Raw genomic sequence first — 144179 nt, forward strand, 5'->3', positions numbered from 1 at the left:
ATTCCAGCAGTACCCTTAAGGGATAGGTTCCTTGCCCATCACGTTACTACTGCATGCCCGCTTCTGCCTACCCTTACTGCCTTAATACTTCCAGAACCGACTACAGTAGGCTCACAAGGTACACCATTGATGAATGAGAAAATCAGCCACAGTGCGAGTAGTCACGTTCCTAGTTACAGCGGCCAGCCGCCGCTCCCCCTTTGGGGTTGGGGGTTCCGCGCCGCTGACCCTCGCGGGATGGGGGGTGCTCCGCCGGAACCCCCAAAGTGATAAGCCTGCAGATAGCTAAGAAATATTACCATGAATTGTAATTAGTGTAAATTCAAATAATGCAACTTTCAATTACTATAGATGTAACTAATAATTGTAATTGATTTAATTCTTTATCATTATAATGATTATTCATTATAATTATTCTTTAATACTTTATTGTTATGCATTAGTCACTAATTATTTATCATTTACCCTAATTAGCTATTTGATTCATTAAAAATAATTGCTTATCATTATACTAGTTGTTATTATCATTATATTATTTATTATATAATAATAATTTATTATTATTAATTTATTATTTATTATTAATTTATTATTTATTATTAATTTATTATTAATTTATTATTTATTATTAATTTATTATTAATTTATTATTTATTATTAATTTATTATTAATTTATTATTTATTTATTATTTACTATTATAAAATAATCAAGTCCCCCAATCTGAGCGTGTTTTCTTCCAACCGCAGAAAATGTTCATTGTCTACATAAACGATCTACCAGATGGAATACAGAATTAATGAACATGTTTGCTGATGATGCTAAGATAATAGGCAAGATAAGAAACCTAATAGATTTTCATGCCCTTCAAGAAGACCTGGACAATATATGGAGCACCACTTGGCAAATGGAATTTAATGTGAATAAATGCCATGTTATGGAATGTGGAATAGGAGAACATAGATCCCACACAACCTATAAATTATGTGAGAAATCTTTAAAGAATTGTGACAAAGAAAGGGATCTAGGGGTGGTTCTAGATAAACAACTGTTACCTGAGAACCACATTAAGAACATTGTGTGAGGAGCCTATGCTACACTTTCTAACTTCAGAATTGCTTTAAATACATGGATGGCGAAATACTAAAAAAAAATTTTCACGACTTTTGTTAGACCAAAGCTGGAATATACAGCGGTTGTGTGGTGCCCACATCTTAAGGAGCACATAAACAAACTGGAAAAGGTGCAAAGACATGCCGCCAAGTGGCTCCCAGAACTGAAGGACAAGAGCTATGAGGAGAGGTTAGAGGCATTAAATATGCAAAAACTAGAACATAGAAGAAACAGAGGCGATATGATCACTATGTACAAAATAGTAATAGGAATCGATAAAATTGATAGGGAAGAATTCCTGAGACCCGGAACTTCAAGAACAAGAGGTCATAGATTTAAACTAACAAAACAAAGCTGCCGGAGAAATATAAGAAAATTCTCCTAAAAAAGCACCTAAATTATTGGGATCGTCTCAAAGCTCTCCAAATGTACTCACTAGAAAGGAGACGAGAGAGATACCAAATAATATACACATGGAAAATACTGGAGGGTCAGGTCCCAAATCTGTACAGTAAAATAACAACATACTGGAGTGAACGATATGGAAGAAAATGCAGAATAGAACCAGTGAAGAAAAGGCGTGCCATAGCCATAATCAGAGAACACTGTATAAACATCAGAGGTCTGCAGTTGTTCAACGTCCTACCAGCGACTATAAGAAATATTGCCGAAACAACCGTGTCCATCTTCAAGAGAAAACTAGACTGTTTTCTAAAAGAAGTGCCGGACCAACCGGGCTGTGGTGGGTATGTGGGCCTGCGGGCCGCTCCAAGCAACAGCCTTGTGGACCAAACTCTCACAAGTCAAGCCTGGCCTCGGGCCGGGCTTGGGGAATAGAAGAACGCCCAGAACCTCATCAAGCAGGTAATGGTCTTCAGGAAGTCATTTTCCATGCACATGAGTGAAAGCCAGTTCAAATGATGCTGCGCCATTGTGCTATAAAGCAGATTTTTTAACATTTCAGTCTTGAAAAGGAACGGGTACAGTAGGTCACCATCATGCACATGAACACTTGAGTGCAATTTCAACATTCAGGAATAAAAATGTCAAATTATCCAAAATTATTTTTCTGTACAGTGCAGGGGGAGTCACAATTTTCATCACGAGCCATGTAGTGCTTGAGATGCTCACATTAATTTAAAAGGTCATCATAATTCAGGTCTTTGTGAAACATATTATCCAGATGTTCACACTTTTTCTTTAGTGCATCAGAAGCAATGGTTTTCAATTCACTGAAGAAACATATTTCCAATCTGTGAATAAGCCTCAAACAGGACTCAGCGAGTAACGGTCAACCATATAAAATCTAGTCCAAGTGCAGTTAAAAGCTCTGTACCTCAGGGTACAGTCCTTGCACCGCTGCTTTTCCTTATTCTCATATCAAATATAGACAAAAATACAAGTCACAGCTTCGTATCATCCTTTGCAGATGACATAAAAATCAGTATGAAAATTATCTAAGCTGAAGACATTGAAAAAACTTCAAGCTGATATTAATAAAGTTTTCGACTGGGCATCAGAAAATAACATGATGTTTAACAGTGATAAATTCCAGGTACTCAGGCACGGTAAAAATGAGGACATTAAACATAATACAGGGTATAAAACATAATCAAATGTACCCATAGTAGGAAAACAGCATGTTAAGGATTTGGGAATAATAATGTCTGACGACCTAACATTTAGGGAGCATAACCAAGCAAATATTGCGACAGCCAGAAAAATGATAAGATGGACTACGAGAACTTTCAAATCCAGGGATCCCATCACAATGGTTGTACTCTTCAAGTCACTTGTGTTGTCCCGTCTTGAGTACTGCTCAGTACTCACTTCCCCCTTCAGAGCAGGAGAGATTGCTGAAATAGAGGGAGTACAGAGAACATATACGGCACGCATAGATGCAATAAAGCACCTAAATTATTGGGATCGTCTTAAAGCCCTCCAAATGTACTCACTAGAAAGAAGACAAGAGAGATATCAAATAATATACACCTGGATGATACTGGAGGGACAAGTACCAAATCTACACAGTAAAATAACAACGTACTGGAGTGAACGATATGGAAGAAAATGCAGAATAGAACCAGTGAAGACCAGGGGTGCCATAGGCACAATCAGAGAACACTGTATAAACATCAGAGGTCCACGGTTGTTCAACATCCTCCCAGCAAGCATAAGAAATATTGCCGGAACAACCTTGGACATTTTCAAGAGGAAACTAGATTTATTCCTCCAAGGAGTGCCGGACCAACCGGGCTGTGGTGGGTATGTGGGCCTGCGGGCCGCTCCAAGCAACAGCCTGGTGGACCAAACTCTCACAAGTCAAGCCTGGCCTCGGGCCGAGCTTGGGGAGTAGAACAACCCCATCAACCAGGTAGCCTCTGCATGTTTTGTCAGTTAAAAGATTAGTGTCCAGACTAGGGAGGAAAGTTTCCACCTTGAATTTTTAGGTTATAACGAGAACTGCTTCTGCTGATTCATCATATCTACTAAGACACACATTTCGTTTTTGTTCCTGTTTTTTTCCCATCACTGTAATCTGTATCTGGACACATACTCCTGGCTTTGAATTCATATTCACTAAATTTGTCTCTATTTTCCTGAAGATAAGATTTTTATAGACTGAAGAAGATTCGTGGCAACCAGGTTGTTTACAGCCTTAGATTGCAGGACCTTGTTTGTTTTGTTCATTCTTTCTAACATGTCATACTAAACATGTCATACTAAAGAATTGTGAGAAAGACTGTTTCCAGGTTTTCCTTTTGTTTGCTCAATCCTTCTGTCTCTCGCCTTGTATTTACTTGCTGTTTGTTGTCAGCTGATAGAGAATCCAGTGCATGTTTTATTTTCTCAAAATCTCCATATTTGGAGATTAATCTCCATGCATGAACAGCATCAAAATGTGCAGACTATCGTGTGTCAGACAGACCCTTAACCACGAAATCCTCTCCTAAAGATGTTGTCAATACAATCCAGAGATGAGCAGAACCAGCAAAACATTAGTACAGATGCTGAACAAAATCAAAGAATTTTATAGTGTGTAGACAACACTGCTGCTTTTACTCCCGCCAAGTTCAGGCTGTGTCTAGCACAGGGAACATAGATGGCACTCTCATTGAGTTGACGAATCTGTGCTTGCAATCCAGTATATTGTCCAGACATATTTGAGGCATTATTGTATGACTGACCACAGCAAATCTGTCAGTGGAAATTTGTTTTCATTAAGAAAATCGGTGAAAGTGCGTGTTAGATCCTTTGCTCCATTGAAAAAGATGAGGATAAACATCAAGAAATGTTCCACAGGCTCACAGTCTTTAATATATCGGACAGTAAATGTCAGTTGATGTGTGTGTGTGTATGATGTTTGGAGTGGAATCTACACTTATTGAATAATACTTTGATTACAAAGAACCTGTTGTCCCATTAATTCAATAAATTCGTCACAAATATTTGCAGATAATTTTGAGATGTTTTTCCAAGAATGGGTCAAATTCACTCAGCAGCTCTAGTATATCTAAATAGTTGTCACATTTTGCTGACCCCATAATCTGATTTTCTCCACAAAATGGCAAACCTCTAGAGGCAAGAAATGGTCACTGCTTGATCGCAAGCGGGGATTTTTCTGGCGGGGGAGAAAGAAACAATTGCGCAGCGCGTCCCGCGGCGTTGCGCGGGCAGTTTGGGGCCGTATAAATACGGGCGCGCACACTGGGGCTCTGCCTCACTCCGCCTGCCCTCGCCGCTGCCCTCGCAAAACCCCACCCTCCCCCCCTTTGCAAGCGGCTGCTTTTGTATCCCCGTCATGCTTTGCACAGTTGTCCCGATTGTCTCCCCACTGCATGTGGGAAGGGGGGTGCAGCGCCGGTCCCCAAGTGTCCCGCTGTCCGCAGCTAATACTTTGCCCAGTCTAGGTGCTAGTAAGCCCTACTTGTAGTCACACCCCCTTCTCCTTATCCATTAGGTCTTTTACGGCCTCTTGGCCGGGTACATTACGTGTTATGTGGTCTCTCACTTATTAGTTATTCTTTGTGTCCTGCCTGTTATATCCTAGTGTTATATAATTACTACACATTTGCACTCGGCCTTAATTCTAGTACCAGTTAACCTTTAGGTTTCTGCAGAATTAGTTTCCATGTCACTATAGGCTAAGGTCTCATACTTACTACGGGTGTACCTTTTAAGTTAAATCTAGTCCTCGGACTTGGAATTGTTACTGTTAATTCTTACTTTATATATTTACTTTATATATTTTAATATAAACGTTATATAGTCCTTAAATTATATATTTTGAAACTTTATATATTTACATGTTCAATATTAAGTTTAATAATATCAACTTTGTTATAAGTCTATAATATAAACCGTGTTTAATATCAACTTTATATAATTACTTACTTTATATTTGAACTTTATATATTTACATGTTCTGCAGAATTTAATCTTCAATAAACTTTAACGCCCCATACTGCCAGTATCTTTCTCCCCCTGGTCAGAAAAGCGAATTACAGAAACCACATTTGTCAACACTTTATGCTAATATTCCTGCTCTGAGTAATGTTGCTCAAGTAATAAAGAATCTACACTTCCAGTTTCTTTATGCCTCATTGAATATGCTGTTATGCACTTTCGATGATGTTCTCCATTTTCATGTTCTACAATAACATTGCTGTGCTTCCAATCATTGAACCCCAATGTAGCAAAGGGAGATTCTTTCTTAGATAATAGGCGACATACATAGCAGTACAAACGACCTTTTGGGTGGTGACTATAGTAGCTGTTTTACATGTTCACCATTCTGCAGTTCGTGTTTGAACACAATGTTTGATAAATACCTTGGCTTCATATTCTCTACTCCAGCTGTTTTATGCACTCTGCGTGAGTTTGAAAGGTTGCTATCATTATTCTGACATGATGAAGGCCGACTATGAATCCAGTAATCTATTGTGTCAGTATCATTAATGTTCCATAGCCTTGGATCTGTCTCGTGGATTGCCAAGCTCCTTTACTGTTATAGAGTTGGGTATTTCCTCTTGTAAAATGTCACCAGCAGTAGCAACAGGCAATGATGGTATATCTGCTGAATAGATATACACTGTGGACGATTGGTAGCAGGACTGGATGTAGATGTGGATGATATATCTGCAGGAACAGTAATAGTGGCTGACATTGCAGAAGTGGATGCAGATGTGGTATGCTATATCTGAAGGAATGGTATGAGTGGCTGTCGTTGCACCTGTGTTGAGCCATGATGTTAATTTGGGAAGTTTTCCTATTTTCTCCTTTTCCTCTTCTGTGCTCCACTCAAAACAATACAGTTTATTTCTGTTGAAAGGGTTATTCACCTGGAAATATATATTTTAAATATTTAGTATTTAGTCCCACACCTGGATGTAGGGTTATATTATATAAGTGTGCTTGCAACAAGACCTAAATACAGTATTCAAACATGCTTCCATAATGAACATGTCCTATGCTTGTTCCCCCCCCCCCCCCCCCAGGCAAGTGCAAATCAGGCTCATGCGGTAAGACGGCTCTGCTTGGGGGACAACAGAGGAGGACTACCAAAACAACCTAGTCTAGCCTAATAAGAAGCTTGGCAGGACCACCTCTGTCCACAAAAGGCAAAAATGCCAGAAAAAGAGAACCAAAACCCCCAAAGACACACAACAAACTGGCAGTCAGAGAAAAAATCGGCCGCTGTGTTTAAGTAATGCAAGCTGCAGCGGCTGCAGTGTTGCAATCCCAGCCAATAACACCCCTACTTGAAGAAAGACGGTAAGCCTCAGACACCAAACGTACTCCAAGGGCGAAGGCAACGACAAGCGATGAAGTCCTCAAACGGGAAGTGATTCCCGAATGCCCCACGGGAGATAACCCTGACATGCAAGGGCAGTACTTACGAAGCACCTAGGGAAGATCGCCCTAGGCACATGCAGCTCCTGTACCCTAAGACAGCTGGCCACCACACCACACACAGCAGGAACAGCCATACAGGACACAAATCCAGAACAGGAACTTGAGGCCAGAGGTGAGTGGTCTGAATGCCAGCACATCATTTCAAGAACTCGGGTGGTGGTCTGCCGGCTTCCCCTTCTCTCCTTCCGGGCGGTACCACTAACAAGCGTGAGAATTAGTAAATAAATAAATAATAAATAAATGTTTATTTAGGTAAGGTACATACATACAAGAGATTTTACAAAGATTGATCGATTTATAGATAGAGCTAGTACATACAATGCCTAAAGCCACTATTACGCAAAGCGTTTCGGGCATGAAAAACATTAATGACTAAAGCTTAATACTAATTGAGTATAAAGAATAAAATGTGTTGAGAACAAATAAAAATAAAGAAAAAAAGGGGGGAACATGGCTGAAAAAGCAGCACAAATACAATTAGATCGACAAACAGCGTTGTTTAAAAAAAAAACAGACATGGGTTGACAATAGTGGGGAAAGGTAGGTTACAGGGAATTTATTAGGCAGTGCTTCATTTTTATTTTAAACTGGATGAGAAAAGTACAGTCTTTAACAAGGTTGGGAAGGTCATTCTACATTCTGGGTCCCTTGATTTGTAGAGCATTTCTAGTTTGATTAAGTCGTACTCTTGGAATATCAAAACTATTTTTTTTTTGGTGTGGTGATCATGGGTTCTGTTACAACTTTCAATGAAGCTTTTGAGGTCAGGATTGGCATTACAGTTTAGCGTTTTATATATGTATAATACACATGAGAGAATGTGCAGTGACTTAATATCTAACATATTCAGAGATTTGAGTAGAGGTGCCGAGTGATGTCTGGGGCCAGAGTTGGATATTGTCCTAATAGCAGCTTTGTGTTGAGTAATTAGAGGACATAAATGATTTTGGGTAGTAGAACCCCAAGCACAAATTCCATAGTTGAGATATGGATAGATGAGGGAGTAATAGAGAGTCACCAGGGCAGGGCAGGGTACATAATATCTGATCTTAGAAAGAATGCCAACAGTTTTTGAAACTTTTTTTGATATATTTAGAATGTGGCCCTGGAAATTTCCTGAAATGTCCCTGGAAATTAGTTGCATGAAGTGTTGCTTGTTTGATTTCTTTCTAGGAGAGTAATTTTGATCTTTTAGGTTGTAGATTGCTCAGGTTAACCAGACAGTGGTCTGTTATGATTCGCCTATCTTTCTGGGTCCTTCCCCGGTCGAAGACAATTATAACATGCTTTAAACATTAAGTGCTCATAGGCTCTGTGCCTCTCTGAGGGGGGCCAGGTTCTGGCTCTTGGTCCCCGGTAGGTAAAAGGACAAAGTGTGACTGATGAGCTCAAACTAATACCTGAATAGCATATATTAGTTTGGATAGCTTCAGGGAGCCGACGGGGCTCCCCACATTAATCTATTTCGGGGTAATCCCTGCCACACTTAGCTGTCGGCCGGTAGGCTGACTTTGGATTCTTGTTCTGTGTATATAAATTTTCAACACGTGATCTATGTGGTTCATTATGGTGCACAAAAAATGTAATTATATATAACGTGTGTATATAGTGTAAAACAGTAAAAATACTGTTTGATTGATCTTAGAACATAATATAATATACGTGTCACCATATTATGAGCTATATAATTTTGAGCAAAACGATATTCCGCACATTTAACTATATAAATTCCTCAAATTATACCATTTTGATTAATATTACAGCAAAAAAAGGGAATAATCAAATGAGACATTGAAATAATTATAAAAAATTATATTTGCGGCAACTGCAGCCCTACAGGGTGGCAAGGTCGAGTGTCTGAGAGCGCTCCATCACTCAGCGCCCATAAGGGGCCAAAACCTTAAAACCTTTTGTTTTTAAAGTATGGTCAGTTTCAAACTGTATTGACTAGTTGTATGTGAAAAAGGCTCCAACTAGTCCAAGTTTCAGCCTCCTAGCCTAAATACAAATGGAGAAAAAAAACAGCGTTGAATGTAATGAAACGTCATTTTCTGGGTGAGACCCGGAGGCTCCCCGGAGCTTTACCGGCTGATATGCTAATGTCAGACTTTGGCATCAGTCATGTGTATGGAGTTCTAGGGCCTACCGGGGACCACGGCCAGAACCTGGCCCCCTCAGAGAGGCAAGGGGAGCAATGGCCTATAGAAACCCCCGTGTGGTTGGAAGCATTCTATGTCTGCCATCGACCGGGTCAAGCATCCAGAAAGGTAAGCATTCCAAAACAAACCCCTATTCTGGTGAAAACTGCTACCTAAAGCCGAACTAGTGGATAGAACTCTTCAATAGAAAACAAGGAAACTAGTATGACGTCATACGTCACCGCGCCGCTGTCTGCTCAGCTCCCCCCTCCCCGGGAGGGGGAAGGGGGAGCCCCAGACCTCCCACGCCGGCTATCCACCCATCAGTTCTGAGGCTGGATGTCAAAACACGCGAAAAACCGCCGACCGGAGGGAGGGAGGGTTGCCGGGGAGCCTCCGGGCTCCCCAGAGCTAACTACCCACAGAGGAAGGTCAAAGGGACAGAACCAGGAGGCGGACACCACGCACCCCCCCAAGGAGGCGGACACCACGCACCCCCCCAAGGAGGCGAGACAACCGGCAGCAAACGCCAACCCAAGGCGCCACAGCCCCGAAAAGTCCCGGGAACAACACGAGAACAACGAGCAGCAAGGCCCCTGCACGAGCACCAAAAATCCATGCCCGAAAGACCGCAAGGCCACGTCGCCCAGACGGCAGCGAGAGCAGCAAAGCCACGAGCACCACAGGCATGAGGGAGGAACACAGGCAGCTTAGCCGCAAGAACACGGCTGACCACCCGGGACACTATCACCCGCGAACCGGGAAGAACAGAACCGGATCAACGCAAAACGCGCTCCGGACCCAAACGCCGTGGCACGCAAGCAACAGCGGAGGGCCGCCACTGAACACAAAAAACGACACACCCCCGGCCCAACCAACGAAGCACCAACAAACCCTGGACCCCTCCAGAACGCAGCAGCCCCACCCCGAGCCAGAAAAGAAGGAGACTGCTGCCACCGAACAACCAAAACGCTAAAACCGAAGGAGCAAGAAAACTCAGCGACTCGACCCCCAGAGGCAAAGGCCAAAAGGAAAGAGCCGACGAAAAAACACACCGGAACCGAAGGGGCACTACCAACCGAGGAGAAGACAGAGCACGCTGACCAGAGACCAGGATGGTGCAAGCGGCGCACGAACAGGCCGGAGGTGAAACGACGCACGAGACAGCTTACTAACGGTGCAGAAGCAACACCAAGACCGAAAGCAAGCTGAAGCGGCTCCGCCCGCGCCGCACGAAAAGAGGCGACAGTATGTGGCAAGACGACGGCCCCCAACCCCCACCAGAAAACCAAGCCGAGAGTAAACGAAGCTAACAAGAGTAACCACCTAAGAAGGGACAGGAAAAGGAAGGACCGCCAACATACCCCATACTGCCGCCAAGAGAAGTACGCAGGTGGGACACCTACCACGAAGCCACCCGACCACCAACCGGAGGCGAGACCGCGAGGCAAAACATAAGCAGCCCCGACAAGGCCCCTCCGAGCCCAGGAAAAGGCGGAGCCGCGGGAAGATCTCGGGCGCGACCACCGAAACCCAGGCGGCACAAGGAGATGGAACGTCTGCCGAACAAAAAAAACTCCCCAGAGCATGCAAGCCCGCCAGGAGTTCAGAAACGACGGGTCCGACGCGAGACATCGCAAGACTAAAAAAAAAAAAAAAAACCGGCAGGGCAAGCTAGGAAACCAAAGAAGGCGGAAGGGTCGCCGCCAGAACAGTACCCGAACCAAGGGGTACGAACAACTGCAATAGACCAAGACAAAGAAGCACATCACAGGACACAGGCTGACAAACGCCTAAGAACACACGCAGAACACCCCTGCTGCAGAGGAGCCAGGAAGAAAGAGCAGAAGCACAAAAACCCCAGGATAACAACCAGGGGTGGACAATCAGGCAGGGACAGAAAACCCCCCACGCAATCCCCAGGCACAAATCGGCAGCAAAGTGCCACTCCACAACCAGACACAGGAACCAGGACACGCCACCGTGAAACACGGTACCAATGCTCACGTGCAGCAGCAGCAACAGGCACCACTGCAACATGCAACATGTAAATAGCAACTCCCTTCTGCAAAGGCAGAGAACGGAGCAGGCAGACCCCAGACAGGGCCAACGGAGACACGACAAAACCCCGCAAGCCCAGAAACCTGCACCAGGCGACCGACGGCGGAGAAACCCCGCTCGATACCTGCTGGATAAGGTACTGGGAGCTCTTTTACACCTCAAGCCCAACCCAAGGCCAGGCTAGACCGGCCAGAGGGTGGCCCACCAGGCAGCTGCTAGGAGCAGTCCACCGGCCCACATACCCCCACAACCAGGATGGGCCGGAACTGCCATACGAAAACAGGCTAGTGCGCCCTGGAAGTCCACGGACGAACCAGCAAGAAGGCTTATGCTCGCAAGTAGGTCGTGTAACAAGCACAGACTTCTGATGGTAATACAGTGTTCCCCAAATGTGCCAATAGCACCACTGCACTCCACTGGTACTATCCCACAAGTTCTACCAGATAGGCGGGACCCAAGAGCCAGAGCTCAAATCCTGCAAGCACAGCCAGGAGCCTTACCAGGTGAGTACAGAACCAACCCTACAACCCCCACACCTCACAACATTAAAAAAGGAGGGTCCCCTGAATGACTCCAGCATGGATTGGACATGCACATGAGGGGGACGGGAAGGGTTGAAAAAGGGACAGTCACTGGTGTGCGAACGGTCTCAGTCATACAAAAATATACCTAAATAAAGACAGGTATATAAACAACTCCGCATCCAGCGCCCGGCCAAAAGACGCCAGACCGCAGAAACTCACCTGGCGAACGGTGGCACGAACTTGACACGACTCAACCGTGCCCAGAAGAACCTGGGAGCACCGCCAGGTGAAGACGCCAGAGCCGGACCCTGCCGGACCCGCAGGAGAGCAGAGAGAGGCGAAGGAGGCGGTCCACACCCATGACACAGGGAAAACCGCGGTGTCCTCCCCACAACTGGGAACCAGGACACCCCCGGCGCAAAGTGGCACATACTGCAGCCAGGGAGAAGAACGAGAGGCGAAGCACTGTAACAAAAAGAGCGCAAAACACCAGCACTGAAACACCGCCCAGACCAAAACAAACTCCACGGCGCATGCGCATAACACGCTGGCCGAACCGCACACCCTCTCTGCGGGAAGGCGCCAGCCAGGACTACTGCACGAGAAAAGTAGCCAACAGAGGAAGCAGGAACAATAAAAACGGCCAAAGAAGCAAAGAGCCCAAAAAGGAACCCAACCGGGCAACAAGTAGCCCAACCGGGCGACAAGTAGCCCAACAGGGCGACAAGTAGCCCAACAGGGCGACAAGTAGCCCAACAGGGCGACAAGGACGAGGAGCCGACAGACGTTCCAATAATGCGGGAAGTAGCGAAAAACCATCCCGTACCCTCGAGAACACAGAAGCCAACACTAGTCCCGAAGGCACACGAAGGCGCACCCGAGATCAGAAGTCACGCAGAACCCCATCGAACGGGGAAACATGACGAAAACACCGTCCCAAAAAGGGGTGGGAGGAAACATCCACCCACAGGACGGAACCAACCGACTCAAAGGCCAAGGAACCGAGCCCGGGGAGGGGCTGACGCCCAACAGCACGTACGGCGAGTGGGGAGGAAAGACCCCACTCCGCGTAACCACAAGCCCCGCCTAGAGGGGGATAAAAACCCCCACGGGGTCCAACGGGGCCAAGGCCCCCCAAGCCAGCCCCAGGAACCTATACGACAGGTCCCGGGGCCAAGCCGTTCCCCCAAAGCCCCGGCCGTACCAGAAAACCGGGGCAGCCGTGAAAACACTAAGGAAGGGAGCCCACTGGCAGACTCATACAACACAGCTGGAGGAACAGGCTCAAATGCCCCCGTCACTACCCCGGAAGGGGAATTCCCCGAGACTGCCCGAGTCTCAACACCATCAAAAACCCCGCCACGAACCTACAGACGGTAAGGAACCGGATGCAGGCAGGAAGGGTGATCCAGGGGAAAGACAAGGGGGCGTGGATGGAACTCAAGCAACCAACACCCCCAAGTCCCAAAACGAACTTCAACGGGGCAGCCCAGGGGCTCCCGGGGAGGAAACCACGAGGACGTTGCCACCACCAAGGCTCAAGTGCAACGCCCCTGCTGCCCGCATCCGCTTTGTTAGCACAACTGGGTAACCGAGCTACAACGAGCAACCAAACTCGCAGGACTCCGGGTCGAAGGTGTCACCGACCCCACAGGCAGCAGACGGAGGCAAAACAGATAGTCACCCAGAGACAAAGGGTGAGAGCAACCCTCAAACTCGCTGGAAGCGAGGGGGGGACTCTGGGGTCACATCCATCGGATCCACGCGCCCCCAGGAGTTTCCCAGGGTCCCGAGCGTTTACTATACGAGGACTCGCGCTCAGGTAATCCCAGGCAGGGTACTGCTAACTGGCACCCTAAGCTACCAAACAACTTTCTAAGAGCTGAACCCCCGGGACGTGTACACTCACGGGGACCTAGCAGGGGGTACCACCAGAAAATACTCAGAACACAAGGGACACAAGGGGCAAGAACGAATGCAGACCCCCCCACCAGGTAGATAAACAAAAAGAAAAAGAAAACCCCGCAAGAAGACAGCGTACCCAAGCGGAACAGAGCCGGCCGCTATGATTGGTAAAGACAAGCTGCACAGTACCCTGCGCCCCACCAGTGCAAAAACTGCCCCTTACTCTAAGGCGAACAAGGGAGACAGAACAACCGAGCACACAAAGAGCGGCCGAAAACCAAGCAGTAAACGGCCAAGCAGGGGCAGGACCCAAGAAACTTGTGGAAGGTGGCCCCAAGCCCCAAGGGCAGTACTTACAGGGCACCTAGGGAAGGGAACCCTAGGCGCATGCAGCCCTAGTACTGGAGAATCACTCCCGGCTCACGCACCACCTAGAAAACAGACACCACACTCTAGGTACAGTGCTGAAACAACCACAGGAGCCGGAGCACATAACCGTTGCCTATAGCATCAGCCGAAGAACTGATGGGTGGATAGCCGGCGTGGGAGGTCTGGGGCTCCCCCTTCCCCCTCCCGGGGAGGGGGGAGCTGCGCAGACAGCGGCGTGGTGACGTATGACGTCATACTAGTTTCCTTGTTTTCTGTTGAAGAGTTCTGTCCACTAGTTCGGCTTTAGGTAGCAATTTTCACCAGAATAGGGGTTTGTTTTGGAATGCTTACCTTTCTGGATGCTTGACCCGGTCGATGGCAGACATAGAATGCTTCCAACCACACGGGGATTTCTATAGGCCATTGCTCCCCTTGCCTCTCTGAGGGGGCCAGGTTCTGGCCGTGGTCCCCGGTAGGCCCTAGAACTCCATACACATGACTGATGCCAAAGTCTGACATTAGCATATCAGCCGGTAAAGCTCCGGGGAGCCGACGGGGCTCCCCCCAGAAAGAAAACATATATTTTTAAAATTTGTTTCCATATTTTAAAAAATTAACTTTAAATACAAGTGTCAACTGAAATAGTTTCTATGACACTCAGCTAGCACAATAGCGTATAATAAAGGATATCTTAAAGGATTTTTTATCCAATATATGTTTAGTTTTACTAATAAAAATATGTGCATTGTTGTTGTTATAGATTCAGCTCCTCAGAACAAGTTCCAATAACACGGGCTATGCGGTGAGCCCGTAGTGCACTTACCAGGCACAGGAGCAGAATATGTACAATTCCACAAAAATTATGCAATATAATTATGTATATAAATATTTATAAAATCAATAAATGACCTTGTGAAATATATTATTTTAGAGTTTGAAGAGCCATAAATGCTACATATAAGGTATAATTTTCATGTAAATTGATTAATAAATGAAAGAGTAGTTCCATCTTGTAGTCGTTACCCAATCTCCCAATCTTTGTACTTAATCCAAACAACTTTTATTATTGTGTTCATTGCTGTCTTCTTTTATGTGCTAGCCATATGCTGTATTGTGTCTACTAATTTTTGTTAAACTACCATTCAAGCTGTCATTGCAATCAATCTGAGCTACCTATGTGCTTTAATATACCTACAATTTTTCTCTCGTCTTTTATTTTTTTTAATGCCATGTAACTGTTATCATTTTTATAAATTTTGCAAGTATTTACCTACTTAAAATTTTCTTAGATTAAGGACCTGCCCAAAACGTTGCACGTACTAGTGGCTTTACAAGAATGTAATTACTATGCTATGTATCCTCACACTCCCAATGTACCTTCTTGTATATATATATATATATATATATATATATATATATATATATATATATATATATATATATATATATATAAAAATAAACAAATAAGTAAATAAATAAATAAATAAATAAATAAATAAAGTTGTAAGTCACGTGAACAAAATGAAGTAAAAAAAAAAAATTGCCAACAGTGGCTGAGGTTGATGTCGACTGATTTCCTTCAAAATTTGCACTCTTACAGATATGCATGTGTTCAATAAGGTGTATAAGTTCCATGCAAGTAGCTTAATAACAAAAATGAGAACCCCCCATAAAAAAAAAAAAAAAAAAAAAAAAATTATATAGTTGGATAAAAATAGTAGCACCTCAGTTATCGTAGTTTTCGGTTCTCATAGTATATTTCTAGATTAGGTTGTCGTAGTTTGTCTCTGGTCGTAGTTTGATTATACACGTACGAGTCCATGGCGAGTGTGGTGCTTCAGTTTTCCAGTGTCTTCTGCCTAGTGATGATCGTGCTTAGATTCTTTTTCATTGTTTTTGTGCTTTTTTGGTTTCTAAACATGAAAGTTTATATTATATATCATGACATGGAAAACATGCATGCCAAGAAAGTCAGTGGTAATGTTCAATTTAAGAAAATAGTTGTGAGGATGACAATAGAGGAAAAATAAGAGATCATTCATAGTGAGACAATGTGATGTCTCACTACAGACAAGTGTTAAAACATAGGAAAAACTAGTGTCTATAGACAAATTCTTAGTAAGACAAGCAAGCAGTGAGCCACAACCATGTCCTAGTGATATACAGTACCTGTAAATCGTAAGAGAGAAATTGAATACCCCACAAATGTCATCACTGCGGTTATAATGGAAGGGGACTCCCCTTCTAAACACTAACACTTCTCCCCTTCCTCACTGTCTTCCATACGCCAACATGAGTTCTCCTATAAAGGTAAGGTACCTAAGAGTATTATTCTGTATAAAATGTATTTTTAGTTAATATTTTTGGGGGGTGCGAAACGGATTAATTCAATTTACATTGTCTTATGGGAAAATTCGTTTCGATTTTCGTAGTTTCAGTTTTCATACCATCTCTGGGAATGAATTAATTACGAAAACAAAAGTACCACTGTACAAAGTTTAATCTGTTATTAGATGTTATTATGATAGTAATGTTATAGAAATGATTTCAGTTGACACTTGTGTTTGATGTTAATTTTGGAACATTTTGAACATTCTTTGAAATTTTTTTTAAATTTTTTATCTATATTTCTATTTAGGCTGCGATGCTGAAACTTTGACCAGTTGGAGCCCTTTATATATACAGCTAGTCAATAAAGTTTGATTGAAATTGAACAACTTTTCAGTTTATTGAATTTTTGATGTCATGGACCCTAAATTGCACGTTATGCCCCCTAAATTGCACCAACTTCTCAGCTTCATCAAAACTAAAGTATGTCACACACAATATTTTACTTTAGTGTCTCGTGATCAGAGACCGAATTTTAACAATATACAGAGATAAAAACATTTTTTGGAAATAAGTTTTTTTCAGTGCACCACAGGGGCATCATATTTGCAGTAGTTAAGTACATGGATGGTGAAATACTAAAGAAATTGTTAACAACCTAAGTGAGACCAAAGCTGGAATATGTAATACAGTACTTGTAAGGTTAGCTTGAGATGATTTCAGGGCTTAACGTCCCTGTGGCCCAGTCCTCGACCAGGCCAACTTTTTTGTTACACACCCCCCAGGAAGCAGCTCATAGCAGCTGTCTAACTCCCAGGTACCTATTTACTACTAAGTGAACAGAAGCATCAGGGTGAAAGAAACTATGCTCATTTGTTTCCGTCTCCACCGGGGCTCGAACCTGGAACCTCAGGACTACGAATCCCGAGCGCTGTCCACCCTGCTGTCAGGCTCCTATATGGTGCCCATATCTTAACATCGTGCTACGCAACGTGCCTTGAGGAGCTAGATCGAGAGTGCGCAAAGCCACGTGGCATTTTTAGGTATAGGGAGCGATTCAAAACCCCCACGGGTACACGGGGCTCACATCTGGTGTCTCAGGACCTGTATACAAATGGCATTCTTTTTTTTCAATTGTTGGTAACATTCCCAAGTGTGAGAGCATCAGTACTAAGTGAGAAACCAATGCTAGCACATGCAGAATGAGGGAGGGAGGGAATATCAGTTGACTGTGTGGCAACCTCTGTTATTGTCTGAGCTCACCATACCAGCTTAGTGGTTTGCTATGGTGAACACAAATGTAGATATTTATATATAATGTGTGTATATATTGTAATAACAGAATGAACAGTATGCTGGGAGGAGCCATTATGGTGAGGGAGGTGTTGATGAGGGAGGGAGTGAGGCTGTCGTCTGCTAGCTGCAGTGTCACTTGTCATGCAGATTTTAGTGGTCACTGTGTTGTTTGGACACCATAACAGCTTAGTTGTACAGTTATGGTGAACAAAACATGCAGATACATATATATAGTGTGATAACAGTAAAAGGAGTATGTTGGTAGGACGAATGTTGCCGAGTGAGATGTTGGTGAAGGAGGGAAGGAGGGAGGGAGGATGCGTTTGCAAGTTGGTGTGTGGAGACCATTCTTGTTGTTTGGTCTCGCCATACAACGTAGTGGTTTATTATGAACATGTAGATACTAATATATAACATGTGTGTATATATAGTGTAATAACAGCAAAAGAAGTATGTTGGTAGGAAGTATGTTGCTGAGTGAGGTGTTGAAGGAGGGAAGGAGGTGGTGTCTGCTAGCTGGTGTGTGGCGGCCACTCTTGTTGTTTGGACTCACCAAACCAACTTAGTGGTTCGTTATGGTGAACACATATATAGATATATACAACGTGTTTATATAGTGTAATGACAGCAAAAACACCGTTTGATTGATCGTATAATATAATACACATGTCACATATATGAGCCCCATAATTTTGAGCATAGCGATGTTCCATGCATTGACCTATATAAATTCCACAAATTACACACTTCTGAATAATAATACAGCAAAAAACACAGAAGAAACGAATGATGCACACCAAAATAATTGTGAAAAATTATATTCACGGCAACTGCCACCCCATGGGGTGGCGGGGTCGAGTGGCCATGAGCACTCCATCACTCAGCGCCCATAATTTGCTCAACTTCTAAGCTCCATCACAACTAAAGTATGTCACATACAATATTTGTTTTTATTTTCCTGTGATCAGAGACTACATTAACAATATAAGGGAACAAAAATTGTGGCAAAGAGTTTATTTTTTGCACACCACAGATGTGTTATATTTTAAGGCCGCCCAGAACAGTGGTTAAGCAGCACACAAACTGGAAAAGGTTCAAAGCCATGCAATTAAATGGCTCCTGGAACTGAAGTACAAGCAGTACAAGGAGTGGTTAGAGGCATTAAATATACCAAACTAGAAGATAGAATAAAAAGAGGCAATATGATCACTACATACAAAATAATAATGGGAATTGACAAAATTGATAGGGAAGAATTTCTGAGACCTGGACTGCAAGAACAAGAAGTTGTAGATTTAAGCTAAGCAAAGCTGCCAAAGAAATATAATAAAATTCACTTTCGCAGAGTGGTAGATGGTTGGAACAAGTTAAGTGAGAAGGAGGTGGAGGTTAAAACCGTCAGTAGTTTCAAAGCATTATATGATAAAGAGTTTTGGGACGACAGGACATCTTGAGCATAGCTCTCATCCTGTAGGTAAAAGGTAAACTTTTTCATCCTGTAGGTAAAAGATAAACTTACACTTAGGTAAAAACACTTAGGTAATTACCTAAGAGGTAACTATATCAAGTTTATGTTAAATTTTTTGAAAAATACAACACTTTTATGGTTTCCTTACTCTAACCCTTATGTATTACTAAAATTTAATTATATAAAGCCCCTTGAGACAATGCTAATGCTGTCCTATAAGAGGTTTCGTGTGTCTTACTGTACATCACTTACATGAAAAGCATTTTAGACGACTGATAAAGCTTTTACGTTGCATGAATTCTAATGTGTCTCAATAGATGTGATTTACCTGAAAAGTCTTTTAGACATACTGAACAGTGATATGGTTTCTCTCCCGTGTGAATCCTCATGTGTGTTATTAGACCTGATTTATATGAAAAGTCTTTTAGACACTCTGAACAGTGATATGGTTTTTCTCCTGAATGTATCCTCATGTGCGTTATTAGGCTCGATTGACATAAAAAGTTTTTTAGACACTCTGAGCAGTGATATAGTTTCTCTTCTGTATGACTCTTCATGTGCATTATTAAAGCTGATTTGTCTGAAAAGTCTTTTGGACATTCTGAACAGTGATATGGTCTCTCTCCTGTATGAATTCTCATGTGTGTTATTAAACTTGATTTTTGTGAAAAACATTTTAGACACACAGAACAGTGATATGGTTTCTCTCCTGTATGTATCCTCAAATGTTTTACTAGACTTGATTTAACTGAAAAGTCTTTTAGACATTCTGAACAGTGATATGGTTTCTCTCCTGTATGTATCCTCAAATGTTTTACTAGACTTGATTTAACTGAAAAGTCTTTTAGACATTCTGAACAGTGATATGGTTTTTCTCCTGTATGAATCCTCATGTGAGTTATTAAAGCTGACTTACCTGTAAAGTCTTTTAGACATTCTGAACAGTGATATGGTTTCTCTCCTGTATGAATCCTCATGTGTGCCATTAGATTTGATTTTTGTGAAAAGTCTTTTAGACACATTGAACAGCGATAAGGCTTCTCTTCTGAATTAACACTCATAATTAACTTTTGATATTTCTGAAAGTAGTTTCAAATTCTTGTATGATATTACTGTATATTAAATTTTTTATGTGCCATTTTTGAACATTCAACAATGATGGGGTTTTTCATCATTATATGTTTCTGTACAGTTTACTCCCATATACAGATCTGAATTGTTATTTGATCCAAAAAATTCTAAAGTATTACCTCTAATGAAACATCTACAGCTTATTAGAAAAGTCTTGTAAACATTTTTACTATTACTCTCCTGAATAAATTCTAGTTGCCTTTATAAATATTAGAGAAAAGTCTAAATAACATATTTATGATGTAGTTTTTAGTTTGCACAAGCTTTTGCATATTACAAAAGCAAATGTTGTTAAAGATGCTAAACACTTGATTTGTGGGATAGACAGGTAATATGTTACACGGCAACCAGCCTAGAGCAGCCAGGTTATGAAGTGTTACTTCTGCTGTCACCAGATAGCATCGAAGGTCAATTAAGCTACTGGAAAAAATCCCATTCCTTTTGCATGAATATAAAGCAAATAACTGTCAGGACATAAAAAAAACAGAATGTAAAATTTTATAATATGTATCCCACTGGTGTTAATGATTCACAATTACTAAGAAAAGTGTTTTATATTATAAAATATGCTGTACAATATTTTCTGTGAATTACCGGGTGTAACAAGAGACATACAAATACACTCTTTCAGATGCAGCCAACAGCAGCAAAATTAGCATCTGTGCTTGACTTTGTGAACTATATATTTTATTGCTGTACTGAGAGATGTCTTATTATAAATACAGCCCCAGCACAAGAATCAAGCACATATGGTTTGTAATTTGTGTGAACATGTGTGTGGTGTTTACAAGAATGTGCCCAATGAACTTCAAGATTAAATTACCTGTCAAAGATATGAATCCATATTTACTATAAACTACACAGATATCTATTTTCTTTTTTGAATACTCTTTCAATACAGTAGTTCATATAGAGGAAATAGTGTGTGTGTGATGTTTTGTAATGAAAAATGTTAGTTAAAGTTTTGACACTAAGAGCAGAATTAATTTATCCTACAAAATTATTCAATTAAATAACCTCGAAATATTTTCTTGCCAAATAAAAATATTAAAAACATTTATAACACTTATACACAATACATTATTAATAAGTACTAAGATCTTAAAATCAATCAATGATACACCATTTTTTTAAACAGTGCATGAGATGATGATAATATAGTGCATGTGATGTTGACAATACATGTACAGTGCTTCAGATGAAAGTATGTTTACTGCAAATGATGGTATGGCAACACATGACAAAATTTGAAGGAGTTGAGTAAACATCCACCCAAAGGATGTTGAGGATGTGGATGTTATAATCAGGATGTTGAAATGGACTGAAGCAAATCTTACCCCTGTACATGTAATATTTATAATAATGTAATAAATTTCATGACACTGCTGATGGTACCATGTATGCGATATTTCTGACACATGAGCTCTAATGCCACTGAGTGTTGGCACTGCAGGTGTTATTCTTCTGGTGACAGTAGGAGCTGCAAAGGAAAAGATTGAGAGTCAGGTCTTCAAGTCAATGACTGAAAAATAAAGATTCTTTGACATCAAATAAACACTTCCCAACAGGGACAAATTTTTGCTAGGTATGCCAATACTGCAAAGTTTCCTCTGCCATGAACCAAAGTCATGGCCAGCAGACTATATACCAGTATACATCAAATAAACCTTGTAAATCTGTACAATGACATTCCAGATATCACAAAATTTAAAATTAATTAAAAATTAATTTTTAGTGTATGAGATAATAATACAGTATATACACATGAACATTTTGAAAGCATAATTAACCCTTAAACTGTGCAACACATCATATAATTTGTTGAGTAACTGTCGCAAAATTGTGCACCACTTCATATGATATTTTGGAGTACTGCGCAAGATTTAAAAGTCCCCAGGATACACAGGGTTCACATCAGCTTCCTCAGGGCTCTTGTAAGCAAGCGCCATAAAAAAAAAAAAATCGTGGGCAACATTCACGGGTGTGAAAGCCTCAGTATTGAGTGGGCCACCAAGGCTGGTGCAAGCAGCATTAGCTCACAGCACTGCTGTTCATCTTGTGACCAGAGCATTGCCTAAAATTTTATAAAAATATACATGTAGCTGGTATTATTTAGTGCTGATAGTATTACAGAAGACCCCCTGACTGTGATACAAAATGACCAGGATTCTGATAATAGCAGGATCATTTGCACTGTACGCAGTATTGTGGGAGGAGTAAAGTAGAGGGAGAGAAAGCGGTAGCGTCGTCTGCCGAATCTGTGTTGCCACCTATTACTGTCTGCACTCACCATACCAGCTTAGTGGTTCGCTATGGTGAACATATATGTAGATACTTATATATAACATGTATATGTAGTGTAATAACAGCAAAATGAGTATGTTGGGAGAAGTTATTTTGGTGAGGGAGTGGCATCATCTGCATGTCATACCTGGTTAATGGGGTTCTGGGAGTTGTTCTACTTCCCAAGCCTGGCCAGAGGCCAGGCTGGACTTGTGAGAGTTTGGTCCACTAGGCTGTTGCTTGAAGAGGCCCGCAGGCCCACATACCCACCACAGCCCAGTTGGTCCAGCACTCCTTGGAGGAAACAATCTAGTTTCCTCTTGAAGATGTCCACGGTTATTCTGGCAATATTTCTTATGTTTGCTGGGAGGGTGTTGAACAACCGTGAACCTCTGATGTTTATACAGTGTTCTCTGATTGTGCCTATGGCACTCCTGCTCTTCACTGGTTCTATTCTGCATTTTCTTCTGTATAGTTCACTCCAATACATTGTTATTTTACTGTGTAGATTTGGTACTTGGCCCTCCAGTATTTTCCATGTGTATATTATTTGATATCTCTCTCGTCTTTTTCCTAGTGAGTACATTTGGAGGGCTTTGAGACGATCCCAATAATTTAGGTGCTTTATCACGTCTATGCATGCAGTATATGTTCTCTGTATTCCCTCTATTTCAGTAATCTCTCCTGCTCTGAAGGGGGAAGTGAGTACTGAGCAGTACTCAAGACGGGACAACACAAGTGACTTGAAGAGTACAACCATTGTGATGGGATCCCTGGATTTGAAGGTTCTCGTAATCCATCCTATCATTTTTCTGGCTGACGCAATATTTGCTTGGTTATGCTCCCTAAACGTTAGGTCGTCAGACATTATTATTCCCAAATCCTTTACATGCTGTTTTCCTAGTATGAGCACATTTGATTGTGTTTTGTACCCTGTATTATGTTTAACACCCTATGTGGTGTAATTATATGTGGCGCACCCTGTGCGCCACCCCTCAACTATGCATAGTGGGTCCCAGCGTTCCACGGGAGCGCGCGTTAATTCTGAAAAGTGTATACTCTCTTCAACTTTGTCACCTCAATTCTCGTCCTACGAGATTAAATTTGGTATCATTGTGTTCGCAATAGAATTCTCTACAGCACTAAATACATATAAACTCCAAGAGCCCAGCTAATTACCCGCAGCAAACAGAGAAAGTGCGAACGAGTTACCCAGGAGCGCGCAAAAGTGATAAAATGTGTTCACTCTTTTCACTCTGGTCACCCCAATTTTCGTCCTAGGTCTTTCATTTTGGTATCAATGGGTTCGCAATAGAATTCTCTAGAGGAATATTAGCATATAAAATAAAAAACCTGGTCACGCTTCACCCGCCGACGAGTTGAAGACTGGCCACGCGTTAGCCGCGAGGGAGCGCCCAGACACCTTCCAGTTACACTCCCAATTCCTGCTCACAAATGTTTAGTATTTTTACCGGTTGCTAATCTCAATTTTCGTGTTACAGCGCTCAATTAGGTAAGAAATTGTTCCTAATAGAATGCTTTAGATGGATATGTGCATATAAGGACCAATTGAAGAACAATATTGCTAGTACAATATGTGAAGGTATGAACAAAAAAAAATATAAAAAAATAATACAACTTTTTGTACTTACCACTTCAGTGTTGTGTGTTGCACATGACATGGGTTGAACATTTGTTTTATCGCGCACATTTTAAAACCAGTCCCCCAAAAATCGAATAAAAACCTGATTTTTGGCCATTATTTTAGTAAACCGAGATTACCGACAGTAAAAATATGACGCAATGCTGCGTCGTTACCAGACGAAAGTGTTAAGGTCCTCATTTTTACCATATCTAAGTACCTGGAATTTATCACTGTTAAACATCATGTTATTTTCTGGTGCCCAGTCAAAAACTTTATTAATATCAGCTTGAAGTTTTTCAATGTCTTCTGCCGAGGTAATTTTCACTCTGATTTTTGTGTCATCTGCAAAGGATGATACGAAGCTGTGACTTGTATTTTTGTCTATATCTGATATGAGAATAAGGAAAAGCAACGGTGCAAGGACTGTACCCTGAGGTACAGAGCTTTTAACTGCACTTGGACTCGATTTTATATGGTTGACTATTACTCACCGAGTCCTGTTTGACAGAAAACTGAGTATCCAGCGTCCTACTTTACCAGTTGTTCCCATTGACTTCATTTTGTGTGCTATCACGCCATGGTCACATTTATCGAAAGTCTTTGTGAAGTCTGTGTATGTCACAGCAGCATTCTGTTTTTCCTCTAATGCCTCAGTGACTTTGTTGTAATGATCAAGTAGCTGTGAGAGGCACGATCTTCCCGCTCGAAATCCATGTTGACCAGGGTTGTAAAGGTCATTGGTCTCCATGAAATTGGTGACCTGACTCCTAATCACTCTCTCAAATACTTTTATTATGTGTGACATTAGTGCAACTGGTTTATAATTCTTTGCCAATGCTTTGCGCCCTCCCTTGTTTAGAGAGGCTATGTCTGCTACTTTAAGTGCATCTGGTATCTCCCCCGTGTCCAAGCTCTTCCTCTGCACTATACTGAGTGCCTGTGTTACCGGCACTTTGCATTTCTTTATAAATATTGAATTCCATGAATCTGGACCCGGGGCCGAGTGCATGGGCATGTTTCAATTTCTCTTTCAAAGTCTAGTATGCTCGTGTTGATATCAGTTATATTTACAGGGGTTTAGATATCCCGCATAAAGAAATTGTCTGGATCTTCCACTTTCATGTTGTTTATTGGAGTGCTAAACATGTCTTCATACTGCTTTTTTAGGATTTCACTAATTTCTTTGTCATCATCAGTGTATGAACCTTCACTAATACGAATAGGTCCAATACTGGCAGTGGTTTTTGCTTTTGATTTCGCATATGTGAAGAAGTATTTTGGATTTTTCTTTATTTCCTGAATTGCTTTCTGTTCTAACTGCCTTTCTTCAGTTTGATATGAGTGTTTCAATTTCCGCTCGATTTCTTCAATCTCCCTATTTAAATTATTCCTTCTTTGACGGGAAATTAGTGTCTGCATAAGCATTTCTGCTATTTTTTTCCTTCTTTTATAGTGTTATCTGCGTTCTCTTTCTACGTTGGATCTCTTTCTGGCTTTCCTCAAAGGAACATGTTTTAGACAGACTTGATACGCTTCTGAAGTCAGTTTTTCTATTCCTTTTGTAGGACTTGTATTACTTAGAACAGTTTCCCATGGAATGTTTGTAAGTTCCCTGTTTATTATCTCCCAGTCTATCCTTTTATTATTAAAATTGAATTTACTGAATAACCCCTCTCGCTTTATCAACGTTTTAGGTCTATTCTGAGTATTGATGGTCGTTTGCACTTCAATGAGCTTGTGATCTGAGTATGTGGTATCTGATATCATAATGTCCATGATAATGTCTTCATTGTTCGCATAGACCAGATCTAGAATATTTTCATTTCTTGTTGGCTCCGATATCTGCTGGTTGAGTGAAAATTTGTCACAGAATCTAAGTAGTTCTCTAATCTGTGGTTGGTTAGGTCCCGATAGATTTCCTGGTATAATATTATTGTTTGCTATTCTCCACCTGAGACTAGGCAAGTTGAAATCACCTAGAAAGATAATATCAGGTATCGGGTTCTCCAAATTATCAAAGCTATTCTCTATTTTGTTTATCTGTTCTGTGAATTCCTCAGCCGTTGCATCTGGCAGTTTGTATATTAGAATATTCACTAAGTTTATTTTCTCTATTTTTAATCCCAATATCTCTACCACCTCATTTGTAACGTTAAGGAGCTCCGAGCATACAAGGTCTTCCCTAATATACAGACCCACTCCTCCATGTGACCTAATTTTCCTATCACACCTGTATAGGTTATATCCTGGAATCCAGATCTCACTGTCTAAGAGTTCTCCTGCGTGGGTTTCTGTGAAAGCTCCAAATACTGCATTTGACTCCGTGAGGAGGCCATTTATGAATTGTACTTTGTTTGTTCTTGTTTTTAGTCTTTGTATGTTGGCAAAGATGAATGAGGTTACTCTATTAGTGATAGTTTGACTGGGAGACTTTTTTGTCCAGCCCATTATGCATGGACATATTGAGTTTGTTCTGACCAGTGCTGATTGTTGTAGGGCAGTTGTCTGTCGTAGTTGTAGTTCCCTTTCGGTGGGTAATTGTATCTATAATTCTGGAATGCAAGTGGATCTGGTATCCAGTTCCATGCTCCTCCTTTTGAATTCTCTTTTGGTTTGTTATAAAAATTTATCGAGTTCCTCCAAATTCATTATCCTGCTTGCCACTCTTTATGTAGCGTTCTGTGCCTTTCACGTGAAAGTATGGGCAGCTGAGGTCATAGCATTTTCTGTCTTCCAGTGAGGTTTGGCACATGTCAGGCATACCTGCTTGATACCTGCTTGATGGGGTTCTGGGAGTTCTTCTACTCCCCAAGCCCAGCCCAAGGCCAGGCTTGACTTGTGTAAGGGTGTAAGGGTGTCATGCTGTGTCATACTGTGTAAGGCTGACCACTATGCTCTTTGGGCACCATACCAGCTTAGTTGTACAGTTATGGTGAACAAAACATGTAGATACTTATATATAATGTGTGTATATAGTGTAATAACATCACAAACAGCATAGTTGGAGGGGGAATATTAGTGTGTCTGGCTTGAACCAGTGAGGGAGGGAGGGAGGGGGGGGAGCATCAGCTGTGTGTGGCGACCTCTGTCAGTCAGAACTCACTATACCAGCTTAATTGTACAGTTAGGGTGAACAAAACATGCAGAAACTTATATATAACCTGTGTATATAGTGCAATAACCACAAAAGTATTTGTTTATTGTTTAATGAACAAAATAATTGAATCACTAATATGCACACCATAATTTTGAGTATAGTGATGATTCACACATTTTTTTATATAATTATATCACACTACACACTATTGAATAATATTACTGCAAAAAACTAAGAAAAAATCAGACATTGAAATAATTAGGTAATAATATCTTTGTGGCAACTCCTGTCAGACAGCTCGGGTGGAGCAGACCTACCTCTTGCACTTGCTCTGTCAACGCCTCGTTTTTGCTAGATTTCCCGGCCCTATTGTGGCCAAAACATGCCATCTCCGATTTTTTTTATTATTTTTCCTGCTGATCACGGAACACAAATGAAGACTTTTGTGACAAAATATTTATATATAAATACAAATTTTTGTTGCGTCTGGCCGGGTTGATGCCCTTAACCACTGCGCTGCGCAACGTGCCTTGAGGCTCTCGATGGGTGGTGCGCAACGCGCCTCGAGGCTCTTGTAAGTATAGAGTAGCATTCAAAACTCCCGCGGCTACACAGAGTACACATCAGCTTCCTCAGGGCTCTCGTAAACAGATGCCCTTTTTTTTAAATCGTCGGCAACATTCCAGGGTGTGAGAGCCTTAGTATTTAGTGAGCAACCAAGGCTGGTGCATGCAGCATGAGCTAACAGCATTGCTGCTCAGCTTATGACCACAGCATTGCCTAAAAATGTCAAAATATATATGTAACTGGTATTATTTAGCCATGACAGTATTACAGAAGAGCCTGACTGTGATAAAGACTTTGTACAATGTTCAGATATCAGTGAATCAATGCTGTTCAAGGTGTTCACAGCACTAGCAACAGCACACTGCCATTATTTCGTCCATCTAAGAATCTTCAAATGACTTCTCATGTTCCTTTACAAAATAAACTTGTGAAAAAATTATTCATTTACAGGATATTGTGACCAGGATTCTGATAACAGCAGGATTGTGGTGTAAATTAGAAAAAGTGCGCAGTATTGAGGGAGGAGTAATCATGGTGAGGAGGGAGAGAGGGAGGCAGCATCGTCTCCCAGCATTGTCTGCTGAATGCTGTGTGACTTCCCATACAGTGTTTTGTTGCCACTATGTTGTTTGGACACCTTACCAGCTTAGTTGTACAGTTATGGTGAATAAAACATGTAGCTACTTATATAATGTGTGAATATAGTGTAATAAAACCACAAACAGTATTGTGGGAGGAGTAATGTTGGTGAGTTAGGTGTTGAAGGAGTGAGAGAGGGCTGGCTGGGTGTTGCAGCCCACTCTTGTTTTTTGGTATCACCGTACCAAATTAGTGGTTCACTATGGTGAACACATATGTAGATACTGATATATATAGCGTGTGTATAGAGTGTAACAACAGTAAATGGAATATGGTGGGGAAGCCATTTTAGTGAGAGAGTAGCGTCGTCAGCTGGCAGTTGTGTGACTTGTATGGTGGCCAATACACTGCATGACAAGTGTATTTGTACAGTGGGCCCTCGACTTACGATGCTAATCCGTTCCCAGAGACGGATCGTAAGTCAAAATATCGTAAGTCGAAGCGATTTTTCCTATAATAAATAAAGGGTATTGAATTAATCCGTTCCCCACCGTCCAAAATATTAACTTACAAATACATTTTATACTGAATATAATGTTTTTTCTAACTACAATACAGTACATAAGTTAATCTTACCTTTATGGAGGGCTCTTGATGGCGTATGGAAGATGGTGATGAGGGGAGAGGAGGAGAGATGTTACTGTTTGGGAGTCCCCCTTCCATTATCACATCAGGCAGTGATGTTTTTTCTGGGGTACTCTCTCTCCTACATTTTGCCTGAATACCACTAGGACCTGGTTGTGGTTCAGTGCTTGTTTGTCTCACTACAAATTTGTCAGGAGACATTTGTTTTTCCCTTCGTTTTAACATTTGTCTGTAATGATGCATCACAGTGTCAATGAATAGGTTAAGGCAACACCCAGCTGCAGCTTGATTTGGGTGAGTCGTTTCAGCAAAGGTTTGCAATTCTTCCCATGCTGCACACATTTTCTTAATTGTTGAGGAAGAGACATTCTGTACTGGCACATCCTCCCCTGAAGAAATTTCCTCGGCTGCCTCTTCTTGCTGCTCCTTTTGAAGGGCTTGGAGTTCTTCGGTGGTCAGTTCTTCGTTGTGTTCTTCCACCAACTCCTCCACATCAGCACCATCCAACTCCAAACCCAATTGCCGACCCAGAGAAACAATTTCCTCAACAAGAGGTACTTCAGGTTCAGGCTCATACCCCTCAAAGTCTCGTTCTGCAACACATTCAGGCCACAGTTTTCTCCAGCCAGAGATCATGGTTCTTAAAGTCACTTCTTGCCAGGTTTTGTCAACAACTTTTAAAGCACTATAAATGTTTAAATGTTTTTTCCAGAACTCTTTGAGGGTGAGGTTTGTGGCATCTGTCACTTCGACACATCTCCGGAAAAGTTTCATAACAAAGTTTCTTAAAATTGGGAATGATTTCCTGGTACATAGGCTGAAGCAGAGGAGTAGTGTTGGGAGGAAGGAACTTTATTGTAACAAAACTAAATTCCTCCATCAATGAATTCTCCAAGCCTGGAGGATGGGCAGGAGCATTATCGAGGAGAAGCAGGGCGTTGAGTGGCAAACTGTTCTCCTGCAAATATTTTTTGATGGCAGGGCACACCACCTCATTCACCCACTCCGTAAAAAATTGCCAATTCACCCATGCCTTAGCATTAGCCTTCCACATCACACACATTTTGTGTTTCTGCACATTATATTTTTTGAAAACCCTTGGATTTTCGGAATGATACACAAGCAAGGGTTTAATTTTCAAATCGCCACTCGTATTACCACACAACACTTCATAGGCTTGTGTCCAGTCAATGACTTCTCCTCCTTGGTAATGTATGTTTTCTTTGGCAATCTTTTCCAGAATAGCCCTGTCTCGTCACAATTAAACACGTGTTGTGGTAGGTATGCCTCACTCTGCACAAAATCTTTAAATTCGCCAATGAATCTTTCAGCCGCTGGTTTGTCTGAGCTGGCAGCCTCCCCATGTTTCACAACACTATGAATTCCACTTCTTTTTCTAAATTTCTCAAACCATCCCCTGCTCGCCTTAAACTCTTTCGCTTCTGCATCACTCGTTCCAGGGGTTTTCTTTAAAAGGTCTTCATGCAAATTTCTTGCCTTTTCACAAATGATGGCCTCCAAAATGCTATCACCAGCTAACTCCTTGTTGTGTATCCAAATTAATAATAACTGTTCATCATCCTCAAGTGTTTGTGTTCTATGTTTCGTGATTATTGATACGCCTTTTGCCACTTTAGCACTCATAATGTCCTTTTTCTTAGCCAGTATGGTGGATATCATTAACTGAAATTTGGTGTACTGCCTAGCTAGTTCAACAACCCGCACACCATCTTCATATTTGCAAATGATCTCTTGTTTCTGCTCTATGGTCATCCTTACATGGGTTTTCATATGTTGAGCCTTACCACTAACTTTCCTGGGACTCCTGGTGTGATATATAATAATTACTTAAATATTCAAAATGCAAAAAATCACCACAAACGCAGAATTTCTTATAGGCGCGATCATCACTAAGCGGGCAGCTGTAGTAAACTGAGGCAGGTCGGACTGCGTGACCGGGAACCACGAGCTCGGTCAACCCGAACGTGTACCAACAAATATCGTTAGTCGACGACACCATCGTGTGTCAAGTCGCATTTTTCAATTAAATTTACATCATAACTCGAAATTATCGTAAGTCGGGGCAATCATAAGTCGAGGTGCCACTGTATAGTTATAGTGAATAAAACATTTAGATACATATATATAATGTGTGTGTGTATAGTGTAATAAAACAACAAACAATATTGTGCGAGTAGTAATGTTGGCAAGTTAGGTGTTGAAGGAGTGAGGGAGGGCTGGCTGGGTGTGGCAGCCCACTCCTGTTTTTGGGCTCACCATACCACCTTAGTGGTTCGTTATGGTGAACACATATGTAGATAGGTGTATACATTATGTGTATACTGTATAGTGTAATAACAGCAAAAACACTAATATAATATATATATAATAATATAGAATACTAATATAATATAGAATATAATATATATATATACAGGCATACCTCAGAATACGATTTTAATCCGTTCCTGGAGACGCCTCGCCTTCCGAAAACTCGCATTCCGAAGTTAATTTCCCCATAAGAAATAAAGGGAAATGAATTAATCCGTTCCTGACTACCCCAAAAACCCCACATCAAACTAAATTTTTATACCTAATTCATCTAAATAAACCTACAAAAGTATGTTCCAGTTATTACTTACCTTACTGTCGAGTGCTGTAGGCGTATGGAAGATGGTGAGGAGGGGGGAGTAGGAGAGGAGTTAGTGTTTGGAAGGGGAGTCCCCTTCCATAATCACATCAGGCAGTGAGGACCTTTCTGGTGTGCTCTCCCTGGGACGTTTAACCTGAGTGCCACTAGGTCCTGGTTGAGGTTCACTGCTCGATTTCTTCACCAAATATTTGTCCATGAAAGCTTGCTTTTCCCTTCTTCGCAAGCTCTCTCTGTAGTAAGGCATCACAGTGTCATTGAAAAGATTAAGACAACGGCCTACTACAGTTTTGTCTGGGTGAGTGTGTTCAATAGTTGTTTGAATCTCTTCCCACATCTGACACACCTTCTTCATTACTGCAGAAGGGACATTCGCTGGTGCTGTTGCCACCACCTCCTCCTCCACTGCAGAATCATTCGCTGCTGTGTTGGCTTCCTGTTCCTGTTGAAGGGCTAGGAGTTCTTCGGTGGTCAGTTCTTCGTTGTGTTCTTCCACCAACTCCTCCACATCATCACCATCCAATTCCAAGCCCATTTTCTGGCCTAGACTAACAATTTCCTCAACAATAGGCGCATCATTTATAGGCTCAAACCCCTCAAAGTCTAGTTCTCTCACACCTTCAGGCCACAATTTTCTCCAGCCAGAGATCAGGGTTCTTTGAGTCACTTCTTGCCAGGCTTTGTCAACGAGTTTTAAAGCACTAAAAATGTTAAAATGCTCTCTCCAGAACTCTTTGAGGGTGAGGTTTGTGGCTTCAGTCACTTCAAAACATTTCCGGAAAAGTGCCCTTTCATACAGTTTCTTAAAATTCGCTATGATTTTCTGGTCCATAGGCTGAATTAGAGGAGTGGTGTTAGGAGGAAGGAATTTAACTGTGAGGAATTTATTGCATTGAGGCATCAAATCATCTTCCAAGCCTGGAGGATGAGCAGGAGCATTGTCAAGGAGAAGCACGGCTCTGAGTGGCAATTGTTTCTCCTGCAGATATTTTTCTATGGCAGGGCACAGCACTTCATTCACCCACTCCGAAAAAATAAGCCTAGTCACCCATGCTTTTTTATTAGACTTCCACATCACAGACAAACGGGTTTTCTGCACATTATACTGTTTGAAAACCCTTGGATTTTCAGAATGATACACTAGCAAGGGTTTAATTTTTAAATCGCCACTCGCATTTGAACACAGCACAAGCGTAAACCTATCTTTCATAGGCTTGTGTCCAGGCAAGGATTTTTCCTCCTTGGTAATGTATGTCCTCTTAGGCATTCTTTTCCAAAACAGTCCTGTTTCGTCACAATTAAACACTTGTTGCGGTAGGTATCCCTCAGCCTCTGCAAACTCTTTAAATTCGTCAATAAATCGTCCAGCGGCTGGTTTGTCTGAGCTGGCTGCCTCCCCATGCCTTGTAACACTATGGATACCACTTCTCTTTCTAAATTTTTCAAACCAGCCCCTGCTTGCCTTAAACTCTTTCTTTTCTGCATCACTCGTTGCAGGGGTCTTCTTTAGAAGGTCTTCGTGCAACACCCTGGCTTTCTCAGAAATAATGGCCTCCGAAACACTATCACCCCTCAACTCCTTGTCGTGTATCCAAATTAATAACAACTTTTCCACTTCTTCAAGTATTTGTGGTCTTTGTGTCGTTAATGTTCTTACTCCTTTTGCCACATTAGCACTCATAATCTTATTTTTCTTCTTAAGTATAGTGCATATTGTTGATGTCGCTTTGTTGTACTGCCTACAAAGATCAACAACACGTGTACCGTTCTCATGCTTTCGAATGATCTCTTGTTTCTGCTCTATTGTCATCCTCACATGAGCTTTCTGGCCTTTATCCTTACCACTGGCTTTCTTGGGACTCATGGTGAGATATATAATAACAAATGGTATAGACAAATCACCAAAAATCCAACAAAACACTGAAAATTCACGACAAGAATTGATGTGGGGGTAGTCACTGCGCGCGAGACAATGGTGAACTGAGGGGCAGCGGGGCAGAGGGGCGACGATCGCTGAACGACCACGCGCTAGGTCGGCTGTACGCGTATCAACAAACTCGCGTTCAAACTCGACTCCCGAAGTAACCATCGCCTTCCGAGACAAATTTTTGGAGTAAATACACCTCGCCTTCCGAAAATCTCGCATACAGGGACAATCGCATTCCGAGGTACCACTGTATACAGTATGTCTACCTACCAAAGTTGGTAAGTAGACAGAGAACTAACAAAGCCCACCAGAAGTGACACGCAATGTGGGAAATCATTCATATTTGCAAACATACAAGGCTTGAGACCAAAAACAAGAAATAAAGTTCATAAATGGCCTCCTAATAGAATCGAACTCAATATTTGGTGCATTTACAGAAACCCACACAAAAGACCACGTGGATAGTGAAATCTGGATCCCGAATTATAATCTATATAGATGTGACAGAGTAATTAGGTCAAGTGGAGGAGTAGGTCTGTATATTAAAGAGAAGCTGGCATGCACAGAGCTCCTCAACTCGTCCAATGAGGCGGTAGAGGTATTTGGAATCAAGGTAGAAAATATGAATCTACTTATTATTTTAATATACAAACCGCCAAATGCAACAGTTGAGGAATTCACTGAACAGATCCACAAAATAGAGAATATCCTTGATAACCTAGCAAACCCAGTACCAGACATCATCTTCCTTGGAGACTTCAATCTACCCAGTTTAAAATGGAGAATAGTAAACAATAACATTATAGCAGGAAGTCAACCTGGAAATAACCAACCACAGGTCAGAGAACTACTGAGATTCTGTGACAAATTCTCGCTCAGTCAACAGATTACAGAACCAACTAGGAACGAAAACAAACTGGACCTGATATTCACAAACAATGAGGAGCTAATCAGATACATTACTGTCTCAGACACTACGTACTCGGACCAGAAGCTCATTGAAGTGCAAACTAACATTAATAACGGTAGTAGGCCCAAGAGAATCAACAAGCGAGAAGGGCTATTCAATAAATTCAATTTTAATAATAAAAGGATAGACTGGGAGAAAATAAACAAGGAACTTACAAACATTTAATGGGAAAATGTTCTAAGAAATAAAAATCCTACACAAGGAATAGAAAAACTGACTTCTGCAGCATATGAAGTCTGTCTGAAACATGTTCCTTTGAGGAAAGCCAGAAAGAGGTCCAATGTAGAAAGAGAACGCAGACGACATTACAAAAAGAGGAAGAAATTAACGGAAATGCTTAAGCAGACACGACTCTCCATACAAAGAAGAAATAATTTAAACAGGGAGATTGAAGAAATCGAACAGAGACTGAAGCATTCCTATCAGATGGAAGTAAGTAAGTAATTATCAAAAGAAGGCACCAAACCGGGAAGGCTATGTAGCACCATCAAATACGCAAAATAATCAGAGGGCGCTAAATATCACCAAGGATGCCAATACGAGAACAAAAACGCATAAGGCGAACGATATCAAAAGTATCCGAGTCACCAAGAATTCTATCGAGGGACAGGTGACCGCGAGGGGCGGTCGGAAAGCAAGACACACGCTCGTCCTGGAAGTCAGGACATTCAAGAAGGACATGCACGACCATAAGAGGGACAATGCAACTAGGACAATAAGGAGCAGGGCGGCGCTCCATCAAGTGACCATGGGTTAAGCGAGTATGGCCAATACGCAACCTCGCCAGAGCTGTTTCCCACCGCCGGTTACGGTGGAAGGAGGACGGCCACGAGGAAACACAACATTTAAGAGTACGTAGCTTGTTACCAGTAACAGACAACCAAGAAGCCTGCCAACGGGTAAGGACTGAGGAATGGATAACCGGGTAAAAGTCGGAATACGGAATGCCTTTACGAGAGATGGGACAAGAGCGGACAGCTTCCTTAGCGGCAGCATCCGCACGCTCATTTAAAGACACGCCAATATGGCTGGGAACCCAACAAAACTCAACCGACTTAAATTTACTGTGAACGAGAAACAGCCAATGCTGGATCTCGACAACTACCGGATGAACTGGATTAAAGCACCCGAGAGCCATGAGGGCACTACGAGAGTCAACAACAACCACAAAGGAAGACTGACAACGAGAAAGCAGGAGACGAAGAGCATAGAGAATAGCATAAAGTTCCGCTGTAAAGATGCTAGTCTCCGGAGGCAAGCGACACATATAAGTGCGATCAGGAAAAACAACAGAGTAGCCAACACCGTCCGCTGACTTAGACCCATCGGTGAAGACAGAAACAGAGCGGGAGTGAGAAGAAAAGTGCTCGAGGAAAAGGCGTTTTAGAACTGTAGGAGGGGTAAAAGCTTTAGTGATACGAGTCAAGGATGTACAAAACCGCGGAAGAGGGACCCTCCACGGGGGCAAAGAAGGAACAACACGAGGAGAAACATCAGAAATACGAACGGAAAGAGAATCCTGTAGGCGAGATAACCGGACAGAAAGAGGGAGGTGGTGAAGAGGAACAGGAACCGCAGGAGGGGTAAAAGTTAAAGCACGACAGAGGCGAGAGGAAGGATGTTGCAAGGACCGCGCAAGATAGCGAAGACAGTAGCGATCACGGCGGTCCTGGAGAGACAGGAAGCCAGTGTCAACATACAAGCTAAGGACGGGAGTCGAACGAAAGGCACCAGAACTGAGGCGCAACCCAGTATGGTGCAAAGCATCAAGACGGCGAAGAGTAGAAGGAGAAGCAGACGAGTAAGCAGGGCAACCATAATCGAGCTTAGACAGGACGAGAGAGGAATGTAAAGCAAGGAGAGTGCGCCTATCTGCCCCCCAAGAAGTATGGGACAAGACCCGAAGGAGGGTAAGGGACTTAGAGCACTCAACACGGAGGTAAGAGATATGGGGAGACCAAGACAAACGAGTGTCAAGGAATAACCCCAAAAGCTTCGCGGAATCTTTGTATTCAAGGGGATGACCATAAAGTGACAAAGAGGGACGAAGAACAACCCGTTTCCGCGTAAAAGTCATGGCACAAGTCTTAGAAGTAGAGAACTTGAAGCCATGACCTGTGGCCCAAGACGACACGGCATCAATCGCAAGTTGAAGCCGGCGTTGAAGGAGAGGCGAATCATCACCCTGACAACAAATGGTAAGATCATCGACATAGAGAGCGGAGAAGACACCAGAAGGAAGAGAGGAAAGAAGACCATTGAGGGCAACCAGAAAAAGAGTAGTGCTCAGAACACTACCCTGGGGCACACCTTCGTATTGCTGAAAAGAGGGAGAGAGAGCGGTACCAAGGCGCACCCGAAAGGAACGACGAGAGAGGAAGCTGCGGAGAAAGAGAGGGAGATGACCACGAAGGCCAAAAGAATGAAGTTGAGATAGGATATGATAACGCCAAGTGGTGTCGTAAGCCTTTTCTAGGTCAAAAAGGACGGCAACAACGGAGGTCTTCGCAGCAAAAGCAGTACGAATATAGACCTCCAAGTTCACCAGGACATCTGTCGTGCTGCGGCACTTGCGGAAACCAAATTGAGAAGGGGAGAGGAGGTGATGGTGTTCCAGGAACCACATCAGACGAACGTTAACCATACGTTCAAAGAGTTTGCAGACACAACTTGTGAGAGCAATAGGGCGAAAGTCCTTAGGGGAAGTACCCAGAGACCCCGGTTTGTGAACAGGGAGGACAACGGCATCGAGCCAGTCCTCAGGGACTGACGACGACTCCCAGATCCGATTATACAGACTCAGTAAATACTGAGACGTGCTCGGAGGGAGATGGCGAAGCATCTCATAATGAATACCATCGGAGCCCGCCGCCGTAGAACCGCAGAGGGCCAGGGCAGAACGAAGTTCAGAGAGAGAGAAGGGATCATTATAGGGAAGCTGAAGATGAGTGCAGAAATCTAAAGGACGAGACTCAAGGACAGGTTTACGAAGAAGGAAAGATTGGGGAAGATGAAGACCAGAGCTAACAGAAGAAAAGTGGGAACCCAGTTCGGAAGCGACCTGCAACGGGTCCGCCACAAGAGTATCATGGAGGTGAAGGACCGGTGAAACATCGGGAACGAACTTACCCGCTATCTTGCGGATACGCTTCCAGATCTGGGCCAGAGGGGTTTCGGACGTAATTGTCGAGACATAAGATGCCCAACATTCACGTTTAGCCGTACGGATGGCCCTACGGGCCACCGCACTCGCTTTCCGAAAGAAAAGAAAAGAATCGGTCGTCTGCCTACGGCGGTGCTTCTTCCAGGCTGCACGCTTACAGCGGACAGCCCGAGCACAGTCCGCATTCCACCAGGGAACGCACTTCCGTGGACCCCGAGAGGAAGAGCGAGGAATAGAGCGGAGGGCAGCGTCGAAGACAGTGTCATGAAAAAGGAGGAGAGCGCGAGAGAGGGGCAGAAGGGAGAGGTCAGAGAGAGTAGCACTGAGGGAAAATAGGGTCCAGTCTGCCTTAGCAAACTGCCACCTAAAGAAAGAGAGGGAAGGGCGAAAAGAGAAAAAGGAAACAAGGATGGGGAAATGATCACTTCCATGGAGGTCATCAAGAACCTGCCATGTGAAATCTAAGTAAAGAGAAGAAGAGCAGAGAGAAAGATCAAGACAAGAAAGGGTGCGAGTTCGAGAGTCCAAATGAGTGGGCTCACCAGAATTCAGAAGAGACAGGGAAGAAGAGAGGAGAAACGGCTCAAGGAGGCGACCCCAGGTATTCGTCAGAACGTCACCCCAAAGAGAATGACGACAATTGAAGTCACCCAGCAGGAGCACAGGCTCCGGCAAGGAGTCTAGGAGGTGTTTCAAATCAGGAAGAGAGAGCGGGACACTCGGGGGGAGATAAATGGAACAAACTGTGTACCATTTCCCCACAAAGATACGAGCAGCAGAACAATGGAGAGGCGAAGGAAAAAGTAAAGGAACAAAGGGAACATCAGCCCGAATCAAGAGAGCAGAAGAATTAGAAGCCCCAGCAATGGCTGGGGGGGGGGAGAGAAAGGAATAGCCACGAAAACGACCAGGACGAGCACCAAGCATCGGCTCCTGGAGACAGACACAAAGGGGCGAAAACCGCGAAACCAGAAGTTGGAGTTCGAGGAAATTGGCGTAATAACCTCGAACGTTCCATTGAAGAATGGACAACGACGAGAAGAGAAAGGACAAAAACAGAGAACAAGGAAGAAACAAAGGCGAAAGACCAACAGAGCACGTTAAAGAATATCAGGGTCGGGATCAGGGTCAGCAAAGTCAGGGTTAGGGGGCATGGGTAAACTGAGCAAAGACGGAGGGAAGGAAACGGGAGAACAGATCAGAGGTGGGCGGGCAGGGTCCGGAGGAGGAGGAGGAGGAGGAGGAGGAGGAGACAACGGAGAGGAGCAGTCAAGGACAGCAGCAGGAAGAGGGGGAGTAGAAAGAGAGGAGCGCACCCCAGCAAGAGCAGCAACCGAAAGGGAAGCAGGGGCCAAAGAAACCTCCATAGCAGCAACAGGGGGCGCAAGCACTGAAACGGGAGGGGAAGGAGCAACAGAGCCAGAAGGAGGAGCTGAGGAAGAAAGCGAAGCCTTCTTACCCGCCGGGGAAGAGGAAGGAGAGGAGCCAGGCTTACGCTTCTGACTTAAAGAGACCGGTGTCCCAGCAACTACGTACCGGGCAATATCAGATGGAAGAAAGACAACTAGAACAGAAAGCAATTCAAGAAATAAAGAAAAACCCAAAATATTTTTTGTTCGCTTTTGTTTTCGCTTTTTGCTTTTCGCTTTGTTCGCTAAATCAAAAGCAAAAACCACTGCCAATATTGGACCTATTCGTATTAGTGAAGGTTCATACACTGAGGATGACAAAGAAATTAGTGAAATCCTAAAAAAGCAGTATGAGGACATGTTTAGCACTCCGATACTCAGCATGAAAGTGGAAGATTCTGACAATTTCTTTATGAATGATACTCAAACACCTGTAAATATAACCGATATCAGCACGAGCGTGGCAGATTTTGAAAGAGAAATAGACAATATGCCCATGCACTCAGCCCCGGGGCCAGACTCATGGAATTCAATATTTATAAAGAAATGCAAAGTGCCAGTAGCACAGGCACTCAGTATAGTGTGGAGGGAGAGCTTGAACACAGGGGAGATACCAGATGCGCTTAAAGCAGCAGACATTGCCCCTCTACACAAGAGTGGTAGCAAAGCATTGGCAAAGAATTATAGACCAGTTGCACTAGCGTCCCACATAAAAAAAGTATTTGAGAGAGTGATCAGGAGTCAGGTCACTAGATTCATGGAAACCAATAACCTCCACAATCCAGGCCAACATGGATTTAGAGCAGGAAGATCATGCCTCTGACAGCTACTTGACCACTAGGACAAAATCACTGAGGCATTAGAGGAAAAACATAATGCAGATGTCGTATACACAGATTTTGCAAAGGCATTCGACAAATGTGACCATGGAGTGATTGCACACAAGATGAGGTCAATAGGTATAACTGGTAAAGTAGGATGCTGGATACTCAATTTCCTGTCAAACAGAACACAAAGAGTAACAGTCAATCAAGTAAAATTGAGTCCGAGCGCAGTTAAAAGCTCTGTACCTCAAGGTACAGTCCTTGCACCACTGCTGTTCGAAAGGATGACAGCTCCGTGTCATCCTTTGCAGATGATACAAAAATCAGCATGAAAATTATCTCTGCTGAAGACATTGATAAACTACAAACAGATATTAACAAAGTTTTCGATTGGGCAGCAGAAAATAACATGATGTTTAACAGTGATAAATTCCAGGTCCTCAGATACGGGAAAAATGAGGATCTTAAACATAATACAGGGTACAAAACACAGTCGAATCTGCCAATAGTAGTAAAACAGCAAGTGAAGGATTTGGGAATAATGATGTCCGACGACCTAACGTTTAGGGAGCATAACCAAGCAAGTATTGCGTCAGCCAGAAAAATGATAGGATGGATTACGAGAACCTTCAAGTCTAGTGATCCCATCACAATGGTTGTATTCTTCAAATCACTTGTGTTGTCCCGTCTTGAGTACTGCTCAGTACTCACTTCCCCCTTCAGAGCAGGAGAGATTGCTGAAATTGGAGGGAATACAGAGAACATATATGGCATGCACAGACGAGATAAAGCACCTAAATTTTTGGGATCGTCTCAAAGCTCTCCAAATGTACTCACTTGAAAGGAGACGAGAGAGATACCAAATAATATACACATGGAAAATACCGGAGGGACAGGTCCCAAATCTGCATAGTAAAATAACAACGTACTGGAGTGAACGACATAGAAGAAAATGCAGAATACAGTAGAACCAGTGAAGAGCAGAGGTGCCATGGGCACAATCAGAGAACACTATATGAACATCAGAGGTCCATGGTTGTTCAGCGTCCTACCAGCGAGCATCAGAAATATTACAAGAACAATCGTGGACATCTTCAAAAGGAAACTAGATTGTTTCCTTCAAGGAGTGCTGTGGTGGGTATGTGGGCCTGCGGGCCGCTCCAAGCAACAGCCTAGTGGACCAAACTCCCACAAGTCAAGTCTGGTCTCGGGCCGGGCTTGGGGAGTAGAAGAACTCCCAGAACCCCATCAACCAGGTCACATATATGAGCCCTATAATTTTGAGAATATATATGTTCCACACATTGAACTATAGAAATTCCACAAATTACACACTTTTGAATAATATTATAGCAAAAAAAAAAAAAAAAACAGAAGAAACGAATGAGAAACATCAAAATAATTGTGAAACATTATATTTGCAGCAACTGCCGCCCCATAGGGTGGCAGGGCCGAGTGACCTTGAGCGCTTCATCGTTCAGTGCCCATAATTTGCTTAACTTTCCAGCTCCATCACAGCCAAAGTATGTCACATACAATATTTTTTTTTTAGTTTCCCATGATCAGAGAGTGCATTTTAACAATAGAAGAGAAAATAATTTTTTGGAAAGAATTTATTTTCGGCACATCACAGGGGGGTGTCATATTTTGATGCAGAGCAGTGCAGTGGTTAAGGCCCTTAGCAGTGTACGGGTTAAAGAAAAGAAGATTGTATTGGTAACCATTATATCGTAACATATCGGAAATTAGTGAAAGATAGGAAGAAAGTATAGTAGTAGAGAGTAAGGTAAAGAAAGAAAATGGAAGAGTAGTAGAAATGAAGAAAGTGCTGCCACCATCAATTCATTAGTTAATTATAAGACAAGGAATGGAACCTGTCTGCACAACAATATTTTCCGATGTTATCACGTAACCACTGTATGAATAAAGTTATTAACCTTTAACCCTTACACTGCTCAGGGGTCCTGGGGACATTTACACCCCTGTGCGCAAGAAAAATAAAATTCAAATTTTTTTTTTCGTCTTCTAAACATGTTAATTTGTGTCCCCTGAGCACAGGAAAAATAAAAAAAAAATCGTAGGTGACATATTTTGGGCGCAATTGACCGAGGAAGTCTGGCAAAAAGTGGGCGTTGACAGAGCGGTCGTCAGACCCGGTCAGCGTCACCCGCGCTGACAGATGGGAGTTGCCACAAAGATATTATTACCTAATTGTTTCAATGTCTCCGATTGATTTTTTCTTAGTTTTTTTGCAGTAATATTATTCAATAGTGTGTATTGTAATATATTTATATAATAAAAGTGGTGAATAATCGCTATACTCAAAAGTATGATGTGTATATTAGTGATTCAATTATTATGTTTATAAAACAATAAACAAATAGTTTTGCTGCTATTACACTCTATACACAGGTTATATATAAGTATCTGCATGTTTTGGTCACCATAACGAACCACTAAGTTGGTATTGAGAGTCGAAAAGCAACGAAGAGTTACCGCCACACACCAGCCAGCCACTCGCTGCCACTCCCTCAACACACGCACTAAACTTTCTTCCCAACAATACCATTTGTGGTGTTATTACACTATTAACAGACGTTATATATAAGTATGTACATATTTTGTTCACCACAACTGTACAGCTAAGCTGATATAGTTAGTTCAGGCACTAAGAGTCGTCACTATACACACAGCCAGCTGGCGGCTCCCTCACTCTTTCAAGGTCACACGCACTAAACTTTCTCCCCCAACAATACTGTTTGCAGTGTTATTACCCTATATACACATATTATATATAAGTATCTACATGTTTTATGCACCGTAACTGTACACCTAAGCTTGTAGTGCGCCCAAAGAGCATAGTGGCCACCCTCTAAACAGCTAGACAAATCGTGCAGACGACGTCACCTCCGTCACCCATATGGCTCCTCCCAGTATAATCCTTTTGCTGTTATTACACTAATACACACATTATATATAAGTATCTACATTTGTGTTCACCATAGAGAACCACTGACCTGGTAAGGTGAATGCAAACAATAACAGGTAGCCACACAGTCAGTAAACGATGCTGTCTCCCTCCGTCTCTCAGCATCACTCCTCCCACAGCGCTAATTATTACAACAATCCTGCTATTATCACAACCCTGGTTATTTATATCACAGTCATGGGTCATCTGTAATATTGTCATAGCTAAATAATAACAATTATATATTTATTTTGACATTTTTCGGCGATGCTGTGGTCACAAGCTGAACATCAATGCTGTTCGCTCATGCTGCGTGCGCCAGCCTTGGTTGCTCCAACAGTACTGTGCCTCTCACACCTGAGAATATTGCCCACGAATTTTTAAAAATGGCATCTGTTTACAAGAGCCCTGAGGAAGCTACTGTGAACCCCGTGTAGCAGCGGGCCATTTGAATCGAGCCTGGCACCCTATGGCGTATATACTGTATACGCCATGTGCACCATGGGACATGTTACTCAGGGCGTATATATACGCCATGCGCAGTTTAAGGGTTAACCCTTAACATGCTCAGGGTTTAATATCCTATCATCCCCACAGGTGCATGTCATTTTGAAAACAAAAAAAATTATTTTTTCTTCCTAACCTGTTAATTTGTTTTCACTGATCACGGGAAAAATAATAAAAAAATCGTAAGTGGCATATATTGCCCGCTATAGGGCGGGGAAGTCTGGCAAATTATAGGAGCTGACTCAGCGTGCGTCCCAGGCGGTCTGTTGCTCGCAAGCTGTCAGGCCGGAGTTGCCACAAAGAGATAATTACCGAATTATTTCAATGTCTCTGATTGATTTTTCATACTTTTTTTGCTGTAATATTATTCAATAGTGTGTAGTTTGATATATTTATATAATAAAATGAGTAAATCATTGCTGTACTCAAAAATATGGTGTGCATATTGTTGATTCAATTATGTTCATCAATCAGTGAACAAATACTTTGTCGGTTATTACATTATAAGCACAGGTTATATACAGAGCACCACTTGGTTTCCGAACTTTAGTTATCCGAAACTTCCAGTTTCCCGATTGGGGTTGGGGAGTCATGCTACACGAACAAAGTTCGGGTAGGAAGCGGTCCGCCAAGCGTCGTGCCGGCCCGTGGTGATGGGTGGGAGATGGTCCAGTTTGCCCACTGCCCGTGTTGGGCGCCACTACTCTAGAGTGTCTTCTACCCGGTGATTTCACAGATTCACGGCCTATTATTCCTGTTATTTTGATTTGTCATGAGGCTGGAGAGTTCATTCTGTGATTTTGTTTTACATATTTGCACAATCAAGAAACATCTGTGCACCATGTCGGCTCCAAATGCACGCATTGCATCAATGATTGCTGACTGGTGGGTGGATGGATGGGAGCTTAGGTGGGAGGCAGTATGAGAGAGAGGGGGAGAATAAGTGAGAAAGGGAGGGGAAGGTAGGCAGGAAGGAAGTAGTGAGGGGGGGATGGAAGAATTAGGGAGGGAGGGAAAGGCAGGCAGAGAGGCAGGCAGGCAGGAACAGGCAGGCAGAGAGGCATGCAGCCTGCCTTTCCCTCCCTCCCTAATTCTCCCATTCTCCCTCGCTACTTTCCTCCTAGCATCTCTCCCTACCTTCCCCTCCCTCCCTTTCTCACTAATTCTCCCCCTCTCCCACTATTTCTCCTCTCTCACTAATTCTCCCCCCCCCCCCCTGTTGGTGGATTGGTGAGGGAGGCAGTAAGGAAGGATTTGCTGACCAGGCGATGGTTGCCAAACTTATCGCCCATATTGAATTACAAATTTTAATCTTAGTTGTAAAATATTTATGCCAAAATGTTAATTTTCATATATTAATATACATTATTAATCATTAACATGTTATATGATTTCCTATTTATTAATTAAACAAATATAGTTTTATTTATGAATTATGCACAGTTGGCATCTGTGAGCAGGCGCTGACAGACATGTCCGCCTCTACATAGCCTCGACCCCGTTAGTACTTCCCGACCCTGTTAGTAGCTCCCCTCCTCCATAGCCTGCTGTTCTCATGTTATGAGGAAGGCAGTGAGGGAGGGATGGCAGGCATTGAGGGGGAGAGGCATAGAGGGGGAGAGGCATAGAGGGGGAGAGGCATTGAGGGGGAGAGGCATTGAGGGGGAGAGGCATTGAGGGGGAGAGGCATTGAGGGGGGAGAGGCATTGAGGGGAGAGAGGCATTGAGGGGGGAGAGGCAGTGAGGGGGGAGAGGCAGTGAGGGGGAGAGGCAGTGAGGGGGGAGAGGCAGTGAGGGGGGAGAGGCAGTGAGGGGGGAGAGGCAGTGAGGCATTGAGGGGAAGAGGCAGTGAGGGGAAGAGGCAGGCAGGCAGAGAGGCAGGAGATGCAGTGAGAGATAGAAGCAGTGAGGGAGGGAAGGGTGGGGGTGAGTGAACGCAATTACACAATGAACTTTATTTCATTTGTTGCATTTATGCTATGAATCTGTCGATTTTTTCCCTTTGGAATTTTTTTGTTAAATTAAAAAAAAATTATCTCTCCATTTTCCTCCATTCTTGTTTACGAACTTACACGATAACCAACGGGTATCGTCCCCAAGGGGTTCGGAAACCAAATGGTGCTCTGTATCAAGTTTTTTTTTAGCCCTGTTATCCACACCGAGTTCAATATCTTCCGGAAGAGGCAAAACCACCAAAACTTCGTTCAGCATCTTTTAGGTGTACAACCTCTTCGTGGCACAGATAACTCCCTTGGGTAAAAGTGACCATGTCTTTTTGGGAATAAAGTATGCAATGCGTTATAATCTGGAAGAAAATATGAAGGTTGATGCAATTGAAAAACCTGACTTTTGGAGAGGACATTATGGCAACCTTAGAAATTTTTTTAGTGAGTATAATTGGACAGACTTGTTGCTAGGCAAGGAAGTGAATGAGATGTATGTCAAGTTTTGTGAAATATATGATAAAGGCACACAAAAATTTATACCAAAACAGAGAAGCAAAACTAGGAAACAGGATTGGTTCAACAGAAAGTGCAAGAGGGCCAGAGACCAAAAGACACAAAAATGGAATCAGTACAGGAAGAGGCCAAACCCCCAAACATACCAGCGATACAAAGATGCGAGAAACAACTACACGGCAGTGAGGCAGTGCTCCACATCCCCCTTATCCCCCCAAGTGGTCCCTCCCAAAGCTCCCCTCTCTCCCAACACCACCTACCCACCCCACCCCCCTCCTCCACCACGTGCCTCGAGCCACAGGCAGATGGGATTAATACGGTATGGCCCGCCCCATGGCTTTTATATCCGGACAATTCAATGATTATCCAGCTGACTGTCTGGATAGTGTAACATTGGCAGCAAGTTAACCGGCTCCGATTTTTTATCCGGCTAAACCAGCTTTTATCCGGCTCCCATTTCCATTTTGGCCGGATATTGAGAACTTTATCCGGTCACGATTTTGGCCGTATAAGGGCGTTTTCTGGATGTTTGAATCCCGGATAATCAAGTGGTTACAGTATGTGGCAAATTTAAACCAAAAAAAATTATAACTCCAAATGTATAAAGTTTATGAAAAATCCATTCTGAAGGGATTGCAGAGCAGACATTGTCAAAATAGTGAGAATCGGTCAAAAACTGGAATTTTAGAACCCACTCAAAGTTGAAACTAGTTTCAGAGATAATTGAAGTTGAAGTTATCAACAATGAATAAAGGTACAGGGGTACCTTGGTTTAAGAGTTTAATCCGTTCCTGGAGACAGCTCGTATTCCGAAAACTCATATTCCAAAGCTAATTTCCCCTAAGAAATAATGGGAAATGAATTAATCCGTTCCTGACTACCCCAAAAACCTCACTTCAAACTAAATTTTATACCTAATTCATCTAAATAAACCTACAAAACTATGTTCAAGTTATTACTTACCCTTGCTGATGAATGATGTACGTGAATGGAAGATGGTGAGGAGGGGGGAGGAGGAGAGGTGTTACTGTTTGGAAGGGGAGTCCCCTTCCATTATAACATCAGGCAGTGAGGACCTTTCTAGTGTGCACTCCCTGGCACGTTTTATCTGAGTGCCACTAGGTCCTGGTTGGCTCACTGCTCGATTTTCTCACAGAAATCTGTCCATTGAAGCTTGTTTTTCCCTTCTTCGCAAGCTGTCTCTGTAGTAAGGCATCACATTGTCATTGAAAAGATTAAGGCAACGGCCTACTACAGCTTTCTCTGGGCGAGTCTTTTCAATAAAGGTTTGCATCTCTTCCCACATCTGACACACCTTCTTAATTTCTGCAGAAGGGACATTCACTACTGCCTCATCCTCCACTGGAGAAACATCCTCAGCTGGGTCTTCTTTGTGTTCCTGTTGAAGGGCTTGGAGTTCTTTGGTAGTCAGTTCTTCGTAGTGTTCTTCCACCAACTCCTCCACCTCATCATCATCCAATTTCAAACCCATTTGCCGGCCCAGAGTAACAATTTCCTCAACAATAGGCGCATCATTTACAGGCTCAAACCCCTCAGTCTAGTTCTGTCACACATTTAGGCCACAATTTTCTCCAGCCAGAGATCAGGGTTCTTTGAGTCACTTCTTGCCAGGCTTTGTCAATGAGTTTTAAAGAACTACAAATGTTAAAATGGTCTTTCCAGAACTCTTTGAGAGTGAGGTTTGTGGCTTCAGTCACTTCAAAACATTTCCGGAAAAGTGCCCTTTCGTACAGTTTCTTAAAATTCGCTATGATTTTCTGGTCCATAGGCTGAATTAGAGGAGTGGTGTTAGGAGGAAGTAACTTTATTGTGAGAAATTTACTGTATCTGTGCATCAATTCATCTTCCAGTCCTAGAGGATGAGCAGAAGCATTGTCGAGGAGAAGCGGGGCCTTCAGTGGCAAACCTTTCTCCTGCAGATATTTTTCTATGGCAGGGCAGACCACTTTATTCACCCACTCCGAAAAAAAAATCCTAGTCACCCATGTCCTTTTATTAGCCTTCCACATCACACACATTTGGTGTTTCTGCACTTTATACTGCTTGAAAACCCTTGGATTTTCAGAATGATACACTAGCAAGGGTTTAATTTTCAAATCGCCACTTGCATTTGAACACAGCACAAGCGTAAACCTATCTTTTATAGGCTTGTATCCGGGAAAGGATTTTTCCTCCTTGGTAATGTATGTCCTCTTAGGCAATCTTTTCCAGAACAGTCCTGTTTCATCACAATTAAAAACTTGTTGCGGTAGGTATCCCTCAGCCTCTGCAAACTCTTTAAATTCTTCAATAAATCGTTCAGCTGCTGGTTTGTCTGAGCTGGCAGCCTCCCCATGCCTCGCAACACTATGGATACCACTTCTTTTTCTAAATTTTTCAAACCATCCCCTGCTTGCATTAAAGTCTTTCTCTGCACTCGTTCCAGGGGTTTTCTTTACAAGGTCTTCGTGCAATACCCTGGCTTTCTCACAAATGATGGCTTCCAAAACACTATCACCCGCTGACTCCTTGTTGTGTATCCAAATTAATAACAACTTTTCCACTTCTTCAAGTATTTGTGGTCTTTGTTTCGTGATTGTTCTTACGCCTTTTGCCACTTTAGCACTCATAATCTCTATTTTCTTGCTAAGTATAGTGCATATCATTGACGTGGCTTTGTTGTATTGCCTACAAAGTTCAACAATAGTATACCATTTTCATGCTTCCGAATGATCTCTTGTTTCTCCTTTATTGTCATCCTCACATGGGTTTTCTTGCCTTGATCCTTACCACTGGCTTTCTTGGGTCCCATGGTGAGATATATAATAACAACTTTTATGGTCAAATGACCAAAAATCCAACAAAACACTGAAATTCCTGGTGAAGAATTGATGCGGGATAGTCACTGGGCGCGAGGCACTGGTAAACTGAGGGGTGAGTGGCGACTATCGCCGTACCACCACGCGCTAGGTCGGTCTGTATGGGTATCAACAAACTCGCTTTCCGAGGCACATTTTCCGAGCAAATCCTGCTCGTATTCCAAAAAACTCGTATACAGGGACACTCATATTCGGAGGTACCACTGTATAAGTTTTCAGTATAGTTTACTGTAAAAAAAATTGTCAATAGGGCTGTAACGTACGGTTATGTTACGTTGTTGGGTTGATTAGATAGTGTTTATATAGTGAGTTTCATATTTATTTAGTAGTCCTGGATACAGCAGTGTCGTAGACGTTGAGACGAAGCTTGGAGCAGAGCAGAGAGCTGAGTGAGGCCGGAGTCGTGGAGCTCTATGTGGGAGAGCGTGGCGGCTCAATTGGGAATTGTGAGTGTCTGAACTCGGGGAGCGAGAGCGTGGCGGTTCAATGCGGTCGTAGTCTGCTGTCTGCACTGTGTCGAAGCTGTAGCGTCTTGGGTCGATCAGAACTGTACACGCCGAGTGCTACATTGTTGACTGTGGAAATTGAACTGGTTTGCTATTCTCAAATCGCTGGCTTATATATGGTGACTACACCTCACAGTAAGATAGGAGGGTGGAAAAACTGTTACCTGTAAATAGGGATAGGATTATAGTTTGTGTAATTAGTTATGCCATTAAGATGATGAGATAATGGAGCGAGTATAAGTTTACTCGCTACAGGGCATTTGAAATACTGTCTCTACTCGATTATCCGGACTATATGGGAAGGACCTCCAGCCGGATAATCATGCGTTCCAGATAATGTTACTTTTTCACCTACGAGTCAAAAACTAACCATTTCCAACTATTTTTTATGCTACATACAACATAATTTGAATTGCCTTGCTACATATAATTATTAAATATTCAACTAGAAACCTCAACTTACCTTGTTGGTGTTCGTCTTCTTGATTGATGCCACACATCTTGAAGTTAAAATTTTTTGACAATTTACGTAACCTATACTAACACAACACTAAAATTAACACTTAAAATTATTGTACAGTTCATTAAGCAAAGTTAGTTTTGACTGCCAGCTGCGGAAGCCTCGCTGGTTGAAGGCATTTGGCTTGCCTGTGATGCCTCACTTGAAGGCGCTTGGCTTGATTTTTGTACCATATAAGAATCAAGTGTAGCTTGCCTTTTGTGTTCACTGGCCAGTTTTATGATCAGCTCTTTGGTTCGCCTCAGGTACTCATACATGTTTCCAACTTCTGGATGAGAACAATTGGATGAAAAATTTATTAATCCATCAACATAGGTCATGAATATACTGTATTTTGTGGTCATTGGTGTTGGTTCTTCACTACCTTCTTTGTCCTCCACCTTTTCGTCGACCTCACCAGTAATAGACTGGAGAATCTTGTCTTCACTCATCATATCATATCCTGGGTCATGGACATCTTTTTCAAGCCAATCAACCACATCCTGTCTCTAAGTTTTTGCCGGCATTTCTGAACATTCCATGGATTTCATCTGTAAATCCTTCAAAATCCATTTCTTCATCCTCCTCATTTCTGACGGTAGACGTGAGTTTTTTTACAGGAATTTTTCAAAGTCGATTCCTTTACTTCACTCCACACCTTGGCGTGGAGTGAAGGCGGGGACTCCACTCCCAGTTATAGATGGCTTCCTTTATTGTATAGTTCTTCAAATTACAGAGCACCACTTGGTTTCCGAACTTTAGTTATCCGAAACTTTCAGTTTCCCGATTGGGGTTGGGGAGTCATGCTACACGAACAAAGTTCGGGTAGGAAGCGGTCCGCCAAGCGTCGTGCCGGCCCGTGGTGATGGGTGGGAGATGGTCCAGTTTGCCCACTGCCCGTGTTGGGCGCCACTACTCTAGAGTGTCTTCTACCCGGTGATTTCACAGATTCACGGCCTATTATTCCTGTTATTTTGATTTGTCATGAGGCTGGAGAGTTCATTCTGTGATTTTGTTTTACATATTTGCACAATCAAGAAACATCTGTGCACCATGTCGGCTCCAAATGCACGCATTGCATCAATGATTGCTGACTGGTGGGTGGATGGATGGGAGCTTAGGTGGGAGGCAGTATGAGAGAGATGGGGAGAATAAGTGAGAAAGGGAGGGGAAGGTAGGCAGGAAGGAAGTAGTGAGGGGGGGGGATGGAAGAATTAGGGAGGGAGGGAAAGGCAGGCAGAGAGGCAGGCAGGCAGGCACAGGCAGGCAGAAAGGCAGATAGGCAGAGAGGCAGGCAGGCAGAAAGGCAGGCAAGCAGAGAGGCAGGCAGGCAGAGAGGCATGCAGCCTGCCTTTCCCTCCCTCCCTAATTCTCCCATTCTCCCTCGCTACTTTCCTCCTAGCATCTCTCCCTACCTTCCCCTCCCTCCCTTTCTCACTAATTCTCCCCCTCTCCCACTATTTCTCCTCTCCCTAATTCACCCCCCCCCCCCCTGTTGGTGGATTGGTGAGGGAGGCAGTAAGGAAGGATTTGCTGACCAGGCGATGGTTGCCAAACTTATCGCCCATATTGAATTACAAATTTTAATCTTAGTTGTAAAATATTTATGCCAAAATGTTAAAGTTCATATATTAATATACATTATTAATCATTAACATGTTATATGACTTCCTATTTATTAATTAAACAAATATAGTTTTATTTATGAATTATGCACAGTTGGCATCTGTGAGCAGGCGCTGACAGACATGTCCGCCTCTACATAGCCTCGACCCCGTTAGTACTTCCCGACCCTGTTAGTAGCTCCCCCTCCTCCATAGCCTGCTGTTCTCATGTTATGAGGAAGGCAGTGAGGGAGGGATGGCAGGCATTGAGGGGGAGAGGCAGTGAGACATTGAGGGGGAGAGGCATTAAGGGGGAGAGGCATTGAGGGGGAGAGGCATTGAGGGGGAGAGGCATTGAGGGGGAGAGGCATTGAGGGGGAGAGGCATTGAGGGGGGAGAGGCATTGAGGGGGAAGAGGCATTGAGGGGGGAGAGGCATTGAGGGGGGAGAGGCATTGAGGGGGAGAGGCATTGAGGGGGGAGAGGCATTGAGGGGGGAGAGGCAGTGAGGGGGGAGAGGCAGTGAGGGGGGAGAGGCAGTGAGGGGGGAGAGGCAGTGAGGGGGGAGAGGCAGTGAGGGGGGAGAGGCAGTGAGGGGGGAGAGGCAGTGAGGCATTGAGGGGGAGAGGCATAGAGGGAGAGAGGCAGAGGGGGAGAGGCATTGAGGGGGAGAGGCATTGAGGGGGGAGAGGCATTGAGGGGGGAGAGGCAGTGAGGGGGGAGAGGCAGTGAGGGGGGAGAGGCAGTGAGGGGGGAGAGGCAGTGAGGGGGGAGAGGCAGTGAGGGGGGAGAGGCAGTGAGGGGGGAGAGGCAGTGAGGGGGGAGAGGCAGTGAGGCATTGAGGGGAAGAGGCAGGCAGGCAGAGAGGCAGGAGATGCAGTGAGAGATAGAAGCAGTGAGGGAGGGAAGGGTGGGGGTGAGTGAACGCAATTACACAATGAACTTTACAGTATTTCATTTGTTGCATTTATGCTATGAATCTGTCGATTTTTTCCCTTTGGAATTTTTTTGTTAAATTAAAAAAAAATTATCTCTCCATTTTCCTCCATTCTTGTTTACGAACTTACACGATAACCGACGGGTATCGTCCCCAATGGGTTCGGAAACCAAATGGTGCTCTGTATAAGTATCTGCATGTTTTGTTCACTATAACGAACCACTAAGTAGCTATTATGAGTCAAAAAGTAACGAGGAGTGACCGCCGTTTACCAGCCAGCCACTCCCGCCCTCCCTCCAGTCATCTGACTCACCCACATTCTCCTCCCACAATAATGTTTTTGCTATAATTCACCATATACAGACGTTATATATAAGTATCTACATGTTTTGTTCACCATAACTGTACATCTAAGCTTGTATGGTGAGTAAAGGCACAAAGATGTGGCTACTCACACAGTCAGCTGATCGGCGGCCGCCCTCAAGGCCAGACGCACTAATATTTCTCCTCCAACAATATTGTGTGGTGTTATTACGCTATATACACACATTATATATAAATATCTACCTGTTTTATTCACCATACTTGTACAAATAAACTGGGATGGTGCCCAAAGACCATCGTGGTAACCAGTAAACAACACCGTCGTCTGCATGGTGGCATCGTGCAGACGACGCCACCGCCCTCACCAAAATGGCGGCTCCAAACCTTCTCTTGCTGTTTATACCCTCTATACACACATTATATATAAGTACCTACATTTGTGTTCACCATAGCGAACCACTAAGCTGGTATGCTGAGTGCAGTCAATAAAAGGTGGCCACACACAGTCAAAAGACATCGCCACCACCCCCCCCTCCCACAGCATTACTCCTCCCTCCATGGCGCACAGCGCTAAATATCACCCCAATCCTGTTATTATCAGAACCCTGGTCAGTTTTATCACAGTCAGGGGTCTTCTGTAATAATATCATCGCTACATAATAGCATGAACAAGTATAATTTGGCATTTGTAGGCGATGCTGTGGTCACAAGCTGAACAGCAGTGCTGTTAGCTCATGCTGCGTGCGTCAGGCTTGGTTGCTCACTCAATACTGAGGCCAATAACACCCGGGAGTTTGGCCCACGATTTTGTTTTTAAATGGCGTCTGTTTACAAGAGCCCTGATGAAGGTGTGGTGAACCCCGTGTATCCGCGGGCTGTTTAAATCTTACGTAGTACTCCAACACATCATATGACGTGATGCGCAGTTGACTGGAACAACGTCCAGCACATCATATGACGTGTTATAGTACTACGCAAGATTTAAATGGCCCGCGGATACACGGGGTTCACCACACCTTCATCAGGGCTCTTGTAAACAGATGCCATTTTTTTTTTAAATTGTGGGCCAAACTCCCGGGTGTTATTGGCCTCAGTATTGAGTGAGCAACCAAGCCTGATGCACGCAGCATGAGCTAACAGCACTGCTGTTCAGCTTGTGACCACAGCATCGACTAAAAATGCCAAAATATACATGTTCATGCTATTATGTAGCAATGATATTATTACAGAAGACCCCTGACTGTGATAAAAATGACCAGGGTTCTGATAATAGCAGGATTGTTGTGATAATTAGCGCTGTAGTGGGAGGAGTAATCTTGGTGGGGAGGGAGGTTGCATTGTCTGCTGACTGTGTGTGACCAACTTTTACTGTCTGGACTCACTATACCAGCTTAGTTGTTCGCTATGGTAAACAAAACATGCAGATACTTATATATAACGTCTGTATATAAAAGCAAAAACAGTATGGTGGGAGGAGAATGGTGGCAAGTCAGGTGAGGAGAGGGAGGGAGTGGCAGCCAGTGGCAAGCTGCCATTGGCTGCCACTGCCACTCGGCATACCAACTTATTGGTTCGTTATTGTTGGGATTGAGTACTACAGATGTTGGAGGTAGCATGTTTGGAGCAGATGCTCTTTTGTTTATGATCTTGTTAATAATATGTAAAGATCTCATGGAAAAAGTGGGAATTTTCTTGGCGGGCCTAGATGAATTGTCAATAGTTAAAACAATTAAAAGTGCCGAACAAATGTTAGACAAATATTCAGTGGAGGCAGATAAGCCAATTAATAGCATGGTGGCAAAAATTCACCTGAAAAGTGGGGCTTCACCTAAATTTTTCAAGGCAAGAACAGTGACGTTTCATTACAAGCAATTGGTAGAATCAGCTCTGGAAAAGCATGTGGTAGAAGGCATCTTAAGAGCCAATTACACATAGTGAGTGGGCAGCCCCAATTGTACCAGTGTTGAAGGCAGATCGGAGATCCTTGTGAATCTGTGCAGACTTCAAGGAACTGAACAACCGCATACACTGTGAGAAGTACCCTTTACCTAAGATAGATGAGTTGTTGTCAGTGGTCTGCAAGGGAGCAATTTTTTCTAAGATTGACCTGAAAGATGCTTACTTGCAAATTCTTGTAGAGGAGGAGAGCCAGAAATTGTTAGTGATTAATACCCACAAGGGGTTATTTAAGTATAAAAGACTTCCTTTTGGACTCTCCTCGTCTCCAGCAATTTTTCAGAGATTCATGTCCCAGTTGTTAGTTAACATTGAAGGTGTGGCTAGTTTTTTAGATGACATTATTGTATGTGGGAAGAATGAGGAAGTGCATGATGCTAGATTAGAACAAGTTTTGAATCTTTTGCAAAAGCACAATGTGAAGATTAACCCTTAACATGCTCGGGGTCTAATATCCTGCTATCCACACAGGCGCATGTCATTTTGAAAAAAAAAAAAATTTTTTTTTTTTGCTAATCTGTTAAGTTCTGTTCACTGATCACGGGAAAAATAAAAAAAAAATTCTATTGTACTTACTTTTGTTGCAATAGAGCCGAGAAGCTCGGTGATGACGTCACAATCTGCATGTTCGCTCATGCAGTACACGCCCGGGAGGTGTTGCGCGCGGTCCTCAAACAGCCAGAGTTGCCACAAATATATTTTCGCGCTATTTATTTACAATGTCTAAGCGCATTTTATCTAATTTTTTTTCACTAATTGTGTTTCAAATACTGTTTGAACATATTTTGTATCAATAATTGTTGCATATTTGAGTATACACAGGCGCACACAAATGTTTTCAATTACGGCAATATAATATGTCATTACAGTCTATTATATTGTATGTTCTGCTTATATTTGTATATATTTACACACACGCACACGCTATCTGCTTATATGTTTACATATTTACACACTCGCACACGCTATACACACTTTGAAGCACACTTAGAAGATTTCTAGACTGTGGTAGTCATTGAAGCAGTCGACAGCACATAATGGGATACCACACGTTTCACACCATGTTTGCACAAGCTTCCGTTTCTTGTCTCTACGTGTCGTTGTTTTACACACCAAGCAATCACGTTGGGCTATTGCACGCTTCACACCAGGTGGCAAATACTTAAGTTTGTGTGCTAGGAAGCCTTCAGTGTGAGCGAGGCGTGGAGTACCAGCATGCTGCAACAGTGGGTTTATGATGGGCCGCTGAATACCTGGGACATCTTTTGCAAACTTTCCTAATAACTGTATTGCAGCATCAAATACAAAGTCACGGAAAGTGGGCTTACGTCCAGTTCTCACAAGGTACATGTTAAAACAGTTCAGCATGCTCATGTCCACAAGATGGAAGAACACTTTTTTCGTCCACCTACATGTCTTCCGCACACACTCTGCAGTGCCAATCATCATGTCTGATTTATCAATCAACCGCATGTTGATATTATAGTCTAAAACACAGTCTGGCTTATATAGTGGTGCGTTTGTTTGTCCTTGCTCCAATAGTCATTTATTGCATGTTTGTGACAGTGCTTCATCAACAAACAGAGTGCCAAAAACACATACATTTCCGCCACTGTGGTATTTTTTCAACGCTGCAGTCGTGAAAATTCTGTGATTTCCCTCTCAATCAGGTAAGCAGCATGCAGGTTCGTTTGGTGTACAATGTATTCCATGAGTGGTTCATCATAGAATGCTGTAAAATATTCCATCTCAGCCATGTCCTCACCTTGATTAGGGAAAAGGTTTGTAATCCCTACATCTTTATCGTCAAAGTGAGGAATATTAGGAATAAAATCGTCACCATCACTCCACTCAAGTACACCAGGCGTCCTGCGAGATGCAGAGGAAAGACGGCGAGGAAGCGATGCATACCGGCGACCAGGAGCTGAATACCGTCTGCGAGAAGCACGGCGGCTACGTGCACGTGAGGTGGGTGCACGTGAACACGAGGGTCTTGGTCCCTCATGTGGTGCCATGCGGTGGCGCTTGGCCGGGCGAGATGCTGCTGACGCGACAATTTCTCGCCCAGTTACACCACTGGTACCAGCCACAGGTTCAATAAAACTTTGATCTGAGTCACTAAACCCAGAAAAGGAGTCACCTCCCTCTGACTCGTCACCCTCAAACAGAAAATATCCACAGGAACTGTGAGGTCGTGGTAGAATTGGGGTAGAAAATGGGCGAGGAGGCATGGGAGAGCGTATAGGCCTCACCATGGCATGGCGGTCATTCTCACTTTCACTGCTGCTGCTACTATCACCCGACAACTGTGTATAATCCTCATCGTTGTCTGAATCGTCAAACACACTTTCTTCACCTTCAGAGAATAATTCGTGGGCTATTTGCTCTGGGGTGAGGGACTGAGTGGTGCGTGCCCGTGAGGCGTTTGACCGTGCGCTCGCCATGGTGACTCTCGCTAAACTGAGGCCTCCCATGCCATCGGATCGTGAGCTGGATTTTTTTTCAAAATGGCCGCTGTTTACTAGAGCCCCTGGGCAGCGTATGGGACCCCCAGCTACACCGCGGGCCATTCAAATCGTGCGCGGTACCCATACACTTCATATGAAGTGAAGCGCAGTTGACTGGTAAAACGATTTACACTTCATATGAAGTGATGCGCACTTTAAGGGTTAATAAGGAAAAAACAACGTTGAAGACCAAGGCCATTGAATATCTGGGGTACCATATTTCAGGTAAGGGCTTTACTCCTTCTCACAAAAATGTAGCTGCTATAATAGATGCCCCAGCCCCAACATCAGTTGGGGAAGTACAGTCTTTTGTTGGGATGGTTACATATTTTTGTAAGTTCGTGAAGAACTTTTCAACAAAATTAGCACCCTTGTATGAATTGTTGAAAAAAGGGGCTAGATTTAAGTGGGCAGCAAGAGAGGAAAATGCATTCAGGAATATTAAGCAGGAATTGATCAATTCTCCAGTGCTCACTAATTTTACAGGTAGACTCCCGTTAAAACTGGAGGTAGATGCTTCCCCAGTAGGAGTGGGGTGTGTATTATTACAGGAAGTAGATGGTCAGGATAAAGTAGTATATTTTGCTAGCAAGAAATTATCTCCTGCGGAACAGAATTATTCTCAGTTAGATAAAGAAGCCTTAGCTTTGGTATATGCTGTAAGAAAACTCAGGTATTTTCTGCTGGGGAGGAAATTTCTTGCTAGAACAAACCATAAACCCCTGTTAGGATTGTTTGGCAGAGGTAAACAAATTCCAGTTAATGCCAATGCTAGAATTCAAAGATGGGCATTACTACTCTCTCAGTTTGAGTATGATTTAGAGTTTAAGCCAGGCAAGGATAATGTAGTAGCTGATGCATTAAGTAGATTGCCTGTGACAGAAGAATTAAATTCCAGTATTCCAGTGGAGTATGTTAACCAGTCGCAGTCTGCACTGCAGTCTTACTGCAGTCTCCGTGGTGTAGTGGTAAGACACTCGCCTGGCGTTCCGCGAGCGCTATGTCATGGGTTCGTATCCTGGCCGGGGAGGATTTACTGGGCGCAATTCCTTAACTGTAGCCTCTGTTTAACGCAACAGTAAAATGTGTACTTGGATGAAAAAACGATTCTTCGCGGCAGGGGATCGTATTCCAGGGACCTACCCAAAACGCTACGCGTACTAGTGGCTGTACAAGAATGTAACAACTCTTGTATATATCTCAAAAAAAAAAAAAAAACCTGGTGGAATCTATGTCTTTTGAGGATATTTCATTCCAGACTACAGAGCACCACTTGGTTTCCGAACCCCTTGGGGACAAGACCCGTCGGTTAACATGTAAGTTCGTATACGAGAAATAGAGGGGAAAAAATAAACTAGAAATGTAAAAAGAAATTTTTCCGAAAAAATTTACGAAAAAAACTCTAGGGGAAAAAATCGACAGGTTCATAGCGTAAATGCGACCGTGTTTTGTTTGTACTCACCAATAAGTGAAGTCCTGATCCGCTTTATAAAAGTCCTTAATTGTTCCTAACTGATTATTAAGACGTCTGGCAAACATCCTCTGGATGTTTCCTGCCAGCCTGCAGGAACATCCTGCCAGCCTGCTGAAACATCCTGCCAGCCTGCAGGAACATCCTGCCAGCCTGCAGGAACATCCTGCCAGCCTGCCAGCCTGCAGGAACATCCTGCCAGCCTGCCAGCCTGCAGGAACATCCTGCCTGCCTGCCAGCCTGCAGGAACATCCTGCCAGCCTGCCTGCCTGCCAGCCTGCAGGAACATCCTGCCAGCCTGCCTGCCTGCCAGCCTGCAGGAACATCCTGCCAGCCTGCCAGCCTGCAGGAACATCCTGCCAGCCTGCCTGCCTGCCAGCCTGCAGGAACATCCTGCCAGCCTGCCTGCCAGCTTGCCTGCCAGCCTGCAGGCACATCCTGCCAGCCTGCAGGCACATCCTGCCAGCCTGCAGGCACATCCTGCCAGCCTGCAGGCACATCCTGCCAGCCTGCAGGCACATCCTGCCAGCCTGCAGGCACATCCTGCCTAAAATATACGATGATGTACTGTACATTTAAGAAACAAATCTGGGTCACAGGTCTGTGGAGTGTGGTTAGGCTTACGGAGTCAGCCGGTCCCTCCCCCACCACCGACACACCTCCCCATCTCCCCCCACCCCAAACCCATACACACACACACTCTCAAAGGTCACGTGGTTCACGGTTCACTTCAACACCCATATATCGCTACCTGCCTGCCTGCCTGCCTCCTTCCCAGCCTGCAAGCTTGCCTGCCTCCCTCCCTGCCATCATGCTAACGGGTAGTGTGTGTTAGGCTTATCTTCGGGAATGAGCCGGTCTCACCCCCACCACCAACAAACCACCCGCCCCCCTACATCCCATCTCTCAAGGTCACGCGGTTCAACCGCGTGACTACCACTCACTCCCTGCCTGCCAGCCTGCCTGCAAGCTAGCCTGCCTGCCTGTGCCTGCCAGCCTGCCTTTCCCTCCCTAATTCTCACTACTTCCGTCCCTTCCTGCCTACCTCCTAACATCTCTCCCTACCTCCCCCTCCCTCTTAGCATCTCTCCCTCCCTCTTAGCATCTCTCCCTACCTCCTAACATCTCTCCCTACCTCCCCCTCCCTCCTAGCATCTCTCTCTCCCTCCCTTTCTGGCTAATTCTCCCCCTCTCTCATACTGCCTCCCACCTAAGCTCCATCGTCCATCCACCCACCAGTCAGCCATCACTGACGCAATGCGTGCATTTGGAGCCAACATGGTGCACAGATGTTTCTTGATTGTGCAGATATGAAAAACAAAAGCTCAGAATGAACATTCCAGCCTTAAGGCAATTCAAAATAATAGGAATAATAGGCCGTGAATCTGTGAAGTCACAGTGGGCAAACTGGACCATCTCCCACCCACCACCACAAGCCGGCGTGACACTTGGCGGACCCCTTCCTACCCGAACTTTGTTCGGGTAGCATGATTCCCCAACCCCAATCGGGAAACTGGAAGTTTCGGATAACTAAAGTTCGGAAACCAAGTGGTGCTCTGTATTAGGAAGGCAACTGGTAGAGATCCTAAATTAAGTCTGTTGTTGAAAAAATGTCAAATATGGTTGGAATGATAATTTGTTGTTGTCAGAGTATGCTGCAGTGAAGGCTGACCTTAGTATTCACCAGGATGTACTCTTGTATAGGAATAGAGTGGTGGTGCCTGGGGAACTGAGATGTAAGATTTTGGAACAGCTGCATGTAGGCCATAATGGCATAAATGCTATGAAAGCAGAAGCTAGAAGTTGGGTTTGGTGGCCAAAAATAGACCAGGATATTGCTGAGGTAACAAAAAATTATCATATTTGCTTTAAGAATTATCAGAAACCCCAGGCCCCAGTACTTTCTTGGCCATGCACTGGAAAACCCTGGTCTAGACTTCATGTAGATTATGCGGGACCTATGGATAATAAATATTACCTAGTGGTGGTGGATTCATACACCAAATTTCTGGATGTGCATGTGTGTAATTCCACTACATCATCTGTAACTTGTGAATTACTAAGGAAAACATTTTGTAATTTTGGATTGCCAGACATAATTGTCTCAGACAATGCTCCTTATTTTGTTTCTGTGGAAATGGAGGATTTTTTTAGGAAAAATGGTATTAAACATGTAACACTTGCCCCCTATAATCCTTTTTTTTTTTTTTTTGAGATATATACAAGAGTTGTTACATTCTTGTACAGTCACTAGTACGCGTAGCGTTTCAAGCAAGTCCTTAATCCTATGGTCCCTGGAATACGATCCCCTGCCGCGAAGAATCGTTTTTTCCTCCAAGTACACATTTTACTGTTGCGTTAAACAGAGGCTACAGTTAAGGAATTGCGCCCAGTAAATCCTCCCCGGCCAGGATACGAACTCATGACATAGCGCTCACGGAACGCCAGGCGAGTGTCTTACCACTACACCACGGAGACTGTGGAGGTCTAGCAGACCTAGCTTCAAATGGTCTAGCAGAGAGAGCAGTGAGATCCTTGAAAGAAGGGTTAAAGCGGTTTACGGAAGGTACTATTAATACAAGACTTTGTAGATTTTTATATAATCAAAGGAAAACTGTTCATTCTACTACTGGTAAATCTCCTTCTGAATTACTGATTAATAGACACTTTAAAGTGCACATGGAAGCAGTAAAGACAGATCCCAAAAAAGAGAAATCGGTAACTAGCTTGGCCAGTCAGTTGGCTCTGGGAGAGGAATTGTTGTTTAATGAGGGGGATGCAGTATATGCAAGGAATTTTGGAAGTGGAAAGCCCTGGGTGGAAGGGAAAATTAGGGAGGTCCTAGGCCGCAGGAACTTCACTATGCAAGTGCAGAGTTTTGGGAACATTAATTGGAAAAGGCATGCCGATCAGCTCATGCCAAGGTTCACAGGGAATTTTGAAGACCCTTCAGGTGAGGGTGGGGCAACTAGTGATATCCATCCTTATAATGAAGGGATAGCAGCACCTGCAGGAGACTGGGAGGCAGAGCAAGGGGCAGTAGAGGGTAATGGGGATACAGTTAACCCTATGGACTCTACAAGGAGTAATTCAGAAGAATGTTTCCCAGAAGTAACAGGTCAGGACTTCCAGTTGAGAAAATCAGGAAGAGTCATACGACCGCCTGATAGACTTAACCTGTAGGGATATAGTTTATTTAAAAGGGGAGGAATGTTGGGATTGAGTACTACAGATGTTGGAGGTAGCATGTTTGGAGCAGATTCTCTTTTGTTTATGATCTTGTTAATAATATTTCATGTACCTGATAATGTTTTGTTGTTGTTACTGGCGGAGAATAAAAACCATGTGGACGAAGATTGTTTGTCTGACCAAAACCATAACAGTTATGGTCAACACGAATGTAGATACAGTGGTACCTCGCATAACGAATTTAATCCGTTCCATGTTCGTCATGTGAAACGGACGTCATACAAAACGAGTGTCCCCCATGTAACCAGTGTGATGCACTGTGTTTATTGTGAAATATCCCCAGTGTGCATGACATCAAATGTTCCCCAAAATATAATTTTTCTTTGTAAAATGATAAATTACCGTCCCTGAACATGTCTATGTAAAAATAATTACCAAATTCCACTTACTTTGGTTGTGAGGGCGTGGACAAGGTGCGCTGTGACGTCATCAGGGGCTGGTCGCCCGTGTGTGAAGCTCCCGGACATGGTCGCGCAGGCCATTCAAGCACCGCGTGTTGCCACAAATATATTTTCAAATATTTTTTCTATGCATTTCCAATGCGGTTTTATTTGTTTCTTTTATAGTATATGATGCATATTTGTGACCTTTACAATATGTATACAGTAGAATGTTCATAATTTTCCATGAAACTGTGATACATGTGTCAGTAATGTGTCCACAATAAATGTTTATTGTCACAATATTACGTGGTAAAAATTCACTAAAAGTACAATATGTACAGTTTCACACACTATTTACACAGTAACACACTGTATTACACACTCAGTACTTTGGAGGTGTGTAATAGTCAACGAAGTAGTCCATGGTACACAGCGCGGCTTTGCTCTCCTTACACCAGCTACAGATAGATTTTCGTTTCCTGTTTCATCGTTTTGTGTGCTTGCAAATAACGCACTCGCGTGCACCCTTGGCTTTAGTACTTGTAGGTGGTATGTAGCCAAGCTTGTAAAGCATAAAGTAGTATTGAAACGATTATAGGAAAAGCTCAATTTGTAAGGTAGTCTTGAAAAGATCGCTATGTAAGGTCCCACACAGGAAGAGATTCAGCTAGCCTCAAAGAGTGTCCATCAGTCAGGAAGAGATTCAGCTAGCCTCAAAGAGTGTCCATCAGTCAGGAAGAGATTCAGGTATTCTTGAAAATATCAATGAACACCACCACCATGGAAGCTGCTAACACTTCATTTATGCTACTTGTATCAGATGCATCATCACTGAACGCAGAAAACGATTCATCTATGTATCATCTATATACATTAGAGATGGCAAGGGTGGGGCTCAGAGCTACACCTGGATACGCTCGCTGTATCATCCTCATAGGTGCTGTATCACTGGCATCCGACCGTTGTGTTAAGCCCTTATTGCGCCTAGCTTCACCAATGTTATGACCCTTATGTTCTTCAAACAATAGGGTCTGAATTGCACCGACTGAGCACAGTCTTTCAACACCGTGTGGGACAGGTGTTTGAGAGCCAGAGGCACGTGTGCCACAAATGGTTGCTCACGCAGTACTAACCCAGCCAGCAGCCCTTGTCTTTCATATTCGTTATAGCAAAAGGTTCGTTCAGTGTTTGTTGGATAGGCTGCTCCATGATGACAATCTTTCTTTGTTTCAAATGTGTTCCATTTGTTTTGTATTTGTCACTTACGTCTCAATAATGGAGCAGCCTACCCGACAAACACTGAACGAACCTTTATGACATTTGTCCATTTTTCAAATTGTTTCAACAGTTTTTATTTTTCGTTTTTTTTTTTTTTAAGAAACATGGAGCAGCCGACCTGTAGACCACCGAACGAACCTTTTTGACATTTGTACTGATTTTCAAAATTCTTCATTTTTTTTTTATTATTTACGTGTTTTGTATGTAAGAAACATGGAGCAGCCTACCTGCCGACCACCGAACAAACCTTTTGCTATAAGACAAATGAAAAATAAATATTGAACACATTTGAAGAAAGGAAAATGTCATAATGGTTTATTCAGTGTATGTAAGGTAGGCTTCTCCATTATTGAGATGTAAATGACAAATAAAAAACAAATGGAACACATTTGAATAAAAGAAAGATTGTTATAATGGAGCAGCCTACCTGCCGAACACCGATCGAACCTTTTTGACATTTGTTGTATATCAGACATTTCATTTCTTTTTTCCTACAAAAACGTCAATGCTTTGCAACATCTCAGCAGTCACCCTTTTATATCCCAGCATCATTAGCATCTTTAAACAAGAACAACATAATTTATGTGCATCGTCGGAGGCGTCTAAGAATGTGCAAGAAGCAGCGCGACCCCACCATGTGGTGTTGACGTTACTCAAACCAGCGTTCGTCATACGGGACAATTTGACGCCGATCGGGCCGTTCGTTACCCAAAATATTCGTCTTTTGGGGCAATCGTTATGCGAGGTACCACTGTACTTATATATAACGTGTATATACAGTGTAATAACAACAAAAGGAGTGTGGGGGAGAAGCCATTTTGGTGATGGGTGTGGCAACATCTGCACGATTTGTGATGTTGGTAGGGGTGACCACTATGCTCTTTGGGCATTATACCGGCTTAATTGAACAGTTATGGTGAACAAAACATGTAGATACTTATAACGTCTGTATATAGGGTAATAACACCACAAACAGTATTGTTGGGTGTGAAATTTTAGTGCGTCTGACCTTGAATGTATGAGGGAAGCAGCCACCAGCTGACTATGTGTAGCGACGTCTCTTAGTGTCTGAACAAACTATATCAACTTAGTTGTACAGTTGTGGTGAACAAAACATGCAGATACTTATATATAACGTCTGTATATAGTGAATAAAAGCAAAAACAGTATTGTAGGAGGAGAATGTGGGTGAGTCAGGTGAGTTGAGGGAGGAAAGAAGTAGCAGCCAGTGGCACGCTGCCACTGGCTGCCACTGCCACTCAGCATGCCAACTTAGTGGTTCGTTATGGTGAACACGAATGTAGATACTTATATATAACATCTGTATATAGTGAATAAAAGCAAAAACAGTATGGTGGGAGGAGAATGTGGGCGAGTGAGGTGCTGAGGGAGTGAGTGGCAGCGAGTGGCTGGCTGGTGTGTGGCGGTCACTACTCGTTGCTTTTTGACTCATAATACCAACTTAGTGGTTCATTATGGTAAACCAAACATGCAGATACTTATATATAACCTTTGTATATAGTGTAATAACCAACAAAGTATTTGTTCACTGTTTGATGAATATAATAAATGAACAATAAAATAAATGAATATAATAAATCAACAATATGCACACCATATTTTTGAGTACAGCAATGATTCACTCATTTTATTATATAAATATAACACATTACACACTATTGAATAATATTACAGCAAAAAAACTACGAAAAATCAATCAAGAGACATTGAAATAATTAGGTAATTATCTCTTTGTGGCCACTCCTGCCTGACAGCTGGAGAACAACAGACCGTCTGGGATGCACGCTGAGTCAGCGCCTGTTTTTTTGCCAGACTTCCCCACCCTATAGCGGGCAATATATGCCACTTACAATTTTTTTATTATTTTTCCCATGATCAAAGAACACAAATTAACCCTCAAACCGCGCATATCATATATAAATGATATCAGTGACAAAACCGAAACTGCGCACATCATTTATATATGATTTCGTGTCTAGCGCTATAATTTAAACGCCCCGCCAGGGATAGGGACAGCTATAGTACAGCCACGACCGATAGCTGCCAGATGCCACCTAGAAAAAAATCAGGCCAACATTCTTGGGTGTTAGAGCGTCAGTATTGAGCAAGCCACCAAGGCTGGCGCACGCAGCTCGAGCTCACAGCACCACTGTTCAGCTTGTGAGCACAGCATCGTCTACAAATGCCATAATATGATACAGTACTGCTATTATTTAGCAGTGATAGTATTACTGAAGCCCCCTGACTGTGATAAAACTGACCAGGATTCTGATAATAGCAGATTGTGGTGATATTTAGCTCTGTGCTCCATGGAGGGAGGAGTAAGGCTGTGGAGGGAGGGTTGTGGCGTCGTCTTCTGACTGTGTGTGGCCACCATTTATTGACTGCACTCACCATACCAGCTTAGTGGTTCGCTATGGTGAACACAAATGTAGATACTTATATATAACGTGTGTATAGTGTGAGATAACAGCGAGAGGAGTAGGTTGGGAGCCGCCATTTTGGTGAGGGAGGAGCGTCGTCTGCACGACTTGGCATGTTGTTTACTGATGGCCACTATGGTCTTTGGGCACCATACCAGCTTATTTGTACAGGTATGGTGAATAAAACAGGTAGATACTTATATATAATGTGTGTATATAGCATAATAACACCACAAACAATATTGTTAGAGGAGAAGTATTAGTGCGTCTGGCCTTGAGGGCGGCCGCCGATCAGCTGACTGTGTGAGTAGCTATGTCTTTGTGCCTTTACTCACCATACAAGCTTAGATGTACAGTTATGGTGAACAAAACATGTAAATATGTATATATAGCGTCTGTGTATAGTGAATAAATGCAAAAACAGTATTGTGGGAGGAGAATGAGGGCGAGTGAGGTGTTGTTGAGGGAGGGAGTGGCAGTGAGTAGCTCGCTGGTGTGTGGCGGTCACTCCTCGTTGCTTTTTGACTCACAAGACCAACTTAATAGTTCATTATGGTGAACAAAACATGCAGATACTTATATATAACCTGTGTATATAGTGTAACAACATCAAAACTATTTGTTTATTGTTTTATGAACATAATAATTGAATCACTAATATGTACACCATAATTTTGAGTACAGCGATGGTTCACACATTTTATTATATAAACATACCACAATTCATTGTATGGAATAATATTACTGCAAAAAAACTAAGAAAAAATCAGAGACATTGAAATAATTAGGTAATAATATATTTGTGGCAACTGCCGCCTGACAGCTGGAGCAGAGTAGACCTTGTCTGGCGAAGACTCTGTCAACGCCCCTTTTTTGCCACACTTCCCTACCCTATTGCGGCTAAAACATGCCACCTACGATTTTTTTGTTATTTTTTCCGTGATCAGGGAACAAAAATGAACACTTCTATAAGACAAAAGAATTTTTTTTATTTTTTTTTGTTGCGCCTGTGGGTGTGAATTCCATTTGGGCCCCTAGCGGTTTGAGGGTTAAGGGTTAAGAACCGGTAGACTGTCGAGATCGGGTTCAGTGACGAAAGAGGGATTGATAATAAAAGCGTCCCCACGCTAGAGACGGGTACCACAGTTCTACTGGTGAAAGAGTATGCCTCCTCAAACACCTGGGGCGTCAAAACAAAAGTCCAAAAGAATAATCAAGACTGGCAAGAGGTCGGCAGAAAATGACAATTAGAAAGGAGAAGGGGATGGAGGGGGGAAATGAAAAACAAGGAAAAGGAAAAAGAGATCCGGCATAATTGGAGAAGACAGCAGCAGAAGCATAAGGCCCCAAAAGGACAGAGGACTGACCCATGGAGCATCATACTCCGGCAGCCGCCCACCAAGCCCCCTTACGACGACAATGGGCCAGATAGGGAGGGGGGACTATGTAGACAAGTGAGCTGTTGTTGAAGGAGGGAAGAAGGTGGCATTGGCTGGCTGGTGTGTGGCAGCCACTCGTCATTGTTTTGACTCACCAATCCAACTTAGTGGTTCGTTATGGTGAACAAAACATGCAGATACAGTGGCACCTCGACTTACGATTGCCCCGACTTACGATAATTTCTAGTTACGATGTAAATTTGATCGAAAAATGCGACTCGACTTACAATAGTGTCGTCAACTAACGATATTTGTTGGTACACGTTTTGGTCGACCGAGCGCGTGGTTCCCGGTCACGCGGGCTAACCTGCCTCAGTTTACTAGAGCTGCCCGCTTAGTGACAATCAGGCCTATAAGAAATAACGTTTTTGTGGTGCACACAGAAATCACAATTGCGTGATGCATCAAATGAACAAATCCAAAAGGGCCATGACGAGGATTCGAACCTGCGTTCGAGAGCATCCCAGACGCTGCCCTAATCAACTGAGCTACAACATGATAAAAGGAGTTGAAACCGAAGTTCTACTGAACTTACATTAATCCTTAACCCCTTAACTGCGTTGCCTCCAAATGTGACACCCCCGCAGTGCGCAGGAAATAAATTCTCTGGAAAAAATTCTTTTTTCTTTTTAAAATGTCAAAAACCCTTCCCTCAGTATGGTCAAAAGTCGAAATTGTACTTACTTTGGCTGCTATGGGGTCCGGAAGTTGGGGCGTGACGTCATCATTCCCCGTGCGCCCGTGCCATAAGATCTCAGGGGCAGTGGGGCGCTCGGGGCGGGGTGCGCGAGTTGCCGCAAATATATTTTCGTTCATTTTTTGCGCACCTTTCCAAATACATTTTCATTGTTTTTATGTGCCAATCCAATGTATAATGAACACGTACACTATAATATCGCAGTACAACATCCGTACTGTCCGTAGACACTGTGTTACGTGCATGAAACTTGAGTATACATATGCAGCACATATTTACTATGTATCATGCTAATTTGTGTATATATACAATCTATTTACACACTATACACTGTCACACACTATATACATTTACCATCAACACATTCAGAACATCGCGTAGCAGCTGCTTCGTATGGGCCAATAGCAGCTGCCTCGTATGGGCCAATAGCAGCTGCCTCGTATGGGCCAATAGCAGCTGCCCCGTATGGGCCAATAGCAGCTGCCCCGTATGGGCCAAGAGCAGTTGCCTCGTATGGGCCAAGAGCAGCTGCCTCGTATGGGCCAATAGCAGCTGCCTCGTATGGGCCAATAGCAGCTGCCCCGTATGGGCCAATAGCAGCTGCCCCGTATGGGCCAATAGCAGCTGCCCCGTTTGGGCCAATAGCAGCTGCCTCGTATGGGCCAATAGCAGCTGCCTCGTATGGGCCAATAGCAGCTGCCTCGTATGGGCCAATAGCAGCTGCCTCGTATGGGCCAATAGCAGCTGCCCCGTATGGGCCAATAGCAGCTGCCCCGTATGGGCCAATAGCAGCTGCCTCGTATGGGCCAATAGCAGCTGCCCCGTATGGGCCAATAGCAGCTGCCCCGTATGGGCCAATAGCAGCTGCCTCGTATGGGCCAATAGCAGCTGCCTCGTATGGGCCAATAGCAGCTGCCTCGTATGGGCCAATAGCAGCTGCCTCGTATGGGCCAAGAGCAGTTGCCTCGTATGGGCCAATAACAGCTGCCTCGTATGGGCCAATAACAGCTGCCTCGTATGGGCCAATAGCAGCTGCCTCGTATGGGCCAATAGCCGCTGCCCCGAATGGGCCAATAGCAGCTGCCTCGTATGGGCCAATAGCAGCTGCCTCGTATGGGCCAATAGCAGCTGCCTCGTATGGGCCAATAGCAGCTGCCTCGTATGGGCCAATAGCAGCTGTCTCGTATGGGCCAATAGCAGCTGCCTCGTATGGGCCAATAGCAGCTGCCTCGTATGGGCCAATATCAGCTGCCTCGTATGGGCCAATAGCAGCTGCCCCGTATGGGCCGATAGCAGCTGCCCCGTATGGGCCAATAGGGGTCCGTCTAATTACCACAAGCTACCACAAGCTACACAAGCTTCAGAAAGCTTCCTGGCAATACGTTAGTAATGAATAAATATGATATGTTAGGTTAGGTTGACCTAACCTAACCTATCCTAACCTAACCTAACCTATCCTAACCTAACCTAACTTAACCAAACCAAACCTAACCTAACCTAACCGACGCTTGGATCGTCGACTTGATTTGGCGTCACCAGCTTTTTATTTTCGCCTAATTTCTTTATAAAAAGATACTTTTTCAGATTAAAATTATGTTTTTTCGTGTTGTACATTCAGCACCAACATTATAATGAGTAAATATATCATATTTATTCATTACTAACGTATTGCCAGGAAGGTTTCTGAAGCTTGTGTAGCTTGTGGTAATTAGACGGACCGGCCAATAGCAGCTGCCTCGTATGGGCCAATAGGAGCATTTGGCCATGAACACATTCAGAACACCTCAAGTGAGAGCAGCCACACCCAGTCAGTCTCCCTCACTCCAACATCTTACTCGCCAACATTGTTCCTCCCACCATATTGTTATAGTTCTTATTACACATGTTCTATATAGCTATCTACATGTTTTATTTACCAGAACTATGCAAGTAAGCCGGTATTGTGTCCAAACAGAACAGTGGCCACCATACACTGCATGAAAAATCACACAGCAGACGACGCTACGATTACGTCACCTCCCTCACAAAAATAGCTCCTCTCAACATTCTCCTGTTGCTGTTCTTACACTATATACACACACTATATATACCCATGTACATATGTGTTGCCCATAGCGAACCACTAAGCTAGTATGGTGAGCAAAACAAGAGTGGCAGCCACACACACACACAATAAACTGATACACACAATAAACACACAATAGACTGATAGAAAAATGAGGGCAGTAATCAGAGGCAATGTATCGGAATGGAGAAATGTCACAAGTGGAGTACCACAGGGTTCAGTTCTTGCACCAGTGATGTTTATTGTGTACATAAATGATCTACCAGTTGGTATACAGAATTATATGAACATGTTTGCTGATGATGCTAAGATAATAGGAAGGATAAGAAATTTAGATGACTGTCATGCCCTTCAAGAAGACCTGGACAAAATAAGTATATGGAGCACCACTTGGCAAATGGAATTTAATGTTAATAAATGCCATGTTATGGAATGTGGAATAGGAGAACATAGACCCCACACAACCTATATATTATGTGAGAAATCTTTAAAGAATTCTGATAAAGAAAGAGATCTAGGAGTGGTTCTAGATAGAAAACTATCACCTGAGGACCACATAAAGAATATTGTGCAAGGAGCCTATGCTATGCTTTCTAACTTCAGAATTGCATTTAAATACATGGATGGCGATATACTAAAGAAATTGTTCATGACTTTTGTTAGGCCAAAGCTAGAATATGCAGCTGTTGTGTGGTGCCCATATCTTAAGAAGCACATCAACAAACTGGAAAAGGTGCAAAGACATGCTACTAAGTGGCTCCCAGAACTGAAGGGCAAGAGCTACGAGGAGAGGTTAGAAGCATTAAATATGCCAAAACTAGAAGACAGAAGAAAAAGAGGTGATATGATCACTACATACAAAATAGTAACAGGAATTGATAAAATCGACAGGGAAGACTTCCTGAGACCTGGAATTTCAAGAACAAGAGGTCATAGATTTAAACTAGCTAAACACAGATGCCGAAGAAATATAAGAAAATTCACCTTCGCAAATAGAGTGGTAGACGGTTGGAACAAGTTAAGTGAGAAGGTGGTGGAGGCCAAGACCGTCAGTAGTTTCAAAGCGTTATATGACAAAGAGTGCTGGGAAGACGGGACACCACGAGCGTAGCTCTCATCCTGTAACTACACTTAGGTAATTACACTTAGGTAATTACAATGAGGCTACCTCAATTCTCGCCCTCCCTCCCTCATCAAAATTCCTCCTTCCACAATACTACGCACAACGCTAATTATAACCACAATCCTGCTATTATCACAATCCTGGTCACTAATTCCTGTAAATGAGTAATTGACCACACGTTTATTTTGAAAAGGAACCTAAGAAATCATTTGAAGATTCCTAGATGAACGAAATAATGCTGTGGTGCTGTGGCTAGCGCTGTGAACATCGTGAACAGCATTGAATCACTGATATTTGAACATTGTACCCAGTCATTATCACACTCAGGCTTTAATATAACACTATCATAGCTAAATAATACAAGTTATATATATATTTTGACATTATTAGGCGATGCTGTGGTCACATGCTGAACAGCAGTGCTGTGCGCTCATGCTGCGAGCGCCAGCCTTGGTTGTTCACACACTACAGAGGCTCCCACACCCGGGAATGTGGACCACGATTTTTTTTAAAGATGGCGTCTGTTTACAAAAGCCCTGAGGAAGCTGATGTGAACCCCATGTAGCCGCGGGAGTTTTGAATGGAACGTGAAAAATACAAATACAGTACCCGGAGGCGCGTTGCGCAAACCAGATGTGAGCCTGCAGGCTCGTTGCGCAGTTTAAGGGTTAACAAGCTAGGGGTATCCTTGTTCCCCACAGGCACATGTAATTTTGAAAAAAAAAAAAAAAAAATTCTTGCTAATCTGTTGTGTTCACTGATCAAGGGAAAAATAATAAAAAAATCGTAAGTGGTATATATTGCCCGCTATGGGCGGGGAAGTCTGGCAAAAAACACGCGCTGACTCAGCGGGCGTCCCAGGCGGTCTGTTGATCGCCAGCTGTCAGGCCAGAGTTGCCACAAAGAGATAATTACCTAATTATTTCAATGTCTCTGATTGATTTTTCGTAGTTTTTTTGCTGTAATATTATTCAATAGTGTGTAGTTTGATATATTTATATAATAAAATGAGTGAATCATCGCTGTACTCAAAAATATGGTGTGCATATTGTTGATTCAATTATGTTCATCAATCAGTGAACAAATACTTTGTCAGTTATTACACTATATACACAGGTTATATATAAGTATCTGCATGTTTTGTTCACCATAACGAACCACTAAGTTGCTATTATGAGTCAAAAAGTAACGAGGAGTGACCGCCGTGTACCAGCCAGCCACTCCCTTCCTCCCTCACCTCACCTGACTTGCCACCATTCTCCACCCACCATACTGTTTTTGCTTTTATATACAGACGTTATATATAAGTATTTACATGTTTTGTTCACCATAGCTGTACATCTAAGCTTGTATGGTGAGTAAAGGCACAATGACGTAGGACCTCACACAGTCAGCTGATGGCTGCTGCCCTCAAGGCCAGACGCACTAATATTTCTCCTCCAACAATACTGTTTGTGGTGTTATTACGCTATATACACACATTATATATAAATATCTACCTGTTTTATTCACCATACTTGTACAAGTAAACTGGTATGGTGCTCAAAGACCATCGTGGTAACCAGTAAACAACACCGTCGTCTGCACGACGCCACCGCCCTCACCAAAATGGCGGCTCCCAACCTACTCCTCTTGCTGTTTATACCCTCTATACACACGTTATATATAAGTATCTACATTTGTGTTCACCATAACGAACCACTAAGCTGGTATGGTGAGTGCAGTCAATAAAAGGTGGCCACACACACAGTCAGAAGACATCGCCACCACCCTCCCTCCCACAGCATTACTCCTCCCTCCATGGCGCACAGCGCTAAATATCACCACAATCCTGCTATTATCAGAACCCTGGTCAGTTTTATCACAATCAGGGGTCTTCTGTAATAATATAATCGCTACATAATAGCATGAACAAGTATACTATGGTATTTTTAGGCGATGCTGTGGTCACAAGCTGAACAGTAGTGCTGTGAGCTCATGCTGCGTGCGTCAGGCTTGGTAGCTCACTCAATACTGAGGCCCCACTCGGGAGTTTGGCCCACGATTTTTTTTTAAAATGGCGTCTGTTTACAAGAGCCCTGATGAAGGTGTGGTGAACCCCGTGTATCTGTGGGCCGTTTAAATCTTCCGTAGTACTCCAACACGTCACATGACGTGATGCGCATTTTTTCGGTAAGTTACTCAACACGTCATATGACGTGTTGCGCAGTTTAAGGGTTAATCATACAACTTACGATTAAGGCAGCGTCTGGGATGCTCTCGGACGCAGGTTCGAATCCTCGTCACGGCCCTTGTGGATTTGTTCATTTGATGCATCACACAATTGTGATTTCTGTGTGTAATGAAGTAAGGGCGAAGAGGAAGAACGGCCAATTGACATAGCTAAAGTGCATGGGGGGAGTTGTGTAAAACCCTGGTTTGTGCCTCGGAGAGGATGCAGGATCCAGTAAGTTCAGTAGAACTTCGGTTTCAACTCCTTTTACCATGTCGTAGCTCAGTCGATTAAGGCAGTGTCTGGGATGCTCTAGGACGCAGGTTCGAATCCTTGTCACGGCCCATGTGAATTTGTTTTTGTGGTGATTTTTTGCTTTTTGAACATAAAACTGATTATTATATATCGTGCCATGGGTCCCAAGAAAGTCAGTGGTAAGGTTCAACATATAAAAACACATGAAATAATGACCATAGAGGAAAAACAAGAGATCATACGTAAATATGAAAATGGTACTAGTGTTGTTGAAGTAGCTAGGCAGTACAATAAATCTTCAGAGGAGGAGGAGGTGGCAGCATTGGAGGATGTTCCTTCCTCATTAATTAAGAAAATGTGTACAGTATGGGAAGGACTGCAAAGTTTTGCTGAAAAGAATCACCCAGATAAAGCTGTAACAGCCCATTGCATTGATCTTTTTAATGACAATGTGATGCTTCACTACAGACAAGTGTTGGAAAGAAGGGAAAAACAATCTTCAATGGAACGATTTCTAGTGAGAAAATCAAGCAATGAGCCAGAAGCAGGTCCCAGTGGTATGCAGGCAAAACGTGCCAGTGTGTGTACCCCAGAGAAGTCCTTACTGCCTGATGTTATAATGGAAGGGGACTCCTCTTCCAAATAGTAACACCTCTCCTCCTTCCCCCTCCTCACCATCCATACGCCATCAAGAGTCCTCCATAAAGGTAACATAAACATATGTACTGTATTGTAGTTAGAGAAAAAAATTGTATTCAGTATAAAATGTTTTTTTAAGTTAGTATTTTTGAGGGTGTGGGTGTGAGGGTACTCACACTCAATCAGTGTTTGTGCTGTTATTACACTATACACACAACTTAAAAATAACTAATAACTATCTACATTTTTTGTGTTCCATAGTGAACTACAAAGATTGTATATTCAGAGTTTATAAAAACAGAACAAGAATCCAAGGTCAGCCTAGTGGCAAACAGCTGAGTGTGGGGCTGTGGAATTTGGGTCAGGGGTTGACCCAAATACATTTTTACATAATTATTTCAGTATCTGTGAATGTCTCCATTCACAGACACTCCCTCACAGATACAACCTCATCTTCTAATTCAAGTACTTTTTCTTCAAACATTTTTATCATGTCCTCAATGGTCTTTAACCTGCCAAGAAAACCATCTTTCATTATATCTTGTGGCGAGAATCCTTCGAAATATTCATCCATTGGTGTGTTTACCTTCCCCTTGTTGGCGGCCATCTTCGTTATTAACGCTCTTTTGCTTTGGAATATAAACTTTCCAACATATAATTTTCACTCACTTTCACCTATTTCTTGTATCTTATTTACCTTTCACCTTCCCTATACCTTTATGTAACCTGGGACACCATTTACAGCCCTCAACCTGTTCCCAACATTTAGGAAATTTGATATTCCTGGAGCCTGATGCAGAATGACTCGTGCTTCCTGGCGCTGCTAAATTGAACCGAGTGCATAAGTACATGCAAGAACGGATATCTTACCTATATCAGTAACAGTGCGTAAGTATTGGCCAGGACAGATATCTTACCTGCAGTGCATAAATCTGGCCAGAGCAGATAGATATTGGTAAACTTGAACACTTCTGAACTCCCAACACTCTCAGTCTCTTCGGTCGCAGCAATTGAGATCAAAGTGCTCCTTAGTTTGCAGGCCGCTATGGTCAAAAGGCTGCCATGGTCCACAAACCACTCTCAGTCACAAGCTGCTGTGTGAGAGAAAGAGGAGGGATATGAAGAGTCCACAGAGCATAACGTGAGTTCAAAATATATATCGTATGTATGATACACTTTCAGCTGTTTAAATTTGTTCTATATTTTACATATAATTATTTATACATGTCTTAGGTTCGGTTAAGTTATTCCACAGCAACCTCTCTCCACCACTGGTACCCTACAGCAATATCTTCCCCACCACCACAGTGGGACTGGTACCCTACAGCAATATCTTCCCCACCACCACAGTGGGACTGGTACCCTACAGCCTATCTTCCCCACCATCACAGTGGGACTGGTACCCTACAGCAATATCTTCCCCACCACCACAGTGGGACTGGTACCCTACAGCAATATCTTCCCCACCACCACAGTGGGGCTGGTACCCTACAGCAATATCTTCCCCACCATCACAGTGGGACTGGTACCCTACAACAATATCTTCCCCACCACCACAGTGGGACTGGTACCCTACAGCAATATCTTCCCCACCATCACAGTGGGACTGGTACCCTACAGCAATATCTTCCCCACCACCACAGTGGGACTGGTACCCAACAGCAATATCTTCCCCACCACCACAGTGGGACTGGTACCCTACAGCAATATCTTCCCCACCACCACAGTGGGACTGGTACCCTACAGCAATATCTTCTCCACCACCACAGTGGGACTGGTACCCTACAGCAATATCTTCCCCACCACCACAGTGGGACTGGTACCCTACAGCAATATCTTCCCCACCACCACAGTGGGACTGGTACCCTACAGCAATATCTTCCCCCCACCACCACAGTGGGACTGGTACCCTACAACAATATCTTCCCCACCACCACAGTGGGACTGGTACCCTACAGCAATATCTTCCCCACCACCACAGTGGGACTGGTACCCTACAGCAATATCTTCCCCACCACCACAGTGGGACTGGTACCCTACAGCAATATCTTCCCCACCACCACAGTGGGACTGGTACCCTACAGCAATATCTTCCCCACCACCACAGTGGGACTGGTACCCTACAGCAATATCTTCCCCACCACCACAGTGGGACTGGTACCCTACAGCAATATCTTCCCCACCATCACAATGGGAACTGTTATGGTACCTGTTACAAATTTGCTACCACCCCTTGAGGGTGATTAGAATATTATTACAAAGTTCATTTAACCCTTAAACTGCTCAAAATGTCTTATGATGTGTGACATTGCGCTCAGTTTTTTAAAATTTACTGAAACTCTTTTCAAAAGTTTTGTGCATAATCTACTAGCTAAATGCTCCAACTTTGTGTAACAGTGTAACTTGAAAAACAAGAAAATAAAAAATAATTATAAAATTGAATATTGAAATCTTCAGATTTTGAAATCAACTGCAAAATATAAAATACCACCAACTGTTCACTCAGTGCTATTATTCTCTCAGAATAGCATATGATCTTCATTTTCGTATATTTAGAATACAGTATACGTTTTCAGTATAGTTTACTGTAAAAAAAAAATTGTCAATATGGCATTTGATATACAGTGGTACCTCGCATAACGATTGCCCCAAAAGACGAATATTTTGGGTAACGAACGGCCCGATCGGCGTCAAATCGTCCCGTATGACGAACGCTGGTTTGAGTAACGTCAACACCACATGGTGGGGTCGCGCTGCTGCTTGCACATTCTTAGACGCCTCCGACGATGCACATAAATTATGTTGTTCTTGTTTAAAGATGCTAATGATGCTGGGATATAAAAGGGTGACTGCTGAGATGTTGCAAAGCATTGACGTTTTTGTAGGAAAAAAGAAATGAAATATCTGATACACAACAAATGTCAAAAAAGTTCGTTCGGTGTTCGGCAGGTAGGCTGCTCCATTATAACAATCTTTCTTTGTTTCAAATGTGTTCCATTTGTTTTTTATTTGTCATTTACGTCTCAATAATGGAGAAGCCTACCTTACATACACTGAATAAACCATTATGACATTTTCCTTTCTTCAAATGTGTTCAATATTTATTTTTCATTTGTCTTATAGCAAAAGGTTCGTTCGGTGGTCGGCAGGTAGGCTGCTCCATGTTTCTTACATACAAAAAACGTAAATAATAAAAAATATGAAGAATTTTGAAAACCAGTACAAATGTCAAAAATGTTCGTTCGGTGGTCTACAGGTCGACTGCTCCATGTTTCTTAAAAAAAAAAAAAAAACGAAAAATAAAAGAACTGTTGAAACAATTTGAAAAATGGACAAATGTCATAAAGGTTCGTTCAGTGTTTGTCAGGTAGGCTGCTCCATTATTGAGACGTAAGTGATAAATACAAAACAAATGGAACACATTTGAAACAAAGAAAGATTGTCATAATGGAGCAGCCTACCCAACAAACACTGAACGAACCTTTTGCTATAACGAATATGAAAGACAAGGGCTGCTGGCTGGGTTAGTAGTGCATGAGCAACCATTTGTAGCACACATGCCTCTGGCTCTCAAACACCTGTCCCACACGGTGTTGAAAGACTGTACTCAGTCAGTGCAATTCAGACCCTATTGTTTGAAGAACATAAGGGTCATAACATTGGTGAAGCTAGGCGCAATAAGGGCTTAACACAACGGTCGGATGCCTGTGATACAGCACCTATGAGGATGATACAGCGAGCATATCCAGGTGTAGCTCTGAGCCCCACCCTTGCCATCTCTAATGTATATAGATGATACATAGATGAATCGTTTTCTGCGTTCAGTGATGATGCATCTGATACAAGTAGCATAGATGAACAGTGTTAGCGGCTTCCATGGTGGTGGTGTTCATTGATATTTTTAAGAATACCTGAATCTTTTCCTGACTGATGGACACTCTTTGAGGCTAGCTGAATCTCTTCCTGACTGATGGACACTCTTTGAGGCTAGCTGAATCTCTTCCTGTGTGGGACCTTACAAAGCGATCTTTTCAAGACTACCTTACAAATTGAGCTTTTCCTATAATCGTTTCAATACTACTTTATGCTTTACAAGCTTGGCTACATACCACCTACAAGTACTAAAGCCTAGGGTGCACGCGAGTGCGTTATTTGCAAGCACACAGAACGATGAAACAGGAAACAAAAATCTATCTGTAGCTGGTGCAAGGAGAGCAAAGTCGCGCTGTGTACCATGGACTACTTCGTTGACTATTACGCACCTCCAAAGTACTGAGTGTGTAATACAGTGTGTTACTGTGTAAATAGTATGTGAAACTGTACATATTGTAATATTAGTGCATTTTTACCACGTAATATTGTGACAATAAACATTTATTGTGGACACATTACTGACACATGTATCACAGTTTCATGGAAAATTATGAACATTCTACTGTATACATATTGTAAAGGTCACAAATATGCATCATATACGATAAAAGAAACAAATAAAACCGCATTGGAAATGCATAGGAAAAATATTTGAAAATATATTTGTGGCAACACGCGGTGCTTGAATGGCCTGCGCGACCGTGTCTGGGAGCTTCACACACTGGCGACCAGCCCCTGATGACGTCACAGCGCACCTTGTCCACGCCCTCACAGCCAAAGTAAGTGGAATTTGGTAATTATTTTTACATAGACATGTTCAGGGACGGTAATTTATCATTTTACAAAGAAAAATTATATTTTGGGGAACATTTGATGTCATGCACACTAGGGAAATTTCACAATAAACACAGTGCATCACACTGGTTACATGGGGGACACTCGTTTTGTATGACGTCCGTTTCACATGACGAACATGGAACGGATTAAATTCGTTATGGGAGGTACCACTGCATGTGCAAATTTGAACAAAAAAAAATTTATAACTCCAAACGTTTAGAATTCGTGAAAAATTAATTCTATAGGGATTGTAGAACAGACAGCTGTGGACACTATATGTAAAAATGGTGCGAATCGATCAGAACCTAGATTTTTGGATACTGAAGTTGAAATTCTAGTTATATATATAATTGAAGTTGAAGTTATAAAAAATGAATAAGGCAGTTCTAATTCATGAATTTACTTGTATGTTGTAATAAACATTGTTTGGCATTCGTACTCATATATGTGAAAGTTGTAGGCCACTGTGTGTTAAAATGAAGTCAAGAAAAAATACACCCCCCCCCCCACAAAAAACAAAATATAGGGATAATTATAATGATTTAGGGGACATATTTAGGGTATACTTTATATAGGAAAAAAGCCCTAATCTGGTCCCTAATCATCAAAACAACCATTGAGGGGAAGAGGCAGGGAGGGAGGGAGGGGAGGGAGAGTGAGAGGAGGGAAGAGTGGGGGTGAGGGAAGAGTAGAGGTGAGGGGAAGAGTGGAGGTGAGGGGAAGAGTGGAGGTGAGGGGAAGAGTGGAGGTGAGGGAAGAGTGGAGGTGAGGGAAGAGTAGAGGTGAGGGAAGAGTGGGGGGGTGAGGGAAGAGTGGGGGGGTGAGGGAAGAGTGGGGGGGTGAGGGGAAGAGTGGGGGTGAGGGGAAGAGTGGGGGTGAGGGGAAGAGTGGGGGTGAGGGAAGAGTGGGGGGGTGAGGGAAGAGTGGGAGGTGGAGGGGAAGAGTAGGGGTGAGGGGAAGAGTGGGGGTGAGGGAAGAGTGGGGGGTGAGGGAAGAGTGGGGGGGTGAGGGGAAGAGTGGGGGGGTGAGGGGAAGAGTGGGGGGGTGAGGGGAAGAGTGGGGGGGTGAGGGGAAGAGTGCGGTGGTGAGGGAAGAGTGGGGGGTGAGGGAAAGAGTGGAGGTGAGGGGAAGAGTGGAGGTGAGGGAAAGAGTGGAGGTGAGGGGAAGAGTGGAGGTGAGGGAAAGAGTGGAGGTGAGGGGAGAGTGGGGGTTACCTTACCTTGGGGTTACCTTACCTTGAGGTTACCTTGAGGTGCTTCCGGGGCTTAGCGTCTCCGCGGCCCGGTCGTCGACCAGGCCTCCTGGTTGCTGGACTGATCAACCAGGCTGTTGGACGCGGCTGCTCGCAGCCTGACGTATGAGTCACAGCCTGGTTGATCAGGTATCCTTTGGAGGTGCTTATCCAGTTCTCTCTTGAACACTGTGAGGGGTCTGCCAGTTATGCCCCTTATGTGTAGTGGAAGCGTGTTGAACAGTCTTGGGCCTCTGATGTTGATAGTTCTCTCTCTCAGAGTACCTGTTGCACCTCTGCTTTTCAACGGGGGGTATTCTGCACATCCTGCCATGTCTTCTGGTCTCATGTGATGTTATTTCTGTGTGCAGGTTTGGGACCAGCCCCTCAATTATTTTCCACGTGTAAATTATTATGTATCTCTCCCGCCTGCGCACAAGGAAGTACAGATTTAAGTCGGTCCCAGTAATTTAGATGTTTTACTGAGTGGATTCTGGCAGTAAAGGATCTCTGCACGCTCTCCAGGTCAGCAGTTTCTCCAGCTTTGAAAGAGGCTGTCATTGTGCAGCAGTACTCCACTCTAGAGAGCACAAGCGTTTTGAAAAGTATCATCATCGGTATAGCATCTCTAGTGTGAAAAGTTCTTGTTATCCAACCTGTCATTTTTCTTGCAGTTGTGATGGCTAATTTATTGTGTTCTTTAGAGGTAAGGTCTTCCGACCTGAGTACACCCAGATCCTTTACATTGCCTTTTCGTTCTATGTTATGATTTGCCTGAGTTTTGTACGTGGTTTCCGTTTTTATATTTTCATTTTTTCCATAGTGCATGAGTTGGAACTTATCTTCTTTAAACACCATATTATTTTCTGTAGCCCAGAGAAAGACCTCATCTACATCTGATTGGAGGTTTGCCGTGTCCTCCATGTTGCCTACTCTCATGAAGATCCTAGTGTCATCTGCAAAGGATGATACAGTGCTATAGGTTGTGTTCTTGTCTATGTCCGATATGAGGATGAGAAAAAGTACTGGAGCAAGCACAGTACCCTGGGGGAATGAGCTCTTCACGGTTGATGGGTTGGATTTTATTTTGTTGACTATTGGGTTCAGTTAGTCAGGAAATTGTAGATCCATCTGCCTATTTTTCCAATAATTCCTTTTGAACGCATTTTATGTGCAATAACACCATGGTCACATTTATCAAAAGCTTTTGTGAAATCTGTATAAATGACATCAGCTTTTTGTTTGTCTTCCATGGCATCTAATGCCATATCATAGTGGTCCAGCAATTGCGACAGGCAAGAGTGCCCTGTTCTGAAACCATGTTGTCCGGGGTTATGGAGATGCTGTGATTCCATGTATTTTGTGATCTTACTTCTTAGCACTCTCTCAAAAATTTTTATGATGTGCGATGTTAGTGCTATCAGTCTGTAATTTTTTGCCTCTGCCTTATTTCCTCCTTTATGGAGTGGTGCTATCTCTGCTGTTTTTAGTATGTCTGGGATAACGCCAGTATCTAGGCTTTGTCTCCACAGAATGTGAAGGGCCTGCGATAGTGGTTTTTTACAGTTCTTGATGAATATAAAGTTCCAAGAATCCGGGCCTGGTGCAGAGTGCATAGGCATACTGTTTATGGCTTCTTCAAAATCCAGTGGGGATAGGGTGACGTCTGATATATGATTTGATGTTGGTATCATATCTATGAAAAATTCATTTGGGTTATCAATCTTTAGTGCGTTTAGTGGCTCGCTGAAAACAGAGTCGTACTGCTTCCTCAGTAACTCGCTCATTTCTTTGTTGTCATTGGTGAAAGTTCCATCTCCCTTTTGCAGGGGCCCAATACTAGATGTGGTTTTTGATCTTGATTTTGCATAGGAGAAAAAATATTTCGGATTTCTCTCTATTTCACTGATAGCCTTTTGCTCTCTTTGCCTCTCTTGGGTTTTGTATGATTCTTGTAGCTTGAGTTCAATTGTTCCTATTTCTCTACCTAACCTTCTTCGCCGTTCTTGAGATAGGGTGCGACTCTCAATTTGTTCCGCGATTCGTTTTCTTCGCCTATACAGTACAACCTAGATTCAACGTACCCCGATTCAACGAATCTCCGGCTAGTTCGCACACTTTTCAGGCCGGATTTACTCACCCGGTTCAACGAACAATGGTTCGCCGAAGCGGGGGATGTTCGGATTTGCTTACGATGTCAAGACAGAGTTCACAGACAGGTGGAACACTTTCACATCCTATCACAGATTACAATTATTAATTCCTTCATATGACAAGTTCAATCACACAAGTGGACCACACAAGTGAACCGCACATGTGGTCCACAAGTGGTCCACAAGCTTACGATGTTGGGACAGAGTTCACAGTGGTAGAAAACTTTACCATACCATCACAGATTACAATTAATAATTCCTTCATATGACAAGTTGGATCACACAAATGGACCACACAAGTGGACCACACAAGTGGACCACAAGTGGTCCACAAGCTTACGATGTTGGGACAGAGTTCACAGAGTGGTGGAAAACCGTTTCATTCTATCACAGATTACAATTAATAATTCCTTCATAAGACAAGTTGGATCACACAAGTGGACCACACAACAAGTGAATCATATGAACCAAACACCAGCCAGAATGGTCCACAAGAAGTGACGCATATTAACCAAACACCAGCCAGAGTCGTCCACACAAGTGAACAACTGAGTTTCAATGATTTTCGTTCACCGATTTGTGGCACACATATCTTTGAAAATTAATTTAAAGGCTGAAGCGTGAATAGGTAGCTAATATGTTGAAATCTTCTTATATACATTTTCTGTGATGAAACAAGACGAGTGAGGGTGGACAGATAAGGGAATACTGTACAGTAAACCTCACTTTACAATGAGGTTTCACTCACTTTCGTTTGTGTTGTCATAGTTCAGTGACATGGCTTTGAACGTTTACATTAATAAATCATTTCTAAAACTGGTGTTTTAATAACTCTTTATTATCCTAATTAAACTAAACTAAATAAAACCAAAAATATACTGTAATAAGGTAAATATCTCCTATTTGAGAAATTATTCATGTTATTGGCAGCACAACTCCAGCACGAGTTGACAGGTCTAATCTCTGTAATTACCTAAGTGTAATTACCTAAGTGTAGTTACAGGATGAGAGCTACGCTCGTGGTGTCCCGTCTTCCCAGCACTCTTTGTCATATAACGCTTTGAAACTACTGACGGTCTTGGCCTCCACCACCTTCTCACTTAACTTGTTCCAACCGTCTACCACTCTATTTGCGAAGGTGAATTTTCTTATATTTCTTCGGCATCTGTGTTTAGCTAGTTTAAATCTATGACCTCTTGTTCTTGAAGTTCCAGGTCTCAGGAAGTCTTCCCTGTCGATTTTGTCAATTCCTGTTACTATTTTGTATGTAGTGATCATATCACCTCTTTTTCTTCTGTCTTCTAGTTTTGGCATATTTAATGCTTCTAACCTCTCCTCGTAGCTCTTGCCCTTCAGTTCTGGGAGCCACTTAGTAGCATGTCTTTGCACCTTTTCCAGTTTGTTGATGTGCTTCTTAAGATATGGGCACAACACAACAGCTGCATATTCTAGCTTTGGCCTAACAAAAGTCATGAACAATTTCTTTAGTATATCGCCATCCATGTATTTAAATGCAATTCTGAAGTTAGAAAGCATAGCATAGGCTCCTTGCACAATATTCTTTATGTGGTCCTCAGGTGATAGTTTTCTATCTAGAACCACTCCTAGATCTCTTTCTTTATCAGAATTCTTTAAAGATTTCTCACATAATATATAGGTTGTGTGGGGTCTATGTTCTCCTATTCCACATTCCATAACATGGCATTTATTAACATTAAATTCCATTTGCCAAGTGGTGCTCCATATACTTATTTTGTCCAGGTCTTTTTGAAGGGCATGACAGTCATCTAAATTTCTTATCCTTCCTATTATCTTAGCATCATCAGCAAACATGTTCATATAATTCTGTATACCAACTGGTAGATCATTTATGTACACAATAAACATCACTGGTGCAAGAACTGAACCCTGTGGTACTCCACTTGTGACATTTCTCCATTCTGATACATTGCCTCTGATTACTGCCCTCATTTTTCTATCAGTCAGAAAATTTTTCATCCATGATAGAAGCTTACCTGTCACCCCTCCAATATTTTCCAGTTTCCAGAACAACCTCTTATGTGGAACTCTGTCGAAAGCCTTTTTTAGGTCCAGATAGATGCAGTCAACCCAACCATCTCTTTCCTGTAATATCTCTGTGGCTCGATCATAGAAACTGAGTAAATTCGATACACAGGATCTTCCAGATCGAAAACCATACTGTCTGTCTGATATTATATCATTTCTCTCTAGGTGTTCTACCCATTTAGTTTTGATTAGTTTTTCCAATACTTTCACTATTACACTTGTCAATGATACAGGTCTATAATTGAGGGGGTCTTCCCTGCTGCCACTTTTGTAGATTGGAACTATGTTAGCCTGTTTCCACCCGTCTGCTACGATTCCTGTACACAGGGATGCCTGAAAGATCAGGTGAAGTGGAATGCTGAGCTCAGATGCACATTCTCTCAGAACCCATGGTGAAACGCCATCTGGGCCAGCTGCTTTGTTCTTACCGAGCTCCTTGAGCATTTTTTCCACTTCGTCTCTAGACACCTCTATGTGTTCTATGTTGTTCTCTGGAATTCTTATTGTATCTGGTTCCCTAAAGATTTCATTTTGTACAAACACACTTTGGAACTTTTCGTTTAGTGTTTCACACATTTCCTTTTCATCTTCCGTGAATCTATTTCCCATTTTCAACCTCTGAATATTATCCTTTACCTGCAATTTGTTGTTTATGAATTTATAGAATAGACCTGGTTCTGTTTTACATTTGTCCGCAATCCCTTTTTCAAAATTTCTTTCTGCCTCTCTCCTCACTGCCGTGTAGTTGTTTCTCGCATCTTTGTATCGCTGGTATGTTTGGGGGTTCGGCCTCTTCCTGTATTGATTCCAGTTTTGTGTCTTTCGGTCTCTAGCCCTCTCGCAATTTCTATTGAACCAATCCTGTTTCCTAGTTCTGCATCTCTGTTTTGGTATAAATTTTTTTGTGCCTTTATCATATATTTCACAAAACTTGCCATACATCTCATTCACTTCCTTGCCTAGCATCAAGTCTGTCCAATTATACTCACTAAAAAAATTTCTAAGGTCACCATAATGTCCTCTCCTGAAGTCTGGTTTTTCAACTGCTTCAACCTCCTTATTTTCTTCCAGCTTATAACGCATTGCATACTTTATTCCCAAAAAGACATGGTCACTTTTACCCAAGGGAGGAAGGTACTGAATGTCAAATATCTCTTCCTCCTTCCTGGTAAATATCAAATCTAGCATGGAGGGAACGTCCCCTTCCCTCATCCTCGTAGCTTGTTTAACATGTTGATACAAGAATGTTTCCAGGATGAGGTCTACAAATTTACAGGTCCAAAAATCTTCTGTTTTAGCTTCATATGCTTCCCAGTCTATGGATTTCAAGTTGAAGTCACCGACTATCAACAGTCGTGATCTATCGTTATCCGCTCTTGCTATAATCTCTCTCATTATTGTTATAAGACCTTCACGTTTACTATCTAGCTCCTCCTTTGACCATGTGCTGCTTGGCGGTGGACTATATGCATTTATCATCATTAGTTTATCATCCTCATAGCAGATCTCTAGTGCTATTATGTCAACTTCTTGTGGATTGGCAGTCATTATTTCCTTCACCTTTAGGTGTTCTTTTACCAGCACAGCAACGCCACCGCCTTTCCTAATTTTTCTGTCCCGTCTCCAAATTGAGTAGCCCCTTGGGAATATGACCTCATTTAAAATTAGATCTTCAAGTTTTGTCTCCGTGAGTGCAACAATGTCTGGTGTCTGCAGCTGTATTACATCACTTAACTCCAGTATCTTCGATCTCACTCCATCTATGTTGGTGTATGCAATCTTCAGGAACTTGTTCCCCCTCTCCTTATTCTTCACTCCCCCTCTCTCTATTGATTTTGTTGGTTTGCATTTATGTACCACTTTACTGGTTTGCCTACCCCTATCACTTTGTAGAAAAAAGAATTTATTTCTTCTTCATTCCTGCTCTCATTTAAATGTTTTGCCTCGGCGAGGTTCAGTTTCAGCTTCTCTCTATCTTCTTTTGAAAGATCTCGTCTTAATGACCACCCTTTCCCATCCTCATCCCTTTGCAATTTTCTAGCATTCCTTAGTACTTCTTCCATCTGTTTGGCACCGTTTAGGGTGATCCTCAAAGGTCGATCTTTCCCTTTTACGTACCTGCCTATTCTCCTGTAGTCGCACACATTCTCTCTGTTTGTAAGACCTTCCACGAGGCCAACAATTTTATCTACTACTTTAGCTTCTTCTACAGCTCTTTCTGACCTAGATGTTATCGCCTTTTCTTTGCAGCCAAAAATGATCAGAGACTTACTCCGATCAACTGTGTTTTGCACCAACTTCGGGTTAGATTTGATACCTGATCAACCAGGCTGTGACTCATACGTCAGGCTGCGAGCAGCCGCGTCTAACAGCCTGGTTGATCAGTCCAGCAACCAGGAGGCCTGGTCGACGACCGGGCCGCAGGGACACTAAGCCCCGGAAGCACCTCAAGGTAGCCTCAAGGTAGGTAGATGCCAATTCTTTCCTCACTTCTAGCCTAATGTTTGTTTTATCTTGGTTGCTGCAGTGTTTGACTTCCTTTACTGCTTCTTCTATTTTTTCCTTCTCCTTGACCACTTGTGCATAAGTGAGTTGCATATCTTTCTTGCACTGTTCTATTCCCTGTGTAACTTCCTCCATCTGTGCTGACAAAAGCTGTTTCTCCTGTTGAATTTCCTTACCTAACCTATTGTAGTCATTTATGTTTAAATTTACTTAACTTCTTCCAAAGCTATTTTTAAGAGTTTATTTTCTTCTTCCATGGCTTTGCAATTTGTTTCCAATTGATTCTTATCCTTGCGCAAGTCTTTCACTAAACCCTCAAGACATAAAACTTTGCTATTCAAATGGTCATTACTTTCTTTCAATTTACTAATTATTTCTACATGAGAGTTCACTATAGTATCTAAATTTACCAACTTGTTATGTAGACTACTAATATCAATGCTTTCTTCATTGAATCCCTCAAAATCAAGCTCTGTTTTGTTTTTCCCCTTGCCAGTGGCCATCTTGAATGTTCTTCTCTGCACTGTAAACACTAGGGCAACTTTTTCTCATCCGATTTTTCACTTCCCTTAGCACTTTCCTGTTATCTCACCTATTTTTCAAGAGCACTATACCTTTATGTTCTCTGGGACACCACTCACTACCATCAACCTGTACTACAATACTTAGGATTGTTGAAATATGCTGGAGCTCCTCTGCTGCAAGTGTTGACCCTAGGGGTGTCACCTTTTGAATGTGTCCATACAACACCATGCTTGTTGTGTTCGATTTCGTCGCCACAGTTCAGCGATCTACGGCTTCAAAATAATAAAATTAATAAATCAGTTCCAAAGTATTTTTTATAGCTCTTATTATCGTAATAATGTTGCTAAACTAAATATGTAACCCAAAAATATATAATTTGATGTAAATTGAATATTTGAGAGAAATATATGTTACTGGAAATCGAACACAACACCAGGCAGTGTTTTGTTCGATTTCGTCACCACAGTTCAGTGACCTACGGCTTCGAAATAATAAAATTAATAAATCAGTTCCAAAATAAGTATTTTTTATTATCGTAATAATGTTGCTAAACTAAATATATAACCCAAAAATATATAATTTGATGTAAATCGAATATTTAAGAGAAATTTATGTTACTGGATCAGGCTTAAACACCAGCCTACTGAAGGGTATACGTATAGACTTAGTCTGCGTTCGTACAGTATGCACCCAGTGCCCTTAGCTTTGTCTGCGATTGACGTACAGTATTTATCTGCCGGTGGAAGAATAATTGTGGAATTGACCATTTTTTTACTACAGCTCTTTGGTTATAAAACAAAATGTCTCAGGGGCTACTAATAGTGCCTTATTAATGCCAAAAATGAAGCAATATTTTGCAAGAACTAGTAGCAGAAAATCAACCAGCACGAGAACAGCCGTACCCAACACGAGAACAGCCGTACCCAGCACGAGAACAGCCGTACTCAGCACGAGAACAGCCATACCCAGCACGAGAACAGCCGTACCCAGCACGAGAACAGCCGTACCCAGCACGAGAACAGCTGTACGAAGCACGAGAACAGCCGAACCCAGCACGAGAACAGCCGTACCCAGCACGAGCACAGTTGTACCCAGCATTGGTACAACAGCCATACCCAGCACAAGCACAGTTGTACCCAGCACTGGTACAACAGCTCAGAAGCAGCTGAACCCACAGCAGCAGCGAGCACCAGCAAAGCTGATGCGAACATCTAAAAACATCGTGTGCAGCGTGAACAGTTAGAACAAGTGTTAAATTTAAGTGTGTACAGTGTTAAAATTAAAGTTGCAGTAATTTTAGTGTACAATAGTTTTCATATACTGTATTGTAGTACTCAACATACAGCAGAACTACTTTTAATCAACACAGTGCTAACGGCATAATGCACTGCAGTACGTATTTAATGTAGAGCATTCACAACTTCACGAAACTTCAAGATGGACATAACTTCAACAATAAGGTAAATTTATGAATTACAGTATTTTTTAGTAGAGAAGTAATATATAGGTAGAGTATGTAATATGATAATGCATTTTTATTGTGTACAAGAAAAAAAAAGACACTGACACAAACGCCTCCTGAAGGTCACCTCTTGTAACGAATCCAACGCTCCAACGAACTAGGGTTGGTCCCATATAGTACGTTGAATCGAGGTTGTACTGTATAGGGAACGACGTTCCCGTTCCAATCTGCATCTCTTTCTCTTTTTTCTTAGGGGTATGCGGTTTGAACATATTTCTAGTGCTACTGAGCTTATTTTTTCCAGTCACTGGTTCAGGTTTGTATTTTCTAGCTGTTCTACCCAGTTTATTTCTGTGAAGTCCTGGTATATTTGCTCCCAGTTTATCTGTTTATTATTAAAGTTGAATTTGCTGAAATCTCCTCCACCAAGAATCTGGACTGGTTTTGAAGGTCTATTCCCCATGGTTGTCAGAACTTCAATTAAGTTGTGATCTGAGTAACAGGTATTTGTAATCATTATGTTCCCGATCAATTCATCATTATTAGTGAAAATGAGGTCCAGTGTGTTCTCCTATTTGCTGGTTTAAGGCAAACCTGTCGCACATCCGTAGCAGGTCATTTGCATGTGCCTGTTCATTTAGGCTACTTCCTGGTACTCTTTCTGATATTACTGTATTAGCCAGGTGCTTCCATTTCAGGGGCCGTAGGTTGAAGTCCCCAAGTAGGATGATGTTCGGAGCTGGATTTGTGTGGTTTTCCAATCAGTGTTCTATTTTCATTAGTTGGTCTTTAAACTGTTGAGGGTTTGCCTCCGGTGACTTATATACAAGGACAATAACTACATTTAGGATCTCTATTTTGATTATCAGCACTTCCACCATATCATTTGAGGTGTTTAGCAGCTTAGTACAGATGAGTGTCTTTGATGTAGAGGCTGACCCCACCCTGAAGCCGGTGTGTTTCCTATCACATCTGAAAAGATTGTACTCTGAGATCCATATTTCACCATCTTGGTAGTCCTTTGTGTGAGTTTCCGTTAGGGCTGCAAACATTGCATTCGCCTCATGAAAGAGACCATCTATAAAGTGAACTTTGTTGGATTTGCGTGTTTTTATACCCTGGATGTTGGCAAATATAAATGATGTTATCGTGTTAGTGGAAGTGCTGGATGCTTTACTTGGTGTTAATATCTGAGGCTCTGGTAAGGAGGCCACTGTGTTTGCGTCCTCTCTAGCATTTGACCGAGTTGGTGGTAGAATCTGGTCATTTTTAGCCATTGTTCTCTTCCTCCTCTTGCTAAAAAATTATCCTGGTCGATGGGGTAGTGGCTGTTTTCATAGTGGCGGTCTGTCAATTTTATTTGCCTGGTACCTCTTATATGAAAAGCTGGACATTCAGCATTGAAGCACTTTCCTGTCCAAAGAGTTCTTGCAAATTTCTGGTGAAAGAATTCACAGCTTTTTGGTACATTTATCTGTATTGAGGAGGTTTATGCACTTTCTAGGGTGATCGTACTTACATGTTCCATTTGTTCTTCCAGATATCTCATGTTTACAGGTAGCCCATTTGTAATACCAACAGATTTTAGGGCCTTGTTTTGTTTGTTTCCCTTTGCCAGGGACCGCACTCTGCTGCAGCATCCCCGACACTGTGCTCTGCTCCGGCTCCATCAACACCGCGCTCTGCTCCGGTACCTGTGACACCGCGCTTTGCTCCGGCGCCATTGACACCGCGCTCTACTCAGGCATCCCCGACTCCCCGCTCTGCTCAGGCGTCCCCGACTCCCCGCTCTGCTCGGGCGTCCCCGCTCTGCTCAGGCGTCCCCGACTCCTTGCTCTGCTCAGGCGTCCCCGACTCCCCGCTCTGCTCAGGCGCCGCTGCCACCGAGGGAGGGAAGAGAGGGAAGAATAGAGGTGAGGGGAACAGTGGGGGTAAGGGAGGAGTGGCAGTAAGGGAAGAGTGGGGGTGAGGGGAAGACTGTGGATGATGGGAAGGGTGGAGGTGCGGGGAAGAGTGGAGGTGAGGGGGAAGAGTGGAGATGAGGGGGAAGAGTGGAGGTGAGGGGAAGAGTGGAGTTGAGGGAAGGGTGGTGGTGTGGGGAAGAGTGGAGGTGAGGGGAAGAGTGGGGGGTGAGGGAAGAGTGGGGGTGAGGGAAGAGTGGAGGTGAGGGGAAGAGTGGAGGTGAGGGGAAGTGGCAGTGAGGGGAAGTGCCAGTGAGGGGAAGAGTGGAGGTGGGGGGAAGAGTGGAGGTGAGGGGAAGAGTGGAGGTGAGGGGAAGAGTGGCAGTGAGGGGAGAGTGGGATGAGGGAAGAGTGGGGGGTGAGGGAAGAGGGGAGGTGAGGGGAAGAGTGGCGGTGAGGGGAAGAGTGGAGGTGAGGGAAGAGTGGGGGCTGAGGGAAGAGTGGGGGCTGAGGGAAGAGTGGGGGCTGAGGGAAGAGTGGGGGCTGAGGGAAGAGTGGGGGGTGAGGGAAGAGTGGGGGGTGAGGGAAGAGTGGGGGGTGAGGGAAGAGTGGGGGGTGAGGGAAGAATGGGGGGTGAGGGAAGAGTGGGGGGTGAGGGAAGAGTGGGGGGTGAGGGGGAAGAGTGGAGGTGAGGAGAAAAGTGGAGGTGAGGGGAAGAGTGGAGGTGAGGGAAGAGTGGGGGGTGAGGGGAAGGGTAGGGGTGAGGGAAGAGTGGCGGTGAGGGGAAGAGTGGAGGTGAGGAGAAAAGTGGAGGTGAGGGGAAGATTGGAGGTGAGGGGAAGAGTGGAGGTGAGGGGAAGAGAGTAGGTGAGGGGAAGAGTGGAGGTGAGGGGAAGAGAGTAGGTGAGGGAAGAGTGGAGGTGAGGGGAAGAGTGGAGGTGAGGGAAGAGTGGGGGGTGAGGGAAGAGTGGGGGGTGAGGGAAGAGTGGGGGGTGAGGGAAGAGTAGGGGGTGAGGGAAGAGTGGGGGTGAGGGGAAGAGTGGGGGTGAGGGGAAGAGAGGAGGTGAGGGGAGGAGTGGAGGTGAGGGGAAGAGTGGAGGTGAGGGGAAGAGTGGAGGTGAGGGGAAGATTGGGGGTGAAGGGAAGAGTGGAGGTGAGGGGAAGAGTGGAGGTGAGGGAAGAGTGGAGGTGAGGGGAAGAGTGGAGGTGAGGGGAAGAGTGGAGGTAAGGGGAAGAGTGGAGGTGAGGGGAAGAGTGGAGGTGAGGGAAGATTGGGAGTGAGGGGAAGAGTAGTGAGGGAAGAGTGGGGTGAGGAAAGAGTGGGGGGTAAGGGAAGAGTGGGGGGTGAGGGGAAGAGTGGAGGTGAGGGGAAGAGTGGAGGTGAGGGGAAGAGTGGCAGTGAGGGGAAGAGTGGAGGTGAGGGGAAGAGTGGAGGTGAGGGGAAGAGTGGAGGTGAGGGGAAGAGTGGCAGTGAGGGGAGAGTAGGATGAGGGAAGAGTGGAGGGTGAGGGAAGAGTGGAGGTGAGGGGAAGAGTGGCAGTGAGGCGAAGAGTGGAGGTGAGGGAAGAGTGGGGAATGAGGGAAGAGTGGGGGGTGAGGGAAGAGTGGGGGGTGAGGGAAGAGTGGGGGGTGAGGGAAGAGTGGGGGGTGAGGGAAGAGTGGGGGTGAGGGGGAAGAGTGGAGGTGAGGAGAAAAGTGGAGGTGAGGGAAGAGTGGGGGGTGAGAGGAAGGGTGGGGGTGAGGGAAGTGGCAGTGAGGGGAAGAGTGGAGTTGAGGAGAAAAGTGGAGGTGAGGGGAAGAGTGGAGGTGAGGGAAGAGTGGGGGGTGAGGGGAAGGGTGGGGGTGAGGGAAGAGTGGAGGTGAGGGAAGAGTGGAGGTGAGGGAAGAGTGGGGGTGAGGGGAAGAGTGGAGGTGAGGAAGAGTGGCAGTGAGGGGAAGATTGGGGGTGAGGGGAAGATTGGGGGTGAGGGGAAGAGTGGAGGTGAGGGAAGAGTGGGGGTGAGGGGAAGAGAGGTGAGGGAAGATTAGGGGTGAGGGGAAGAGAGGTGAGGGAAGATTAGGGGTGAGGGGAAGAGAGGTGAGGGAAGATTAGGGGTGAGGGGAAGAGTGGAGGTGAGGGGAAGAGTGGAGTTGAGGGAAGAGTGGGGGGTGAGGGAAGAGTGGGGGGTGAGGGAAGAGTGGGGGTGAGGGAAGAGTGGGGGGGTGAGGGAAGAGTGGGGGGGTGAGGGAAGAGTGGGGAGGGGTGAGGGAAGAGTGGGGGGTGAGGGAAGAATGGGGGGGTGAGGGAAGAGTGGGAGGGGGGTAAGGGAAGAGTGGGGGGTGAGGGAAGAGTGGGGGGTGAGGGAAGAGTGGGGGGTGAGGGAAGAGTGGGGGGTGAGGGAAGAGTGGGGGGGTTGAGGGAAGAGTGGGGGGGTGAGGGAAGAGTGGGGGGGGGTGAGGGAAGAGTGGGGGGTGAGGGAAGAGTGGGGGGTGAGGGAAGGGTGGAGGTGAGGGAAGAGTGGGGGGTGAGGAAAGAGTGGGGGGTGAGGGAAGAGTGGGGGGTGAGGGAAGAGTGGGGGGGTGAGGGAAGAGTGGGGGGGTGAGGGAAGAGTGGGGGGGTGAGGGAAGAGTGGGGGGGTGAGGGAAGAGTGGGGGGGTGAGGGAAGAGTGGGGGGTGAGGGAAGAGTGGGGGTGAGGGGAAGAGTGGAGGTGAGGGGAAGATTGGAGGTGAGGGGAAGAGTGGAGGTGAGGGGAAGATTGGAGGTGAGGGGAAGAGTGGAGGTGAGGGGAAGAGTGGAGGTGAGGGGAAGAGTGGAGGTGAGGGGAAGATTGGGGGTGAAGGGAAGAGTGGAGGTGAGGGAAGAGTGGAGGTGAGGGGAAGAATGGAGGTGAGGGGAAGAGTGGAGGTGAGGGGGAAGAGTGGAGGTGAGGGGGAAGAGTGGAGGTGAGGGGAAGAGTGGAGTTGAGGGAAGGGTGGAGGTGAGGGAAGAGTGGGGGGTGAGGGAAGAGTAGGGGGTGAGGGAAGAGTGGGGGTGAGGGAAGAGTGGGGGTGAGGGAAGAGTGGGGGTGAGGGAAGAGTGGGGGTGAGGGAAGAGTGGGGGTGAGGGAAGAGTGGAGGTGAGGGAAGAGTGGGGGGTGAGGGAAGAATGAGGGGTGAGGGAAGAGTGGAGGTGAGGGGAAGAGTGGAGGTGAGGGGAAGAGTGGAGGTGAGGGGAAGATTGGGGGTGAAGGGAAGAGTGGAGGTGAGGGGAAGAGTGGAGGTGAGGGGAAGAGTGGGGGTGAGGGAAGAGTGGGGGTGAGGAGAAAACTGGAGGTGAGGGGAAGAGTGGAGGTGAGGGAAGAGTTGGGGGTGAGGGGAAGGGTGGGGGTGAGGGAAGAGTGGTGGTGAGGGGAAGAGTGGAGGTGAGGGAAGAGTCAGGGGTGAGGGATGAATGGGGGGTGAGGGAAGAGTGAGGGGTGAGGGAAGAGTGAGGGGTGAGGGAAGAGTGTGGGGGTGAGGGAAGAGTGAGGGGTGAGGGGAAGAGTGGAGGTGAGGAAAGTTTTTTTTTTTTATTTTTTTTATTTTTTTTTATTGAAAAGTGGGGGTGAGGGGAAGAGTGGAGGTGAGGGGATGAGTGGGGGGTGAGGGAAGAGTGGGGGGTGAGGGAAGAGTGGAGGTGAGGGGAAGAGTGGCAGTGAGGGAAGAGTTGCGGTGAGTGAAGAGTGATAGCGTGGGAAGAATGGGGGTGAGGAGAAGAGTGGAAGTGAGGGGAAGATTGGCGGTGAGGGAAGAGTGGAGGTGAGGGAAGAGTGGAGGTGAGGGAAGAGTGGAGGTGAGGGAAGAGTGGCAGTGAGGGGAAGAGTGGAGGTGAGGGAAGAGTGGAGGTGAGGGAAGAGTGGAGGTGAGGGAAGAGTGGAGGTGAGGGAAGAGTGGAGGTGAGGGAAGAGTGGAGGTGAGGGAAGAGTGGAGGTGAGGGAAGAGTGGAGGTGAGGGAAGAGTGGAGGTGAGGGAAGAGTGGAGGTGAGGGAAGAGTGGAGGTGAGGGAAGAGTGGCGGTGAGGGAAGAGTGGAGGTGAGGGAGAGAGGGAGGTGTTTGGTTAATATGGTTCACTTGTTGTGTGGTCCACTTGTCCACTTGTGATCCAACTTGTCATATGAAGGAATTATTAATTTTGACCTGTGATAACACAGGTCACAACACAAGAACTAACTTGGAATGCAATTATACAATGAACTTTACAGTACAACCTCGATTCAACGAATCTCTGGCTAGGTCGCACACTTTTCAGGCCGGATTTACTTGCCCGGTTCGACAAACAATGGTTCGCCGAAGCGGGGGATGTTCGGATTTGCTTACAACGTCGAGGCAGAGTTCACAGACTGGTGGAAAACTTTCCCATTCTATCACAGATTACAATTATTAATTCCTTCATATGACAAGTTCGATCACACAATTGGACCACACAAGTGGACCACACAAGTGGACCACAAGTGGTCCACAAGCTTACGATGTTGGGACAGAGTTCACAGCGTGGTGAAAAACTGTCTCATTCTATCACAGATTACAATTAATTATTCCTTCATAAGACAAGTTGGATCACACAAGTGGACCACACAACAAGTGAATCATATGAACCAAACACCAGCCAGAATGGTCCACAAGAAGTGACGCATATTAACCAAACACCAGCCAGAGTCGTCCACACAAGTGAACAACTGAGTTTCAATGATTTTCATTCACCAATTTGTGGCACACGTATGTTTGTAAATTAATTTAAAGGCTGAAGCATGAATAGCTAGCTAATGTGTTGAAATCTTCTTATATACATTTTCTGTGATGAAACAAGATGAGTGAGGGTGGACAAATAAGGGAATACTGTACAGTAAACCTCACTTTACAGTGAGGTTTCACTCACTTTCGTCTGTGTTGTCATAGTTCAGTGACCAATGACTTCGAACGTTTCAGATTAATAAATCATTTCTAAAACTGGTGTTTTAATAACTCTTTATTATCCTAATTAAACTAAACTAAATAAAACCAAAAATATACTGTAATATGATAGATATCTGCTATTTGAGAAATTATTCACGTTATTGGCGGCACAACTCCAGCACGAGTGGACGGGTCTAATCCCTGTCCATACAACACCATGCTTGTTGTGTTCGATTTCGCTGCCACAGTTCAGTGATCTATGGCTTCGAAATAAAATTAATAAATCAGTTCCAAAGTAAGTATTTTTTATAGCTCTTATTACCATAATAGTGTTGCTAAACTAAATATGTAACCCAAAAATATATAATTTGATGTAAATCGAATATTTGAGAGAAATTTATATTACTGGAAATCGAACACAACACCAGGCGTGTTTTGTTTGATTTCGTCGCCACAGTTCAGTGATCTACGGCTTCGAAATAATAAAATTAACACTTTCGCTCACCCCGCACGCCACCCCTCAATAGTGCGATATGGGACCCAGGGTGTCACAGGAGCGCGCGTAAATTCTGAAAAGTGTATGCTCTCTTCAACTTTGTCACCTTAATTCTCGTCCTACGAGATTAAATTTGGCATCATTGTGTTCGCAATAGAATTCTCTACAGCACTAAATGCATATAAACTCCAAAAGCCCGGCTAATTACCCGCAGCAAACAGAGAAAGTGCGAACGAGTTTCCCAGGAGCGCGCAAACGCGATAAAATGTTTTCACTATTTTCACTCTGGTCACCTTAATTTTTGTCCTAGGTCTTTCATTTTGGTCTTAATGGGTGCGCAATAGAATTCTCTAGAGGAACATTAGCATATAAAATATAAAACCTGGTCACGCTCCAACCGCCGACGAGTTGAAGATGGGCCATGCGTTAGCCGGGAGTGAGCGCTCAGACGCCTTCCAGCTCACTCCCAATTTCCTTCCTTTTCAAGCCTTTCTTTCGCAATTTTCTTCCTGGAAGGGCCTTGTTCATGATCACTATCCATCGTGGAGTAAGGGTAGATAGTTTCTAAAGCCGCAGTAAGAAATATTGCCACGGAAAATAGCCGAAATGTTCACACGTTTGAGATGCGAGGGGAGGCGACATTGGTCACAACAGTGGAGCGAAAACAATGGGCCCACGGCATGTGCCAAGCCACCTGAGGGCCACGAGGCTCAACAAAGAAAATGGGAAGACATCGGCACACACTTTAAAACCAGTCCCAAAAAAATCGGATAAAAACCTTATTTTTTGGAGATTATTTAAAGTGGATGACGCAATGCTGCGTCATCCCCGGTATTACCGACAGTAAACCGATGACGCAATGCTGCGTCATGCCCGGGCGAAAGTGTTAATAAATCAGTTCAAAAATAAGTATTTTTTATAGCTCTTATTATCATAATAATGTTGCTAAACTAAATTTATAACCCAAAAATATATAATTTGATGTAAATCAAATATTTAAGAGAAATTTATGTTACTGGATCTGGCTTAACCACCATGCTGCGCGGAGTTTTGAGAAATTCCCCCGGTGCGCATGAAATGAAGTGCTCCCAAAAAATTCTTTGTTCTTCGTAAAATTATAAATTCTCTTTCCTGAACATGTCTATGTAAAAATAAGTACCAAATTCCACTTACTTTGGCTGTGGGGACGTGGACAAGGTGCGCTGTGACGTCATCAGGGCCTGGTCGCCCGTGCATGACTCACCCAGACACGGTCGCGCGGGCCATTCAAGCACCGGGTGTTGCCACAAATATATTTTCAATTATTTGTTTTGTGTATTTCCAATGCGGTTTTATTTGTTTTTTTATCGTATATGATGCATATTTGTGTCTTTTACAATATGTATACAGTAGAACATTCATAATGTTCCCTGGAACTGTGATACATGTGTCAGTAATGTGTCCACAATAAATGTTTATTGTCACAATATTACCTGTTAAAAAATCACTTAAAATTACAATATGTACAGTTTCACACAGTAACACACTGTATTACACACTCAGTACTTCGGAAGTGAGTAATAATCAACGAAGTAGTCCATAGTACACAGCGCGACATCGCTCACAGTGCACCAGGTACAGATAAATTTTCGCTTCCTGTTTCTTCATTCTGTGTGCTTGCAAATAACACACTCACGTACACCCTTGGCTTTAGAACTTGTAGGTTGTATGTAACCAAGCTTGTAGAGCATAAGGTAGTATTGAAAAGATTACAGGAAAAGATCAATTTGTAAGGTAGTCTTGAAAAGATCGCTTTGTATGGTCCCACACAGGAAGAGATTCAGTTTACCTCAAGAGTGTCCGTCAGTCAGGAAGAGATTCAGCTAGCCTCAAGAGTGTCCGTCAGTTGGGAAGAGATTCAGGTACAGTAAAGTATTTCTGCACGCTCTCCAGGTCTGCAATTTCTCAAGCTTTGAAAGGGCCTGTCATTGTGCAACAGTATTCCACTCTAGAGAGCACTAATGTCTTGAAAAGTATCATCATTGGAATAGCATCTTTAGTTTGAAACGTTCTTGTTATCCAACCTGTCATTTTTCTTGTAGTTGTGATGGCTACTTTACTGTTCTTTAAAGGTAAGGTCTTCTGCCATGAGGACACCCAAATCCTTTACATTGCTTTTTCATTCTATGTTATGATTTGACTGCATTTTGTACGTGGTTTCTCCTTTTATATTTTCATTTTTTCCGTAGCCCAGGAGCTGGAACTTATCTTCATTAAATACAGTACATATTATTTTTTGTAGCCCACTGAAAGACCTGATTTACATCTGATTGGAGGTTTACTGTGTCCTCTATTTTGTCTACTCTCATAAAACCAGCATTTTATGTAATGAAACGTCATTTTCTGGGTGAGTCCCGGAGGTTCCCTGGAGCTATCCAGGCTGATAGGGATAGTCCTAACTTTTGGCATCAGTCGATGTGGGTTGAGTTCTAGGCCTCCCGGGGACCATGGTCAGAACCTGGCCCCCTCACAGAGGCACAAGGAGCAATGGCTTATAGAAACGCACATGTGATTTTGGAGCATTCTGTATCTGCCATCGACCAGGACAGGCACCCAGACAGGTAAGCACCACAAAACAAACCCCTATTCTGGTGAAACCAACAAAAATAACAAAACAAGTGGACAGAACTCCCTCAAGGGAAAACGAGCAAACAAGCATAACGTCACACGAGCTGCACCGCATGTCTGCACAGCTCCCCCTCTTCCCGGGAGGGGGAAGAGGGAGCCCCCAGACCTACGTGCCGGCGATCCACACCTCCAGTTACGAGGCTGGATATCAAAATACGCGAAAACCGCCGACTGGAGGAAGGGAGGGTTGCCAGGGAGCTTCAGGACTCGCCCAGAAAATGGCGTTTCATTACATTCAATGCTGGTTTTCTGGGAGGAGCCCCTACAGCTCCCCAGAGCTACTTTACAAAAGATTAAGGAAAAAAGGGGACTTACCCGGGAGGCGGTTGGTGTTTCACACCTCAATTCAAAGTCGAGACAGGCTGCAGCTGCCGACCCAAAGCGACACAGGGCCGATTAGACCCAGGAACATTCACAAGGTAGCGTGCAGCCACGACTCTGTTCGACCGCCAAAAACCCCATGACCGAATGTCAGCCCAGGACATGTTCCCAAAAACGCCAGCAAGAGCAGCGAACTTACGAACGTCATGGGCACAGGGATAGACCGCAGGCTGGCTAGACTTAAGGGGGCATTAGAGTGGTGTTGGAAAAGTTGTTCAATGTCAACCAATATTATTTGACTAGTTGTATATGAAAAGTGCTGAAATTGTCCCAAGTTTCAGTACTGCAGCGTAAATAGAAAGGGAGATTTTTTTTTTTTTCAACGTTTTTTTTACACATTTTCAAGTCTACACTTCAGAACACACGTTTCAGATATAATTATTCTGTGACACTTTTCTGACACATTAGCATATAATAAAGGATTGCATGGTTTAGAATTTCCAAAACATCTTTAGTTTTCCTAATACAAATGTTCAAACTTCCCCAAAAAAATTATGAAAATATGGCATGTTTATTGCTATTATAAAATCAATAAATGAACTTAGAGAAAAATGAAAACAACCAAATGTAGAGACATGCCCTCCACATATACTGTGTAAGTTTCATGTAAATTGAATAAAAAATGAATCAGTTATGTAAACGTTTGTGTCAATTGAAAAAAAACAGAAATGAATAAAGTCTAAGGTTCTAAAATCTGTGGCTGAGGTTGACATCAACCAATTTTCTCCAAAATTGGCATCCTTACAGATAGGCTTACGTACAGTCATGTGTGTAAGTTTGATGCAAATCGGCGGAAAAAATGAAAAAAAAATTTTGAAAAAGAGAAAAAAAAATACATTTTTTTTTTTCTTAAATTTTTTTTCCAATTAAACTAATTATAATATTTGTTTAATACATGCTATTGTGATAGCAAAGAGTCATAGCTATGATTTCAGTTGACACTTTTGATTGATAATCGATTTTGACCATTTTGGCATAATTTTCACAACTACCTCAATATTTTTTTCTCCCTTCATATTTATGCTACGATGCTGAAACTTGGACCAGATGAAACACTTTTCATATAGAACTTGTCAAAAAAGTTTGATTGAAATCGAACGAGTTTCCATTTTTGCATTTTTGGACTTAAACCATTTTGAGATGGCTCCTTAATAACCCTGCGGACAACCTGAGAGACCCATACCCGCGAACTGGGAAGAAGGAAAACCAGATCAACCCAAAGCGCGTCCTCGGACACAGAAGACGTGGCGCGCAAATAATGGTGGAGGGTCACAACCGGACACATAACATGATGCACCCCCGGCCTGACCAACCAAGCATCAACAATCCAAGGACCCCTCCGGAAAGCAGCAGTCTCATTCTTCGCCAGAAAAGAAGGAGACAGCTGCTGATGAACAAACCTATCTCCACAACCGAAAGAGCAGAAACCCCTGTGCCGGAGGAGAGCATGAAGCTCCCCGACCCAATCCCCAGAGGCCAATGCCAACAGGAAAAGAGCCTTCGAAAAACAATCCTGAACCAAAAGGTCCACAACAAATTGAGAATAGAGATAGGAGAGCACTCTGTCCAAAGACCAGGATGGCTCAGGCGACGCATGAGCAGGCCGGAGGTGAAAAAATGCACAAGACAGCTTGCGATAACACACCAATCCATCAGTATTAGTGAGGACCATACCATCCACCCTGCGATTACCAGTCATCACGGTAGAGTACCTAGGAGACTTAACTTTACCCAATAAGTGTGCAGAGACTTTCTCACCCTCTAAATGCTCACACGTCAATAGACAGATATGAATATCCTAAGCCACCTCCTCCCGCAACCCATTTATCCTTCTCTTCAACAAGACAATCTCATCAAACCTATCCAAACCCTGGTCCATGAGCCCATAAAGCTGACGCAATCGAGCCTGCAACAAATTCAAAAGACCATACCGTTCCGCCGCAAGACGCTTCGATAAACAAACAAAGAAACGTTTGCACTCCACATTACACCAGTCCCACCAATCCAGCAGACACACAAAGTCAGCTTTCTGACTCACCAGGGCTCTCCACATCACACCAAATTCCTGCATCACCAACGGGCATCTAAGCATACTACAATTTAGCTTCCACCATCCCCTACCCAACCGCATCTGATCATTTACAACAACGCCCACCACCACCATACTATGGTCCGAAAACCAGACTGGAACAGTCGTCCACGAGAGGATCTGACCATAAGATTTGTGCACATACACGCGATCAATGCGAGAACCATAATCCCTACTAACCAAAGTATAGGCCGGGACACCACCTGCCAGGAAACAGGTACAGTATCATGGAATTGTACAGACTGCAACGTCCTAACTAAAGCAGGAGAGACAGATGCCTGAGCATGAGTGCTACAGTCCCGGACCAAAATTACACAATTAAAGTCACCACCAAAAATCCTCCTCCTAGTGTCATTCCATAAAAAATAAAGCAAACCATCTGAGAACAACAACTCCCTCTCAGCTCGCCTATGCGTCCCTGAGGGTGCATACACATTCAGCAAGGAAAACACAGAACCCATAAACGACACATGTGCCAAAATTATATTACCACAGTTATCCATTTCCGAACTCACCACTACCAAACTCGCCCTCTTCGCCAACAATATCATCGTGCCACCCTTTGATAACACAGGAGGGTTCAGCAACACCTCGAAATATTCCAACAACCATTCCAATTCCTCCAGTCAGTCCATACACTTAACATTATGCACCTGAATAAATATAACATCCAACTTGTGTTAGCGGGCCACCGACACAAGCTGATGTTGCTTCAAACAGCAAATCAACCCATTAACATTCAATGACGCGCAAGTCATCCACACATCCATTAAGAAAATAAACAGAGAGGACCACACTCACACAATACTACCACTACATCCCAGGGTAGCATCACACCCAACAGAAGAGCCTTCAACCTCATCCCCCAAAACTACCGGAGAGGGAGCCACATCGGAAAGCTTACCCACAGAACTTTTCTGGAGCCTTACCACCAAATCACCCCTTACCGACTCTTCCTGGACTCCCTTCACAGTATCCCACTAGTCCACATTCTGTGGACCTCAAGGTGGTGGACCACTTCCATGAATTTCAGGGACTCCATCATCCATCACAGACACGCCCCCACCAAAAGGCGGAATATCCGAGTCAGAGGGAACCATAGGGTCACACTGCACAGCCATCAAGGAAGGGGGGGTGCCGTCTTCCAACCTCCTCCTTGCACCTAGGATGTTCTGAAGAGAACCCCCAAATTTCCGTCGCTTCAGGCTGTGCCTGTCTACTACCGACAGGCAACGTGCAATCTGCTTCACGTCGTCCAGAACCACGACTGGGAGAATGTACATATGTATGTGCTTATATGTACTTCCATATGTACTTCCGCCACTACCTCAGTTGTCCGAGCAGCCGGCTGAGCCGCATCAATGCCATCCCGGATCACTTGCTGTGGGTTCCGATGCACACTAATCAGCTCAGCACTGGAACACACATCCACCAATGAAATGCCTACCACTGCATCTACCACCTCACCAGAGATGACAGTCACCGCAGCACACTCGCCCTCGGAGTCGGCCTGCACGGGCACGCACAGGCTTGTAGGGAGATCAACACCCCCACCAGACCGTCCGGGAGACGACACATCAGTACGGACGTCATCTCCACTAGTAGCAACCGATGAAGCAGCACTCGTAGAACCCAGATTGGCGCCATCCACCACTGCATCTGTTCCCATACAAGGGGTACTGCTCAGAACTGAGAGATCTTCTTGCTCGTGCAAAGGAGGAAAATCATTTTCATTAAACTGGTTAACCCATTCATACATCCGAGTGGTGCAGGCAGCAGCCATATGGCCAACATGACCACACTTGAAACATGTCCGAGTCTGCCCCAGTAGAAGAAGCCGACTGTATAGCCAGCAATCGATAGAGATGAAGGCACATTTCCACGAAGAACCATCTTAGCCATCCTGTAACCATTAATGAGCCCCTTGACAGCTCCGGACATGTGCCTATACACACGAATAAATTTGACACGCCCATACCTGGCAAGAGCCCGACGGAGAAGATCCTCCAACATTTCAATCGGAGAATTTTTAATAGACACGTATGTGTACTCAACACTAAAATTCGTCAGTCACAGAGCCTCGACCGTTGCTCAGCCGCACCTTCCGATCCTCATACTTTTCGATAAACTGCCGGAACAAGCCATTCTCGACGAACTTCACAACCACTCTGTCCTCGCGAATGACCTGCAGACCAACGAGATCTTCCACTTTCACGTTCATAACATCAAACAGTGTGTTGCTGATGACTCCAATATCCACCTTACAGGTCAGGTAAATGTCAGCCCAGCTGACTCCTTCCTCCACAGTGGCGGCACGTAAGTCCCCATACTGAGACTGAAAAAACAGTCACCCCGCAGTGGCAACGACCACTCGCCAGGGCAACCGAGAAGCGTCCAATGTAAACACCAGCAGAGAGACCTCAGGAACGTCCGACCTGGCTGGTGGTTCAGAGTGGACTCACCTCAAAGTACAGTAGCACCTCGATTAACGAGCGGCTCTATATACGAGCATTTCGAGTAATGAGCGAGCCACTCGCAGCAAATTTGTCTCTATTGACGAGCTTCACCTCTATTAACGAGCAAAACCACATGGTACTTCCAAGCATCTCACGGGTTCTCGCAAATTCTCGGACGTCTCCGACGCCAGTGTTGTTATTGTATAGCGCACGACAAGCATCCCTCTGCATTTATTTGCACTTTTTTTTTTTTTTTGTAGTTTTGTGACTATAATTTGTAACGCACGATGTCGCCAAAGAAGCTGCTTGCTAAAGATAGTGTTGTCAAGAGAAAGAAAGACACAATTACTGTGGATTTGAAGAAGGAAATTATGACAAAGTATGAGCGTGGTGTCTGTGTGACTGATCTCACCAGGGAGTATGGCAGGTCCTCATCAACAATTTGCACCATTAGTAAGGGGAGGAGGAGGTAAGGGAGGATGCTGCCTCTTCCAGTGAGATCAGGGAAGTGTTGGGAATGTTTGAAAAGGTGACCGCATTCTTGGAAAAGCTGCTGCCCTGATAAAGCAGTGACAACCTGGTGTGTAAACATGTTTAATGACAATTTGCTGTCTCGTTTTAGGAACATCCTAAAACAAAGACAAAAGCAATTGTCAATGATACGTTCTTTGCAAAAGTAGAGAAAAGAAGAGCCAGTGATAGTGAACCACAACCCAGTCCCAGTGGGGTGAAATTCCCAAGAAGAAAGAGCCTGCCTGACTAAGAGGTGGATTCTCCTTCCACACCATAACCCCTCTCCTCCTTCCCACCTCCCCATCATCTCCCTCAAGCCAGCAATGACTCTTCATAAGGTAATGTAAACATGAAAACAGTACAACAAAACATTTATAATTACATGTGCAGTATTATATTTACATTATAAAATATCATACAAGTATGGATGTTTTTGGGAGTAGAACAGATTAAATTTACTTCCTTTATTTTAAATGGGGAAATTTGTTTCTTAAGACGCGTTTTCCACATAACGAGCTCGGTGCCAGAACGGATTAAACTCACTAATCGAGGCGCCACTGTATATACTAGCTCTATCTAGAAATCCAGCATTCTGTTTGTAACTCATTTTGTATGTATGTACTTTTACCTGAATAAACATCATTATTATTAATATTATTATTATATGATCACCATTTGTAAAATTAAAGGGCAGCATCTTAGGACTTCTCCTATTTCTTATATACATCAATGATCTGCCTAATGTCTCTAATATTCTTAAACCTATATTGTTTGCTGATGATACTACCCTCATCTACTCAGACCCCAACCCACACATTAAATAATGTTGTGAATAATGAATTAAAAAAGTCCACTTATGGATGTCAACCAACTAACACTAAACATTGAAAAGACCTACTACATCTATTTATTTATTTATTTATTTATTTATTTATTTATTTATTTATATATATACAAGAAGGTACATTGGGTTTGTGAGAATACATTGGATAGTACAGTATTTACATTCTTGTAAAGCCACTAGTACGCACAGCATTTCGGGCAGGTCCTTAATCTAGCAGATAATTTTAAGTAGGTAATTTCAATCAGAATTGATAAATGATAAAGATACATTACAAGAGAAAAATGAGATGAGAGAGATAAGTAGGTATATTAAAGCACATTGTTATATTAAAGCTCTGATTGATTACATTGACAGCTTGATTAGTAATTTAAACAAGATTAATAGACACCATACAGCAGATTGACAGCACATATAAGACAGCAATGATCACAATGGTAAAGATGTTCAGATTGGGTACATAAAGATTGGGAGACTGGGTAGCAAAAGATACAGATAAACAAGATTTATAAACACCATACAACAGATTGGCAGCACATATAAGAAAACAGCAATGATCACAATGGTAAAGATGTTCAAATTGGGAACATAAAGGTTAGGAGATTGGGTAGCAATTCATACAGTGCAATTTTAAGGCAAAAAGTGAAAAACTATGAAGATGAAATTAGGTACTTTTTAGTATTGATTTTGAATGATGTAAAAGTTGGACAGCTTATCAATTCAGTAGGGAGTGAGTTCCATAAACTGGGTCCCTTTATTTGCATAGAGTGTTTACACAGATTAAGTTTAACTCTGGGGATATCAAAGAGATATTTATTTCTGGTGTGGTGATAATGGGTCCTATTACATCTGTCCAAGAAGAGTTTCAGACAAGGATTTGCATTTAAGAACAGGGTTTTGTAAATGTAGTTGATACAAGAGAATTTGTGGAGTGAGATTATGTTTAGCATGTTTAGGGAGTTAAACAAGGGGGCTGCATGCTGTCTGAAAGCAGAATTTGATATTATTCTGATAGCAGATTTTTGCTGGGTGATGATGGACTTGAGGTGGTTTGCAGTGGTTGAACCCCATGCACAGATACCATAGTTGAGATAGGGATAGATTAGTGCATAATATAGAGAGATGAGAGCAGAGTTAGGAACATAATATCTGATTTTGGAGAGTATACCAACTGTTTTAGAGACTTTCTTAGTTATGTGTTGTATGTGGGTACTGAAGTTGAGTCTCTTGTCTAGGAATATGCCAAGAAACTTTCCATCATTTTTATTGCTAATGTTTACATTGTCAATCTGAAGCTGAATTGCATTTGTAGATTTGCTTCCAAATAGGATGTAGTAGGTCTTTTCTATGTTAAGTGTTAGTTTGTTGGTTGACATCCATAAGTGGACTTTTTTTAGTTCATTATTAACACCACCATTTAGTGTATGTGGGTTGGGGTTGGAGTAGATGAGGGTAGTATCATCAGCAAACAAAATAGGTTTCAGAATGTTAGAGACATTAGGCAGATCATTAATGTATATAAGAAAAAGAAGAGGTCCCAAGATGCTGCCCTGTGGCACTCCAACAGTTATTGGTAGAATGGGAGAGATTATATTATTGATGGCTACACATTGGTGCCTATCACTAAGATAGGATTGGATATAGTCCAGTGCATGGCCTCGGATTCCATAATGAAGGAGTTTATTTAAGAGGTAATCGTGATTAACAGTATCAAAGGCCTTTCTCAGGTCAATGAAGAGTCCAATTGGAAACTCATTTTTGTCAAGATCTGAGTAAATTATATCAAGGAGACTAATAATTGCATCGTTGGTACTCTTTTGAGAGCGGAATCCAAACTGACAGGGGCTAAGAATGTCGAATTTTACGAGATAGGAGTAGAGCTGTTTGTAGATAATTTTTTCAAATATTTTTGATAGTATGGGTAGGTTCGATATTGGTCTATAGTTGTTTATGTCTGACGGATTACCTCCTTTATGAACTGGCGTTACTCTTGCTTTTTTAAGGATATCAGGGAAGGTATGACACTCAAGGGATTTGTTGAACAGCAGAGCTATAGGTGGCGCAAGGGCATGGGAGGCGCTCTTGTATACAATGGATGGGATTTCACTGATGTTCCCAGCTTTGGTTTTTAGTGAGTGTATGATGGACACAACATCTGACGGGCTGACTGGTGAGAGGAGAAGAGAGTTTGGATAGCTACCTGGGAGATATGTGTTGATATGTGTCTGAGTCTGTGGGATTTTACTTGCAAGGTTAGCACCAATCGATGAAAAGAAGCTATTAAATTCATTCGCCATTTCTAAGTCAGATGACAGTGTAAGGCCATCCTTAGAGAGTGTTATCTGGTTGTGGGAGTGTTGTTTAGTTCCCAGGATGTTAGAGATGGTATTCCATGTGCTTTTCATGTTGCCTTTTGCTTCTTTGAATCTAGTCTCATAATATGAAAGTTTTGCTTTTCTTATGATACTGGTAAGCACTGATGAGTACCTTTTAACTACTTCCATTGAAACTAGGCCACACCTAAATTTCTTTTCGTATTCATGTTTTTTGTTGATTGATTTAATTATGCCACTTGTGAGCCACGGGTTATTTTTTCTTTTATCAGTTACTTGTTTGGTAAGGAGGGGACAGTGAGTGTTGTAGAGGCGGAGTTTTGGAGAGAAAGAGGTTAGTTGATGAGTTTATATCCTGTGAATTATTAAATTCAGATTCCCAGTTAATATTGTGGAGTGCATTAGAGAGATTGCCTAAAGCTGATTCACTATGTAGCCTGAATGAAAGTTTTTTGGTTTCTGGTGGTGATGTGTCAATGTTTGCTATGAGGAAAGTAGGATAGTGGTCAGTTGTTCTGTCATAAATTACCCCAGATGTAAGGGGAGCTGTTATATTAGTCCATAGGTGATCCAGGGTAGTGGCAGATGTTTGAGTGACTCGGGTGGCCTTGGTGATTGTGGGGATTAGCATACAGGAGTGCATGCTGTTACAGAAATAGTCAACTTGAGGGTTGTTTTGAAGACCCAGGTCAATATTGAAATCACCTCCCAGAATGATGTGATTTTTGTTGAGATTGTTATTTATGATAAGATTCCTTACATTGTCAGAGAATAAAGCTATGTTGGTATTAGGAAATCTATAGATGGCACCGATAGTCAGGGAGGATTTAAGGGATTTACTGGAGAACTTGGCAAAGGTATATTCACAATAGTCGTCTCTATCACTAATGACACTATTGCAAGTGAAGGTATCTTTGTAATATAATGCTGTACCGCCACCTTTTTTATTAGGCCTGCAGTTATGAATGGCTTTATAACCAGCTAAATTGTAGAGTTGGGTATAGTTATTACTTAGCCAAGTTTCTGTTAAAATGATGAAAGATAATTTAGTACCTAGTGCTGTAAGAAGTGCATTTATATCATCAAAATGTTTACCAAGTGACCTAACATTTTGGTTGTAAACTGATAAGCAGGTGCTATTTAGGAGTTTGTTTTTTGCAAGATTTGCTGTGTAATACCTGCAATAATGATGATCAATGTGCTGATTAGTGTGGATATGGGACAGAAGATTTCGATCTGGATCAATATCAGTAAGCATATAGTTAAGATAATGTCACGATACAATAAGATAAGCAATTTCAGGAACAGATGAAAACTAAATCTGCTGTAAAATAGAAAGTAATTATAGCAAAACACAGCAATATAATAATATAACAATATCTAATATATAATATACAATATCTAATATAATATAACTAATCTAATATAATATAGCAATATCTAATATAATATAACAATATATAATAATATAACAATATATAACAGTAATATCTTATTTGGAAGCAAATCAAGAAATGCAATTCAGCTTCAGATAGACAATGTTAACATCAATAATAAAAATGATGGAAAGTTCCTTGGCCTGTACTTAGTCAAGAGACTCAACTTCAGCACCCATATACAACACACAACTAAAAAGGTTTCTAAAACAGTTGGTATACTCTCTAAGATCAGATATTATGTACCCTACAATGCTCTCCTCTCACTATATTATACACTAATCTTAATTACCATAATGATACCCCACCTGGGTGGGGCTGGTACCCCACCACCACTGTGGGGCTAATTCCCCCACCACCACTGTGGGGCTAATACCCCCACCACCACTGTGGGGCTAATACCCCCACCACCACTGTGGGGCTAATACCCCCACCACCACTGTGGGGCTGATACCCCACAGTAATATCTACCACCACTGTGGGGCTGATACCCCACAGTAATATCTACCCCCACCACCACTTTGGGGCTGGTACCCACACCTGTTGGGCTGATACCATATCTGATACCATAATCAGAATTATGGTATCTGAGCATGGGGTTCAACCACTGCAAACCACCTCAAGTCTATCATCACCCAGCAAAAATCTGCTATCAGAATAATAACAAACTCTGCTTTCAGACAACACTCAGCCCCCTTGTTTAAATCCCTAAACATGCTAAACTCACTCCACACATTCTCTTGTGTCAATTACATTTACAAAACCCACTTCTTAAATGCAAACCCTGCTTTGAAACTCTCCCTGGACAGATGTAATAGGACCCATTAACACCATACCATTAATAAATATATCTTTCATATCCCCAGAGTCAAACTTAATCTGTGTAAACACACTATGCAAATAAAGGGACCTAGTCTATAGAACTCACTCCCTAATGAATTGAAAAGCTGTCCAACTTTTGCCTCATTCAAAAAGTACTTAATTTCATCTTCATAGTTTCCTACCTTGTGCTTTACAATTGCACTGTATCTAGTGCTACCCAATCCCCCAATCTTTATGTACCTAAGCCAAACAACTTTACTATTGTGATCATTGCTGTCATCTTATATGTGCTATCAATGTGCTGTATTGTGCCTATTAAGCTTTGCTAAATTACCAATCAAGCTGTCAATGCTGTCAATCAGAGCTACCGATGTGCTTTAATATTCTGTACCTACTAATCTCTCTCGTCTCATTTTCTTGCAATGTACCTGTTATCATTTTTATAAATTTTGCTAAAATTTACCTCCTTAAAATTATCTGTTAGATTAAGGACCTGCCCAAAACACTGTGCATACTAATGGCTTTACAAAAATGTAGACACCATGCTATGTATCCTCACAAACTCAATGTACCTTCTTGTATATATATATAAATAAATAAATATAACAGGAATCAACCAAATTGACATCAGAACTCCTGACACAAACAGGTTCTGGAACAAGAGGACAGATTCCAGCTAAGGACATCAAGTTACAGAAAAAAATATTAAAAAGTTTTCTTTTCCAAACAGAGTGGTAGACAGTTGGACAGAGTTAGGTGAGAGGGTGGTGGAGGCCAAAACCATCAGTATTTTCAAAGTATTATATGATAAAGAGCAGTCCGTCTAATTACCACAAGCTACCATAAGTTACACAAGCTTCACAAAGCTTCCTGGCAATATGCTAGTAATGAATAAATATGATATATTTACTCATTATAATGTTAGTGGTAAATGTACAACATGAAAAAACATAATTTTAATCTGAAAAAGTATCTTTTTATAATGAAATTTGACGAAATTAAGAGCTGGTGATGCCAAATCAAGTCGACGATCCAAGCGACGGTTAGGTTAGGTTAGGTTAGGTTTGGTTTGGTTTGGTTTGGTTTGGTTTGGTTTGGTTTGGTATATTTGGTTTGGTTTGGTTTGGTATATTTGGTTTGGTTTGGTTTGGTTTGGTTAAGTCAGGTTAGGTCAGCCTAACCTAACATATCATATTTATTCATTACTAACGTATTGCCAGGAAGCTTTGTGAAGCTTGTGTAACTTGTGGTAGCTTGTGGTAATTAGACGGACCCATAAAGAGTGCTGGGAAGGCAAAACACCACGAGCATACCTTGAGGTTACCTTGAGGTGCTTCCGGGCTTAGCATCCCCGCGGCCCGGTCGTTGACCAGGCCTCCTGGCTGCCGGACTGATCAACCAGGCTGTTGGACGCGGCTGTTTGCCACCTGACGTATAAGTCACAGCCTGGTTGATCAGGTATCCTTTGGAGGTGCTTATCCAGTTCTCTCTTGAACACTGTGAGGGGATTGCCAGTTATGCCCCTTATGTGTAGCGGAAGCGTGTTGAACAGTCTCGGGCCTCTGATGTTGATAGAGTTTTCTCTCAGAGTACCTGTTGCACCTCTGCTTTTCAACGGGGGTATTCTGCACATCCTACCATGTCTTCTGGTCTCATGTGATGTTATTTCTGTGTGCAGGTTTGGGACCAGACCCTCTAATATTTTCCACGTGTAAATTATTATGTATCTCTCCCGCCTGCGCTCAAGGGAGTACAGATTTAGGCTCTTTAGTCGGTCCCAATAGTTTAGATGTTTTACTGAGTGGATTCTAGCAGTAAAGGATCTCTGCACGCTCTCCAGGTCAGCAATTTCTCCAGCTTTGAAAGGGGCTGTCATTGTGTAGCAGTACACCACTCTAGAGAGCACAAGCGTTTTGAAAAGTATGATCATCGGTATAGCATCTCTAGTGTGAAAAGTTCTTGTTATCCAACCTGTCATTTTTATTGCAGTTGTGACGGCTACTTTATTGTGTTCTTTAAAGGTAAGGTCTTCCGACATGAGTACACCCAGATCCTTTACATTGCCTTTTCGTTCTATGTTATGATTTGCCTGAGTTTTGTACGTGGTTTCCGTTTTTATATTTTCATTTTTTCCATAGCGCTTGAGCTGGAACTTATCTTCGTTAAACACCATATTATTTTCTGTAGCCCATAGAAAGACCTGATCTACATCTGACTGGATGTTTGCCGTGTCCTCTATGTTGCCTACTCTCATGAAGATCCTAGTGTCATCTGCAAAGGATGATACAGTGCTATAGGTTGTGTTCTTGTCTATGTCCGATATGAGGATGAGAAAAAGTACTGGAGCAAGCACAGTACCCTGGGGGACTGAGCTCTTCATGGTTGATGGGCTGGATTTTATTTTGTTGACTATTACACATTGGGTTCTGTTGGTCAGGAAATTGTAGATCCATCTGCCTATTTTTCCAATAATTCCTCTTGAACGCATTTTATGTGCAATAACACCATGGTCACATTTATCAAAAGCTTTTGCGAAATCTGTGTAAATTACATCAGCGTTTTGTTTGTCTTCCATAGCATCTAATGCCATATCATTGTGGTCCAGCAACTGTGACAGGCAAGAGCGCCCTGTTCTGAAACCATGTTGTCCGGGGTTATGGAGATGCTCTGATTCCATGTATTTTGTGATCTTACTTCTTAGCACTCTCTCAAAAATTTTTATGATGTGCGATGTTAGTGCTATCGGTCTGTAATTTTTTGCCTCTGCCTTATTTCCTCCTTTATGAAGTGGTGCTATCTCTGCTGTTTTTAGTATATCAGGAATAACACCAGTATCTAGGCTTTGTCTCCACAGAATGTGGAGGGCCTGCGATAGTGGTTTTTTACAGTTCTTGATGAATATGGAGTTCCAAGAATCCGGACCTGGTGCAGAGTGCATAGGCATACTGTTTATGGCTTCTTCAAAATCCAGTGGGGATAGGGTGACGTCTGATATATGATTTGATGTTGGTATCATATCCATGAAAAATTCATTTGGGTTATCAACCTTTAGTGTGTTTAATGGCTCACTGAAAACAGAGTCGTACTGCTTCCTCAGTAGCTCGCTCATTTCTTTGTTGTCATCGGTGAAAGTTCCATCTCCCTTTCGCAGGGGCCCGATACTAGATGATATAAAAGCAGAGAAATTGATGTAACGATGACCAGATTAAGGCTGGGACATACCAAACTAGCAGCACACAGCTCTAAGTACAGAACAGACATCAATGAACTCTGTACTCACTGTCAGGTGCCTGAAACAGTCGAACACTATCTCCTGCACTGCTCCCGACATTATAGTGCCAGAGTAAATTTCAAACAAGTCTTTATCGCACTTAAAATACCCTTCACCATCGAGCATATATTAGGAGGTGGCGACCACTCGTTACAAGAAAAATACCAAATAGTCAAAGCACTGGCTAAATATCTGCAGTCGACCAACAAATTGGGTCACATCTGACCCGCGCCACATTTATACCTGGCGCCACCAACAGCTAAACACAGAAAACAACTGCCTCGTCGCAGCACCAAGGATCAGCTGACGCCATAAACACAACACACCGCCCTACGGTGCGGCAAGTCTGCCTACAACACACACCTCTGTTTTAATCACCGTTCCTCTATCTACAGCACAACGCAACAAGCACCTTGGTAGCTCCGATGATCTTCAACATAAACGGGTCCAACAACATCAGTACTGGTGCAGTCATCGGGAGGACAAACCCTTCATGCAAACTGCACCTATCAACAAGAAGAAGAAGAAGATGTGGTTTTTTATCTTGATTTTGCATAGGAGAACAAATATTTCGGATTTCTCTCTATTTCACTGATGGCCTTTTGCTCTCTTTGCCTCTCTTGGATTTTGTATGATTCTTGTAGCTTGCGTTCAATTGTTTCTATTTCTCTACCTAACCTTCTTCACCGTTCTTGAGATAGGGTGCGACTCTCAAGTTGTTCCGCGATTCGTTTTCTTCGCCTAAATAGGGGAAGACGCTCCCGTTCCAATCTGCATCTCTTCCTCTTTTTTCTTAGGGGTATGCAGTTTGAACATATTTCTAGTACTACTGAGCTTATTTTTTCCAGGCACTGGTTCAGGTTTGCATTTTCTAGCTGTTCTTCCCAGTTTATTTCTGTGAAGTCCTGGTTTATTTGCTCCCAGTTTATCTGTTTATTATTGAAGTTGAATTTGCTGAAATCTCCTCCACCGGGAATCTGGACTGGTTTTGAAGGTCTACTCCCCATGGTTGTCATAACTTTAATTAAGTTGTGATCTGAGTAACAGGTATTTGTAATCGTTATGTTCCTGATCAATTTATCATTATTAGTGAAAATGAGGTCAAGCGTGTTCTCCTTCCTAGTTGGTTCTACTATTTGCTGGTTTAAGGCAAACCTGTCGCACATCCGTAGCAGGTCATTTGCATGTGCCTGTTCATTTAGGCTACTTCCTGGTATTCTTTCTGATATTTAAGCGCAGGTTGGACATGTATATGAGTGGGATTGGGTGGTTATAGATAGGAGCTGCCTCGTATGGGCCAATAAGCCTTCTGCAGTTGCCTTTGTTATTATGTTCTTATTACTGTATTAGCCAGGTGCTTCCATTTCAGGTGCCGTAGGTTGAAGTCCCCAAGCACCACAAAGTGAAAAACTCCCTAAAGACAGTTTTGCCTGACATTAAAACGTAAAGCAATAAAGCATAATTAGGTAGCTAAACAATTACTGTGCAAAATATTAAGGGAGAGCACAAGTAAGAATATATCAGGAGAAAGCACCAAGTCGGGAAAACCGGGCCAGAATCAAAACGCACAGAGGTGCCCCCATAATACTTTTCCAGTTTCCTGTCGCAATTACAGCTTCTACCAGTGAAACATTACTACATAAACAATCAGACTTACCTCAAATGTCAATCTTAACACCATGCACCTTCGTATTGTGAGGATAATTAGTAAAACACCCACGAGAAGAAACCAGCTCAAGCGATGTTGGACTTATTTGTTGTCAAACAAGAAGATCAACAAAGCCGCAGACAACAATAACTGTCGCTGAGAAAATATCTCACGCCAATATTACCAAACTCAAATAGCAATTAGAATATTATTAGAAATCAAATAATATTTTTGTAATAAGACAATTTTTTTCAAAGTATGAGTAATGACGCACAAATTGCGTCTATATATATTTATCTGGATTTACCTGATGTTTACTTTATTTATCTTTATTCATTTATTTATTTATTTATTTATTTTTTTATAGCTAAATACTCGGTTCTCTGGGTAAATGATTGTGTAATTATCCCATTTATTAATTCATGTGCTGGTGATTATGGTCATTGCTCAGTAAGGATTTTTATTTATATTATTGCATGCTAAAGAATATTTCTGGCTATTATCTTTACCATTTAATTGTTATGTTTGTCACTCTTAGCGTAGTTACATTGTTTTCCCAAATTATGCAGTGTTTTCCTTTCACCCCCCCCCCCCTTCAGACACCTGTTGGCAAGGCCGATTTAATTATTAATGACCTTCCAAATGCCTCCCAACACCTCAAACCAATTCTATTTGCTGACGACACAACCTTCATTTACTCCAGTCCTGACCCTCTTGCTCTAAATGCCACAGTAAATACTGAGCTAAATAAAGTCCATCTTTGGCTAACTGCCAACAAACTCACCCTTAACATTGACAAAACCTTCTATATTCTGTTTGGCAATAAATCCTCTAGTCTTATAAATCTCAAAATAAACAATACCCAAATTTGTAACAAATTAGATGGCAAATTCCTTGGCATTCTCATTGACCACAAGCTGAATTTCCAGGGACACATTCTAAATATATCAAAAAAAGTTTCAAAAACTGTGGGCATTCTTTCTAAGATCAGATATTATGTACCACGCCCTGCTCTGGTGACTCTCTATTACTCCCTTATCTATCCTTATCTCAACTATGGTATTTGTGCTTGGGGTTCTACTACCCAAAATCACTTACGTCCTCTAATTACCCAACACAAAGCCGCTATTAGAACAATATCCAACTCTGGCCCCAGACATCACTCGGTACCCCTACTCAAATCTCTTAATATGTTAGATATTAAGTCACTGCACATTCTCTCATGTGTATTATACATATATAAAACGCTAAACTATAATGCCAATCCTGATCTTAAAAGCTTCATAGAAGGTTGTAACAGAACCCATGAGCACCACACCAGAAATAAATACAGTTTTGATATTCCTAGAGTACGTCTTAATCAAACTAGAAATGCTCTGCAAATCAAGGGGCCCAGAATGTGGAATGACCTTCCCAACCATGTTAAAGACTGTACCTCTCTCAACCAGTTTAAGATAAAAACTAAACACTACCTAATAAATTCCCTGTAATCTACCTCACTCCTCTATTGTCAACCCATGTCTGTTATTTTCTTTTTTTTTCTTTTTTTTTTAATCAACACTGTTTGTCAACCTATTGTATTTGTGCTGCTTTTTCAGTCATGTTCCCCCTTTTTTTTTTATCTTTATTTGTATTTGTTCTCAACATCTTTTATTCTTTATGCTCAATTAGTATTAAGTTCTAGATATTAATGTTTTTCTTGCCCGAAACGCATTGCGTAATAGTGGCTTTAGGCATTGTATGTACTAGCTCTATCTATATATCAATCCATTAATGTAACATCACTTGTATGTATATACCTTACCTGAATAAACATCTGAATCTGAATCTGAATCTGAATCTAATATACTTTGATCACTGCGGGAAAAGAACCGTACTAAGTCTCAAGGGTTGTAACAAAGACATCTATTATCATTATTTATTTTGTGAGATATGTATATGTATATCTGTGTTATAGTTTGTGAGGATACATAGCATGGTATTTACAATTTTGTAAAGCCACTAGTACGTGCAGCGTTTCGGGCAGGTCCTTAATCTAACACATAATTTTAAGTAGGTAAATTCTAGTAGAATTAATAACAGACCATTACCCCTCATTTCTCCTAACCCACATTAATACACCACCTCTAGATACAAGGAAGATAAGCTTTAGGCTGCACAATGAAACTTCTATAAGCAACTTTATTGCTGCTGCTGCTAATATCAACTGGGAGGCTGAATTAGGTGACATAATGCACATCAACCTAGCAGTGCAAACATTTCCTCAGAAAACTCTGAACCTTTATAACTCCCACTGTCCTATGCTAACGAAACAAGTTACAAATAAAAGGTTAAACACTCCATGGCTTACAAAGGGTATACTTAAATCTATTAATAAAAAACGTGACCTTGAGAAGTATAGGTTAGGAGTCGTCTCCAAAGAATTTTCAAAGATTTACTCATCCATGCTGTCTAAAATAATTAGAAGAGCCAAAATAAAATACTACGAAAATAAATTTACCCAAATTAAGGGCAACATTAAGATAACATGGAGCACTATCTCCCAAATATTGGGTTCAAAAAAGATTTTAAATAAAAATCCAATTCTCCTGTCCAATGACGATGGTGTGCTTTCGGCCTCAGACACTGCTATTGAATTCAGTAGGTTCTTTTCATCCATTGGTACATCCCTTGCTCATGATATTCCATCCTCACTCACTAATATTAAAGACTACCTTACAGTAACTATCCTGAGTCTCTGTACTTATCTAATTGTGCTTGCGGGGGGTGAGCTCTGGCTCTTTGGTCCCGCCTCTCAACCGTCAATCAACAGGTGTACAGGTTCCTGAGCCTATTGGGCTCTATATCATATCTACACTTGAAGCTGTGTATGGAGTCAGCCTCCACCACATCACTTCCTTCCTGTACCTACCTCCCGCTGATTCCTCTGATGTTAATTCAAATTCAAAATTCAAAATTCAAATGTTTATTCAGGTAAAATACATACATACAAGGTGTGATGCAAACATTGATGGATTTATAGATAGAGCTAGTGCATACAATGCCTAAAGCCACTATTACGCAAAGCGTTTCGGGCAGGAAAAACACTAAAGCTAAAACTTAATACTAATTGAGATTAAAGTATAAATTGTGTTGAGAAAATATAAAAATAAAAAAGGAGGAACATGGCAGAAAAATAGCAAATACTGTATACAATTTGGTCGACAAACCGCATTGTTTAAAATAACAGACATGGGCTGACATTTAGGGGTAAGGTAGGTTACATGGAGTTAATTAGGTAGTGTTTAGTTTTTATCTTAAACTGGTTGAGAGAGGTACAGTCTTTAACATGATTGGGAAGGTCATTCCACATTCTGGGTCCCTTGATTTGTAGAGCATTTCTAGTTTGATTAAGTCGTACTCTTGGAATATCAAATAGGTATTTGTTTCTGGTGTGGTGCTCATGGGTTCTATTACGGTCAGGATTGACATTACAGTCCAGCATTTATATATATAAAATACACATGAGAGAGGATGTGCAGTGACTTAATACCTAACATATTCAGAGATTTCAACTCTGCTCTCATCTCTCTATATTATGCACTAATCTATCCCTATCTTAATTATGGTATCTGTGCATGGGGTTCAACCACTGCAAACCACCTCAAGTCCATCATCACCCAGCAAAAATCTGCTATCAGAATAATAACAAATTCTGCTTTCACACAACACTCAGCCCCCTTGTTTAACTCCCTAAACATGCTAAACATAATCTCACTCCACAAATTCTCTTATGTCAACTACATTTACAAAACCCTGTTCTTAAATGCAAATCCTGCTCTGAAATTCTCCCTGGACAGATGTAATAGGACCCATTATCACCACACCAGAAATAAATATATCTTTGATATCCCCAGAGTCAAACTTAATCTGTGCAAACACTCTATGCAAATAAAGGGACCCAGTCTATGGAACTCACTCCCTATTGAATTGAAAAGCTGTCCAACTTTTGCGTCATTCAAAAACAATACTAAAAAGTACCTAATTTCACCTTCATAGTTTTTTACCTTTTGCTGAAAAATTGCACGGTATTTTTTATAAGTTTGGCAGGATTGATATAGGTCTGAAGTTGTTAACATCTGTGAGATCACCACATTTGTGGACAGGGGTTACTCTCGCTTTTTTTTTTAGAATATCTGGAAAGGTTTGGAGTTCAAGTGACTTGTTGAAGAGCAATGCAATAGCAGGAGCTAAAGATCTGGAGGCTTTTTTGTAAATAAGAGTTGGTATCTCCTGAAGGGCACTAGACTTGGTTTTAAGAGAAAGGATTATCTCATTAACATCAGTAGAATTTGCAGGCGTTAGGTACAGAGACTGTGGATAGTTACCTGTAAGATAGTCCTGAACATCAGTACTGGAAGATGGAATATCATTTGCAAGGGATGACCCAATTGATGAGAAGAACCTATTGAACTCAATAACCGTATGAGAGGCTGTAAGCTGACCATCGTTATTGGACAGGAGTATTGGTTTGTTATTTAAAATCTTCTTTGATCCCAATATTTGTGAAAGTATGCTCCATGTTTTCTTAATGTTGCACTTCGTTTGGGTAAATTTATCTTCGTAGTATTTAATTTTGGCTCTTCTAATTATTTTAGATAGTAATGATCAGTAATTCTTTGAAAATTCTTTGGAGACGATTCCTAACCTATACTTCATCTCAAGGTCAAGTTTTTTATTAATGGATTTAAGTATTCCCTTTGTAAGCCAAGGATTGTTAAGCCTTTTGGTTGTGACTTGTTTTGTAAGCATAGGACAGTGGATGTTATAAAGGCTGAGAGTTTTTTGAAGAAAAGATTGCACTGCTAGGTTGATGTCCCCTATGTTACCTAACTCGGTCTCCCAGTTGACATTAGCAGCAGCAGCTATAAAATTGCCTATAGCAGTTTCATTGTGGAGCCTAAAGCTTATCTCCCTTGTCTCTAGAGGTGGTTTGTTAATGTTAGTTAAGAGAAATGTGGGGTAATGATCTGTAGTGCTATCGGTGATTATCCCTGAAGTAAGCGGAGAGGTTATGTTTGTCCAGATGTGATCTAGAGTCGTGGCAGTACTATCAGTGATTCTAGTAGATCTAGTGATTAAGGGTATGAGGAAGCAGGAATTCATACAGTTGAGGAAGCTGGCAGTAGGAGGGTTATCAGGCTCGCAGAGGTAAACGTTAAAGTCACCATATACTCTCCAAAAGGGTCTCTAGATTTAATTACTTTTAAGCAAGTCATTTCTTGGTGGTAGTAAAGAGAAGTACCACCACCTCTTTGTACAGGACAACAGTTGTGAATAACTGAGTAGTTAGGTATGTTGCAGAGTTGAGTAGTGTCCTCTTTTAACCACTTTTCAGTAAACGTATTAAAAGAGAATTTGTTGTCAACTGAATCAGGGCATTAACATCATCAAAGTGTTTGCTTAGAGATCTTACATTCAAGTTAATTACAGAAACATTGTGATTACGTGTTAAAACATTGTTCACATCATGTGCTGTATAATACCTGCAATTTTGATCATTAAAGTGATGAGTGTCATAGATACTAGATAAGAGGTTAAAGTCTGGGTCTATAATAGGTTGCATAAGAGGGCTGTTTAACAGAAAAAGCCAAAAAAGATAATTATAAAAAACTAGATATGAAAAAAATAATATAAAACTATACTCAAAAGGAGGTGGGAGCTGCCTCGAATGGGCCAATAAGCCTTCGGCAGTTGCCTTATTCTCATGTTCTTATGTTCATAATTTGGCAAAGGTTGGAAGTTATCGATGTCTTCTATTGGTGTGAGGATAATGAGAAAATTAATATGAGTGGAAATGGACTCAGGATGGCAAAGATGAGGAGTTGTGTTGAAGGTGGTATCAAAGTATAGCTGTTTAATGAAAAGTTTGAGGTTTAGTCCAGAGACGGAGATTGTGAGTCGAAGTATGTTTGGAAGTTAGTCGCAATTCAGATAGGTTAGGGTAGATTATGGTAGGGGAAGTTAGAGTACATTAAGTAACATGGTGTTAATGTGTATAAGGTTAGATTGGGTAGGTTGGTTGAAGATGGGCTGTTATGTTGTCGTACTTAAATGGGGATTTCGATGTGGATTCAATATATAACTTATTTAAGAATATTGTAAACAAAGCACAGGAACGTAGTATACCATACAAATTGAATAGATCGTATACTAATGACCCAAAGTGGATAACAAAGAATTTGAAGAACCTTATAGGTAAAAAGAGAGCTTGGTACAAAAGGATTAAAAATGGGGAGGTCACTTTAGAACAGGAATTCGTACAACTAGTTAGAAATGTTAAAAAAGAGATAAGGAAAGCAAAAAAAAACTATGAAGTTCGCATAGCAGGGCAAGCAAAGACAAATCCTAAAGGGTTTTTTCAGTTATATCGTACTAAGACTAGGGAAAGGATAGGTCCATTAAAAACTGAGACAGGTCAAATAACAGATAGAGATGAAGAGATGAGTAGTATTTTTAATAAATATTTTGTATCTGTATTTACTAAAGAGGAACTTAACAATATGCCTTCAGCCGAACAAGTCTATGTGGGTGGGGACGAGGACAGGTTGACGAGTTTAGCAGTTACCAGGGAGGATGTTCTTAAACAAATAGTAAAACTCAAACCAAACAAATCCCCAGGGCCGGATGAAGTGTTTGCTAGGGTGCTTAAAGAATGCAAAGAGGAGCTTTGTGACCCACTGTCAACCATATTTAATAAATCAATAGAGTCAGGCAGAGTGCCAGAGTTTTGGAAAGTTGCTAATGTGATACCAGTTTTTAAGAAAGGAGATAGATCACTTGCGTCTAACTATCGACCAATTAGCCTAACGTCTATTGTGGGAAAGTTACTCGAATCTATAATAGCAAATAAAATTCGTCTTCATCTTGAAAAACATAAATTAATAATTGAGTCGCAACATGGTTTTATAAATGGCCGTTCATGTTTAACAAATTTGTTATCTTTTTATTCTAGCATTGTTGAGGCAGTTGATAGTGGTAAGGATTGCGATGTTGTATACCTTGACTTTAGCAAAGCTTTTGATACAGTGCCACATGTAAGACTGATTAAAAAAATAGAGTCTCATGGTATTGGGGGTGCTATATTAAGCTGGATTAGGGCATGGCTATACCAAAGGAAACAGAGAGTTAGTATAAATGGAATCAAGTCAGAGTGGGAAAATGTTGTAAGTGGAGTGCCTCAAGGCTCTGTCCTGGGACCTCTGTTGTTTATAATATATATAAATGATTTAGATTCAGGTTTGAGTAGCAACATTTGCAAATTTGCCGATGATACGAAAATCGGTAGGGAAATTAATTCGGAGGAGGACTCACTATCACTTCAAGTTGATCTAGATAGGGTTTTGAAATGGTCAAAGGATTGGCAGATGCAGTTTAATGCTGATAAATGTAAAGTTCTGAGGTTAGGTAATGATGATAGAGTTACAAGATACGAGCTAGATGGTGTTGTGATTGCGAAGTCGGATTGCGAAAGGGATCTGGGAGTTATGATTAGTAAGAATTTAAAACAAAAGGATCAATGCATAAATGTTCGTAATAAGGCAAATCGGACACTTGGATTTATTAATCGCAGCGTTAGTAACAAGACACCTGGTGTGGTTCTCAAGCTATATCTTGCTCTAGTTAGGCCCCATTTAGATTATGCAGTTCAGTTTTGGTCGCCATATTATAGAATGGATATAAATTCACTTGAACGTGTCCAGCGTAGGATGACTAAGTTAATTCCCCAAATTAGAAATCTTTCATATGAAGAAAGATTAACAAAGCTTAAGTTGCATTCACTGGAAAGGCGAAGAGTTAGGGGTGACATGATAGAGGTTTACAAGTGGATGAATGGACATAACCGGGGGGATATTAATAGGGTATTAAAAGTATCAACACAGGACAGAACACGAAACAATGGATATAAATTGGATAAGTTTAGATTTAGGAAAGACTTGGGTAAATACTGGTTCAGTAACAGGGTTGTTGATTTGTGGAACCAATTGCCGCGTAACATTGTGGAGGTGGGGTCCCTCGATTGTTTCAAGCACGGGTTGGACAAGTATATGAGTGGGATTGGGTGGTTATAGAATAGGAGCTGCCTCGTATGGGCCAATAGGCCTTCTGCAGTTACCTTTGTTCTTATGTTCTTATTTCGAATTTTTACGTCTGGGATGTGATCACATCGGTCGTCTTTGACGTGCCAGTAGTACACCGTGCTGAATATCTGGGAGTGGTTGGAGGATGTGTCGTGAGTGTAGTTTATGTGGTTTTTCAGTCAAAGTGTCAGGTCGTTGGGAGGTTTGTACAGCTTGGGAGTTTCTTACTCGTGGTGCTGGTGGTTGGGGGTTTGTGGCAAGTCAGCCTGGGGAGTGACTTGGGTAAGGCTTGCTGCGAAGTCATTTAGGAAGTTTTCCATCATCAGTTCAAACGATGTGTTTCCAGCAATGGAAGCTGTATTAGGGCGGATGTCATTGTCTGTAGATGTCGGTGGGGTGTCTGTTGGGTCAGCCTCGGGGAATTGGTTGATTACGTTTGTAAAAAAAAAAAATTGTTAGGAGTCGGTCCAGCATATTTTCCAGTTCATTTTTTATTGCGAGTGACAAGAGTCTCAACAAGAACGGGACATAGTTGTACGTTTTGTGGAAGAGGATTGGACTCTGGGGGTACAGGATTGTCAGTGACAGACATAACAGGTACTCGCAAAGGTTGTGGTTGAGTGTGGGGTAGCGGTTGATGATGGACTGATATAGGTTGTTTCAATGCACAACTGTATTGCAGCTTGTTGCGCCTAACAGGCAGGCGCAGTTAGTCTCAGTGAGAGGGTGTGTAGCTGGAGCTCCACTAGTCCTGATACTGAAAATGGAAGTTGTAGTGAGTGAACTGGTGCTGGTGAGGGAGCTGTGTGGAGCTCTGAGGGCAGAGGTGGATTACCTGCGGGAGGAGCTAAGACAGACGAATCACAGTCAAGAAGAAGCAAATGAAGAGCGCAGCAGTAGAAAGTCGTCGTCCTGGAATGTCGTAAGGGACAGGGGGTCTTAAGAAGACTTTGACAAAGCCGCCTACAGATGCCATAAAGACTTCCAACCCATTCGCCGTCCTAGAAGACGAATGCTGTGGGGAGACTGTAGTTCCCTCGAAAGACAAGACAGTGAAAGGAGCGTAGGTCCTAAAGGAAGTAACTAAGCAAATTTTAGTTGATGGAGATTCTCAGGTGAGGTATCTGGATAGAGGTTTTTGTGCTAGAGATAGGGGGGGGGGGAGACAGGTTAAGGGTTTACTATCTGGGAGCTGGAATTGGTGACATTGTTAACAACATGAATGATGATATTATGGCCGGAAATGGGAACAAACCCACTATTTGTATCAGTGCCGGTGGAACTGATGTTGGACGAGTTAGGAGTGAGGCACTGATACAGAGGTTTAAGACAGTGGAGACCAGTGTTGTAACCCGTGGGTGGTGACCAGTGTTGTGACCCATGGGTGGAGACCAGTGTTGTGACCCATGGGTGGAGACCAGTGTTGTGACCCATGGGTGGAGACCAGTGTTGTGACCCGTGGGTGGTGGCCAGTGTTGTGACCCATGGGTGGAGACCAGTGTTGTGACCCGTGGGTGGAGACCAGTGTTGTGACCCGTGGGTGGTGACCAGTGTTGTGACCGCGTGGGTGGTGACCAGTGTTGTGACCCGTGGGTGGTGACCAGTGTTGTGACCCGTGGGTGGTGACCAGTGTTGTGACCCGTGGGTGGTGACCAGTGTTGTGACCCGTGGGTGGAGACCAGTGTTGTGACCCATGGGTGGAGACCAGTGTTGTGACCCGTGGGTGGTGACCAGTGTTGTGACCCATGGGTGGAGACCAGTGTTGTGACCCGTGGGTGGTGGCCAGTGTTGTGACCCATGGGTGGAGACCAGTGTTGTGACCCGTGGGTGGTGACCAGTGTTGTGACCCGTGGGTGGTGACCAGTGTTGTGACCCATGGGTGGTGACCAGTGTTGTGACCCATGGGTGGAGACCAGTGTTGTGACCCATGGGTGGAGACCAGTGTTGTGACCCGTGGGTGGTGGCCAGTGTTGTGACCCATGGGTGGAGACCAGTGTTGTGACCCGTGGGTGGAGACCAGTGTTGTGACCCGTGGGTGGTGACCAGTGTTGTGACCGCGTGGGTGGTGACCAGTGTTGTGACCCGTGGGTGGTGACCAGTGTTGTGACCCGTGGGTGGTGACCAGTGTTGTGACCCGTGGGTGGTGACCAGTGTTGTGACCCGTGGGTGGAGACCAGTGTTGTGACCCATGGGTGGAGACCAGTGTTGTGACCCGTGGGTGGTGACCAGTGTTGTGACCCATGGGTGGAGACCAGTGTTGTGACCCGTGGGTGGTGGCCAGTGTTGTGACCCATGGGTGGAGACCAGTGTTGTGACCCGTGGGTGGAGACCAGTGTTGTGACCCGTGGGTGGTGACCGCGTGGGTGGTGACCAGTGTTGTGACCCCGTGGGTGGTGACCAGTGTTGTGACCCGTGGGTGGTGACCAGTGTTGTGACCCGTGGGTGGTGACCAGTGTTGTGACCCGTGGGTGGTGACCAGTGTTGTGACCCGTGGGTAGTGACCAGTGTTGTGACCCGTGGGTGGAGACCAGTGTTGTGACCCGTGGGTGGTGACCAGTGTTGTGACCCGTGGGTGGTGGCCAGTGTTGTGACCCGTGGGTGGTGGCCAGTGTTGTGACCCGTGGGTGGAGACCAGTGTTGTGACCCGTGGGTGGTGACCAGTGTTGTGACCCGTGGGTGGTGACCAGTGTTGTGACCCGTGGGTGGTGACCAGTGTTGTGACCCGTGGGTGGTGGCCAGTGTTGTGACCCGTGGGTGGAGACCAGTGTTGTGACCCGTGGGTGGTGACCAGTGTTGTGACCCGTGGGTGGTGACCAGTGTTGTGACCCGTGGGTGGTGACCAGTGTTGTGACCCGTGGGTGGTGGCCAGTGTTGTGACCCGTGGGTGGTGACCAGTGTTGTGACCCGTGGGTGGTGGCCAGTGTTGTGACCCGTGGGTGGTGGCCAGTGTTGTGACCCGTGGGTGGTGGCCAGTGTTGTGACCCGTGGGTGGTGGCCAGTGTTGTGACCCGTGGGTGGTGGCCAGTGTTGTGACCCCGTGGGTGGTGGCCAGTGTTGTGACCCGTGGGTGGTGACCAGTGTTGTGACCCGTGGGTGGTGGCCAGTGTTGTGACCCGTGGGTGGAGGCCAGTGTTGTGACCCGTGGGTGGTGGCCAGTGTTGTGACCCGTGGGTGGTGACCAGTGTTGTGACCCGTGGGTGGTGGCCAGTGTTGTGACCCCGTGGGTGGTGGCCAGTGTTGCAACCCCGTGGGTGGTGGCCAGTGTTGTGACCCGTAGGTGGTGGCCAGTGTTGCAACCCCGTGGGTGGTGGCCAGTGTTGTGACCCGTGGGTGGAGGCCAGTGGTGCGCGTGACGCCTGCGCGGAGGGCAGTGCTCACATTTATAGACACTTCTGCGGCCAAAGTATGAACATTTTGCATTGTTTTCAACATTTATTTGGTCAGAAGAAGGATATTTACTAATTTTTAAATGAATTTGTTTTTTTAAAATTCTTTATTTCTGCTGCACCATCTGTTTGTTATATTTTACAGCTGTGCAGTACAGTGGTTAATGTGCAGTTGTCACTGGTGATCAGGTAATGGAGACTGGTTCTGCCTAGATCTCATTTTACCCTCCATGTAATCCCTGAAAGAAAGAAATCCTCCATTAGTAAAGTAGATGGTTAGTCTAGATGTATATACCTGCATCAGTATTAATTACCACGTGTTCCCACTGATGTGAGCGGGTAGTATATAGATGCATCAGTATTACCACGTGTTCCCACTGACGAGAGCGGGTAGTATATAGATGCATCAGTATTACCACGTGTTCCCACTGACGAGAGCGGGTAGTATATAGATGCATCAGTATTACCACGTGTTCCCACTGACGAGAGCGGGTAGTATATAGATGCATCAGTATTACCACGTGTTCCCACTGACGAGAGCGGGTAGTATATAGATGCATCAGTATTACCACGTGTTCCCACTGACGAGAGCGGGTAGTATATAGATGCATCAGTATTACCACGTGTTCCCACTGACGAGAGCGGGTAGTATATAGATGCATCAGTATTACCACGTGTTCCCACTGACGAGAGCGGGTAGTATATAGATGCATCAGTATTACCACGTGTTCCCACTGACGAGAGCGGGTAGTATATAGATGCATCAGTATTACCACGTGTTCCCACTGACGTGAGCGGGTAGTGTATAGATCCATCAGTATTACCACGTGTTCCCACTGATGTGAGCGGGTAGTATATAGATCCATCAGTATTACCACGTGTTCCCACTGATGTGAGCGGGTAGTATATAGATGCATCAGTATTACCACGTGTTCCCACGGACGTGAGCGGGTAGTGTATAGATGCATCAGTATTACCACGTGTTCCCACTGATGTGAGCGGGTAGTATATAGATGCATCAGTATTACCACGTGTTCCCACTGACGAGAGCGGGTAGTATATAGATGCATCAGTATTACCACGTGTTCCCACGGACGTGAGCGGGTAGTGTATAGATGCATCAGTATTACCACGTGTTCCCACTGACGTGAGGCGGCAAAAGAACTGCGAGGTAAAATAAAGGTTCAAAATATCCCACAAGTTTCATATGAATAATAATATGACGTTAAATATAACAATTTATTTATAAATAGTACAAATTATAATATTATATATATGGCTCATTGAGTCGCTATAGCATTCAAAGTACTAAATATAGCATCAGTGTCAAAGAACTTTGGTGGCTCAGGCCCTGAGCCCATTATGTGCCTCTGTAACCTTTTCCACTGCTACCCACATTATGTGCATGGGGTGCATAATAAATGATGCAAACGACTCAACTAAACTGTTAAAGAATTAATAATATAACAGTAAATGTCCAGAGTAGCAACCCACAGCTTCTATAGACCAGGTGCTTGGCCCTCTCCTCTTTCTCATCTACATTAATGACCTTCCAAATGCCTCCCAACACCTCAAACCAATTCTATTTGCTGACGACAGTCTTTATTTACTCCAGTCCTGACCCCCTTGCTCTAAATGCCACAGTAAATACTGAGCTAAATAAAGTCCATCTTTGGCTAACTGCCAACAAACTCACCCTTAACATTGACAAAACTTTCTATATTCTGTTTGGCAATAAATCCTCTAATCAAATAAACCTCAAAATAAACAATACCCAAATTTGTAACAAATTAGATGGCAAATTCCTTAGCGTTCTCATTGACCACAAGCTGAATTTCCAGGGACACATTCTAAATAAATAAAAAAAAGTTTCAAAAACTGTTGGCATTCTTTATAAGATCAGATATTATGCACCCCGCCCTGCCCTGGTGACTCTCTATTACTCCCTCATCTATCCATATCTCAACTATGGTATTTGTGCTTGGGGTTCTACTACCCAAAATCATTTACGTCCTCTAATTACTCAACACAAAGCTGCTATTAGGACAATATATCCACCTCTGGCCCCAGACATCACTCGGTACCCTTACTCAAATCTCTGAATATGTTAGATATTAAGTCACTGCACATTCTCTCATGTGTATTATACATATATAAAACGTTGAACTGCAATGCCAATCCTGACCTCAAAAGCTTCATTGAAGGTTGTAACAGAACCCATGATCACCACACCAGAAATAAATACGGTTTGGTATTCCAAGAGTATGACTTAATCAAACTAGAAATGCTCTACAAATCAAGGGACCCAGAATGTGGAATGACCTTCCCAACCCTCGTAGCCTGGTGGATAGCGCGCAGGACTCGTAATTCTGTGGCGAGGGTTCGATTCCCGCACGAGGCAGAAACAAATGGGCAAAAGTTTCTTTCATCCTGAATGCCCCTGTTACCTAGCAGTAAATAGGTACCTGGGAGTTAGTCAGCTGTCACGGGCTGGCTTCCTGGGGGTGGAGGCCTGGTCGAGGACCGGGCCGCGGGGACACTAAAGCCCCGAAATCATCTCAAGATAACCTCAAGATAACCATGTTAAAGACTGTACCTCTCTCAACCAGTTTAAGATAAAAACGAAGCACTACCTAATAAATTCCCTGTAACCTACCGTTGGAGCCGGTCGGCCGAGCGGACAGCACACTGGACTTGTGAACCTGTGGTCCCGGGTTCGATCCCAGGCGCCGGCGAGAACCAATGGGCAGAGTTTCTTTCACTCTATGCCCCTGTTACCTAGCAGTAAACTAGGTACCTGGGTGTTAGTCAGCTGTCACGGGCTGCTTCCTGGGGGTGGAGGCCTGGTTAAGGACCGGGCCGCGGGGACACTAAAGCCCCGAAATCATCTCAAGATAACCGAGATACCGTACCCCTCTATTGTCAACCCATGTCTGTTTTTATAACAACGCTGTTTGTCGACCTAATTGTATTTGTGCTGCTTTTTCAGCCATGTTTCCCCCTTTTTTTTATCTTTATTTTTATTTGTTCTCAACACATTTTATTCTTTATACTCAATTAGTATTAAGTTTTAGTCATTAATGTTTTCCTGCCCGAAACGCTTTGCGTAATGGTGGCTTTAGGCATTGTATGTACTATAGCTATATCTATAAATCCATCAATCTTTGTAAAATCTCTTGTATGTATGTACCTTACCTGAATAAACATTTATTTATTTATTTATTTATTTATTTATTTATTTATTTATTTATTTATTTATTTATTTATTTATTTATTTATTTATTTATTTATTTATTTATTATTTATTCTCACAAACCCAATGTACCTTCTTGTATATAAATAAATAAATAAATATATGATATCTGATGACCTAAATTTTAGGGAGCATAACCAAGCAAATATTGCGGCAGCCAGGAAAATGATAGGATGGATTACGAGAACTTTCAAATCCAGGGATGTCATCACAATGGTTGTACTCTTAAAGTCACTTGTGCTGTCCCGTCTTGAGTACTGCTCAGTACTCACTTCCTCCTTCAGAGCAGGAGAGGTTGCTGAAATAGAGGGAGTACAGCGAACATATACGGGATACATAAACGAGATAAAGCATCTACTGATTTTTTGTTTTTTCTTTTATCTAACTTCTGTGTCCTTCCTGGCTATCTATTGGATCTTTATTTTACTTCTAATTTGTTACTATTTTATGTGTATTTGCTTTTATTCTTGTGTTTTGCTATATTTACTTTTATTTTACAGCATATTTAGTATTTAACTGTTTCTGTAATTGCTTGTCTTATTGTATCGTGATCCCTCTCCATCTCTATGCACACTGATATTGATCCTGATCAAAATCTTCTGTCTCATATCTACACCAACCAGCACATTGATCATCATTATTGCAAGTATTTCACAGCACATCAGACAAATAACAAACTCCAACATAGCACTTGTTTATCAGTTTAAAACCAAAATGTTAGATCACTTGGTAAACATTTTGACGATATAAATGCATTACTAACAGCACTATATACTAACTTATCGTTCTTTATTTTAACAGAAACTTGGCTAAATAAAGACTATACCCAACTCTACTACTTAGCTGGTTATAAAGCCATTCACAACTGTAGGCCTAATAAAAAAGGTGGCGGCACAGCTATATATTACCGAGATACATTTATCTGCAACAGTGTCATTAGTGACAGAGATGACTACTGTGAATATACTTTTGCTCAGTTTACAATTAAATCCCTTAAATCCTCTTTGACTATTGGAGCCATCTATAGATTGCCCAATACTAACATACCTTCATTCTCAGACAACCTAAGGAATCTTATTATAAACAACAATCTCAACAAAAACCACATCATTCTGGGAGGAGACTTTAATATTGACCTGGGTCAACAAAATTGCTCTCAACTTGACTATTTCCTTAACAGTATGAACTCCTGTATGCTAATCCCCACAATCACCAAACCTTCTCGAGTCACTCAAACATCAGCCACTACCTTGGACCACATATGGACTAACATATAACAGCTCCCCTTGTATCTGGTATAATCTACGACAGAACAACTGACCTCTATCCTACCTTTCTCATAGCGAACATGGACATAACACCACCAAAAAGCATGAAACTTACATTCAGGTTACACAGTGAATCAGCTTTAGGCAATCATACAAATGCACTTCACAATATTAACTGGGATTCTGAATTCAATAATACTCAAGATATAAATTCATTAGCTCTTCCTCTCCAAAACTCTAAGCCTCTACAACCTTTCTTGTCCCCTTCTTACCAAGCAAGTAACTGACAAAAGATTAAACAATCCATGGCTCACAAGTGGCATTCTCAACTCAATCAACACGAAACATGAATATGAAAAGAAACTTAAGATTGGCCTAGGTACAAAGGAAGTAGTTAAAAGGTACTCATCAATGCTTACCAGTATCATAAGAAAGGCAAAACTATCATATTATGTGATTAGATTCAATGAAGCAAAAGGCAACATGAAAAGCACATGGAAAACCATCTCTAGTATCCTAGGAACTAAACAACACTCACGTAACCAAATAAAACTCTATAAGGATGGGTATACACCGTCAACTGATTTAGAAATGGCAAATGAATTTAATAGCTTCTTTTCATCGGTTGGTGCTAATCTTGCCAGAAAAATCCCACAGACTCAGACACATATCTCTCAGGCAGCTATCCAAACTCTCTTCTCCTTTCACTAGTCAGCCCGGCAGATGTCGTGTCCATCATACACTCACTAAAAACCAAGGCAGGGAACACCAGTGAAATTCCGTCCATTGTGTACAAGAGCGCCTCCCATGCCCTTGCGCCACTCATAGCTCTGCTGTTCAACAAATCCATAGAGTGTCATACCTTCCCTGATATCCTTAAAAAAGTGTTATAAATAGTGGGTTGTACTATGGGGGATCTAGCGTTATTATGGAGTAGGGTCAGTAGTTAGCATTAAGAGGTATCAAGTATGGGAGATGTAAAAGGCCCGGCCCCCAATAAACATACAAGAGTAAACTTATAGTGGCTTATTACTGCAATTATCAGCCTAGAGGTTGATAATAGATCTCCTACACAGGAAGAATGGATACTCCTTTAAACTAACTTACTTATTTATTAACCCCATAACAACCCTCCATATACATTCACACCAATAACAATTACTTCACCACACTATCTTACGTTAAAAGCCTTGGTCCACATAAGCAGGATACAAGGTTTACACTGAGAACAAGCTAGGGTAAAGTACTACTAGTGAAGAACCTGAAGCTTGAAGCAGCTTAGGGTAGTGAGACCACGTGGTACCCTAACACAACACAACACAACACTAAGGGGTACCCAAAACACTGGCAAATACTACCCCCGGTCTACACCAATCTTACAATCCCAGAGTAGGCACAAATATACACACAATTACTTAACATAGTAAACTAGACACAGAAATAGGTAAGGAAGAGTAGTAGGAAGAAGGAGAGGAGGTTCTTTCCACCACGGCGCCAGCACAGAGAAGGCCGCATCCAGCGTCCCGTCCAGGGCTCCCGAGTTGTTGGGGTGCCGGAAGAGCCTAATTGATCGTGCAGCTATACACATTAAAAATCTTCACCGATGTACAATATTGTTTACTTTACTCGTTCTAAGGATAGTTAATAATTACTACAATGTTATACTTAATCCACAACAAGCTCACGAGTTTGAATGCTCTGTGAGAAACAAGATTAGTTTCACGTCTGGCAAGGAAGATAGGAATGAACCTCGACAAGCGAACCAAATAAAAAAGTAATTTATTTAGCTCAATTTGACCTCTGGTTTCCACTGAGGAACCCAGGGTCGTAACAAAAAGCAAGAGTAACGCCAGTCCATAAAGGAGGCAATCCGGCGGACATAAACAATTATAGACCAATATCAAATCTACCCATTCTATCAAAAGTACTTGTAAAAATTATCTACAAACAGCTCTATTCCTACCTCGTAAAATTCGACATACTCAGCCCCTGCCAGTTTGGCTTCCGGTCCCAAAAGAGCACCAATGATGCAATCATTAGTCTCCTTGACGTAATCTATTCCTAGACAAGAGACTCAACTTCAGCACCCACATTCAACACATAACTAAGAAAGTCTCTAAGACAGTTGGTATACTCTCCAAAATCAGATATTATGTTCCTAACTCTGCTCTCCTCTCACTATATTATGCACTAATTTACCCCTATCTTAATTATGGCATCTGTGCATGGGGGTCTACCACTGCAAACCACCTTAAGCCCATCATCACATAGCAAAAATCTGCTATCAGAATGATAACTAACTCAGCTTTCAGACAACACTCAGCTCCCTTGTTTAAATCCCTAAACTTGCTAAATATTAACTCCCTCCACACATTCTCTTGTGTCAACTACATTTACAAAACCCTGTTCTTAAATGCAAACCATGCTCTGAAACTCTCCCTGGACAGATGTAATAGGACCCATTATCACCACACCAAAAATAAATATCTCTTTGATATCCCCAGGGTCAAACTTAATCTGTGTAAACACACTATGCAAATTAAGGGACCTAGTTTATGGAACTCACTCCCTAGTGAATTGAAAAACTGTAAAACTTTTGCCTTATTTAAAAGCAAAACCAAAAAGTACCTAACTTCATCTTCTTAGTTTCCTACACTGAGCTTTAAATTTGCTCTGTGCCTAGTGTTACCCAATCTCCTAATTTTTATGTAATTTCAAACAACCTTTTCATTGTGTTCATTGCTGTCTTCTTTTATGTGCTAGCCATATGCTGTATTGTGACTACCAATTTTTGTCAACTACCATTCAAGCTGTCATTGCAACCAATCTTATATTGTTTCTGCTGTATTATGCCTACCAATTTTTTTGTCAACTACCATTCAAGCTGTCATTGCAATCAATCTTAGCTACCTATGTGCTTTAATATACTGTACCTACAATTTTCTCTCATCTTTTTTTCATTTCATGTAATCTGTTATCATTTTTTGTCTATAATTTTGCAAGTATTTACCTCCTTAAAATTTTCTTAGATTAAGGACCTGCCCGAAACGCTGCGCGTGCTAGTGGCTTTACAAGACTGTAATTACCATATTTGTATCCTCACATTCCTTATGTACATTCTTGTATATGCATAAATAAATAAATAAATAAATAAATAAATAAAAATCTACTCAGCCCTTGACAAAAATGAGTTTCCGATTGGACTCTTCATTAACCTAAGAAAAGCCTTTGATACTGTTAATCACAACTACCTCTTACTTAAACTCCAGCATTATGGAATCCGAGGCCTTGCCCTGGACTATATCCGATCCTATCTTAGTGACAGACACCAATATGTAACCATCAATGATACAACCTCTTCCACTCTACCAATAACCGTTGGTGTGCCACAGAGCAGCATCTTGGGACCTCTTCTATTTCTTATATATATCAATGATCTGCCTAATGTCTCTAATATTCTTAAACCAATATTGTTTGCTGATGATACTACCCTCATCTATTCAGACCCCAACCCACATACACTAAATAATGTCAATAATGAATTAAAAAAAGTCCACTTATGGATGTCAACCAACAAACTAACACTAAACATAGAAAAGACTTACTACATCTTATTTGGAAGCAAATCATCAAATGCAATTCAGCTACAGATAGACAACATTAACATCAGTAATAAAAATGATGGAAAGTTTCTTGGCCTATTCCTAGACAAGAGACTCAACTTCAGTACCCACATTCAACACATAACTAAGAAAGTCTCTAAGACAGTTGGTATACTCTCCAAAATAAGATTTTATGTTCCTAACTCTGCTCTCATCTCTCTATATTATGCACTAATCTATCCCTATCTTAACTATGGTATCTGTGCATGGGGGTCTACCACTGCAAATTACCATCATCACCCAGCAATCACCCAATCTGCTATCAGAATAATAACAAACTCCGCTTTCCGACAACACGCATCTTCCTTGTTTAAATCCCTTAACAAGCTAAATATTAACTCCCTCCACACATTCTCTTGTGTCAACTACATTTACAAAACCCTGTTCTAAAATGGAAACCATGCTCTGAAACTCTCCCTGGACAGATGTAATAGGACCCATTATCACCACACCAGAAATTAATTTCTCTTTGATATTTCCAGAGTCAAACTTAATTTGTGTAAACACTCTATGCAAATAAAGGGACCTAGTTTATGGAACTCACTCCCTAGTGAATTGAAAAGCTACCAAACTTTTGCCTCATTTAAAAACAAAACCAAAAAGTACCTAATTTCATCTTTGTAGTTTCCTACACTGAGCTTTAAATTTGCTCTGGATCTAGTGTTACCCAATCTCCCAATCTTTATGTACTTAATCCAAACAACTTTATCATTATGTTCATTGCTGTCTTCTTTTATGTGCTAGCCATATGCTGTATTGTGCCTACTAATTTTTGTTAAACTACCATTCAATTAAGCTGTCATTGTAATCAATCTGAGCTACCTATGTGCTTTAATATACCTACAATTTTCTTTCATCTTTTATATTTTTCTTGCTATGTAACTGTTATTTTTTTTTATAAATTTTGCAAGTATTTACCTACTTAAAATTTTCTTACATTAAGGACCTGCCCGAAATGCTGCGCGTACTAGTGGCTTTTCAAGAATGTAATTACTATGCTATGTATCCTCACAATCCCAATGTACCTTCTTGTATATAAATTAATTAATAAATAAATAAATAAATAAATAAATAAATAAATAAATAAATAAATCTAAATTATTGGGATCGTCTCAAAGCTCTCCGAATGTACTCGCTAGAAAGACGATGGGAGAGATATCAAATAATATACACGTGGAAAATACTGGATGGCCAGGTCCCAAATCTGCACAGTAAAATAACAACATACTGGAGTGAATGACATAGAAGAAAAAGCAGAATAGAACCAGTGAAGAGCAGAGGTGCCATAGGCACAATTAGAGAGAACATCAGAGGTCCACGGTTGTTCAACATTCTCCCAGCGAGCATAAGAAATATTCCCGGAACAACAGTGGACATCTTCAAGAGGAAACTAGATGTTTCCTCCAAGGTGTGCCGGACCAACCGGGCTGCAGTGGGTGTGTAGGGTCTGCAGGCCGCTGCAAGCAACAGCCTAGTGGACTAAACTCTCAAAGTCAAGCCTGGCCTCCGGCCGGGCTGGGAGAGTAGAAGAACTCCCAGAACCCCCATCAACCAGGTATCAACCAACAAGGTAACTCTTCAATATACCAAACTACTCGGCAATTCACAACTGTCGACCAATTCAGAGAGGTGGTGGTACTGCTCTTTACTACCACCAAGAACTGACATGCTTAAAAGTAATTAGAACTGGAGACTCCTGTGGGAAGTATATCTTTGCCCAGTACAGAGTCAAGGGTGCCGAAGCTGTCTTGACTGTGTGAGTAGTCTACAGAATTCGTAACACTGATGTACCTGAGTTCATCTTTAACCTTAGAAATTTAATACTAGCTAACAGACTTAACAAAAACCAACTAATAACTTCAGGGAATTTTAATATTGACCTCTGTGAGGCTGATAACCCTCATGCTGCTAGTTTCATCAACAGTATGAATTCCTGCTCCCTCATACCCTTAATCACTAAACCTACTAGAATCACTGATACGACTACCTCTAATCTTGACCACATCTGGATTAACATAACCTCTCCGCTTACTTCAGGGATAATCACTGATAGGACCACAGACCATTACCCTACATTTCTCCTAACCAACATTAATAAGCCACCACTTGATGCAATGAAGATAAGCTTTAGGCTGCACAATGAAACTTCTATAAGCAACTTTATTGCTGCTGTTGCTAATATCAACTGGAAAACTGAATTAGGTAACATAGTAAACATCAACCTAACAGTGCAAACATCTCTTCAGAAAGCTCTGAGCCTCTATAACACCCACTGTCCAATGCTAACGGAACAAGTCACAACTAAAAGGGTTAAACAATCTTTAGTTTACAAAAGGTATACTTAGATCTATTAATAAAAACATGACCATGAGAGGAAGCATAGGTTAGGAGTCGTCTCCAAAGAAGTTTCAAAGATTTATTCATCATTGCTGTCTAAAATAATCAGGAGAGCCAAAATTAAATACTATGAAAATAAATTTGACCAAATTAAGGGCAACATTAAGAAAACATGGAGCACTATTTCCAAAATATTACAATAAAAAAAATGATGAATAAAAAACCAATACTCCTATCCAATGACAATGGTGTGTTTTCAGCCTCTGGCACTGCTTTTAAATTCAATAGTTTCTTCTCATCCATTGGCACATCCCTTGCCAATGATATTCCATCCTCCCTAACAAATGTTAAGGACTACCTTGCAGGAAAAAATCCAGTCTCCGTACCTAACTCAAGCTAATTCCACTGATGTTAATGAGATAATCTTTCTCTTAAAACAAAGTCAAGTGCCCCTTGCTGAGATACCAACTCTAATTTACAAAAAATCTCCAGAGTTCTACCTCCTGCTATTGTATTGCTCTACAACAAATCACTTGAACTCCAAACCTTTCTGGATATTCTAAAGAAAAAGTGAGAGTAACCCCAGTCCACAAATGTGGTGATCTCACTGATGTCAACAACATCAGACCTATATAAATTCTGCCAACCTTGTCAAAAATATTTTAAAAGCTAATCGACAAGCAGCTTTACTCTTATCTAGCCAAACACAATATACTTAGCTCATGCCCATATTGCTTCAGACCTAAAGAAAAACAACACACTAACGATGCACTGGTTAGTATGATTAACTTGATACATGAAGCTCTTGACAAAAATGAGTTCCCTGTTTGGTTATTTGTGGACCTGCGTAAGGCTTTTGACACTGTCAACCACCAAAACCTTCTTCTTAAATTACATCATTATGGAGTCAGTGGTCACTCCTTCCAATACCTTCAGTCTTTCCTTAGTGAGAAACTCCAGTGTGTTTCTATGAATAATTCCATTTCTCCTATCCTACCCATCAACATTCATGTTCCACAGGGCAGCATACTTGGCCTTTTCCTCTTTCTCATCTACATTAATGACCTTCCAAATGCCTCTCAACACCTCAACCCAATTTTATTTGCTGATGATACAATCTGCATTTTCTCCAGTCCTAACCCTCTTACTCTGAATGATACAGTGAATACTGAACGAAATAAAGTCCATCTTTGGTTAACTGCTAACAAACTCACCCCTTAACATCGACAAAACCTTCTATATTTTGTTTGGTAATAAATCCTCAATCAATCTATAAATTAATCTAAGAATAAACAACATCCAAATTAGTAACAAAGTAGATGGTAAATTCCTTGGTGTTCTCAGCGATAACAAGCTGAATTTCCAGGGACAAGTTCAAAATATAGAAAAAAGAGTTTCTAAAATTGATGGCATTCTTTCTGAGAACAGATATTATGTAACTCACCCTGCCCTAGTGACGCTTTATTACTCTCCCATCTATCCTTATCTCAATTATGGTATTTGTGCTTGGGGTTCTAGTACCCGAAATCATCTACGGCCTCTAATTACTGAACACAAAGCTGCTATTAGAACAATATTAAACTCTGGCCCCGGACAGCACTCGGTACCCTTAATTAAATCTTTGAATATGTTAGCTATTAAGTCACTGCACATCCTCTCAAGTGTACTCTATATACTTTTAACTCTGAATTGTAATACCAATCCTGACCTTAAACGCTTCCTAGAAGGTTGTAACAGAACCTATGGGCACCACACCAGGAAAAAATATATATTTGATATTCCAAGAGTACTGCTTAACTAAAATAAAATAAAAAATAAAATAAAATGTTTATTCAGGTAAGGTACATACATACAAGAGATTTTACATAATTTGGTCGATTTATAGATGGAGCTAGTACATACAATGCCTAAAGCCACCATTACGCAAAGCGTTTCAGGCAGAAAAAACATTAATGACTAAAACTTAATACTAATTGAGTATAAAGAATAAAATGTGTTGAGAACAAAAAAATAAAGATAAAAAAGGGGGAAACATGGCTGAAAACGCAGCACAAATACAATTAGGTCGACAAACAGCATTGTTTAGGAAAACAGACATGGGTTGACAATAGAGGGGTACGGTAGGTTACAGGGAATTTATTAGGTAGTGCTTCGTTTTTATCTTAAACTGGTTGAGAGAGGTACAGTCTTCAACATGGTTGGGAAGGTCATTCCACATTCTGGGTCCCTTGATTTGTAGAGCATTTCTAGTTTGATTAAGTCATACTCTTGGAATATCAAAATTGAATATATTTCTGGTGTGGTGCTCATGGGATCTGTTACAACGTTTAATGAAGCTTTTGAGGTCAGGATTGGCATTACAGTTCAGCGTTTTATATATGTATAATACACATGAGAGAATGTGCAGTGACTTAATATCTAACATATTCAGAGATTTGAGTAGGGGTACCGAGTGATGTCTGGGGCCAGAGTTGGATATTGTCCTAATAGCAGCTTTGTGTTGAGTAACTAGAGGACGTAAATGATTTTGGGTAGTAGAACCCCAAGCACAAATACCATAGTTGAGATATGGATAGATGAGGGAGTAATAGAGAGTCACCAGGGCAGGGCGGGGTACATAATATATTTTTTTTTTTTGAGAAATATCTGATCTTAGAAAGAATACCAACAGTTTTTGAAACTTTTTTTGATATATTTAGAATGTGTCCCTGGAAATTAAGCTTGTGGTAAATGAGAACGCCAAGGAATTTGCCATCTAATTTGTTACAAATTTGGGTATTGTTTATTCTGAGATTTATTTGATTAGAGGATTTATTGCCAAACAGAATATAGAAAGTTTTGTCAATGTTAAGGGTGATTTTGTTGGCAGTTAGCCAAAGATGGACTTTATTTAGCTCAGTATTTACTGTGGCATTTAGAGCAAGGGGGTCAGGACTGGAGTAAATGTAGGTTGTGTCGTCAGCAAATAGAATTGGTTTGAGGTGTTGGGAGGCATTTGGAAGGTCATTAATGTAGATGAGAAAGAGGAGAGGGCCAAGTATGCTGCCCTGAGGAACACCGATGTTGTTGGGTAGGGTGGGAGAAATTGAATTATTCACAGAAACATACTGGAGCCTGTCAGTAAGGTAAGATTTGAGGTATTGCAGGGAGTGTCCTCTGACCCCATAATGATGTAATTTAAGAAGAAGGTTTTGGTGGTTGACAGTGTCAAAAGCCTTACGCAGGTCCACAAATAACCCAACAGGGAACTCATTTTTATCAAGAGCTGCATGAATCAAGTAAATTAGAAATTCTCTACAAATCAAGCCACCCAGAATGTAGAAGTACCTTCCCAATCATGTCAAAGGCTGTATCTCTCTCAACCAGTTTAAGATAAAAACTAAGAACTACCTAATAAACTCCATGTAACCAACCTTACCCCTAAATGTCAACCCATGTCTTGCTATTTTCAAACAATACTGTTTGCTGACCAACTTGTATAACTGCTGGTTTCTACAATATTCCCCCCCCCCCCCGTCTAACCACCAGGAGTGGACGGTAGAGCGACAGTCTCCCTTCACGCAGGTCGGCGTTCAATACCCGACCGTCCAAGTGGTTGTACACTATATCTTCCCCCTGTCCCATCCCAAATCCTTATCCTGACCCTTTCCAAGTGCTATATAGTTGTAATGGCTTGGCGCTTACCCTGCATAATTCCCTCCCTCCCCCCCATTTTTTTCTTCCCCTTTTTCAACTCAATTTATGCTTTGATCTCAATTAGTATTAAGTTTTAGTTCAAGTGTTTTTCCCCCCCACACCTTGCCCAAAACGCTATGCATATTAGTGGCTTTAGGCATTGTATGTACTAGCTCTATCTATAAATCCAACATTATTTTTGTAAATCATTTTCTATGTATGTACCTTTACCTGAATAAACATTTGATTTGATTTGATTTGATTTTGAGGTGTATAGTTTTTCTCGTCAATTGTCAGAAACATTTCACTCAAACACGTTTACTCTCTTCTTACTCACTTCCACTCAGATTTGTCCCTTACCAAACCCTGAGTGTTGTCTATGTTTACTCACCATGCTCACCCTTCTTTTCCACTTTACTGCTCCTTTATACTCAAATTGACTTAACTACTGCTCTGTGCAACGTGCCTTGAGGCTCTCGGCGGGTGGTGCACAGCACACCTTGAGGCTCTCGGCGGGTGGTGCGCAACGCACCTAAAGGATCTCATAGGTATAGCGTATGATTCAAAACTGGCTCATGGTGACTCGGGTACGAAATGGATGCCTGAGGGTTCTAGTGATCTTAAGTATTAGTTTGTTGGTTGACATCCATAAGTGGACTTTTTTTAGTTCATTATTAACAATATTACTTAGTGTATGTGGGTTGGGGTTAGAGTAGATGAGGGTAGTATCATCAGCAAACAAAATAGGTTTCAGAATGTTAAAGACGTTAGGCAGATCATTGATGTATATAAAAAATAGGAGAGGTCCCAAGATGCTGCCCTGTGGCACTCCATCGGTTATTGGTAGAGTGGGAGAGGTCATATTATTGATGGCTACACATTGGTGTCTATCACTAAGATAGGATTGGATATAATCCAGTGCATGGCCTCGGATTCCTTAATGATGGAGTTTACGTAAGAGGAAATTGTGATTAACAGTATCAAAGGCCTTTCTCAGGTCAATGAAGAGTCCAATCGGAAACTCATTTTGGTCAAGGGCTGAGTAAATTATATCAAGGAGACTAATAATTGCATCGTTGGTACTCTTTTGGGAGCGGAAGCCAAACTGACAGGGGCTAAGAATGTCGAATTTTAGAAGATAGGAGTAGAGCTGTTTGTAGATAATTTTTCAAATATTTTTGATAGTATGGGTAGGTTTGATATTGGTCTATAGTTGTTTATGTCTGCCGGATTACCTCCTTTATGAACTGGCGTTATTCTTGCTTTTTTAAGGATATCAGGGAAGGTATGACACTCAAGGGATTTGTTGAACAGCAGAGCTATAGGTGGCGCAAGGGCATGGGAGGCGCTCTAGTATACAATGGATGGGATTTCACTGACGTTCCCAGCTTTGGTTTTTAGTGAGTGTATGATGGACACAACATCTGTCGGGCTGACTGGTGAAAGGAGAAGAGTTTGGATAGCTGCCTGAGAGATATGTGTTGATATGTGTCTGAGTCTGTGGGATTTTACTTGCAAGGTTAGCACCAATCGATGAAAAGAAGCTATTAAATTCATTCGCCATTTCTAGGTCAGATGACGGTGCAAGGCCATCCTTAGAGAGTGTTATCTGGTTGTGGGAGTGTTGTTTAGTTCCCAGGATGTTAGAGATGGTATTCCATGTGCTTTTCATGTTGCCTTTTGCTTCTTTGAATCTAGTCTCATAATATGAAAGTTTTCCTTTTCTTATGACACTGGTAAGCACTGATGAGTACCTTTTAACTACTTCCATTGAAACTAGGCCACTCCTAAATTTCTTTTCGTATTCATGTTTTTTGTTGATTGATTTAATTATGCCACTTGTGAGCCACGGGTTATTTTTTCTTTTATCAGTTATTTGTTTGGTAAGGAGGGGACAGTGAGTGTTGTAGAGGCTTAGAGTTTTGGAGAGAAAGAGGTTAGTTAATGAGTTTATATTCTGTGAATTATTAAATTCAGATTCCCAGTTAATATTGTGGAGTGCATTAGAGAGATTGCCTAAAGCTGATTCACTGTGTAGCCTGAATGAGAGTTTCTTGGTTTCTGGTGGTGATGTGTCAATGTTTGCTATGAGGAAAGTAGGATAGTGATCAGTTGTTCTGTCATAAATTACCCCAGATGTAAGGGGAGCTGTTATATTAGTCCATAAGTGATCCTGTGTAGTGGCAGATGTTTGAGTGACTCGGGTGGGCTTGGTGATTGTGGGGATTAGCATATAGGAGTGCATGCTGTTACGGAAATAGTCAACTTGAGGGTTGTGTTGAAGACCCAGGTCAATATTGAAATCACCTCCCAGAATGATGTGATTTTTGTTGAGATTGTTATTTATGATAAGATTCCTTACGTTATCTGAGAATGAGGCTATGTTGGTATTAGGAAATCTATAGATGGCACCGATAGTCAGGGAGGATTTAAGGGATTTACTGGAGAACTTGGCAAAGGTATATTCACAATAGTCGTCTCTATCACTAATGGCACTATTGCAGATGAAGGTATCTTTGTAATATGTTGCTGTGCCACCTTCTTTTTTATTAGGCCTGCAGTTATGAATGGCTTTATAACTAGCTAAATTGTAGAGTTGGGTATAGTCATTACTTAGCCAAGTTTCTGTTAAAATGATGAATGATAATTTAGTACCTAGTGCTGTGAGTAGTGCATTTATATCCTCAAAATTTCTTTAGTTTTTAAAGTTTCTTTAGTATTTCGCCATACGTGTAATTAGAAGCGATTTTGAAGTTGGAAAATACAGCATATGCTCCTCGCACAATGTACTTTATGTGTTACTCTGCTGACATTCTACTATCGAGAACCACCACTAGACCTCTTTCTTTATTAGAGCTCTTTAATACCTTTCCACATAAGTTGTAGGTTGTCTGAGGTCTATTTTCTCCTATTCCACATTCCATAACATGGCATTTATTTAAATTGAATCCCATTTTCCACATGGTTCTCCAAGTATTTATTTTATCTAGGACAATTGGAAGGGCATAACAATTGTCTCCTATCTTCCCCCAGTATCATAGCATCATCAGCAAACATGTTCACATAAATCTGTATTTCTTCTGGTAGATCATTTATGTAGACGATAAACATTACTGGCGCAAGAACTGAACCATGTGGTACTCCGCTAATGACACTCCTCCTGTCGGAAATATTGCCTCTGTTTACCACTCTCATCTTTCTGTCAGAAAATTTGTCATCCATGTCAGTAGTCTCCCTGTCACCCCTCAAGCCGGTTCTAGTTTCCAAAAACAACCTCTTGTGTGCAACTCTGTCAAAAGCCTCTTTTTAGGTCCAGATATACATAGTCAACCCAACCACCTCTTTCCTGCAGAATCTCTGTTGCTCTATCGTAAAAACTAAGTAGATTTGTTACACAGGATCTTCCTGTTCGAAACCATACAGTCTGTTTGTTATTATGTCATTATTCTCCAGGTATTCTATCCGTTTAGTTTTACCTATTTTTTCTAGTGTTTGGACAAGTTTGTTACCACGCTTGTTAATGATATCGGTCTATAATATAGAGGGTCTTCTCTGCTATCATTTTCGTTGATTAGAACTTTGTTTGCCCTTTTCCAAATATCTGTTAAGTTTCCTTTGGACAAAGGTATCTGGAATATCAGTTGAAATGGAATGCTCAGTTCAGTTGCACATT

At 42.6% G+C, this 144179-nt stretch overlaps 2 protein-coding genes across 3 annotated transcripts in view; both read right to left on the reverse strand.

The window, feature by feature from the left end:
* Positions 1–18648: 18648 nt before the first annotated feature.
* LOC123766599 (zinc finger protein 271-like) lies at positions 18649–114940 on the reverse strand. Of its 2 annotated transcripts, none has more exons than XM_069308163.1 (3): positions 114815–114940; positions 75325–75501; positions 18649–21728 (listed from the first exon to the last, which is right to left on the reverse strand). In XM_069308163.1, the coding sequence occupies exon 3, from the start codon at positions 20176–20178 to the stop codon at positions 19402–19404; it is 777 nt and encodes a 258-aa protein (XP_069164264.1). In that variant the 5' UTR covers positions 20179–21728; positions 75325–75501; positions 114815–114940; the 3' UTR covers positions 18649–19401. The 2 variants fall into 2 exon arrangements, with proteins under 2 accessions (XP_069164264.1, XP_069164265.1); XM_069308164.1 differs by having other exon boundaries at positions 75325–75498; positions 114815–114921.
* Positions 114941–126392: 11452 nt separating this feature from the next.
* LOC138349785 (antizyme inhibitor 2-like) overlaps positions 126393–144179 on the reverse strand; it is a 55762-nt gene continuing 37975 nt past the window's right edge. Inside the window, exon 5 of the mRNA XM_069308447.1 lies at positions 126393–126550. Coding sequence (XP_069164548.1) covers positions 126487–126550 — 64 coding nt within the window. The 3' untranslated portion in view covers positions 126393–126486. The remainder of the gene's footprint in view (positions 126551–144179) is intronic.

Source organism: Procambarus clarkii, chromosome 62, assembly GCF_040958095.1.
Source record: "Procambarus clarkii isolate CNS0578487 chromosome 62, FALCON_Pclarkii_2.0, whole genome shotgun sequence".
In the NCBI taxonomy this organism is placed as follows: Eukaryota; Metazoa; Arthropoda; class Malacostraca; order Decapoda; family Cambaridae; genus Procambarus; species Procambarus clarkii.

Bases quoted from the DNA above. Each gene is read 5' to 3' on its own strand.
- LOC123766599 (XM_069308163.1), bottom strand. From the start codon at position 20,178: ATGAGTGTTAATTCAGAAGAGAAGCCTTATCGCTGTTCAATGTGTCTA.